This window comes from Pan troglodytes, chromosome 8 (assembly GCF_028858775.2).
Source record: "Pan troglodytes isolate AG18354 chromosome 8, NHGRI_mPanTro3-v2.0_pri, whole genome shotgun sequence".
Taxonomy (NCBI): Eukaryota; Metazoa; Chordata; class Mammalia; order Primates; family Hominidae; genus Pan; species Pan troglodytes.
Genome location: NC_072406.2, coordinates 35141266 through 35285444, shown reverse-complemented (window position 1 = coordinate 35285444; position 144179 = coordinate 35141266). Strand labels below are relative to the sequence as shown.

General features: G+C 39.4%; 1 protein-coding gene and 1 non-coding gene across 8 annotated transcripts; both read left to right on the top strand.

The window, feature by feature from the left end:
• Window positions 1–50789: 50789 nt before the first annotated feature.
• On the top strand, window positions 50790–87495 carry EBLN1 (endogenous Bornavirus like nucleoprotein 1). Of its 7 annotated transcripts, XM_054660818.2 has the most exons (4): window positions 50803–51156; window positions 78309–78395; window positions 83347–83470; window positions 86292–87495. In XM_054660818.2, exon 4 carries the CDS (start codon window positions 86336–86338, stop codon window positions 87437–87439), a length of 1104 nt encoding a protein of 367 aa, XP_054516793.2. In that variant the 5' UTR covers window positions 50803–51156; window positions 78309–78395; window positions 83347–83470; window positions 86292–86335; the 3' UTR covers window positions 87440–87495. The 7 variants fall into 7 exon arrangements, 5 of the variants coding, with proteins under 5 accessions (XP_521424.6, XP_063637552.1, XP_063637553.1 ...); XR_010146822.1 differs by lacking the exons at window positions 78309–78395; window positions 83347–83470; window positions 86292–87495 and adding exons at window positions 63345–63717; window positions 65203–66171 and having other exon boundaries at window positions 50792–51156; XM_063781482.1 differs by lacking the exon at window positions 83347–83470 and having other exon boundaries at window positions 50792–51156.
• TRNAN-GUU (transfer RNA asparagine (anticodon GUU)) lies at window positions 66742–66815 on the top strand. Its single transcript has one exon. It is a non-coding gene; the product is annotated as a tRNA-Asn (tRNA).
• Window positions 87496–144179: the final 56684 nt, after the last annotated feature.

Here is a 144179-nt window from a genome sequence, read left to right as displayed (position 1 = left end):
CCACCATTCTACAAGGCCAGCTACCCCTGAGTAATGTATATACAATAAGTGCATCTTATAAATGCAGGATCACTGTCTTGAATAAATTGTTGATAATATCATCTTTTTCAAGATGTCTGTCAGCTTCGCCTACTATACTGGTGAGTTAAACAGCAATGTGAAAAGAATCTCCATTCTTGCATCCCTTAGGGATAGGATATTGCTTTTGGGTGACTTGTTAGTGTAGAGGGAGGGAAGAGGGGGCATTCTAAGGACTCTGAATGTGGCCCTTCCCATCATAATAGCTCTTACTACAATAGTCAGTATGAAGATTTCTTCCATTTCTAAATTTACTTTTCCATTATGCTCTTAGCCACAGAGGAACTAAATGCAATATAATCCTATCAGGTCTAGGTGAGACAAACTCATATCAGAACTTTATTTCAAGGTGGGCATGGTGGTTCACACCTGCAATCCCAGCACATTGGGAAGCTGAGGTGGGAGGATCACTTGAGGCCAGGAGTTCAAGACCACCTAAGCAGCATAGTGAGACCCTGTCTCTACAAAAAAATTAAAATAAAATTAGCCAGGCATGGTAGTACTTTTCTGTAGTCCTAGCTACTCAGGAGGCTGAGTTGGGAGGCTCACTTGAGCCTAGGGGCTGGAGGCTGCAGTGAGCTATGATCTGCACTTCAACCTGGGCAACAGAGCAATATTTTTTATGGTCTCTAAAAAACGAAAAATTAAAAAGCCAAACAAACTTTATTTCACATTTTTATTTATTCAATAAACACTTCTGTGTATCAGCCACTTACATGGCATTGTTCTAGCTGCTTGAGATACAGCAAGCAACAAAACAGACAAAAATCTCTGTCCTTATGGAGCTTGTTTTAAAAGAAAGAAAAGCAGACAATAGGCCAAGTGCAGTGGCTCACACCTGTAATCTCAACATTTTGGGAGGCTGAGGCAGGTGGATCATTTGAGGTCAGGAGTTCAAGACCAACCTGGCCAACATGGTGAAACCTCTAAAAATACAAAAATTAGCCAGGCGTGGTGGTGTGCACCTGTAGTCCCAGCTATTCAGGAGGCTGAGGCAAGAGAATCACTTGAACCGGGGAGGTGGAGATTGCAGTAAGCCAAGATCATGCCACTGCATTCCAGCCTGGGCAACAGAGTAAGACTTCATCTTAAAAAACACAAACAAAACCAGACAATAAATGAAATAAGTAAATAAGTAATGTGATACACAAGAAAGAAACACATTCTGTAGTGCAAAAAATCTAGAAAAGGGGATAGGGCATTCTAGATGGGGAGGTGTTTTCACTTTTAAAAAGGGTGGTCAGGGAATGCCTTATTGAGCTGGTAACATCTGAGCTAAGATGAAAGGAAGTAATGGAGTGATTCTGTTCTTTCCTACAAAACACATTGCACTCAAGAATTAGATTTAAACTGGCTCTAAGCCAGTTTCCAATAATCCTTCCAAACAAGGTATTTGCCTTTACAGTGTATATTTACCCTGATTAACGACCATGGGCACCTTTGGGAAAGCCCGGGAGGAGAATTTACACTTGACATGCCTGGTGACCACAGATGATAATGTAGTTAAAGTACCATATAATAACGAAGTCCCATCTAGACTCTGGCTGTTTTATCTCACCAACACCACCACTACCACCACCACCACCACCCTCTATGGAGTGCAGCAGAAACAGGAACAAACTCACCTGTGTCTATTTTTAAGACTCCATTAATATGGCCCTTTTGTTACAACAATGGATGTGCAGATACATTGCAAGTAATTCAATTATAAGGATGAGAATGTTACATTATTTCACATTGCAAGTAATTAAGTCACAGGGACGAGAATGTTACATTATTTCTGTCTTTGATTTGTAGTGGCTAAGAGCATTGGCTTTGAAATTTGGAAGACTTGGGTTTAAATTCTAGATCCATAACCTATGTGTATGATCCTAGGCAAATGACTCAACCTCTCTAAGTCTCAGTTTCCTCAACTGTAAAAATGGGGACAATAATATTTATTTCATTGTTCAATGAGGTTGTTATTGAGAATTAAATAAAATAATCTGTAAAGTGCTCAGGGGTATATATTAAGAACTTAATAACCTCTGAACTTCTATTTCCTAAGTGAAACCTCATGAGGATTTGTAAAGCACTCAGTCTCGTCAGGAAGACACATATAAATGATCATAAAATGCCTCAGCAGGTGTCTAATCTCACCCACTATAAAACTGTCATGATTAAAAAGCAACACACAGACTGCATCAATTCTATGGAAAGTCTCAGTGACAAATTTAGAAAATAGCAAGGCTGCTCCCTGAGCCCTCAAGTGCGGGTACTGAGTCTTGTTCCCACTGTGTCCCTACTCACTGCCACACCTCATAGAGAACATGACAAAAATCCAGCACTGAAAAGATATTTATTGAATACATTTTTTTAAAATCGTGCTTCCAAATGCTAGAGGTATCCTTTATTTATTTATTTATTTATTTATTTATTTATTTATTTATTTTGCAGCTTCCAAAGCCTTATGCTACAACGAACTTCCAATCAAAATTCCAGCAGGGTTGTTTTTCTTTTACTAAAGAATCAGCAATTGAGAAGCTGATTCTAAATTTAATGTGGAAATGCAAAGGCTGAAGAATACCCAACACAATCTTGAAGAACAAAATTGGAGGACTTTTACTTTCAGATGCTAGGACTTAAAACTACAGTCATCACTTTGGGAGGCCGAGGGGCATGGATCACAAGGTTAGGAGTTCAAGACCAGCCTGGCCAAGATGGTGAAACCCCATCTCTGCTAAAAATAAAAAAATTAAAAAAAAAAATTAGCTGGGCGTGGTGGCAGTTGCCTGTAATCCTAGCTACTCAGGAGGCTGAGATGGATAATTGCTTGAACCCAGGAGGTGGAGGTTGCAGTGAGCCAAGATAGCGCCATTGCACTCCAGCCTGGGCAACAGAGCAAGACTCCATCACAAAAAAACAACAACAACAACAACAAAAACTACAGTCATTAGGACAACATGGTATTCAAGCATAGATAGAAAACTTGCAGGCCGGGCACGGTGGCTCACACCTGTAATCCCAGCACTTTGGCAGGCCGAGGCGGGCGGATCACGAGGTCAGGAGATCGAGACCATCCTGGCTAACACCATGAAACCCCCTCTCTACTAAAAATACAAAAATTTAGCCGGGCGTGGTGGCGGGCGCCTGTAGTCCCAGCTACTTGGGAGGCTGACGGAGGAGCATGGCTTGAACCCAGGAGGCGGAGCTTGCAGTGAGCCGAGATTGTGCCACTGCACTCCAGCCTGAGCAACAGAGCAAGACTCCGTCTCAAGAAAAAAAACAAAGAAAACTTGCCATATAGAACAGAATAAATAATCAAGAAACAGACCCATAAATACATGATTACCTGGCTTATGGTAAAGGTGACATAGCAGGGCAATGAGGAAAGTATTGATGTTGAGTCAGCTTGGTATCTATATGGGAAAAAAAATGTACCATAACCTTTACCTCACCCCTTATACAAAAATAAGTTCCATGTAGTGTACATGTAAATGGTACATGCGAATAGTGCTTTTTAGACAAAAACATGGGAGAGAGCTTTATGATATTGGAATAGGCAAAGATGGCCTGCCTGCAACACAGAGGGCTAACCAAAAAAAATTTTTAAATGATATAACAACATATATTAAAATTAAGAACTCTGTTCATTGAAAGACACCCGTAAGAGAATAAAAGGAGAAACTGTAAAGTGTGACAATATGGCCAGGCGCAGTGGCTCACGCCTGTAATTCCAGCACTTTGGGAGGCCGAGGCAGGTGGATCACGAGATCAGGAGTTCAAGACCAGCCTGGTCAAGATGGTGAAACCCTGTCTCTACTAAAAATACAAAAATTAGCTGGGCGCGGTGGCAGGCACCTGTAATCCCAGCTACTCGGGAGGCTGAGGCAGGAGCATCACTTGAACCCGGGAGGTGGAGGTTGCAGTGAGCCGAGGTCATGCCATAGCACTCCAGCCTGGGTGACAGAGTAAGACTCCATCTCAAAAAAAAAAAGAAAAGAAAAGGGAGAATATATAACAATACATATATCTGAAAAGCACTCATCCGGAATATGTAAACATTTCTACAAATCAAGAAAAAGACAGACTACCAACAGGAAATGGAAAAAAGACTTGAACAGACTTTTTGTTCTTGAAATAGAGTCTTGCTCTGTTGTCCAGGCTGGAGTGCAATGATGCAAGCTCAGCTCACTGCAACCTCTGCCTCCTGGGTTCAAGCAATTCTCTGCCTCAGCCTCCCAAGTAGCTGGGAATACAGGCACATGCCACTGCACCCAGCTAATGTTTGTATTTTTGTAGACACAGGGTTTCGCCATGTTGGCCAGGCTGGTCTCGAACTCCTGACCTCAAGTGATCCACCCACCTCGGCCTCCCAAAGTACTGGGATTACAGGTATGAGCCACCATGACTGACCCTTGAACAGACTTTAACAAAACATTATGTAAAAATGGCCAATAAACCTATGAAAAGATAACATCATTAGACAATAGGGACATGCAAATTAAAACCACATTGGCTCTACCAAACATCTAAAGAAGAATTAACACCAATTCATTTCAAACTCTTCCAAAAAAGAGAAGAGGAGGAAACACTTACTAATTCATTTTATGAGGCCAGTGTTACTCTGATTCTAAAGCCAAAGACATCACAAGAAAACTACAGACCAATATTTCTTATGAATATAGAAGCAAGAAACCTCAAAAAACACTATTAAATCAAATGAAATGGCATATTAAAAGGATTCAAAACTATGACTAAGTGGAATTTAAAAATCAGGAATACTAGTGTGGTTAATATAAGAAAATTAATCAATGTAATACATAACATTAATAGGATGAGGGGGAGAACCCATATGATTATCTCAATTGATGTAGAAAGGGCATCTGATAGAATCCAACACCTTTTCATGATGAAAACACTCAGAAAACTAGAAATAGAAGGAACTTTCTTCAATGTGATAAAAGGCATTTGTAAAAAACTCATAATTAACATTATGCTCAATGGGATGAAAGACTAAAAACTTTTCCCCTAAGATCAGCAACAAGGCAAAGATGTCTGTTTTATTAACTACTGTTCAGCAGTGCACCTTAAGTTCTAGCCAGAGCAGTTAGGCAAGAAAAACAGAAAAAGGACATACAAATTGGAAAGGAAGAAGCAAAACTTAACTATTTTCACAGAGGACATGATCCTATATATAGAAACTCTCAAAGACTCTACAAGAACAAACAAGAATATTTGTTTTTAGCTCTACTAAAATCTGCTCTTAGTATTAGATTTTAGTAGAGGTAAAAACAAATTTAGCAAAGTTGCAAAGTACAAGATCAACACACAGAAAAAACAGTTTTGTTTTGTTTTGTTTTGTTTTGTTTTGTTTTGTTTTTTGAGATGGAGTCTTGCTTTGTCACTCAGGCTAGAGTGCAGTGGCATGATCTTGGCTCACTGCAACCTCCGCCCTTTGGGTTCAAGTGGTTCTTCTGCCTCAGCCTCCCGAGTAGCTGGGACTACAGGTGCGTGCCACCACACCTGGCTAATTTTTATATTTTTAGTAGAGACAGGGCTTTGCCATGTTGGCCAGGCTGGTCTCCAACTCCTGACCTCAGGTGATCTACCTGCCTCAGCCTCCCAAAGTGCTGGGATTACAGGCGTGAGCCACCGTGCCTGGTCAACAGTGGTTTTTCCATATACCAACAACAAACAACCAATAAGGAAATTAAGAAAACAGTTTCATTTTCCATAGCACCCAAAGGAATAAAATACCTAGGAATAAATGTAACCAAGGCGATGAAAAATTATTACACTAGAAACTACAAAACGTTACTGAAAGGAATTAAAGAAGATTTGAATAAGTGGCAAGACATGCTGTGTTCATGGAAGAGAAAACTTCATACTGCTAAGATGACAATACTACACAGAGTGGTCTATAGATTCAATGTGATCTCTATCAACGTTCCAATGATAATTACTGTAGAAATGGAAAAGCCTATTCTGAAATTCAAATGGATTATAAAGGACGCTGAAGAGTGAAAAACTACTAAAAAACAACAAAATTGGAGAACTCACACTTCCTAATTTCAAAACTTACTTCAAAGCTGCAGTAATCAAACTATATGGTACTGACATAAGATAGACATGCAGACCACTGGAATAGAATTGAGAGTATGGAAATAAACGTATAAATCTATGAAAATTTGATTTTCAACAAGACCATTCAATGGGAAAAAGACACTCTCTTTAATAAATGTTGCTGGGACAACTTGATATACATGTGCAAAATAATAAAGTTGGATACCTGTTCAACAGTGCACCTTAAGTTCTAGCCAGAGCAGTTAGGCTATCCCCTACCATATATAAAAATCAATTCAAAATGGATCAATAATCTAAAGATAAGAGCATAAAATTCTTAGAAGAAAACATAGGTGTAAATCTTCATGACCTTGAATTTGACAATGATTCTTAGATATGACAACCCAAAGCAAAAGCAACAAAAGAAGAAAATAAATTGGATGACTTATGAAAATTACAAGCTTTTGTGTTAATGTCAAAGGACATTGTCAAGAAAGTGAAAAGACTGTGTACAGAATAGGGGAAAATATTCACAAATAAGTGTCTGGTATCTAGAACATAGAAAGAATTCTTAAAACTCAATGACAAAAAGACACTCCAATTAAAATATAGGCAAAGGACTTGAACAGACATTTCTCCAAAGAAGATGGGCAAATGGGCAATGGAAACAAGAAAATATGCTCAACTTCATTAGTTATTAGAGAAATGCAAATCAAAACCACAGTGAGGTTCATACCTGCTAGGATGGCTATGGCTATAATTTTAAAAGCAGACAAAATACAATCTGAAAATAATAAGTATATTTCCTGCCAAGGATGTGGAGAAATCGGAACCCTAGTACAGTGATGGTGAGAATGCATTTTTTTTCTTTTTCTTTTTTTTTTTTAAGGCAGAGTCTCACTCTGATGGAGAGCAGTGGTGTGAACTTGGCTCACTGCAACCTTTGCCTCCTGGGTTCAAGTGATTCTCATGCCTCAGCCTGCAGGGACTATGGGCATGTGCCACCAGCTCGGCTAATTTTTTGTATTTTTAGTAGAGATGGAGTTCCGCCACGTTGGCCAGGCTGGTCTCAAACTCCTGGCCTCAAGATATCCACCCTCCTTGGCCTTCCAAAGTGCTGGGATTGCAGGTGTGAGCCACCGCACCTGGCCAATTGTGATAATGTAAAATTGTTCAGCCACTGTGGAAGAAAGCTTGGCAGTTCCTCAATAAGTTAAACATAGAATTACGATATGACCCAGGAATTCCACTCCTAGGTATATACCCAAAAGAATGGAAAAGAGGTACTCAACCAAATACATGCACACACAGATTCCTAGCAGCACTATTCACAATAGCCAAAAGGTGGAAATGGCCTAGCTATTCATCAATGGATGCATAGATAAACAAAACTGTAGTACATACACACCAGGAAATATTAACCAGCTATAAAAGGAATGAAATACTGATACATGATACAATATGAATGAACCTTGAAAACACTATGCTAAGAGAAAGATATTAAACACAAAAGGCCACATATTGTGTGATTCCATTTATATGAAATATCCAGAATAGGTAAATCTACAGAGATGAATGCAGATCCATGGGTGGCAAGGGATAGGTCAAAAGGCAGGAAATGTGGAGCCATTGCTTAATGGATACAGAGTTTCCTTTTGGAGTAATGAAATGTTCTGGAGCTATATAGAGGTGGAGGTTGTACTACATGGTGAACGTCCTAACTGCTACTAAATTGTTCACTTTAAAAAGGTTAATTTTGTTAAGTGACTTTAACCTCAATAATCAAAATAAAAATAAATTATAAAAAACACATTGGAATATCCACCAGAAGACTTAAAATGAAAAAAGACATACAATACCAAGTTTTGACAGGGATGTGGAGCAAGAGGAACTTTCAAAAACTGGTGATGGAGGTGTAAATTGGTTACAATTACTTGGGGAAATTGGCAATATCTACTAGAGGTAAACCATATGCATAACCTATGACCCAGCAAATCTACTCTTCAGTGTATACACAAATAAGTGCATAAATATGTTCATCAAAAACATGTTCATAGTTTATAGGAATACTACTTGTAATAGCCCACAGCTGGAAATTAACCAAATGCCCATCTACAGTAGAATAGATAAACAAATGGAATACTGTACAGTAATGAAAATGAACATTCTAAAACTACATGCAACAATATGGGTCTACCTCATGAACATAATGTTGAGCGAAAGAAAGAAACCAGATACAAAAGAGTACATGTTATATGATGAATCTATGTTGTTGGAAGTTAGGATAATGGGTGTTTTTGAGGAGGCACTGGAAGAAAACAGTGCCTTCTGGGGTGCAGATAATATGCTAGTTTTTGTTTCTTTTTTTCTTTTTCTTTTTGAGACAGGGTCTCCCTCTGTTGCCCAGGCTGAAGTGTAGTGGCACAATCATAGCTCACTGCAGCCTCCATCTTCCAGGCCCAAGTGATCCTTCTGCCTCAGCCTTCTAAGTAGCTGGGACCACAGGCACGCATCACCATGCCTGGCTAAGTTTTTTGTTGTTGCTTTGTTTAGGAGCTGAGGTTTAATGGGCAGAAGAAAAGAGAAAGAGAAATACCTCTCTCTATTGAGAGAGAGGGGTAAGACATATGGCGGGAAAGGAGGAAATTATGATAGAAAAGTTGGAGATCCTGTTGCCGACAACCCGACGGACAGTCGGAGGCTGGGGTCAGTCAAGAAACCTTTGGGGCCGGGCGCGGTGGCTCACGCCTGTAATCCCAGCACTTTGGGAGGCCAAGATGGGTGGATCACGAGGTCAGGAGATTGAGACCATCCTGACTAACACAGCGAAACCCCGTCTCTACTAAAAACACAAAAAATTAGCCGGGTGTGGTGGCGGGCGCCTGTAGTCCCAGCTACTCAGGAGGCTGAAGCAGGAGAATGGCCTCAACCTGGGAGGCGGAACTTGCAGTGAGCCGAGATCGCGCCACTGCACTCCAGCCTGGGCGACAGAGCGAGACTCCGTCTCAAAAAAAAAAAAAAAGAAACCTTTGGATAACACTGGGGTTGGCAGGGGGGGTAGCCCCAGCCATAAATCCTCAGTTGTTCCAGGACCTTTTCCAGCCCACGCCACAGCTAAGTTCTCCGTGAAAGGGAGCTGGTTCAAATACGGCCAACACGCCCAGCAACCCGTGGGTGCTGGGGGATTCTCCATGTTTTCCCCAGTAAGCCTGTCCCCCAAGTCTTGCAAGGCTGGCAGTCACGCTAATCATTTTTAAATGGCTGAAGAGGGCCCAGTATTTGGTTTGATTTGGTTTTAAAATGGAGGCCGAGAGCCCCAAATGAAAGGACAGAGTTGGAATCTGCTCCTCTACTCACTGTTTCGATGAATGCTGTACCTTGGTATCCCAGACAAGGTCCCCAATATGATACGGTGACATTGTCTGGGGTATATACCCAGGGTTCATCGTCTCGCGCCAGGAAAATTTAGGACACAGACACACACAAGGAGTTTAGGAGAGGAGAATTAAAAGGCAGAAGAAAAGAGAAAGAAAAACAGCTCTCTCTATTGAGAGAGAGGGGTCTTCTGAGCAGAAAGGCCCTCTTTTATAAAATTTTTAGTAGAGACAAGGTCTCGCTATGTTGCCCAGGCTGGCCTCAGATTCCTGGCCTCAAGTGATCTTCCTGCCTCAGCCTCCCAAAGTGCTGGGATTACAGGTGTGAGCCACAGCACCTGGCCTGTTTTCTGATTTGTTGCTGTTTTCATGCATGTATTCAATTTATGAAAGTTCATAGCTGTACACTTTTCTGCTTATATTATTCTTCAATAAAAAATTTAAAATATTATTATGGAGAAGTTTTGGATGATGGGGAAACCTGTTTCTGGAAGATCTTCGAGAGTCTCAGGATAAATCCTGACTTCCCTACTTCTAAAAAGCTTAGCCACGCAGAGCAGTTTGGATTGTATAGCAGTCATCATCATGCTCTGTCTTCTTTTGGGGTTACAATAAGCCATGGAGAGACTTCCACTCAGAATTTCCATTCCTAGCTTGAAAGGAGAGCATCATTTCATTTGTTTGCATGAGAAATAGAGAATTTGTAGCTGGAGAGGACCTCAGAGGTAGCCTAGTCCAATTCCTTAATTCTACTAATTAGGAAAAAAGTACAGAGAAGTAATCCAAGCAAGTATAACATAATATCATGTAAGTAATATAAGCAATATAATTAATACAAGACATTAAGTAATATAAGTTTAAGTAAAATAAGCCATATATTCTCTTCTCTGTTCATATTAATGATCTTAAAGGATTCTAAATCTCAATCCTGCATGTCCCTCCTCCCATTTGTAATTCAAATTATGTAATTTTAGGATTTGAGATATTGAAATTATTATTAGAAATAAACATTTAAAACACTGATAAAGCATCCCTTTAGGATTATCTTTCTTGCATTAAGAAGAATGTAAAGTAGATCTCAGGCATTTTTTGAGATTTAACAGATCAAGTTAGGAAATTGAATTTAATTGATCTGCTAGGGCAAATTTCCTTAAGAATTACAGGTGACATTGAAGCACTAGAGTTGAATGCATTTCAGGAGTTAATAACAAATGAGAAAGTAATGAGCTAATTTTATAAAAGAGTCCAGTGCTATATATCTTTAAGGGAAGGTTAACAATCATGAAAAATGGGAAAGTGGAAACATTTTCTTCTCAGAAAATGCCACTAAGCCATTTACTGCAAATGTCTAAGTTGAATTTATATTTTTACGAAAAATAAATTTGAGATTCTGTCAAAATATGTCAATTCTCTTCAATTCCAATTCATTTATATTAAACCAGGCATGAATTGACAAGCTCTTAACCATAAGTTTGAGACAGTCATTTTGATCTTCTCAGTTGGAATTCCTGTTCTGAACACCTATACTTGATGCACATACATCGTCCCTTGGCTATCATCCCTGTCCCCATCTGTTGGCATGGCTAGCTGCCCACTCACAAGTTTGGACTCCCGCCCTAGTGTGGAGGTGCCAGGGAGTAACAGTTTACAGTGGCAGCCTGTAAAACAATGACAATGTATTCTCTACCCAACTTTGCGACATGGTGTCCACTAAACTTAGGTGCTGTGTGTTTCCCTTTATCGGATCACATTTTTCATGATATGTTCTTGATAAATGAAATGTAGAGAACAATAGTAGAGTCTGGGGAGAAGAGGATGAGGGAAGTGAGCTTCCTGGATTTACATGTTTTAAAACCTGCAGGGTGGGCCAGATGCAGTGGCTCAGCCTATTACAGCACTTTGGGAGGCTGAAGCAGGTGGATCACTTGAGGCCAGGAGCTTGAGACCAGCCTGGCCAATATGGTGAAACCCTGTCTCTACTAAAAATACACAAATTAGTTGGGCGTGGTGACACATGCCTGTAACCCCAGCTACTTGGGTGGCTGAAGCACGAGGATTGCTTGAACCAGGGAGGTGGAGGTTGCAATGAGACAAGATCGCATCACTGCACTCTAGCCTGGGTGACAGAGGGAGACTCTGTCTCAACAAACAAACAAACAAGCAAAAAGATAATACAAAGAAATCCCTGTAGGTTAATTTTACTGGAGTAGCTACCTTGGAAAGCCAGGAAGATCATCATAAGTGCCCTATTGGAGAAAACATCACCCCCCTTTTTTTGTTTTTTTTGTTTTTTTTTTGAGACGGAGTCTCGCTCTGTCACCTAGGCTGGAATGCAGTGGTGTGATCTCGGCTCACTGCAAGCTCCGCCTTCTGGGTTCACACCATTCTCCTGCCTCAGCCTCCTGAGTAGCTGGGACTAAAGGCGCCCGCCACCCACCCGGCAAATTTTTTTTGTATTTTTAGTAGAGACGGGGTTTCACCATGTTAGCCAGGATGGTCTCAATCTCCTGACCTCGTGATCCACCCTTCTTGGCCTCCCAAAGTGCTGGGATTACAGGCGTGAGTCGCTGCACCTGGCCCAACATCACCCCTTTTATGAGATCAATCACAGCAGGCAATTGAGCCACTTTTAAAAGACTGTACCCATTCCTTTAAACAACCCAAAGGGCCAAAAGGCTAAAGTCCTTTTCTTCCAAAAAGTTTGTGATGTCTCTTCATATCAGGCTTAGAAACACTAACAGGTTTTCTGGATGTTTCTAGGCTTTAGAGAAACTACTACTTATCTCAGTGTGATTGAAATAGAAAAGATGAAAATCTATTATATAGACTCTTCCAAATTCTTCTAAGGCTGTTGTTCGTAGCTCAGTTACAAACATGATTTTTTTTTAAACATAGGTCATTGAATATAAATATCATCCTACTTTCTATATTTTCTTATACCTGGGAGTATGCAATGGAATGTTAAAGCATAAGGTTTTAAACCCCTGTGTAAGGCAATTTACAGTCAAATCTCTGATCCTTCAAATTCAGGAGGAGAGGAGATTAAAATCACACATATAGAAGGCAACACAAAATCTTATAAGGTCTCATGATTTAGTCTTTGGTTCAGAAGAAAATTTCTCAAGTCATGAAACCCAGGCATTAATCTTGCATAACTCCTGGGAGATAGATAATGTGACTTTTTGTTAGAAGGACAAATGATAAATAAGAATATCAATAGAAATCATGGGCCCATTACAATTGCTTTTGCACCTTTACAAAGTGCTGAAATATGGCTGGGCGCCATATTTCCCAGCACTTTGGGAGGATGAGGTGGGTGGATCACGAGGTCAGGAGTTGGAGACCAGCCTGGCCAATATGGTGAAACCCCATCTCTATTAAAAAAAATAAGAAAAAATTAGCTGGCGTGGTGGTGGTGCGCTCCTGTAGTCCCAGCTACTCATGAGGCTGAGTCAGGAGAATCGCTTGAACCTGGGAGGTGGAGGTTGCAGTGAGCTGAGAACGTGCCACTGCACTCCAGTCTGGGCAACGATACAAGACTCAGTCTCAAAAAAAAAAAAAGTGCTGAAATAATGAGTAGGATACTTACCAAGATTCGGGGATGAATTTATTTTCTGCCAAATGATATGAATTATCTTTGTTCTGTGACAAATGTGGTAAGCCAGAGGAAAAGAATACATTTTTTTTTTTACCTTAAACAGTTAGTAAGCACATAGTATGCATCTATTATGTGCCTAGCGCTACAAGGAATTTGAAACCTACTTGTTAAATTCCGTATTTATCAACAGAATGCTGTGGTAAAAGAATCCTTGAATTGGCCCGGGCATGGTGGCTCATGCCTGTAATTCCAACACTTTGGAAGGCTGAGGCAGGTGGATCACAAGGTCAGGAGTTGGAGACCAGCCTGACCAACATAGTGAAACCCCGTTTCTACTAAAAATATTTTTAAAAAGAAAAAAAAATTAGCTAGGCGTGGTGGCGCGTGACTGTAATCCCAGTTACTCAGGAGTCTGAGGCAGGAGAATCGCTTGAACCCCGGAGGCAGAGGTTGCAGTGAGCCGAGATTGCGCCACTGCACTCTAGCCTGGGTGACATAGCGAAACTCCATCTCAAAAAAAAAAAAAAAAAAAAAGAGTCCTTGAATTTAGTCTCACAAGAATCTGTTTTCTGATCGTGGATACACCAATTGCTAGCTATGAAATCTCAAATAAATCGTTTACTGTCTTTGAATCTTACTTTCCTCATATTTCCTAATGAGGCCAACTCCTATTCTGGTTTCTTTTTAGTGTGGTCACTGTTGTAAATAAGTTGACTATGTAAAAGTTCTTTGAAAATCAAACTGTGCTGGCCGGGCGCGGTGGCTCATGCCTGTAATCCCAGCACTTTGGGAGGCTGAGGTGGGTGGGTCGCCTGAGGTCAGGAAACCAGCCTGGCTAACATGGTGAACATGGTGAAACCCCAGTTTCTACCAAAACAAATAGAAAAAATTAGCCGGGTGTGGTGGCAAGCGGCTAATCCCAGCTACTCGGGAAGCTGAGGCAAGGAGAATTGCTTGAACCCAGGAAGCAGAGGTTGCAGTGAGCCGAGGTCACGCTACTGCACTCCAGCCTGGGCGACAGAGTGAGACTCCGTCTCAGAAAAAAGAAAGAAAGAAAATCAAACTGTGCTTCAGGAGGCATTATTTACATCCCTAGAAAAAAATCATCCTTATACATTTGTGGGGAATTACTTTCCTTGGTATTTGAAAAAGAAAAAATCTTGTTATCTTTTTATTTTAACTTTTATTTTAGATTCAGGGGTACATGTGTAGGCTTGTTATATAGGTAAATTGCATGTCACAGGGGTTTGGTGTATAGATTATTTCATCACCCAGGTAATAAAAGCATAGTACCTGATGGATAGTTTTTTGATCCTCACTGTCCTCCCTCCGTCCATCCTCAAGTAGACGCCAGTGTCTGTTGTTCCCTTCTTTGTGTCCCTATGTACTCAGTGTTTAGCTCCCCCTTATAAGTGAGATCATGCAGCATTTGCTTTTCTGTTCCTTTAACTTTTAAGTTAAATGTTGGGTACAAATGTAGAAGGTTTTTTTTTTTCTTTTGTTTTTTCTTGAGACAGAGTCTCACTCTGTCACCCAGGCTGGAATGCAGTGGTGCGATCTTGGCTCACTGCAACCTCCACCTCCTGGGTTCAAGCAATTCTCCTGCCTCAGCTTTTCAAGTAGCTGGCATTACAGGCACCCACTGCCATGCCCAGCTAATTTTTGTATTTTTAGTAGAGTCAGGGTTTCACCATGTTGGCCAGGCTGGCCTCGAACTCCTGACCTCAAGTGATCCACGCCTCAGCCTCCCAAAGTGCTGGAATTACAGGCGTGAGCCACTGCGCCCGGCCTGTAGAAGGCTTTGAATGCAAGATTGGAAGTTTGGATTTTGTCACAGTGGCAGTAGTAGTTATTAACAGATTTTCAGCTGGGGAGTGACATGCTACTTGGTTATTTCATTCAATTTATGTAGTCTTTCCACTTTTAAAATACATAAATGGTTTAAGCTTAACCAGGAAATTGCCATTTCATGATGAGTTTCATAGGACTATCGTCGTTGTCATCACCATCATCTGTTATTTTGTGCCAAACACCATTCTGTAGTTTAAGAATATTTACTCATTTAATCCTCACACAACCCCACATATAATTACTATTGTAATTATTATTATAATTATTATTCCTATTTTATGAAGACTCTAGGCACAGAGAATTTAAGTGCTTTTCCTTAGCTTACACAGCCAATAACCAGAGAAGCTGGGATTTGAACACAACCTTCAGTCTGTGCTCTTCAACAAATATTCAACTAGATTCAATAAGTATTTATTGAATATCTACAATATGACACAACTCTGCTAGATGATGGAGCCAAAAAGAAGGAAAATGGCCAGGCATGGTGGCTCACACCTATAATCCTAGCCCTTTTGGAGGCTGAGGAGGCAGGATCGCTTGAGCCCAGGTGTTTGAGGCTGCAATGAGCTGTGATTGTACCACTGCACTCCAGGAACCTGGGTGACAGAGCGAGATCCTGTCTCGAAAAAAAAAAAAAAAAAGGAAAAGGTATAGTGACTGCTCTTAGGGAGTCTATCCTTCATGAAAACATCCTTGTTAATTATATTTTTCCCCTAGTTAGTCATAAATAATCACTGTTTACTTATTTATTAATTTAACATTAATCTATTGAGTACTTACTTTATGCCAAGCTTTGTTCTAGGTGTTTAAAGCCAACAAAATTATCTGCCTTCATGGAACTTACCTGCTAGTGAGGGGAGACAGACAATAAACAAATAAATAAGTAAAATATATATTGGAAGATGAGAAGTGCGATAGATAAAAGTAAAGAAGGGATGGAAGATAGTGCTGGGGTGAAAGTGGGAGTTGCAATTTTAAATAAGCTAGTCAGGTAAAGACTCATTGAGAAGGTGACTTTTAGTCCAAGACCTGAAGATATCTAGGAAGACACCTGGAGAAAGAGTATTCCTGGTAGAGGAGCGACAATGGCAAAGATCTCCAGGAATGAGTACACCTGGAGTGTTGGAAGAATAGCAAGGAAGCCCCTGTGGCCAGAGCAGAGGCACAGCACAGCGGGGGACCAGGCAGAGCACAGCCGGGGACCAGGCAGAGCACAGCGGGGGACCAATCGAGGACTTTTGAGACAGCCATGAAGACTTTGACTCTATCCCAGACGGGAATACACTGGAAGGGTTTGAGCAGAGGAGATTTTCAAAGGATCCTCTTGGATGCTCTATTCAAAGTAGACATTAGGTATAAGGGTTGGAGGCGAGGCTGAAGTAGGAAAGCCAGTTAGGAGACTATTGCAAGAATCTAGGGGAGCGATTACGGCAGTGTACGTCATGATGGAGGTGGTAAGAAGGGATTGGTGTCTGCATAGGTTATAAAGGTAGAACCAATAAGACCTCCTCACAGGTTACATGTGGGGGTGCAGGAGAAGAGAGAAGAGCCAAGGATGACACCAAGGCTTTGGACCTGAGCAATTTGGAAGGAGGGAGTTACCATTTATTGAGATGGGGAAGAGAGTGGGATTTACAGTTTTTATCTGGGGGAAAAATCACAAGTTCCATTTGGGACACAGTAAATTTGAGTTGCCTGCTAGATATTCATGCCATGCTGTATAGGCAGGGATATATTTGAGACTGCAGTTCAGGGAGGAGGTGTGAGCTATAGGTATAACATTGGGAGCTGTCAATACAGAGGAAGTTTGTCAAGCCTAGAGATTACTTGAGAACGACCTAGGAAAGAGACCGATTCAAAGACTGAGCCTTGGGGTGCATCAACATGTAGACTTAAAGGAAAAAAGCATCAGGAAGAAAATTAGTGGAAAATCACTGCCATGTTTGGAAGGAGCACAGGAAGATCTTGTCGCATTTTTAAACTAGATTCATCAGTTTCCCAAGACCATATTCTCTTTGTTTACTGAAAACTTGGCAGCCGTGTGTAAAGTGGCATTGTTTCTTTTCACAAACAAATTAGAGCCCATTTAGTACTGTGTTTGAGTGCTATTAAATATTTAGGTAATCAGTTGTAGGACTAATTGACCTTTGGGGATGTCTTTGTAGCCCCTTCTCGAATGTCAAGTGTTTTGTTTTTAAATAATAAAAAATTGTTGCTTGAGAGTATGCAAATCAAATTCTCAGTCCAATTAATTACATATTAGTGTTTCGTTAAGTAAATCTGCTTAAGGTGAAATTGCTCTACAGTCAGTTTTAGCGAGTAACCAACTGATATTCGGGGTCACAGAAGGTCTTTAATGCAGGAATAATGTGAATCAAGGGAAATGTCTGTGAATTATATGGTAAGAGTTGTCTTTTCTCTTTGCATGGAGGTTTTCCAGCTAATTGAGTTCATTACTTGTCCCATTAAAGGAGATTAAGTATGTCAACACTGTAGCTGGATAATAGAAGGTCTGTAGCAAAAGTACAGCTCATGCTAAAGTTCAAATCTTTATTTCTAGGGAACAAGATATAGAGATAACAAAGGGAATGAGGAAAAGGAGGTTTCAGCATTCCAGACCGAATATGAAAAGAGGCTCGGCAGGCGACAGGGCATAGCCAAGAATGAAAAAGGTGGGGGAAATCTCACAAGATATTCTCCACTTCTTCAGGTCTGTCCCTCTGCTAGATACATTTCTGTTCTCCTCTCTTCCCCATCTTAGTAACCTCATAACACATTCACCATGAGGCGGGAAAATAGGGTCTGGAGGCAGGGAAGCTAAGGCCAGATTCACACTTCAGCTATAACAGGAAATATCCTCTCCATAGGGCATACAATCAGGAAATGTCTTTGTAACTTCACTTCATCCTCTTCATTTACATAGGGTGTACCCTAAGTAGAGGGAATTTAAATTCACAAAAACTGTAACAGGGCCTTTGTGCCCCTATGCTCACTCCCGCTGCCCGCTCGAACACTGTGGAGTGTACGTTCTTTTTTGTTTGTTTGTTTGAGACGGAGTCTCGCTCTGTCGCCCAGGCTGGAGTGCAGTGGCATTATGTCGGCTCACTGCAAGCTCCGCCTCCCGGGTTCACGCCATTCTCCTGCCTCAGCCTCCCGAGTAGGTGGGACTACAGGCGCCCGCCACCACGCCCGGCTAATTTTTTTGTATGTTTAGTAGAGACGGGGTTTCACCGTGTTAGCCAGGATGGTCTCGATCTCCTGACCCCGTGAACCGCCCACCTCGGCCTCCCAAAGTGCTGGGATTACTGGCGTGAGCCACGTCGCCCGGCCGGAGTGTACTTTCATTTTCAGTAAATCCCTTCATTCCTTCCTTGTTTTGTTTGTGCGTTTTGACGAATTCTTTATTCAAGATGCCAAGAACCTGGACACCCTCCACCGTTAACAACCATGCTATCCCACCTGAGTAACTCTGTTATTTTACTAGCCAGAATATTCCTGCTAAGGAGCTATACCAAGGACACACATGTATTGTGCATCGTAGCCAGACGTTGCCTTCCTGCTGCAGTCTGTATACATATGAGCCAGGTGTGGCAGACAGTGCTATTGGCTCCCAAATCCATTCTCTCCCTTTCTCTACAGTAACTCTGGAATTTTAGCAGACACAGACCACACAGAATAAACATTACTTTTTCCAGGCTCTTTTGCCATTCCATTCTGACAACATACCCATTTTGAGATTTACAAAAAGTTTTGCCTCTTCCATGAAACCTGATCCGAATCCTGTATCTGAAAGGTGACTTTATTCTTCTGTGAATGCTCACAGGATTTTACCTGCACCTCTGTTATGACATTTATAAAAATGTCTGATACACATTCCTTAACACTTTTTTTTGAGACAGAGTCTTGCCCTGTCGCCGAGGCTGAAGTGCAGTGGTGTACGTATAGCTCACTGCAGCCTTGAACTCCTGGCTCACGTAACCCTCCTGTCTCAGCTGCCTGAGTAGCTGGGACTACAGGCGTGGAATCCCATACCCAGCTAATTTTTAATTTTTTTAAATTTTATTTTGTAAAGTTAGGATCTCTCTGTGCTCCTCAGTTTGATCTTAGACTCCTGGCCTCCTTCACTTTGGCCTCCCAAAGTTCTGGGATTACAGGCGTGAGCCACTGCACCAAGCCACATTCCTTAACACTTCTATCTTGTAAGCTCCTTGGACACATGAACTGGATTTGGTTTATGTTCCATAGCCTCATATCAAGTACTTTGCAAGTAGAAGGCACTCAATCAACATTTTTTGCGTATGGCATTGTGGAAATAGGTCCTTTGTTACACTCTTCCCACTTGTTTTGGACTTCGCTCTCCTTCTAATGTTTTATTTTCAAATCTTTATTATTATTGTTTTTTGAGATGGAGTCTGGCTCTGTTGCACAGTCACGCAATCTCTGCTCACTGCAACCTCCGCTTCCCGGGTTCAAGTGATTCTCCTGCCTCAGCCTCCCAAGTAGCTGGGATTACAGGCACGTGCCACCATGCCTGGCTAATTTTTGTATTTTTAGTAGAGATGGGGTTTCACCATGTTGGCCAGGCTGGTCTCGAACTCCTGACCTCATATGATCTGCCCACCTCGGCCTCCCAAAGAGCTAGGATTACAGGCGTGAGCCACCACACCCAGCCATCTTTATTCTTTTGGAAGGAATAAAGACAATGTAATTGAACTTGAGAAAACAGAAATTAAGTGATTCTACTTTTATTTTTCTGTCTTCTTTAACATCTTTGCCAAATAAGAGGCTCCTAATTATTTCATTAGTTACACTTCTATTTAAGACAATGGTGGAAAGCTTCCTTAAAATATACTCTCACTGTTACTCTTTTGCTTGAGAACCTGTGGTGGGCCTCTACTCCTTTCTGTGTCAAATCTGAATTCCTCTGTGTCGTTTTTCAGTGAATTCCTCCTGTGGCTATCGAAATGTAACTTCTCCCACTCCCAAGAAGAACCTTCAATCCTATCCCGTTAGACTCCTCACTGCATGGGAGTGAGCCCTGTTAACTCCCACTCCTGTTATTTTGTTTTTTCTCTTCCTCCAGCTGATACCACCTTTTTGCTCTAAGTTTCTTGTAGAAATCCTATTCATCTCTTAACTGCCTACTTGAAATTCACCCTCTCCTTGTAATTTTACGGTAGAACATTGGCACTTATTAATTGCTTTCTTTCTGAAACTGCATTTATAATTTACAATGCTTTTCGTAATTTAATTTCATTTAAAATGATCTCTGCTGTTTAATTGTTTGTACTTAACTAAATTATAAGCTGTTTGAATTCAGGAATATATATTTATATACTGATATTTAATTATGGTTAGTTATAGTTACATAATCACCAAATAGCAGCCTAGTCAAGGGCTGGGTACATAATAGATATTCAGTAGGTACTTATTGATGGATGGATTGGTTGGGTGCAGAAGTATATTCTATAACTCTGAGTGAAATATAAACTAATTTGTTTTTAAAATTTTGTTTACGTAACATATACATCTAATTTTATTTTTCATATCATTTTGAAATGAACTGAATGCCTATTGTCTACCTATATCACTCAATTTTATTTTTATTTTTATTTATTTATTTATTTTAAGACAGAGTCTCACTCTGTCACCCAGGCTGGAGTCCAGAGGCACGATCTTGGCTCACTGCACCCTCCACCTCCTGGGTTCAAATGATTCTCGTGCCTCAGCCTCCTGAGTAGCTGGGTTTACAGGCGCCTGCCACCACCCCGGCTAATTTTTGTGTGTTTAGTAGAAATGGGGTTTCACCATGTTGGCCAGGCTGGTCTCTAACTCCGGACCTCAGGTTATCTCCCCTCCTCGGCCTCCCGAAGTGCTGGGGTTATAGGCGTGAGCCACTGCACCTGGCCAATTTTAAGGTGATTTCTGGGGATATGATCCCTCTGCAATGAAAATAAAAACAAAACCATACTTTGATAACTCTTTCTTGAAAATTTACTTAACATACAAAATCAGCTTAAAATTAGAAATTGAAGACAATTTGATAAACTTAATTTTACACTATTTAGAAAAGCCTGGTTATCCGCTTTTGTCGGAAATGAAGCCTTTTTTGAATTATAGATTTTGTCAACATATTTTATTGAATAATAATATCAAGTTTTTTAGAAAATAAAACCAGATAAATTATGAAGAAAAAATTATGAAGAAGGCTATGCAAGACTCAATTACAATGTAAAGAAATGCATCTTCACTAAGACAGTTTCTCTCAGTGCTAAGTTGATAAATATTGATGGGTAGCAATCCTTTGGAGACTACTGTATGCTGCAAGCATAGGTACTCCTGAGTAAAATACTTACAGAGTCCAAGAAGTTTATCTGAAGTATAAAAACATTATTTATTTATTTATTTATTTATTTTTGAGCAGGGTCTCGCTCCCGTCACTCAGGTCGGAGTGCAATGGCATGATCACAGCTCACTGCAACCTTGACCTCCAGGGGCTCAAGTGATCCTCCCATTTCAGCTTCCCCACTAGCTGGGACTACAGGCACGTGCCACCATGTCCAGCTATTTTTTTTTTTTTTTTTTTTGGTATTTTTTTAGAGATGAGATTTGGCCATGTTGCCCATGCTGGTCTTGAACTCCTGGGCTCAAGCCATCCACCTGCCTCAGCCTCCCAAAGTGCTGGGATTACAGGCATGAGCCACCATGCCCAGCCTAAAAACATTTTTATGTGGAATCTAATTTATATGTAAGAAATAGTTATAAGCCCTTTTAATAGATAATTGAAAGGTGAAAATAGGCCAGATGAAACAGCCTGGACAGAAACCTCGTCTCTACTAAAAATATAAAAATTAGCTGGGTGTGTTGATGGGTGCCTGTAATCCCAGCTACGTGGGAGGCCGAGGCAGGAGAATTGCTTGAACCTGGGAGGCAGAGGCTGTAGTGAGCCGAGATTACGACGCTGCACTCCAGCCTGGGCGATAGAGTGAGAATCCATCTCAAAAAAAAAAAGAAAGGTGAAAGTGAAAATACGTTTATGGTAACAATTATAGCAAACTCAAAATTCACAAGATGTAAATTAATGAGGCTTCGCATGACTGGATATTAACAGCAATAAAAGTGTTCAACATGTAATTCTTTTTGTTTTTCCAAATAGTATTGTAAAACTTTCATAGCTTTTATACAAGATGACTATCTAATTAGGTGACATAAGGAAGAGAATATTTTCTTTTCCTGTGAAAGTCAAAACTAAGTCTAAATTTCTATTATCATCATAAAAATATTATTATAAAAATGGCAAATTTTTATCAGCCTGGAAAAGCCTTAGTTCAGGTTTGATTTCTGGAGCTCACAGATGAAGCTGGAAAAGCTTACCGTGTTCTAGGTGCAGCATTAGGTTCTGGAGTTGCAACATGTTTATAACATTTACAATACTGTTAAGAATTTCACAATTGGAAAAAATTATGCTAACAAATTTTCTGCAATAGGAAAAAGAAAAGAATTATTTTTTTGACTTTAGGGTTCATGGGTTAAACTTACATGTCAGTTGATAATAATGACTAACTGATTAATTAGAAAAAATTCAGAAGCGTGTATAATTTTCACCTTATAATAAATCAAGAGCTGGCCGGGCGCAGTGGCTCACGCCTGTATTCCCAGCACTTTGGAAGGCCAAGGCGGGCAGATCATGAGGTCAGGAGATCGAGACCATCCTGGCCAACAAGGTGAAACCCCGTCTCTACTAAAAATACAAAAATTAGCTAGGCGTGGCGGCACATGCCTGTAATCCCAGCTACTTGGGAGGCAGAGGCAGGAGAATCGCTTCAACCAAGGAGTTGGAGGTTGCAGTGAGCTGAGATCGTGCCACTCACTCCAGCCTGGCATGAGTGGCACTATTAAAAAAAAATGTCAAGGGCAAACATCTTATAGTCCCTTATACGGACTCATACATCCAGACTTATGAATGAGACTCATGCTATTCCAGATCAGAATTTTAAGGTTTTTGGTCATGGTCATTAATAAACTTGCAGAACAAAAGATTACTTATTCTGATAATGTCATTGTAAGTTATAGAGACTGAGTTTCCAAGCATGAAAATATGTGACATTCCAAAATGATTTAAACTTTGGAAACATCACCATTTCATTTTAACCACTAGGTTTAAAGTGTATATTTCTCTTATCTTTGAAACAGCTAATTTAAAATACCTTTAAAAGGATTAATAGTATTATCTAAGACCGTAACACTCCTGTTCTCAAATTTATCTTAAATATATGTTTCTGAGATTGTTCTGAAGGAGTCTCTGCCTTGATACTTGTCATACTGATTTCAGAAATTAGACATAAAATAGAAGTATGAGAGACACCCAATTGTATCCAGGAATTGACACCCTACAGTTATTTTAAAGTGCTCTTTGCTTATTTCTTATATAGTGCAAGCTATATTGGGACCCAATATAGCTTAGACCTACATTTGAACTGTGTGAGGAGATAATGGGTCTGGGTGCAATGGGGCTGGGTGCAATGGGGCTGGGTGCAATGGCTCATATCTGTAATCCCAGCGATTTGGGAGGCCAAGGCGGAAGAATAGTTCAAGGCCAGGAGTTCTAGACCAGCCTGGGCAAATAGTGAGACCCTGTCTTTACAGAAACAAACAAACAAACAAACAAACAAAAAGGAGGGCGGGCGGGATAGAATGTAATATTTGTGAAGAAATTTACTAGTGTTGTGATGTAACTGTGAATTGAAAATATTTTAAATTTTACTTATCTTTCCAGTCTTGTCTTCTAGTTAAAGGGTTCTTTCATTAGCTAAGATTTATCTTTGAAGTCTACCGAATTTTTATTTTATTTTATTTTTAGCAAGACTCTGTTGCCCAGGCTAGAGTGCAGTGGTGCAATCTTGGCTTGATACAACCTCTGCCTCCAGGTTCAAACGATTCTCCTGCCTCAGCCTCCCAAGTAGCTGGGATTACAGGCGTGTGCCACCACGCCTGGCTAATTTTTGTATTTTTAGTAGAGATGGGGTTTCACCTTGTGGCCAGGCTGGTCTCCAACTCTTGACCTCAGCTTGGCCTCCCAAAGTGCTGGGATTACAGGTGTGAGCCACCGTGCCTGGCTCTAATCTTTTAATCATTTCATTAAAGAGAAAAAGCCAACACTAACAAATGGAAACCTAGAACTTAGGGATGAAACTAAGACATTCCTCTCTTTTTAGCATATTAAAGCATGTGGGGGGCCAGGTGCAGTGGCTCATGCCTGTAATCCCAGCACTTTGGGAGGCTGAGGCAAGAGGATCGCTTGAGCCCACGAGTTGGGAGCTGCCGTGAGTGAGCTATGACTGAGCCACCGCACTCCAGCTTGGGCGACAGAGGGAGACCCTGTTTCAATAAAAAGAGCATGTGTGGTAGGCAACCTCTAGGATGGCTCCCTGTAACCCTCATCTTCTGGTAGTCATGCCTTTGCAAAATCCCCTGAGTCGGGGCAGGACTTTGTGACTCAGTTCCAATGACTAAAACAGAGTAGAAGCCATGAAGCATCCCTTCAGAGACTGGTTTACAAGACTGCTGCTTCCTTCCCTTTGGCTGCCCAGTCTCTGGCTGCCCCGTCTCTGGCTGCCTCAAGGATCACTCAGAGGAAAACCAGCCTCCATGTTGTGAGCTGCCCTATGGAGAGGCCTGTGCTGTAAGGAACTCAGGGAAGTCTTCCTCTTTGATTAGTTTGGGGCCCAACCCAACATCCCATAAGTAATGGAGGCCTCCCACCACCTGCACGAGGGAGTCGTTGAGCACCAGTAGACCCTTGAAATAGACTTGGCCATCAGCTTGACTGTAACCTCATGGAAGATTCTGGGCCAGAACTGCCCTCCTGGTTATGCAGCCCCCAGAGTCCCCAGTCTCAAAAGCTGGGAGATAAAGAATGTCGTTTTAAGCTGCTGCAGTTTGGAGGTAACTTGTTTTGCAGCAGTAGATAAATAATATAGAACATAATTTCTAATACTTTCATAACTAAAACCCATTGAATGGAAGCCCAGAAAACCCAGTTTTAGACCATGTTCTAATCAATAACTGGTAATGTTATATAATGTATAGAGTAGGAGTTCACCAAAACTCAGACGTAGCTCTTTTTTTTTTTTTTTTAAGACAGGGTCTTACTCTGTCACCCAGGCTGCTGGAGTGCAGTGGCACCATCAGGGCTCACTGCAGCCTCAAACTCCTGGGCTCAAGTGATCCTTCTGCCTCAGCCTCTCAGGTAGTTGGGACTACAGAAGTGTGCACGCCACCATGCCTGGCTAACATTTTTATTTTTATTTTTGGTAGAGGTGGGGTTTCGCTATGTTGCCCAGGCTGGTTTCAAACTCCTGGTCTCAAACAATCCTCCCACCTTGGTCTCTCAAAGTGTTGGGATTACAGGCATAAGCCACTGCACCAGCCAGCATCTTATGTTTCTTAATGTGAGATTTCATTTTCCAGAAGTCAATAAAGATCTAAGCTCTGATGTCAGACTGCCTGGGCTTCAATCTTGAGTCTGCTAGTTACTGAGCGTGCACAGGTGCATGAATCTTTTCTCCAAAACTTATTTTTTCATCTTTAAATGAAGGTAATCGTAGTACTGTTGTAAGAACTGAATGAAGTAATTCAGTAATTTAAAGTGCCTGGTATCTAGTACACATTTAACAATGACAAATTATTATCATCATCATTATTATCAACATCAGGTCAGAGAAGGGACTGACAGCTTTTATTCTTCATATTTTTCTTCTCAGCTTGCAAAAGAGCCCTTCACTCTTTAGAAAATAAAAATACAACTAGTTTGCTTTTTTTTTTTTTTTTTGAGATGGAGTCTTGCTCTGTCGCCCAGGCTGGAATGAAGTGGTGCGAATTCGGCTCACTGCAACCTCCACCTCCTGGGTTCAAGTGATTCTCCTGCCTCAGCCTCCCGAGTAGCGGAATTACAGAAATGTGCCCCCATGCTCCACTAATTTTTGTATTTTTAATAGAGATGGGGTTTCACCATGTTGGCCAAGCTGGTCTTGAACTCCTGACCTCAAGAGATCTGCCTGCCTTGGCCTCCCAAAGTGCTGGGATTACAGCTGTGAGCCACTGCACCCGGCTAGTCTCCTATTCTACAGGGAACTATGACTAAGAGTTGTTTCAAATTTTAACTTAATAGCGAGCTCTATTTAGAAAGCATTTTTATTCTTTAAAAGAATATTTTGATTTACACATTTCTCATTTAAGCTACGATGAAGTTTTCATAAATTTGATGTGGGACAAAAATGCAAGTAGTAGGATTACCAACTTGCATGATACTTTTTAGGTACTTTTTAGGAAACCTGAATATTGATAAGACATAAATTGTGTCCATAAATTAATACTTTCTTCCCCAAATACAGCAAAACTATTTATGCAAGTATATTGTTTCCTTCAGAATAATAGCTTTCATTCATTCAACAAATATGTATCTAGCACCTCCTGTGTTCCAGGGACTGTTTTGGGTGCTAGAGATGTAGTGATAAACATAACACAATCCTTGCTTTTAAGGAACTTACAGTTGGAGCCAGAAGAGTACACAGACAACTTCAGGACAGCTTAAGGAGTACAACCGAGTATGGGATACAATGAGGTACCAAAAAAATAGGGGTGAAAGAAGGTTCCCTGGTGGAGGTGAAGATCATGGGCCTCAGTCATTAGGCAAGAAAAGTGGACAGAGGAGGTAGGCTACAGTTCTGGGGTTACTGTGTAGATATCTAGAGGCAAAAGAGTGTGAGGCGTATTTATGGAGCCACATGTAATTCAGTATGGTCCCATCTTGTAGGGCAGTGAGGAGTGACCAGAGATGCAGCTAGGGAGAAGAACAGGGTTCAGATAATAAAAAATCGTGTATGCCACACCGAGAGTTTTGGATTTTATTTTATTAGTATTATTTTCGAGATGGAGTCTTGCTGTGCCATCCAGGCTGGAGTGCAGTGGCGTGATCTCAGCTCACTGCAACCTCCACCTCCTGGCTTCAGACGATTCTCCTGTCTCAGCGTCCCGAGTAGCTGGGATTACAGGCATGCCTGGCTAATTTTTGTCGTTTTAGTAGAGATGTGGTTTCACCATGTTGGTGAGGCTGGTCTCAAACTGGCTGGTCTCGAACTCCTGACCTCATGATCCGCCTGCCTCAGCCTCCCAAACTGCTGGGATTACAGGCGTGAGCCACCATGCCCGGCCGGGTTTTGGAATTTATTGTGAATGCGTTGGAGAAGCAAGAACTGATTTTAAGGAGGGAAGTCTCCAACAGGTTACTCCCTTATTCAATAATTCTCCTTTACTCAAAATTGAGATTTTCTCATTTTAAGAGAATGCCTCTTAAATGGCCTTCAGCTCACTCTTTTGAATGGACTCAATGCTAATAAATGCGTTTGAGAATGAACTTGAACTGGGAGTGGAATGGGAAGCAGAAACCTTTTAGAGGAACTGTGTTTAGTAAACAAACTTGATGAAGCAGGTTAATTATTATTTGGGGTAAAAATTTTGCTCTGATTATAAAGCCATGAGGCTGAATCATTGCGTCTTATTGCATTTCGTAAAACAGACATTTGTGTGCTTTTGAATTTGTTAATTGGATGGCCAATCACATTTTTAACTGGCTTGACAACAGCAGAATCCTTCAAATGCTGTGAAGGAATCTCATCTAGTTTTTAAAATATGGCAGCCTGGGAAGCTTCTGGTTGGGGCCAGGACGCTGCAGTCAGAGCAGGGCTGTGTGCAACCACTGCCTGCTGCCCACACATCGCTCCACAGTCTAGTTTGTGGTCCCACTCTAAATCATCTCAGAAATCACTGCTGTCATTTGGGTGTGGGTTTCTCACCTGGCAGTGCTGTCTACCAGTGTTTGGAACATTTCTATATGCATTTATCTTCTTTAAAGTGTTGGTACAAACATGTCCAGTGAAATTCTGTGATGTGTGGAGTCTTTCTCACTATAGTAATATGGTTTAAGGCCAATACTGACCATCTTTTACACTCATCCTGTTCATAGTTTATGGAAAGCATATGGAGGAAAGTCTGTATTTTTTTGTTTTTGTTTTTTGTTTTTTTTTTGAGAAAGATAAGTAGAGATTCATGTTTGAGACCAACTTAAAATATTCTACTAACATTATTTTATAGCCATAAAGTGTCTATTCCCCAATTTTTATTTATGATATGTAGCATTAGTGATAGTTTTTCTAATTTGGGAGCTCAGATGTCTTTACTTTTTTGTGGTTTTATAATTTTATTTCATGTATTCGACAATCACTGCTTAGTTCTCATCCATATTGACTATAATTTTTTTTTTCTTGAGACAGGATATAGCTCTGTCGCCCAGGCTGGAGTGCAGTGATGCCATCTCGGCTCACTGCAGGCTTGACCTCCCAATCTCAAACAATTCTCTCACTTTAGCCTCCAGAGTAGCTGGGACCACAGGCGTGTGCCACCATGCCCAGCTAATTGTGTGTGTGTGTGTGTTTTTTTGGTTATTTTTTTTGAGACGGAGTCTTGCTCTGTCACCCAGGCTGGAGTGCAGTGGTGTGATCTTGGCTTGCTGCAACCCCCATCTCCTGGGTTAAAGCGATTCTTCTAACTCAGCCTCCCGAGTAGCTGGGATTACAGATGTATGCCACCACACCCAGCTAATTTTTGTATTTTTAGTAGAGATGGGGTTTCACCATGTTGGCCAGGCTGGTCTAGAACTCCTGACCTCAGGTGATGCACCTGCCTTGGCCTCCCAAAGTGCTGGGATTACAGGCGTGAGCCACCACACCTGGGTTTTTTTTTTTTTTTTTTTTTTTGAGATGGAGTCTCACTCTGTTGCCCAGGCTGGAGTGCAGTGGTGCAATCTCGGTTCACTGCAACCTCCACCTCCCAGGTTCAAGCAACTCTACTGCCTCAGCCTCCCAAGTAGCTGGGATTAAAGGCGTGGGCCACCATGCCCAGCTAATTTTTTTGTATTTTTAGTAGAGATGGGGTTTCACCATGCCCGGCATTTTTTGTGTTTTTTTTGTAGAGGCGAGGTTTCACCATGTTGCCCAGGCTGGTCTCAAACTCTTGAGCTCAAGTGATCCGCCTGCCTCAACCTCCCAAAATGCTAGGATTATAGGCATGACCACCGTATCCTGCCTGTCTGTAGATTTTTGAAAGTGGTAACAGGTGCATAGGTAACCAAAGTATAGAACTTATTTGGTGAATCTTCATCCTCATCACGTTTGCTGGATAACCACACATGGGTGGGTATGGGACACCCTTATTCCTTTAGCCTAGACAGCTTTGTCAAGCCTGGTATCAACACGCACATCTGGAGTTCCCACCTCCTTCACAGCAAATTTCCAGATCTCTGTGAATGCCCAAGGGACACACTTCTTGAAGCCTACTCCATGGATGCATTTCTGAATGTTGATGGTGTATTCTTGGGCCACCACCTTGTTGATGGCAGAACAGCCTTTCTTCTTTCCACCCTTCTTTGCAGCAGCCATTGTGCCAGGCCCAAGTTGGAAAGGAAGCCAGATGTCTTTACTTAATAGTTTTTCTCCTTTAGCAGACATAGTCTTATAATCCTATCTATTTCCAGAAAGGGTTTCTGCCATGTGGGAAAAAACATATGCAACAAAGTGAAATAAAAATGAGTAAGGGAACCAAGAAAAAGGGAAATAAGAGTAGAAAAGACATAATCAGAAGAGAGGTTATCACGCAAAATATATACAAAGAAGACTATACTTTCAGGAAAAATCCATGCATTTGCCTTAAAACTTCTTAAGAGTCAAGAGGGAAAAAAACACCATTAGTTGTAATTCTCAGTGCCTAGGTGATTTAGAGAAATCACACACACCACCACCATTACCAGCAGCAGCAGCAGCTGTGCCCTTGGAGAAAGAAGCCTGGTAATTTGTGGTTCTGAGACCAAAGAAATTTATCTTGCTTCAGGCACCACTCATCAACCATATATGCTATGAAGTGCTCTATTGTGGGTTACTTAATTTCACAACAGTTTTTATTGAAATAGCAGGAGACAAAAGCCAAAATGTGACAAACTTAATGGAGTTAATAATGACTCAAATCATCTTACAAAGAAGACGTAAAGAAGCACCTATTTAATCACTCCACACCACCCTACCTCTGCTAATTGACATCAACAAAATAGACAGGTGTACCCTACCTTTCTCCCCACTCTGCTCCATTCCCTAGCTGCAGGGGAGCCTGGGAAAGGTAGTTTTTAGCTTCTCAGCACAGGAAGGCACAGTAGAAGAAGGCTGGGGGAGATATTGTGTAATGAGTCTACTATATCCCACCTGTATTAGTCTGTTGTTATGCTGCTGATAAACTCATAACCAAGACTAGGTAATTTATAAAGGGAAGAGGTTTAATGGACTCACAGTTCGGCGTGGCTGGGGAGACCTCAAAGTCATGGCAGAAGGCAAGGAGGAGCAAGTCACATCTTATATGGATGGCAACAGGCAAAGAGAGAGAACTTTTGCAGGGGAACTCCTCTTTATAAATAAACCATCCGATCTCAGAAGACTTATTCACTATCTTGAGAACAGCATGAGAAAGACCTGACCCTATGATTCAATTACCTTCCACTGGGTACCTCCCATGACATGTGGGAATTGTGGGAGCTAAAATTCAAGATGAGATTTGGGTGGGGACACAGCCAAACCATATCACCACCCCAGTAATTTTAGTCCTTTGGATATTGGTTGGTCTAAGAATTAGTTTGGACCCAGTTCTGGCTGATGAGATGTGAGTTGGTATCTTCTGGCAAGGGCTTCCCTTCCTGAATAGACAGAAAATAACTTCTGAAGGAAATCATTCTCTGTCCTTACCCTTCTTCCTATCTGGAGCCCAAATGCAATGCCTGGCTATGTAGCAGCCACATGGAGACTGTGAGGTGACAAGTATGAGAACAAAAGTCAACACATTAAGGATAATAGGAAAGATAGAGCTGGGTCCCCGATAGCATTGTTGAGCCATTGCTCCAGACCTGGATTGACTCCCCCTGGACTATTTTTATTTGAGACAAATAAACATTTATTTGTTAAAACAGCCAGAGTTGAACTTTCTGTTTGCTGCTGGATGCATTCCTAATCTAGAGTCTATTGCAGCAGCCAGGCTAGGACAGAGGTATTAGCTGTGAAGATGCAGAGACACGGTCAGACTCAGGATATGTTTTGGAACTAGAACCATCAGGACTTGACGATGGGTCGGCTGAAAATGGGAGAGAAGGGGATGGAAGAAATCAAGGATGCCATCTATGTTTTTTGCTAGATATGACTGATGGAAATGTGTAATCTTGTTTTAATTCAGAAGGTAGGAAAATTCCTACTCTCACTGCTGCAGAAATACCTAAGGAAGATAAAAACACTTTTGTTGCTCCCTTAAAACCTGTTTTCCATTGAGCCAAAGGAAAAGTTGGGTTAAATTCATGTTAAATAATGCAGAAGACAGTTGGAAATTCCTAACATCTATTCTGGACACTGCAGCTGGAACATATAGCAGCCTCTCCATGCCTTCTCATCTCCCAAGCCTCTTTTCCATCAAAGTCCAGGTGTACAAAACTAAACTATTATGTTCTGGTTTTTACTGCTTGCAGGAATAGACTATTAGAATACTAATACTTCTAAAGAATATATTAACTTCTTGAGTCAGTAAATAATGCTCCACAGCTGGATCAAATAAGCATTTCAAATCAGAGCTATTTTTTAAAAAAGAATATCTTCTTTTTTCAATTAAAAATTTTTTTTAGAGATGAGGTCTCACTTGTAGCCCAGGCTGGAGTGCAGTGGTGCAATCACACACAGCTCATGGCAGCCTCGACTTCCTGGGCTGAAGCAATCCTCCTGCCTCAGCCTCCCGAGTAGTTGGGACTACAGCTGTGCCTCACCACGTTTGGTATTTTATTTTATTTTTGTAGAGATGGTGGTCGGGATGGGGGTCTCACTGTGTTTCCCAGGATGATCTAGAACTCCTGGCATCAAGCCATCCTTCCTCCTTGGTCTCCCAGAGTGCTCGAATTATAAGCATGAGCCACTGCATCTAGCCCATATCCATCTATCTATGTATCTATCTATCTATCATCTGTCTATCTATATCTATATATTCTATAATATATTCTATAATCCTAGCACTTTGATATTTAAAAATACCAAGTAAAAAAGCTACATGACTGTATATATTTTGTATCTATTCTTACATTGCTAGGGCTTTACTTTTGTTGATGAGAATAAACTAGGAATGTCAAATACATTGCCTGCTATAACCACAGTTGCTTCTAAAGAAGATGCATCACCCCCCGTACCTCCTGAAAGGGAACACATATTGCATGGCCTCATCATCCCCTGTCCCAGCCCCAGCTGGAAGGACAATACATTCATAGGTGGGCATGAGTAGGCTTGGAAGGGTAAATGGGCCATTGAAATCCCTCTCCTCACCCCCTGTAAGAAAATTGATATAAAAAACTTAGGTGAATGAAGCAGTCTTCAGCAGAAGGTGAAACTTGAAAGACATGAGGTAAGCCTGGCATGGTGGCACACACCTATAGTTCCAGCTACTCAGGAGGCTGAGGCCGGCAGATCGCTTGAGCCCAGGAGTTTGAGACCAGGCTAGCAACATAGTGAGACCCTGTCTCTACAAAAAATTTAAAAAGCAGCCCAGGTGTGGTGGTGCGCACTTGTGGTCCCAGTGACTCAGGAGGCAGAAGTGGGAAGACAGTGTGGGCCCAGGAGACTGAGGCTGCAACGGGCCGTGATTGCACCCCTGCACTCCAACCTGGAGTAGAGAAATGCCATGAGAGCCTCCAGGTAGGTCCTGAGCGGGGAACGGCAAATCAAGTAACTGGCTTGAGCACAAAGAGCCAGGCCACGGTCCCTGATGGTAGAATATTCTTTCCAAGGGCCTCTTCTCCTGCCCAGCACTGGGTGGCAGGAGGAGGAAGCCTGGGTTGCAGCAGTGGCAAGATGAGCCTCAGTAGCCAACACCAGTGATAATCAGGGGGTCAGCGAATCCATCTGGAAGAACTTCGAGGACAGACAAAGCTAACATGGCCTCTGTCCCCTGTAAACTCATACCTCAGTGAGCTGAGGGAACCAGAGCCAGGCTCTGCCTTTTACAACAAAAACAGCCCAACAAAAACAGCCCAGCCAAAACCCCAAACAGGAACAAATTCTACTTCCTTTTATACTGTAAATACAAATAATTACACTTTTGTGTTCTCTCCAAGCTTATACTACATGAGAGCAAGCTTTTGGGGCTCATGGAATACTTTCATATGAATAATCTCAGGCATTACATTATCTTCCTTCCTTCCTTCCCTTCCCTTCCCTTCCCTTCCCTTCCCTCCCTCCCTCCCTCCCTTCCTTCCTTCGACAGGGCTTGTTCTATTGCCCAGGCTTGAGTGCAGTGGTGCAATCATGGCTCACTGCAGCCTCAACCTCCCAGGCTCTAACGATCCTCCCACACTAACCTCCCAAGTAGCTGGGACTACAGGTGCATACCACCATGCTCAGCTAATTTTTAAAATTTTTGTAGAGTTGGCATCTCACTATGTTGCCCAGGCTGGTCCCAAACTCCTGATCTCAGGCGATCCTCCCTCCTTGGCCTCCCAAAGTGCTGGGATTACAGGTGTGAGCCACCTCCCCAGACCTCAGACATTATTTTCTCTAAGGGGAAACCTAAATTCTATATGAGGCATTTCATTCAAAAATCCCACTGAAACTGAAGCATTCTGTGAAACTAAGGAACGATTTCTAAGGAAGATACCTTTGCAGCCTTCCTCCCCAAGCCTGGGCCCGTGTTGTGTGAGGTGGAGGAGAGTAAACCAGGACTTGCAACAGCACATCTCTCTCTTTTTTTTTTTTTTGGAGATGGAGTCTTGCTCCTTGCTCTGTCGCCCAGGCTGGAGTGCAGTGGCACGATCTCGGCCCACAGCAAGCTCCACCTCCCAGGTTCATGCCATTCTCCTGCCTCAGCCTCCTGAGTAGCTGGGACTACAGGCATGCACCCACCACACCTGGCTATTTTTTAAAAAAACTTTCTGTAGCAATGAAGTGTTGCTATGTTGCCCAGGCTGGTCTTGAACTCCTGGCCTCAAGCCATCCTCCTACTTTGGCCTCCCAAAGTGCTGGGATTATAGGCATGAGCCATTGAACCTGGCCCCTGTTTGACATCTCTTTTCTAATTCTTCTACTTTTCTTGTTAACCAAATTTAACCAAATCAAATAAGCCCACATATTGTACGTGTGCACAGCGGCTAAAACCTTCTTGTGCCTCTCATTTGCCAAGCCACAAAAGACACTTAACCATCCCTGATACACAGAAGCCATGTCCCATGACAGGAGGGTGGGATAAGTACATGGGATATGATGGCCGTGGAAAGTTCTCTGGGGCAGTAATGTTTAAGGTGAGAATTTCAGGGCAAGAAGAAACCAGCTATGCTGGAACTAGCATTGTAGCAAAGGAAACAGCATATGCAAAGACCCTGTGTCAAGGCATTTGGATATTTCTTAGCCTATCCAAGGAATAAAAAGAAGACCTAGATGCCTGTAATCCTAGCACTTTGGGAAGGCAAGGTGGGTGGATCACCTGAGGTCAGGAGTTCGAGACCAGACTGGCCAACATGGTGAAACCCCCGTCTCTACTAAAAATACAAAAATTAGCTGGGCTTGGTGGTGGGCGCCTGTAATCACAGTTGCTCGGGAGGCTGAGACAGGAGATATTGCTTGAACCCAGGAGGTGGAGGTTGCAGTGATCCGAGATCACACCATTGCACTCTAGTCTGGGCAACAGAGGGAGACTCAAAAAAAAAAAAAAAAAACCCAAAACAAAAACAAAAACAAAAACAAAAAACAAGTGAGCTGGAGTATATTGAGAAAATGGGAGAAAAGACAGGACATGAACCTAAGGAAGTATGTAGATGACAGATAGTATTGGGACTACAGTAACATGTTTGTATTTTACTATCAGTGTAAAGAAAGCCTTTGAGAGGTTTAGGCAGTTGTGTCATAATTTGTATTTAAAAACTGTTGATACCAGTTATATAATGTTCAGAAATGGGCAAAACTAATTGATGGCAATAGAAGGTAGAAGAGTGGGTCCCTTTGGGGGTGATGACTAGGAGGGAGAATGAGGGAGTGCTTCTGAGGTGCTGATCGATTTCACGATCTAGGTGCTGGTTATACAGGGGTGTCCAGGTTATAAAACAGCATCAAGCTGCATATTTATGATTTATGCACTTTTTCTGTAAAATTTATTCTGTAATATTTTGGTAAAAATTTTGCTAAAAAACGGAATAAATGTTTACAATAGTTTGAGGAAGAACAGATTTCAGGGACAAGGCAGAGGGGAGACCCCTTTGGAAAAGTTGATGTTGGCTTGAACTAATATGGCAGCTGTCAGGCCAGGTGCGGTGGTTCACACCTGTAATTCCAGCATTTGGGAGGCCAAGGTGGGAGGATCACTTGAGTCCAGGAATTCAAGATCAACCTGGGCAACATAGTGGGTCCCTGTCTCGACAAAAAATTAAAAAATGAGCCAGGCATGGTGGTGCATGCCTGTAGTCCCAGCTTCTTGGGAGGCTGAGGTGGGAGGATGGCTTGAGCCCAGGAGGTCAAGGCTGCAGTGAGCTATGATCATGCCATTGCACTCCAGCCTGGGTGACAGACTGAGACCATGTCTCAAAAAAAAAAAAAAAAAAAGTATGGCTGCTGTTAAGATAGAGAAAATTAGAAAGATAGGAGATATTTGGAATGAAATTGCTGGAACTTGCTGATGGATCAGATACAGGCATCTTAAAGAGAAGAATGACTTCTAGGTTTCTGACTTACACAGCCAGATAAAGGGTGATGCCATGCCATTCACTGCATTGTAGGCAGAAGGTCAAGGATTCAGCTTTGGAATATTATGTGATTTTTAGACACTCCTGAAGCATCTACCAGGTGGTTGTAGCTTCAGGTAGATTGTTGGATCATTAACTGATGCTCAGAGAAGAGATTTGTGAAAGAGGCATAAGTGTTGTTATTGCAGGCATACAGATTGTAATAGAAGCTATGAGAATGTTTGGGGACATCCATGGAAAGAGGGTGGAGAACACGGAGAAGAAGACCACGACTGTCTTAAGGAGCTGCTTCCTTTAGAGTTGGTTAAAAAAAAAAAAAAGAAGAAGAAAGAGACAGAAAAAAAGATCAAGGAGATAGGAAAAAAGAGCGAGCAGTTGTGGTGTCAGTCAAAGAGGGTTGCCTGGTGCTAGGTGGTTAAGTAAGACCATGACAGGGAAGAATCCTCTGGATTTGACAACATGGAGACCATCAGTAACATCTGTAAGTATCTGTCACTTTATTAATGATGCCAAGCCTGTCTTCCTCTGTAAAATGTCCTAATAGTTTACCTACTTCCCAGAGTTTTTGAATTTAAAGTACTTTGCACACTTTGTACAAGACCTGGCTAAATGTGAGTTGTTAGTTTAGCTGAGAACAAATGCTTGCATTGGTATAAAATAGGTTTGATAACACCCTCCTCATAAACTTGTTAAAAGGAATACACGAAGTAATGTTACATTTTAGAAAAGTAGATTTTAAAAACAGGTATAGGAAGTAGGTCTTCCCCACACCTCCATCTGAATCGATTACAGCTGGTAAATCTGAGAATAAGAGGACCAAACCACATCTTCAAGGAAGCAGAATACTCAGTGGTAAGGTTAGGCCCTGCCAACCATTTATTTAATTAAGAATCCTTTAGAGAGGTATTGAGTACTGGTAAAAACAGAGAGATCTGTGTGGCAGAAAACATGATGATAAATTAAAGCACTAACATATATTTCAGTTTCTATGCAAAACACAGTCTAGCATTGGATCTGTATAATTGTATGGCTGGTAGAGATGCTTCAAAGATGTGCTGCAATTCAGCAAAAGCTGCCACAGGGCCAAAGCCAGTGGCCCAGGATTAGGGGACCTAATACTAGTAAAGATAGAGTCACAGTGCTCCCTGCAGTTTTTAAGCTTAAAGGCCAAGACGAGGCCAAGGATGCTGATGCCTTTGTCCAGACCTTTCTAGTGTTCATATTCTACCACCCAGAAATCTAATCCTAAGAAGAGAATTTACCAGTCATTGCTAGGGCTAGCACAGCCCTGGGACAATGGGAATATGCGGGAGATAGTTCCTCTATTTCCTTTCAACTGAAGATGGACCATGCTGGGCACAGTGGCTCATGCCTATAATCACAGCCGTTTTGGAGGCAGAGAGAGATAGGAGGATTCCTTGAGGCCAGGAGTTCAAGACCAGCTTGGGCAACATAGCGAGAACCACCCCCCACCAATCTCTACAAAAAATTTAAAACAAAAAACAATTAGCCAGGTGTGGTGGCAAGTGCCTCTAGTCCCAACTACTCCGAAGGCTCATGTGGGAGGATTGCTTGAACCCAGGAGTTGCAGACTGCAGGGAGCTATGATTGCATCACTGTACTCCAGCCTGGGTGACAGAGCAAGACCCTGTCTCAAAAAAAAAAAAAAAAAAAAGATGGACTAATTGGCCATGTTCTCAGATAAACCGGTGGTGGAAGGTAATCTTTGGCAATGAACAAGCTGAAAAAATATTATTCATTTTTAATCTAGTTAATAAGGGAAATTGAGAGAAGTTCTAGCACAACTGTGAGGTACTGCAAAGGCACTATTTTTCCTGGTCTGTTCTGCTGGAACTCCCATTCCTAGACAGCCTGGCATCAGGCACAGCTGAGAGGGAAACCCTGTCAACAGAGGACAGGTCCCTATTCTTACTGAGGGGCAGGTGGTCAGATGGTCACGCTACCAGAAGAAATAGCATTGACTGTTTGCTGAGCCACTGGGTTTGCATGCACTGGGATCGGGAGGCTGTGATCAGAGAAACAGATGAGAATCTTTTCAAAAACAGACAAACATTAAAATGCAGGAGGTCTATTTATTTGTCAAGTCAACGTTTAGTAATAAGGGAGAACAAAGTTTACCCTGCTATCAGAAAATAAGAAATCAGAATCCAGTCATATGGGATGGGAGAAGCTCGCAAGCTATTACAACTGAACTCAGGAAGCAGATAACCAGCTAGGAAAGAGGTACCCTTAAATGCCAGGCTGTATCTGAGAGTGTATCTCCCTTGATCAGAGCCCAGAGTACAAGCTAAACAATTCCTTCATAAATCAGCACACATCAGCTTCTAAAATCAGCAATATGTCTCCAAACATCTTGAACTGACATTAAGAAATGCTGCACCATTGAGAAAATGGTTTCCAGTTATTTGAACTTAAAGAATTAACTTGTTGAAGCACATCTTTAATCATTGATAAGTTACTGAATTCAAAGAGAAGTAATAATGAATGGTAAACCAATAAACTAGGAATTATATTTCGATTTTTTTTTGCTTTGGCAAACTTGATGATTAGTTGATATTTTTTCAATATTTAGGAACAAGGAACACATATAAATTTCACATTTGTGTTTTTAGCATTTTGACCAGCAATTCATTTTTCAATTTCATGTGTGAAGCTAAACTGATGATCTGTTAATCTTCGTTTGTTGGGAATTAGCCTGAAAAGTGCTAAATACTGCTTTTTGGATAGAATCTTGAGTGGACTAGAACCAGTTTGTTAGGAAAAAATAAATCTGAGCCTACTTTACGTTTGAAGTAACTGAACTATTACATGATTGCTTGGCTATCTTAACAGTTGATCTTGATTTCCACACAATGTGCAAATTTATTATTACTATAACCAAAAGGGGAAAAAACCCTTACATCTATTACAAAATGCTTTAAGAGATAGTATTTAGTCATGATATTTATTAACACAGTTCATAGTAAAGCTGAAATATGGCAATAATCTGGTTAGTTTGATTTATGTGGATAGACAAATTATCTGGTTGTCAAATACATTACAAAACTCATATTTTAATTTCTATTTTATAGACATGATTTTAATGATCTGTATATTTTACATTCATGTCACGTTCGTACCTGAAATCTCTAATTAATTCATGTTTTCCATTACACCTTGGAGTAATCATTGCCCAGCTATAGGGAACAGTATGAAATGAAGTGTGTTATGCATCATTAAATGTTTATGTTAAAATAGGGCATTATTTAGTTAGTTAATTTAGACCAGGTAAAACTACACAAAAACGTTTCTCTCTGTTGCTCAGCAATTCAGCCGTTTCTCTGCACATCCTTCCTCAAGTTCTCCTCTCCCATTCATATTAATTATTCAAGGTCCCGAAACTTTTTCTTCCAGCAACGTTTGCTCTGATACTCATTCAAAGGTATAAATAATTGATAACAGCTTAGAATGTGAGTTTTCTCAGTAGCATTTGGATTTTATTGAGGTTCAAACTTTTAAACTACAAAAATGGTGAATGCTTCAGTAAATGGGTGATGGAAATATTTGGGGAGGATGCACTGTTTGCAGTTGTCCTTGAAATTGGATCAAGTAGCCACTTGCCTACTCTGTCTGCTAGGAAGGCAGATAAGAATTCTGCACCTTCCTCTTCTACCCCTTAAAACTCTCCTTTGTTTCACATAACCAGAAAATGTTTATTTTAATTATCTAGATATTCATTTCTATTTTTCCTTTTTTACTGTAAGAAATGGCATGGTAAAAGGTTCAATAAAACTATAGTATTTTATGCTCAATACTCTAAATTAAGAATTAAAGTCCTACTATCTAGATGCCATTCCAAATGATTAATTTTGTTTCACATTGTTCATAAGAATAATACATTACTTTAGGTGATGTTTTTTCCCACCAAGTTGCTTAGTTAAAAAAAAGACATTAGTAATTGCTAGTTCCTATTATCTAAGTAGATAAAATATAATTAGAAAAACAACTGGATAGTTTCAGTCTACGTTGTTCTCAGTGCAATGTCCAGTTTGCAAATGCTTCATTCATTTGTTAATTTTAGAGGACAGCATTTCAGTGCAATAATTGAAAATAGCTCATAGCCTGTTCTGTGAAGAAACAAAACATTGTTTGTGTTGGTGTCAAGTAAGTTAATTATGCTTTATCATCTTCAAATGGAGCATATAATTGATTTATGAAATTCTGCTATCGTGTTGAGACCATTATTAGTAATCAAGAATTCCAATAGTTTCTTCTTATTCCTCATGTACAAAATCATCTGGGTATTCCATATGTTTAAAAACAATTCAATTTGGAACACTTGTACTATCATAAATTGATGAATTAAAAACTAGATACAAAGTGTGGAAACTACTGTAAAAGATTACTGACTTCTAAAAAATATTGCATTTATTGTGGCAATACATTCTTATTCAGCAATATGACTATGTAATTTTTCTGTAGTACTTTGTAGAATTTTCATTAATTCCACTTAAAGTCAATGGCTTATATACAGTTCTTTTTTGTGACATGAAAACTATAACATTTTGGCTGATCAATGTTCTTTTGCTTGTTTACTTTTAGGTCTTTACAATTACCTAAGGAATTGCCTGAGGCATTGAACATATTGCCGGATATTTAGCTGCAAACAAACAAAAATGTTTTCAAACAAGGATGTAGATGAAAAAGCTATACAACAATTTTAATACCACCCCCACTCCATCACCTCTACACCACCAGCACTGTCACACATACTCTCAGAATGTTTGGTATCATATACAACTCTCCTAAAGCAAGAGATAATGTCAAAAATTTAAAAAGAGAATGCTACTCCTACATTTCCAGGTAACATAAAGAGTTGTAACCCTTGAACTTCCTGTATATATTAATATTTGTTTTCAACACACTAATTGCCTTCGACCTCTATGAATTTTATGTATTTAATAAATTAATGCAAGTGTTCATCTTAATTTTAGATTTACATTTGTTATCTTTGAACTATATCAATTTCTCATAAAACAATTAAGAAACAGCATAAACAAAAAGGGAAATGAAAATATTTCATTTCATTATTTAAGTGTTTGATAATGCTTGGTATCAAGTAGACATAATCAGAAGAGTATTTAATAAAGCAATGGATTAGGAAGGGGCTGTTAGAGAACATAGATGGTATTACTCTTTAATAATTAGGTACAAAAATAAGGTCTTAATAAATTGGAAATTTATGTTTTCCATTGAATATTCTTAAAATGCCAATAGAATTATAGTGAAATGATTTTCTTTGCTGATTCCTATGATAGTATGATACATACCTTATTTTAGATATTTACATTTTCATTCTGTTAGAATGAAATACCTGTATGTATTCCATGTGCTGACATATAACAAAATCTGGGATTTAAGAAAATGTACTTCAAAAATGTAAAAATTGCAGATAATTGAAATTTGAGGTATTTATAATACAAATAAGGACCATTTAAAATATACCAACAGGCATTATTAAAAATAAGTATATAGTTCTGTAAAGATTGTGTGTGTTATATATTGACTATCAAACACTGGACATTTGTGAACTAGCTTTTTGCTATTCCTAAGTATTATCTTTCCAAAAACTTGCTATGAAGGTCATTTATATTTCCTTTCTAAATGGATTTTGAATAAAACATAAGAGCTGTATTTAACATTCTGCATCTGAATTCCAAGACTCTGATTGTATGCCTTCTTTTACATTACAAATCTATCAAATAGAGATGATTTTCCTTTTGAATTCCATATTACCTAGCAATATTTAACACCTGAAATGCTAGAAGTGGCACACATTGATCTTTGCTCTGCATTGAAAGTTGATCAGTACATGGCCTCATGAAAGAAAAATGTTCTTTCTAGGGTTTAATAAATGCTTCACAATGAGTTGTTTTTTTTTTAAGTAGGCCTTAATACCTAATCACTTGCATTCAGTGGCTAGATTTGAGTGGATAAGAACACCTACCAAAGTACAACTTCCAATTTTTATTTCAGAAGGAAGCCATCCTTGAGAGATGAGAAAATAACTTACTTTAAGCTTTATTCATTTTTGTATTTGGCTGCCATAAAATATCTTTTTCTAAGTAGCTTTAGGGTTTTTTTTAAATCTAATCCTGATTAAATCAAAAGAAAAACCTGGTAAGTTAATTGTAAGCTTTCCCATAAAAGAGAGAAGCACAAAATGCCATGGAATATATCCAAGAAACATAACATAAACATGAGACTTACAATGCACAATTTAAAATTTCATATGTTGTCAAATGATAAATGTCTGTTCCAGCTATGAATACTTTAACTTCAAAAATCTTTCATAGCCTTAAAAAAGAACTCTCACAGAAACAGAAGCTGGAATGTTATTTGTGAACTAGGCCTTGCACCTTGTCAATATTTTTAGTTCTTAAATTTCTGGAATGTTCTAAAGACATAAAACATCTACTTCATTTTGAAATTTTGATTTTAACATTTCACTAACAACACTGGGAAAGGATCATCTTAACTAAAGGTGTCAAGACTAACGTTTGAGCTTAGCCGTTGAACTTTCTCTTAGGGGAAACAGTTTAATCCCCAAGTACTATGAGATAGGCGTTTTAAGGCAACTTTTTAAAAAGGAAAATAAATCTGCTTTTTGCCGTCTAGGAAAGATACATTTTTCCTTGTGGAAATCTGCAGTCTGAAAAGGCAGATATAAAAAGCATGAACTGTTGAAAATAACCTAAATGTTCTTTGAAAATTTAAAGGCCAGCTTATCCTGCAATGGTGATAGAATAGTCGGCTTACAACACGCAAAGCCGAGCCGCGGGTGGGCAGGCGCCGCCCGTGGCTCGCGGAGTGGATGCACTCGAGGGCGCGGCCGCTGCGCTTGGGGAACTTTCAGGGCGCCAAGTACGGGTAGCGCTTCTGATGGATTCCCGGGTCTGGGAGGATCCGATTATCCCGGGGCCGGGTGACACGCACAAAGCTGAGGTTAGAGTTGGCCAGGAAGGGAGGACCTGGTGAGCCGGTGGAACAAAAGCGGGAAGGCCTTTCCTTCTAGGAGCAAAACCAGCGACGCGTCCCGGACGCCCGGGGACCCCTGTGGGTCTCGGTTTCCTTCGCTGTGACCCTGACATGTTCCCCTCCACCGGCCCGAGGAAACCGTCGCTTCCAGCCTCCAGGTACCGTCACCTCTGCGGGGCTGCGAGCGGAGGACCGGGACAGAGAAGGAGCCGGCGGTCCTGGCCAGCCGCGCGGCTCAAAACCCGACGGCGCGGGGACTCCGGGCCTGGGGCCTCCATGGCTGTGGCCTCCTTATCTCCCGGGCCGGCTGCTCCCTACGCTGCGGGGCTGAGGGCACTGGGGACCCAGGGGCTTCTCTGGCACTAGCGAGGACCTAACCTTGAGTGAAGAACGATGTCAAGTGAAAGTGAAGAATAACGGGGGTGGGCGCGAAGAGAATGGTCTTGGGGCGCGCTTGCGCCTCTACCCGAGGACCGAGGTGGGGATTCGACAGACGCCAGCGGTGGGGATCCGGGGCGAGAAGCCCCGACTTTCTGAGTCGTGAGCCGCCTCCAGTCGCCCCAGGACGTAACCCCGAGGAGCTTTCAGACACTGGCCGCGCCTAATATCGCTGAGAACCGCGAAAACCGGAGTTCCGGCCGCCTCCCGGACTAGCGTCCCGAGGCCAGGGGACCCGCTTGGGGCTCCCGGCCGAGCCCCGACCTCGGACGTTTTTCCGGGAGCCGCGAGAGGCCTGGGGGCCTGGGCCAGGCGCCGCGGCGGGCATCGATCGCCGGCTCCCAGAGAGTGGCCCCGCGCAGGTGGAGGTGACCCCGTCACCTCCAGGAGCGCCCCCAAGCCCCGGTACCCGCAGCGTGCGCCCTCTCCTCCTCCCCGAAGGTTAAGTTCGTCTTTTTCGGTTCTCGGTTACGCATCCCCTTGGCACGCGTGCCCAGCCACACCGTGGGCGAAACTAGAGGGCCCGCGTCCCCTGGGGGCTGCCGCGGGGCCCCGAGTGAGGTGTCCCCTCCGGGCCGGGCCCGAGTCGGAGGCCCCCTTTGCAGCCTAGAGGAGCGCGGGGCTGGCGCTGCGCAGGAACCGCCAGGCCGGGGAGGGGGCCGCGCCCGGGCCTGGGCCAAGAGCGCGCGTCCCCCGCCCGGGCCCTGCGGCCCTCCCCAGGTGTCTGAGCAGAGCTGCTGAAGCTGCAGAAATGTGCTGGCGCCTGTCCACCGCCGCACACAAAACCCAGCCAAAAGCGGCGAGAGGAAAAGCGAATATGGCGCTGCTGAAAATGGAGACTCGGCATCTAGAAAGTCTTTCTTTCCTTTCCTCTTTTCGCTCTTACTTCGTCGATCTTTTCCCCCTTGCCCTCTCACGAGGGCCTCCTGCGCTTTCCTTCGGGTGTTCTCTACCCCTCGGCCCCTTTCCTGTTCTTATGAATAACCTCCTTTACTCGGTTTTCCTTCTTCCTTTCCACTCTCGGTTCCTCTTTCTCCATTTTGTGTCACAGGCGCCTTGCTTCTTGTTCCCTTTCAGGGCGTGCACTCCCCCGCCCGGCTCACTTTATTTTGTGTGTGGGTGGCGGAGCAGGGAGGGGGTGGCAAGGATCGTGAGGCTAAGTATCGAGTTTGTTTGTTTGTTTTTCTTTCTTTCTTCTTCTTTTTTTAAAGGTGTTATCTTAGGAGCCAAGCATCTCCTTTGGTCCTGCGCTCCTTCGCCTAGCGCCTGGTGCCCCCCACCCGGCTGCATCCGAGGCTTGCGCGGCCCGGTCCCATCAGCCGAGCGTCGCCCGCCCAGGAGGAGGCTCGGGTTCTCCGCAGAAGCGAATACTTTCTCTTTTTGTTTTAAGTTAGAACTTTGCTTTTGCAGTGATTCGTTGCTGTGGCGTGATTTTAAACAGGTGAGGAATCGGAGTCTCATTTTCCCAGGGGGGCTTCCAATGAGGATTTTAAGAGAAGCGTGCAAAGAAGACAGCAATGTCCATCTTTTTTTTTCTTGTTTTCTTTTGAACAGAGGGAACCCCCACGCGCTGAGATAGTTATGTTTTTAAGGCTAAACTTTTTTAAAATTAGTTTTTCTTTTACACTTATGGCTGACTTCTGATCCTTTTAAAGAAAGGATGAAGTCAAAACAGACTAATGCTTTTGAATACACAACGTCCCCACGTCCCCAAATTGTGGTGCTGGGATAGTTCCTCTAAGATGCATTCTGATTTTGAAGTTCAAGGTCTCTAAGCGCTGTTAAGCGGAACCATGAAAAATACGTTGCTACATTAAAGAAAAAACAGACGGTGATACTGACTGCAGAATCGTAGTAGAAACTTTTTTTTTTTTTTTTTTTTGAGGCTGTGCAGGATTTGCCTTGGTTTTATTAGGGAACCTGCTAATAGAAGCAATTTCAAGTGACGGGCTTCCCTCAGTAGAAAGCTGGAAGCAATGACATCTTTTCTATCTGAGTGCCTCTCCTTAGTCGTGGTAAATAAATAAATAAATAAATAGATAGATAAATAAATAAATAAAAATTAGTTTACATGCAGTGTTTGAAAAGAAAATGATTTTGCTTCCCAAGTTTTTATGTGTTTTCTTTTTTACCAACTATATTTCACTTTATTTACAATTGTCAGTTTATTCTCACACCTTCTGGTTAGTTTTATCTTCTCACCACGGTCTGTTAGAACCCCATCCTCGAGCAAAAAAACAAAAACAAAAACCACCCCCCCAAAACAAACAAACAAACAAACAAACAAAACAGGTGTTCATCCCTATGAGATGCTAATGCCCCTGGAACTGTTTGAAAAGAGCGAAATTTTGTAAGGAGATTCTTTTCAAAAAGTGTTAGAGAAGTATTCTTCAAAAACATCTTAGAATGTTTCCTTAAAAAATTACCTTTCTTGGTTTTCATTAATTGCCTTTGATTAAAATTAGGTTACAAACATATCTTAATTTCAGACTGTTTCTTTATAAAACAAAGGAGAAAGTAAATAGGTGTTGGCAAGGACTAAACCAATGCAACTAGGCCCTATTGAGAGCCTAAATCTGTAAACTGATACCCTTAAAAAACATTAATCAACTTGAGGTTCGTACAGGTAGTTCTTTGACTCAAACAGTTGATTTTTAAAAGTCTTATAAAATAGGTTAAAATGTGTTTTTAGTCCAGGTTCCTACTTCTTTGTTATGCATTTCTCCTGGTAGATAAATAAATGAATCTAACTTGATGAGTAGGTAGATTTTTCTCCAGAAGAACTTTCTAAAAATGGGCAAAGTTAGGGAAGTGATTAATACCCTTCAGTTTAATTGGAATGATTCAGTGCTTATACCAAGTTAATCCTATTAAGATGCTATTTCCTGCTCAGGGGGATAAATTAAGCACAACTTAGATTATTTTAGATGGACAACTGGTATATAGTCTAAGCAATGGGGGCTGGAAAAAAGTATCTCTTCTCCAAAAAATATATATTATGTACCAGTAATGTTCGAAGTACTTTGAGGAAGTGTATTGATGGGATGAATATAAATCATAGTGACTGTTGTTAAGGGGTTTACGGATTATAAAGAGCGATTGAGCTTCCTTTATTTTCTCTTATTTAGAAAACAAACATTCATAGGAAAAAATAAAATTAGATCCCTTCTTTTGCCCACATACAAATTCAGTTTCAGATCAATTAAAAAGTTAAATAAGAAAAATAGAATTAAAAAAATATTGGAAGGCTGGGCGCAGTGGCTCACGCCTGTAATCCCAGCACTTTGGGAGGCCAAGGCGGGCAAATCACGAGGTCAGGAGATTGAGACCATCTTGGCCAACATGGGGAAACCCTATCTCTACTAAAAATACAAAAATTAGCTGGTTGTGGTGGCACATGCCTGTAATCCCAGCTACTCGGGAGGCTGAGGCAGGAGAATCGCTTGAACCTGGGAGGCAGCCACTGCAGTGAGCTGAGATTGCGCCACTGCACTCTAGCCTGGCAACAGAGTTATCTCTGTAACTCTCCATCTCAAAAAAAAACAAAAAAAATGGAAAGGAAATATAGAATTTGTAGTATGAAAGGATTTCTTAAACAAAACATTAAAATACACAATCCATTAAGGAAACGATCAGTTGGATGACAGTCATGCTCCAAATAATGATATGTTAGTCAATACATGATAATAGTCCCATAAGGTTATAATATTGTATATTTACTGTACCTTTTCTATGTGTAGATGTGTCTAATTATACAAATACCATTGTGTTATAATTGCCTACAGTATTCAATACAGTCACATGCTGTACAGGTTTGCAGCCTAGGAGCAATAGGCTTGTACCATATACAAACCATCTAGGTTTGTGTAATTACACTTTATGATGTTAGCATGACAAAACTGCCTATGGACCTATTTCTCAGAATATGTCCCTGTAGTTGAGTGCCATGTGACTGTATATAAAAATTTTTTAAAATACTTTTTACATGACAAAAGATATCATAAAATGTTACAAGATAAACTGAGAAGATATTTTCAAGGCATGTACTTGGTGAAGGATTCATATTCAAAATGTATAAATAAGTTATATAGAAAGAATTTACTAATTTATGTATAATGAATTTCATAAATAAAAGATGTGGGCCAGGATATATACATATGAAGTGAAAGTATAGTACTATCAATAGGATGAATACATATCAACTTCAAAAAATGTAATTTCCTTTGGGATAGAAAGAAAGAAGGAAGGAGGGGGAATAGGAAGAGGGCAACAACTTCCTGCCCAGGGGGCAACAACTCTTTTTTTTTTTTTTTTTTTTTGAGACAGAGTCTTGCTTTTGTCCCCCAGGCTTGAGTACAATGACTTGATCTCGGCTCACTGCAACCTCCGCCTCTCGGGTTCAAATGATTCTCCTGCCTCTGCCTCCCAAGTAGCCAGTTAAGGCGCCTGCCACCATGCCCGTCTAATTTTTGTGTTTTTTAGTAGAGACGGATTTTCACCATTTTGGCCAAGCTGGTCTCAAACTCCTGACCTCAGTTGATCCGCCCACCTCGGCCTCCCAAAATGCTGGGATTACAGGCATGAGCCACTGCGCCCAGCCCACAGCAATTCTTTATAAAAAGATCAGAGGCAACTATGGGAAGACATTAACACTTTTTGTTCTTTGTAGATTGTTAAAAGCTTGTTATAATTTATTTAAAAATCTCTAACATCAATTCCTAGTCTAAAGAATGAACAAATGACACATTTCTTTTCCTTAGTCAATAATAATCTTGTAAGATGGTGTTCACGTGCTTTTCTTTGATGGCAAAGAAAACACCATTCCCCAGTGTTTTTCCTGGGCAGTGTTTGAATATTATATGATACTCACAGCAGAGATTTTCCTAGTTTGGCTTCTGTTGTAAGCTTGTTTTCTGAGTAGATTTAAATGAGAAGAACAGAAACATATTTGAAACTATGACTATGTATAAGAGCATTTATTCTCCTATAATGAAATCGTGAAAAATGTTTTTAAAAAGTGAGCAAACAAAAACCTCCACACCATTATAGAAACACGGTTTAAAAACTATTGAATAATCTCAGGCCTAGTGTGTAATAATTATTAAGTGTGTCTAATTTGTTGTGCTAAGTGTCAGGAATTGGTATTGTGGAAGGATATATGAGATCTCATTTTCTCCTTTTATATGGCAGGAGTTTATACAGTATTTATATCTGTCATTGATACTTTTTATGAACAGAAGTTTTGTTTACTTATAACTTCCACAGGGATTATTCATATGGAGCACTGGAAAGATGTAACATTTCATTTGCTTTGTTACCTTGTGTTTATTTTAGGTCGAAAAGCATCATGAAGCCAAGTGGTTATTGTTTTGCTTATTCAGTGTGAACTGAGTGAGCCAGGTTTGTATACCAAGTGATTCTCGTGGTGGACAATACCAATATGATTATGCCAAATGCATTGCTTCTGAGGCATCACTCTTTGGGCACATATAGACCCTGCTGATTTCTGCCAAAGCACTCTTCTTAAAGTTCCAAAACATTACCCCAAAACCTCTATAGCCCCCTATTGCCAACAAAATTAAAGCCTTTCTCTTCATTGGCATTAGAAGCCCCTGTAACCCATTGCTTTTCCATTTCCAGCCTCTTTCCAAAATTACCAAACAAACTCTGTATCCTGCAGCCACCAAACTGTACTAGTTGTAATATATTCACTAAGAACAGTGGTCTCTCGTTTGTCTCTCTTTTCTCTCTTCTTATATCAGTTAGAATGTAACAGACAACCCAGCTAACACAGAGGCTTATTTTTCTTATGTGACAAGAAGTCTGTAGATAAAGAGTTGCTAGTGTTTTCTTGGGGGTTCAGTGATATCAGCTCTGTGATTCAGTTGACCTTCATATCATAGTTGCAAAATGGCTGCCGTAAGTACAAAAACCACACTGACTGCTGGGTGGGAAGGCAGCAGAAAATTTGTTCTTGGTGAGTCTTACTCACGTCAAGGAAGTATAATATTTTCCAAAATGCCCCACCAAAGGATTTCCTCTTACATCATATTAGCCAGAACTGGGACATATTATCACCCTTTATCTGGGGTACAGGCCCACATTTCCACATCAAAGGGAATTTGCTCAATGCCTAAATCAAACTGGAATTCAGTTAAGCAAAGAAGAAACAGAGGAATGGTTTTTGGGTAGGCAGTAAACACTGTCAGCTACATCTCCCTGAAAGCCATCACTCCCTTAAAATATCTTTGAGTAATGTCATCAGTGACTTCTGAACTTTTTCATCCAATGGACAGTGTTTATTTTCTAACTTACTTGAACTTTTTGTGGGGCTTAGCCACACCCTTTTTGAAATTTATGTATTCATCAAATACCCACTCATCACTTACTGTGTATTAGTCACTCTGCTGGGCAAAGAGAATGAAAAAATGAGTCATGCATGGTCCTGAACCTTCACAAGTTTATAGCCTAGTGGGGCAGACAGGTGAATAAATAAGTGCAAAAGAATGTTATAGATACTGTGATAAAATTACGTTTCATGGGCCGGGTGTGGTGGCTCATGCCTGTAATCTCAGCACTTTGGGAGGCTGAGGCGGGTGGATCACCTGAGGTCAGGAGTTTGAGACTAGCCTGGCCAACATGGTGAAACCCCGTCTCTACTAAAAAATAACAAAAATTAGCTGGGCGTGGTGGCAGGCACCTGTAATCCCAGTGACTGGGAGGCTGAGGCAGGAGAATTGCTTGAACCCAGGAGGCAGAGATTGCAGTGAGCTGAGATCACGCCATTGCACTGCAGCCTGGGCAACAAGAGCAAAACTTTGTCTCAAAATAAATAAATAATATGTTTTGTGGGTTTGTTTTTTTTTTGACAGGGTCTTACTCTGTCACCCAGCCTGGAGTGCAGTGGCACGATTATAGCTCACTATAACCTCGGGCTCCCTGGCTCAAGCAATCCTCCTGCCTCAGCCTCCTGAGTAGTTGGAACTATGCAGGCTAATTATTTTATCTTTTGTAGAAATGGGGTCTTGCTAAGTTGGCCAGGCTTGTCTTGAATTCCTGAGCTCAAGTGGCCTTCCCACATTGACTTCCCAAAGTGCTGGGATTACAGGCATGAGCCACCATGCCGGGCTTAGAATGATGAATGAGATAAAATGGGGTACAAAGAAAGGAGCAGCCATTTCTGGATCTCAGGTGTGATGTCTCTTTTCAGGGAAGGACAGGGGTGATACAGCCATTAATAAAAGCAATCTCACTTTCCTGGTTGGTTGTCTCTTTGCCTCCTCCCCTGGAATAATACAGACCTCTGTAGAAAATCACAAGCAGGGTAGGGATGACGGAGCTGGCCTCCACCCTTCCCTTGGCCTGACAAATATGCATGGAATTCCCAGGAATGTTCAACCTTTTTTTTTTTTTTTTTCAAACTTCAGATTAGAATCCAACTCATGTAGAATCCATGTAGAATCCGACTCAAACAGAATCCATCAGGCATGAGAATTCTGGAATGCCCTTCCTGGTTTATCTACTTCATCTGTGTTCCATGAAGGGCACCTGGTCTCACACCTAGACTCCGGGAGCTCCAGGTCCCTACTCTCTTAGGTTTCAGGGCCTAACCAATCAGGATGGCAAGAAGGACGTATTTGGGGAGATCCAAGCCTGTCTGCTTGGCTGTAGTGTAGGACTGGGGGGAAAAGAAAGGCACAGTAAGGATCAAAACAAGGCTGGAGCGGTAGGTAAAGATGAGTCCATGCCAACGTAGGAGGCTTGAAGATGTTTGGTAGGTCATAGGTTCCCAAACTTTCCAGCTCACTGCATCTGTAGCATCTTCGTAATTTGTTCATGGTGCCCTCAGCCAGAAGACATACTTCACAATTCCATTCGTTAAGTAGGTAAGTCTAAACAACATATTAGTGGTCGTTTGTGTGGTGTTTGATAGGTGGGGCTGTATTTCTCTCAAACATTTAAAATATCCCACAGCAACCTTGTGAGTTTGTTCCCTGTGGTGTCCCAGGGTGACCTGATAACCATGGTATAGGTCGCTAAAGATTTTTCATCTGGTGAATTAAATATTTGATTTTGTATTTGAGAAAGCGCCATCTTTCTGTAGATTGGAGTAAAGGCATGGTGGGAGGTAAGGAGACCATAAGTTAGTGGTAGTCATTTAGGAGAGAAGTGATGGGGATATAAAATGAGACATACTAATGAGCATGCTGCTGGATCTAAAATATGTTATGGAGGTAGAATGGAGAGGAGGATTTCCTTATCAATTGGTTTTTGGAGAGAAAGAAAGAGATAGGTTGATTCCTAGACTGTCGGCTTGGGTTAAAGGGTATATGATAGCAGACATGTTGAAAAAACATATCTTTGGGAGAAAGAATAACATTTTTTGGCATGCTGAATTTGAGACGTGCAAGGATGAGATGGATATAGGGCATTGGAGCTCAGGAGCAGATCTGAAAAATATAAGTTAATTATGAATATATAGATTAGGGCTGACAACATAAGAGTAGACGAAATGGCTCAGGATGAGTGTAGAATAGAAAGAAGCATGCCCATATGTGATGGTCAATTTTCTTTTAATTTTAATTTTTGTAGAGATGGGGTCTCACTATGTTGCCCAGGCTGATCTTGAGCTCCTGGCCTCAAGCAATCCTCCTGCCTCAGCCTTCCAGAGCACTGGGATTACAGGCATGAGCCACCATGATTGGTCTGGATTCCTTATAAAAAATATTATAATGAGTACATCATGTTTAGAGAGCCAAGAAAGGGCAGGGTCCTGCCTAGGAGACAGAGCCAGGACAGGTATCATGAAGCTTGTGTAAAGTGATATGTTTTGGGTGGAGCCAAGACTCTTCCCCTACTGTTGTTCTGTTCAATAGAGACCCTGGGTCTTTCTTTTTCGTTTGTGGTGGCACCCCCTGGATAGAGCCTCAGAGAGGCAGCATCACAAAGAGCTATGCAAGGAATTGGTTCTGCAGGGGAGACAGTGGAGGGCAAGGTGTGGGGGACTGCGGGGAGGAGAAGGGGGTAGGGGAGAGGCAGTAGCACACAGTGTGAGGATTCTGTGCCATGCCAGTTCAGCCTTATGTTCAAAGCAGCTGTTCTTTCTGGGCTTCCAAGAGAGGAGCACCATTTTTATGCCCACATTGTAACAAACAATGAGATATGTACTGGTTAACAGTATCAAACGCAATGCAGTGATTAAATAAGGAGTGGAGAAAATCTATGGAATCTTACAATTTGGAGGGCCCTGGTGACTTATCTAAATACCTTTTTTGCAATAGAGCAAGTCAGAACCCTGAGGATCTCAGGGATTAACAAGGGAGACAGCCATGTCAAACAAACAAAACCAATGCACTGTGATAAGGTGTAAGGCTTAATATAAGGTGGGATAACTTTCTCTCACCTCTCTCATTCACTAATCACTTCCTATCAGCACCTGTCACTGGTAGGTGGTTTCTGATGCTTCGAAACGTCCAGGTGCGCTGGCTTCCAGCCTAGCTCCTCTCCTCCCTCTGCGTGTTCTTCCTGAGCAATTTCATCCAATTTAACTATCACCTGTAGACCAGTGATTTCTCAACCTGTATTTCTAGTTTCCTGACTTACTGAGCTTGAGTTCAGCATTTTGAACAATGGCCATAGTACTGGGCACATGGAGGTACTCAGTAAATGTCTACTAATTCACTTAAAAGTTGATCCTAAGTAAACTGATGATGTAGGAGTAAATTTGGATCTCAAGTAAACTGAGGTTTACACAGTGAGTAAGCAGGGAAATACTTTCCAATAGATTTGACATACAATTTCAATTTCTTTTTTTTTTCTTTTTCTTTTTTTTTAGAGACAGGGTCTTGCTGTGTCACCCAGGCTAGAGTGCACTGATGTAATCATGGCTCTCTGCTGCAGCCTCTAACCCCTGGGCTCAAGGGATCCTCCTGCCTCAGCTTCCTGAGCAGCTGGGACTACAAGTGCAGTCCATCATAGCCAACTAATTTTTTTTTTTTTTGAGATAGGATCTCCTTCTGTTGCCCAGACTGGAGTGCAGTGGCATGGTCTTCGGTCACTGCAGCCTTGATCTCCCAGGCTCAAGTGATCCTCTCACCTCAGCCCCCTCGAGTAGCTGAGGCTACATGCACTTGCCACCATATGTGGCTAATTTTTGCATTTTTTAGTAGAGATGGGATTTCACCATGTTGCCCAGGCTAGTCTCGAACTCCTGGATTCAAGCAATCTGCCCACCTAGGCCTTCCAAAGTGCTTGGAGTATAGGCATGAGCCACCATGCCCAGCCTGCCCAGCTAATTTTTAATTTTTTTGTAGAGATGGAGTCCTGCTATGTTGCCCAGGCTGGTCTTGAACTTCTAGCCTCAAGTGATCCGTCTGCCTTGGCCTCCCAAAGTGCTGGGATTACAGTCATGAGCTACTATGCTGGGTCTAAAACCTCAGTAATTAACCGGAAACCAGATGAGAGTTTCACTATGGGAATTGGGTTAGGTGCAGCTAATCACAGTGAAGAATAGATTAAAATACATGGATTTGCAAATCAGAATGCAGGTTCTGCTGCTAACTTTGGGAAATTCAGCTAATTCTCTGTGTCTTTGTTTCTATGCTAGTAATGCTTTATTTTAAAATGTATTTATGGTTATTAAGATGTAATTCACATACCATAAAATTTATCGATTTAAAGTGTACAAGTCAGTGTATTTACAGACTCATGTAACCATCATCACTAATTCCAGCATGTTTTCATCACCCTAAAAAACACCCTCATGCCCTCATTCCCCATTCCCCATTACCCCAGTTTCTGGCTACTGCTTTCTATCTCTATATATTTACTATACTGTACATTTCATACGAGTGGCATCATATAATATATGCCCTTTTGTGTCTGGCTGCTTTCTCTTAAGCATAATGTTTAACCATAAAAAAAGTTAGCATAATGTTTTCAAGATTCATCCATCTTACACCATGTATCAATACTTTGTTCCTTTTTATGGCTAAATAATATTCCATTAATTGGATGTATCAGATTTTGTTTATTCATCAATTGATGGACATTTGCATTGTTTCCATTTTTTTGCTATTATGAATTATGCTGCTATGGACAGTACTGTATGTCCTGCATGGACATTACAGAAACTTTTTTGTGTGGCCATATGATGACTCAATGTTTGACATCTTGAGGAGCTACCAGTTGCTTTTCTGAGTGGCTGCATCACTCTGTATTCCCACCAGCACTGTATAAGAGTTCCAATTTATCCATGTCCTGGCCAACACTAGTTATTGTCCATCTTTTTTATTGTTGCCATCCTCATTGATATGAAGGGACACCTCATTGTGATTTGATTTACATTTCCCTAATGACTAATGATATTGAGCATTTTTTCCATGTGTTTATTTGCCATTTGTATATCTTCTTTAGAGGAATGTCTACAAATCCTTTTCCCACTTAAAAACTGATTATTTTTCTTTTTATTGTTGCATTTTAAGAATTCTTTATACATTCTGGATGTTAGAACCATATCAGATATATGATAGGCAAATATTTTCTTCAATTCTGTGGTTTGTATTTTCACTTTCTTGTTAGTATATTTTGAAGCATAAAAGTTTTTAATTTTGGTGATGTCCATGTCCACTTTATTTTTTCTTTTGTTGGTTGTGTTTTTGTTGTCATATCTAAGAATCCATTACCCAATCCAAGATCACAAAAATTAAGGTCTGTATTTTTTCTAAGAGTTTTATGGCTTTAGGTTTTACATTTGGGTTTTTGATCCATTTTGAGTTAATTTTTGTATATGCTGTGAGTTAGGGATCCAATTTCATTCTTTGCATGTGTACATGTAGTTGTCCCAGCACCATTTGTTGAAAAGACTCCTCTTTTCCTCTTAAATTGTCTTAGTGCCCTTGTTGAAATACATTGGCCATAGATGTAGGGACTCCCAATTCTACTCCATTGAACAATATGCTCATGCTTATTCTAGTATCACAACTATAATCCCAGAATGAAAAGGTGAATTACATAGAAGAAATTTCTATTCTCAAATTACTTCATAACTCAAAAGACTTGTGGGCAATTCAGTTCTGGGTTTTCTTTCATCTCTCGTTGGAAAAAAAAATCTCTGCATCAACCCCATCTAAAATAACTAAATTGTATGCATAAACCTAAATTTAAATACTCATCTGCAGGTCTCGTTTATAGAATCCTACTTATGTTGATGATGTGGGCTTTGGCAATCTCTTTCTCACTGTATTCTATGAAATAGCTTAAAAAGTCAATTATGAATTGAAGCATTCAATTATTAGAATGCATAATACTAGTTTAATTTAAAAGTTAGTCTTCAATTTCATGCAAAACCCTTCGAATTATTAATTTTAGAAAAAATATGTATTTATTATATCCTGTAGACTTAGACAAAGGATTTAAAATTCCTCTACTTTAAATGCAAGGATTCCCATAATGAAAAATCTCTTGACTGTAGGACCATGGCATCTCTTAATTCAATTTATAGTCTTTGTGTTTTGGTTACTGACACTCTTAATTTTAAAAATGTCTTTAAAATATTCTCTAGATAAGGAGATATGGTAGCATGATGAAGCTCTCATGAAGGCGAAAAGTGGTTCTCTTGGAAATGCCATAGACGGTTGTATTTGGCTCTTTAGCTCATAAGAAAATATTTTTTCTCTAAGTAAACAATCACAAATTCTTTTCTGGTTTTGCCAAAGGGAAGCCTGTGGCACAATGTTTCTATTGAGGTCACTTGCTGAATTATACAGGAACCCTCTGTCAACTCTGAAAGGATTTTTGATCTTTCTGATTATTTAGACAGTGCTAAATTTATGAAAATTCTCTGCTTCCTATGTCTTATTGGTCATGCTTAGGAACTGTTTTGTGAAAGGCAACCCAGGATAAGAGGAGGAACACTTGTAAAGCTTGATATACCCCAGTGGCTTCCCGTGAGTCTCAGTTTTGCAGTTTCAGAAATACAGGTTTATCAGCTTACCAAGAGGTTAACAGGTATGAAAAACTCGGGTTTTCATAACCAAATGTAAAAGGAGTTGGTTTTCAAACCACAAAACTCAATGACCATTCATCGAGGGCTCCATCTCACCAAAGAATAAGAACCAATTTTATACAATAGTTGTTCTCCTTTCTGATGCGTATTTCTCAGGAGATGAAATGGCAGATAAGAAATATCTGGTGAATATGTACCTGGAATATGAGAGAGAGAGAAAGAGATACAGTTCGGAATTTTAAAATAAAAAATTTAATTATTATTTCAAGAATATTACTAATTTGACTGTTATAATTGGGACTATTCTTATTGTATGAAGTTGAGGAATACTGAGAAGTTCTGCTTCTGTCAAACTCATGATTAGCATCACACACCTCTTTGTGGTTGTTGTAGCCTCCTTTTTCATTTTGCCATTGTTTCAGATTGACATTGCAATATCCAGTTCGCTAAATGTGTTCAATAGAGGTAGCAAAGGTGCCTAACCTGAATTTAATCATGAGGAAACACCAGACAACCTGACGTTTAGGGACATTCTACAAAACAACTGGCCTGTACTCCTCAGAAATGTCAACATCATGATAGTAAGTAAGAGAGATACAGAAAGAAAGAGAGACCCAGGAATTGTTATAGATTAAAGAAGAGTGAAGGACATGACAACTAAATGCAAATAATGGTCCTGGATTTTTTTTTTTTTTTTTTTTTTAACAAAGGAACTCATGGGAAAAACTAGTGAAATCTGAAGGTCTGTACTTGGGACTGGGACCTAGTTCTAATAATGCTGTATCCATGTCAAGATCTTAACTTTAGGCCAGGCACAGTGGCTCAGGCCTATAATACCAGCACTTTGGGAGGCCAAGGCAGGTGGATCACTTGAGGTCAGGAGTTCAAGACCAACCCCATCTCTACTAAAAACACAAAAACATTAGCTAGGCATGGTGGCACACACCTGGAATCCCAGCTACTTGGGAGGCTGAGACAGGAGAATTGCTTGAGCCCGGGAGGCAGAGGTTGCAGTAAGCCAAGATCATGCCATTGCACTCCAGCTTGGGTGACAAAGCAAAACTTCATCCCCACCACCAAAAAAAAAGTCCTTACTTTGATCATTGTACTGTGGTTATGTAAAATAATACATTAATTTAGAAAACACACTGACGTATTTAGAGGATATCATGTCTGCAATTTACTTTCAAACAGATCATGAAAAAAGCACCCAAATATATAAAGCAAATACTATTAGACTTAAAGGGAGAGATAGATTGCAATACAATAATAGTAGGGGATTTCAACACCCAACTTTCAGTGATGGACAGATTATCAGACAAAAACAATCAACAAAGAGACATCAGGCTTGAATTGCACCAAAGACCAAATGAACCTAACAGACATCTGTAGAACATGTCACCCGACAGCTGCAGAATACACATTCTTTTCATCAACACATGGAGCTTTCTCCAGGATAGTTCATATGTTTGTCCATAAAACAAGTCTGAACAAATTTCAAAGAATTGAAATTATATCAAGTATCTCTTCTGACTACAATGACATAAAATTAGAAGTCAATAACAGGAAGCACTTTGAAAACTCTACAAATACATTAAAATTAAACAACGTGCTCCTGAATAACCAATGAGTCAATGAAGAAATTAAAAAAGAAATTAAAACATTTCTTGAGACAAATGAAAATGGAATCACAATATACCAGAGCCTATAGAATACAGCAAAAGCAGTTCTGAGTATATTTATAACATAAACACCTTCATCAAAAAAACTGAAAGATCTCAAACAATCTAACCTTGCCTTTCAAGGAATTAGAAAAACAAGAACAAACTCAACATAAAATTAGTAGAAGGAAAAAGGTAACAAAGATTAGATCAGAAATAAACAAGATAGAGACTAAAAATCACAATACAAAGGATCATTGAAATAAGGAGTTGTTTTTTGAAAAGATAAACAAAATCGACAAACCTTTATCTAGACTAAGAAAAAAAAGAGGAGACTCAAATAAATAAAATCAGAGATGAAAAAGGAGATATTACAACTGATACCACAGAAATACAAAAGGATCATGAGACTTATGAACAACTATAAACCAAAAATGGGAAGATCTAAAAGAAATGGATAAATTCCTGGACACATACAACCTACCAAGACTGAATCAGGAAGAAACAGAAAATCTGAATGGACCAATAGATCTAAACATTCTTATTTCTTCATGAATACATTTGAAGAATCATGATTGAATCATTGAATCTACCAAGATTGAATCATGAAGATCCAATAGCAGGTTGGTCTCATTACTAGACCAGCAGGTAACAAGATTGAATCAGTAATAAAAAGCCTCTTATCAAAAAGTCTCCCTCAAATTCCAGGACCTGATGCCTTCACTGCTGAATTTTACCAAATACTTAAGAAACCAATACTATGCCAGGCACGGTGGCTCACGCCCGTAATCCCAGCATTTTGGGAGGCTGAGGCCGGCGGATCACTTGAGGTCAGGAGTTCTAGACCAGCCTGACCAACATGGTGAAACCCTGTCTCTACTAAAAATACAAAAACTTAGCTGGGCATGGTGGTGGGTGCCTTTAATCCCAGCTACTCTAGAGGCTGAGGCAGGAGAATCGCTTGAACCTGGGAGGTGGAGGTTGCAATGAGCTGAGATCATGCCGTTGCACTCCAGCCTGGGAAACAGAGCGAAACTCCTGAAAAAAAAAAAAAAAAGAAACTAATACCAATCTTTTCAAACTGTTCCAAAAAATTGAGAAGGTTGGAATTCTTCCAAACTCATTTTGTGAGAACAGCATTACCTGATACCAAAACCAGAAAAGGACAGACACAAATAAAGGAAAGTACAGGCCAATCTCCCTGATGAACATAGATGCAAAAATCCTCAACAAAATATTAGCTAACCAAATCCAACAGTTCATTAAAAAGATCAGAACAGATCAGAAAAAAAAAGTCGTACATATTGAGAAAGAAAGACAAAAGAGTAACGACAATATTTAGGGAATTTGGTTGAATTCTTTGTACTATTCTTTCAACTTTTAAGCCTGAAATTATGTCAAAATTAACACATTTGAAATGAATGGAAGATTTTTAACGTTTCAAAATTGTTTTAAAATATTTAACCATATAGTACATAAGAGTTATTCTATAATTTAAAAAAATAGAGTATGGCCCAGTGGTTTAGAGAGAAGTCTAGAGAAGGATGCCTGGGTTTGATTCCTTGCTCTGTCACTAGCTGTGTGATCATGAGTAAGTTACATAACTTCTAAATTTCCTTACCTGTAAAAGAGGGATAATAATACTGAAACCTACCTCACAGGTTGTTATGAAATTTAAATGAGTAAATATTTGAAAATGACTTTCAACAGTGTCTAACATAAAGTGTTGTACAAAGTGTTTGTTAAATAAATAAATCTAGAAAATCACTTTAGTCTTAATGATGCTATTATAAAATCACCTTCAGGAATAGCAGTACTTTGAACTTTAAAAACTCAAAAACTTTCTTTAAAAAGTTTTTTTTTTTAACAAATAACTGATTTGGATTTTTATTAGTCTTTTCTTTGACCAACTTGGGATTCCTTAAAGTCTCCCTTGATAAACTCTTGTGCCAATTTTTTGGTCCGCTTCATATTAGGAACCTGTAAAGTGCACTGGCTTTCTTTTCTTTTTTTTTTTTTTTTGAGATGGAGTCTTGGTTTGTTGCCGAGGCTGGAGTGCAGTGGCATGATCTCGGCTCACTGCAACCTCCGCCTCCCAGGTTCAAGTGATTCTCCTGCCTCAGCCTCCCGAGTAGGTGGGATTACAGGCATGCACCACCACACCTGGCTAATTTTTGTATTTTTAGTAGAGACGGGGTTTCGCCATGTTGGCCAGGCTGGTCTTGAACTCCTGACCTCAGGTGATCAGCCCGCCTCAGCCTCCCAAAGTGCTGGGATTATAGGCATGAGCCACCATGCCTGGCTGACTGCAATAGTTTTTCATAAAAAATATTTAACATAGTTCCTTTATTTTCACTTATCAATTTTCAATTATCCAACACATTTTATAATTGACCAAGTCAAGTGCTACGGTAAGTTTAAAGATGAATAATGTTTCTAACCTCAAGGAATACACAAATTAGAAGGGGGAATTAAGCACAGAAATGGTTATAATATAATGTGAGATTTGGAGAAGTAAAAAGTGGGAGAGGGTTTACAAGAAGGAAAGATTACATCTAGTTGGTGAGAGCAGGAAAGGTTTCATAGAGGATGAGGATAAAGTTAAAGGAGGAATAAGATTTTAGTAGGTGAGATAGATGAGCGGGTGTTCCAAGTAGCGGGATGAACAAAAAAAGCAAGACAGAGCAAGTGGTACTTTGGGATACTTATTTGAAGTTTAAACAGATTTAAAGTTAAAATTTAAACCATTGTAAGCCATCATTTCCTTATCCGCAGACATAACATAGTACTGTCTTACAGAGTAGGTGAGAGAAAAATGATGCCTGTGTCGTATTTAGCACAGGGTCTAACAGTAAATGTGCATTATATATGCTATCTATTATGCTGTATTATTTTTGGTACACATTTGTTGGAGTTTAGGTTATGGCAGGGAAGCAGGTACGTGGAATGTATTGGATTAATATTGAGTGGTGTGAATGGGGGTGAGAAGGAGAGGACAAAGCTAAAGTTGAGAGACATTGCAAAAGTCGAATCCATGCGACTGACCACAGATAAGAAATAAAAGAAGAGGAAACTTGGGCTGCTAGATGAGGAATAATGACCTGAAAGAGCCACAGGGAAAATAAACCAACTTTTTCTATACCCCATAAATTCCAGGCACTGGGCGAGTACTTGATTCCTGTGATTTCACATTTTAAAATCATCCTTTCGGTGGAATCATACTGTAAATACACGAGAGCACTTGCTATTTACACTATTCTAAGGTGAATCATTCCGTAATTCTACAAAAACTTTTTTTTTCAAATATGGGTTTTATATAAAGTTTGCTTAAAATCTAGATCAGCACCCATACCTATAAATCCCAAAGATAATGTTTATATGTTTTCAAAATTATAATGATGCAACAACTATTTGTTGAATGAACAGGGCGCTGAGTACCAACTTTTTACTAGGAACAACTGTCTTCATGAGTTAGTTGCCTTTAATTCAAGGTAGCAAGGAGGGAGCCATTTCTGGGGCATTTGGTCTGTACCCCCCATACCTGAAATTTTACTGGAATTGTGGAAATGGAGAGCAGTGTTTTCATCTTTTTTTTTTTTTTTTTTCTGAGATGAGGTCTGACTCTGTCACCTAGGCTGGAGTGCAGTGGCACAATCTTGTCTCACTGCAACCTCCGTCTCCCTGGGCTCAAGGGATCCTCCCACCTCAGCCTCTGGAGTAGCTGGGACTACAAGCATGCACCACCACACCCGGCTAACTTTTTGTATTTTTGGTAGAGAAGGGGTTTCGCCATGTTGCCCAGGCTGGTTTCATCCTTATATTATGCCCTCTATGCCACTGCTGGGAACACCTGGAGACCACCAGGAAGTGTGTGATGCTGTCTGGTGGCTTTTCCTGAATAACTCATCTTTACCTTAATGCAAGAGGCTTAGATTCTTTACCTTAATCGAAATCATACCCTCTGATTGAAGTAGGATTTTTTTTTCTTTCACTTATTTTAAACAGAACTGTTCATCTTTAACTTTGTTTGTTTTAGAGATAGGGGCTTGTTCTGTTGCCCAGGCTGGAGTGCAGTGGTATGGTCATACCTCACTGTAACCTCAAACTCCTGGGCTCAAGCCAGCGTCTTGCCTCAGCTCCCCAAGTAGCTAAGACAACAGGCACGTGCCACCAAACCTAGCTAATTTTATTATTATTATTATTATTATTTTGTAGAGATGGGGTCTTGCTATGTTGTCCAGGTTGGTCCTGAACCCCTGGCCTCAAGCAATCCTCCCACCTTGGCCTCCCCAAACGCTGGATTATAAGTGTGAGTCACCATGTCTGGCCTGAGTTTAAAAATTTTAAATGGCATATTTGTCTAACATTTTAGAGGTGAAAAAACATAAATCACATGTTATTTTCTGATAGGCTTATTAATTAGGTAGGGCAAATATTATTAATTTTATAGAGGAGGAAATAAATGAGCACTTCCCTGAATCATGCAATATTTAGTGCTCTTCCTCCTCCATCTGCCTACCTTGTTGAATTCATTCCACACTGTTTTTTTCTCCCCTGTGTCTCTGGGTTCCTCAGTGGATTGTTTGACCGGCCTATTCCCTACCCACAACCTCTGGCAGTCACAGCTGAGGAGTCAAGTCTTCCTTGGGCACCTGCTTACTTTCTTATTTCGAAGCAAATGGCAAGAGGATATTTGTATCTATTCTAAAATTTTTAATGTTGATTTTTAATAGCTGAGTTCAGAAAGATAGGCGGGACTGCCAATTTATCAGCATTTTTACTGTAGAGATTGAATAGCAAAGAACTGTTGCCTCAAGTTGTTTCTGTGAACACATCATGGAAAATTGAACACTGTGGCTCCCATGCTAATAGCGTTGTAGTCAGGAGATGGAAAATGAGATACAACTTAGCCAATTTACTGAGATAACCATAAGGTCTTTCAGCAGAAGTTTCCCCAGTATACTGAAGAAAGTTAAAGTTCTCCTTCTCACCCCTCCACCCCCCAACCATTTCTAGCTAGATCCAAGATTGTATTGGTCTGGACCCAGATGAAATCATTGATACTGTTTGCAAATAACACTCTTCTACTAAAGAGATCTGCAGTGATTAAAATTTTAGCTCTGCATTATTAAAGCTATAAAAATGGTTTGAAAGTATTTTCATATACAAAAGAGAGGTTCACAAAGTAAAAAATATATATATAATTTTTGTTTGAACCCACCAGGCAGATTATTGATGCATTATTTTGCCCCCCTTTAGCTTTTCTCTTAAACCATGTCTGTTTAGAGATAATTATCTGAATAATTTCACAAGATTTTCCAACTAAGTGATACAATTTTAAAAAATAATAAAAAAGAAATATGCTAATATACCTTAATGCTGATTGCCTTTTTTTTTTTTTTTTGAGATAAGGTATTGCTCTGTCACCCAGGCTGAAGTGCAGTGGCATAATCACAACTGACTGCAGCTGCAACCTCAACCTCCCCGGCCTCAAGTGATCCTCCTGCCTCAGCTTCTCAGGTAGCTGGGACTACAGGCACACACCACCACACCCAGCTAATTTTTGGATTTTTTGTAAAGATGGGGTCTTCCTATGTTGCCCCAGCAGGTCTTCAAGTCCTGGTCTCAAGCTATCCTCCTGCCTCAGCCTCTCAAAGTGCTAGGATTACTAGTTGTGAGCCACCACGCCCAGTCGAATGCTAGTTTCTGTGATGCTCCTTTTGGCTTGTTAAACATAACTGACCTTAGTCCTCCAGTTTTATATGAGAAGGATACTTTTGGTGAGTAGGAAATGTGGTTTTAAGCTTGAGGCTGGTTGGAAGGGTTCGATTTACTTTTACTTATAAATCAGTTGTAAAATATGATTTGTATTTGTTTTGAGAATTAGTTTCATAATTCTCCTCTTGCTCTTAGAGACATCTGTGTAGTGTTGTCTTTTAACTTATTTCCTGGTGCCACCACCTTCCACTTATTGGGATGACTTCTGTAACTCGCTTGATTTAAAAAACAATTCCAAACTTTTTTTTTTCTTTGTTTTGAGAAGGAGTTTTTGCTCTTGTCACCCCGGCTGGAGGGCAATGGTGTGATCTTGGCTCACTGCAACCTCTACCTTCCGGGTTCAAGCGATTCTTCTGCCTCAGCCTCTCAAGTAGCTGGGATTACAGGCGCCTGCCACCACGCCTGGCTAATTTTGTATTTTTAGTAAAGACGGAGTTTCACCATGTTGGCCAGCTGGTCTTGAACTCCAGATCTCAGGTGACCTGCCCGCCTCAGCCTCCCAAAGTGCTGGGATTACAGGTGTGAGCCACCATACCCGGCTATTAAAAAACATTTTTTTTAACTGGATTTTTCGTTTTTAACGACTCCGTCACCATACTTCTGAAATACAGAAATGAAGAAGAATTCAGGTCATGCACAATCCTGCTAATGGCAACCCTGTGAGTTGCCTATGCTGTTGGGATGAAGCTGGAAGAATATTATCTGAAAGCCTTGGATTCATGGTATCTGGAAGGTGTTAGATCAGTGTGGTCCATTGTGGCTTGCCTGTTACGACAGGTGAATCCTATTTGCACAGATGTTCTTGCTTTTCTCTCTTCCTCTCCAAGAAGAAAATAAAATATATATGCCCATTAATCTGCACAGATGAGCCCCATTGATAGGGCATATTCTTGGGAAAAGTAAATTTGCAGTTCAGTTGTGTATCATACACAAAAAAAGGGGCAAAATGCCCAGTTCATTTTACTTTTAGCACTTATAAAGACCCAAGTGCTAATGAAGCTATAGGACTCATTTATCTTGGGTTATCTTAAAATTAAGAAAAGATAATGTATGTTTCTAAAATTAATCCAGTGGGCTTAGTTTGGCTTTAAAAACCGAACATAAATATTATGGCCTAAGATGAGATAATCACAAAGATTTAGATGACAATGCATTCTTCTCCCTTATTTTTGTTAGTGATCATTCTGCATAAAAGATGTGCTTGATATATACCATTGGAATAAAATGTTCAGAGTCCATTCAATATTTTAAACATTTATATGCTCCTTTGAAGTAGTTTCAAGTGGAGAGGGAAAACAAGGCAGAGCTAAGTAACCGTGGAAACAGCCATTTTATGTAAAATGTTAAAAACTACAGAACCAGGCTTGAAGACAGTTTTAAAACCAATAGTGGTACTTACATAGACAATTTTTTAGCCTAGAATGAGTTAATATTCCTTTCTGAGTTAGTTTTTCTCATCGACTGTTTCTCATTATCTCTCTTGTTAGAAGTCAAATGCTAGTATGATGACTGAAGTGAGGAAAAGATATTGGAGCTGAAGAGATTTACATGAGTAGAACCGTTCCTAATATTACTTTAAACAGAAGAGTAAACATTGAATGATGGGGCAGTGAGGTACACCCGTTGCAGTCTGTTCTAACTGGATAGTCACAAAAACAACAGAGGAAAGGACACTCAGTTTGGTATTTGGAGAAGAAAAGCCAGTACCTGATAGTTTTAGCTCCCATTAACAGGTACATAAAATATTACCAATTACAAAGCAGCATCGTCTAATGAAATGAGACTTCTCATACACTCTGTAGAAGCATTTCCTAGATTGTTTTTTCAAATTCAAAAATTTCAAGTGCACTTCCAAAAGTTTGTTGAAAGTGGCGTGGTGCAGCTTGGCGTGAATTCACAGCTGTTTAACATCTCAACGCTTTCAGGGAACTCGGCTTCTAATTGGTTCCAAAGCCAATTTAAGTTGTCTTACCATGCAACGGGAACTCAAAATGCTGATTGGACCAAGACGCGTCGCTTACAACGTCTATAAATCATGATAGCGATTGTTTTTGGAGGGATTCTGTACAGAGCGGTTTAGTGACTGTTAAAAATTTAAACATCACGTTCTCAAGTGGAAACTCGCAATTATTTGAGGAGAGAAGAAGGGAGAAAAAGAGCGTTTGGAACTTAGAAGTGTACCTTAAAAGGCACCAGGAAACATTCACATAAAGGGAACGATTTTCATTGAAGTATTTATAGGAATGGAGCATGTTTACCTGCAGTGTTTCTGTGCTAAAAATTTTCAGGAGTTAGTATAAATCATTCCTTTTTCTTCTTTAACTTCTCTTTCCTCAAATTGGGTTTTAATTATCCCTCGAGATGTGTGTTTTAAGTGCTATGGCTTCGATGTGGGTGTGTAGGCTAATTCCAGGGACGAGGGCAGATTTAGCAATAAACTACAACGCACTGGAACTAAGAAATGTTCCTGTAGCTTTTTTTCCCTGATGTTTCTTTCCAGTAACAAAATGTTAGTGTGAAATCATTGTACTGTATTTAGTACAAAACAAATAGGGATTTCATCTATGCATTTAGTAATACCTGAATATAAAAATAAAGCAGCCAAATAAAATTCAGATGACCTTGGGAATACTACACAAGTAAATCACGAGAGATGAGCGAACGAAGCACTGGTCAAATTGTTTGAAACAAAGGGAAAGTTTCTCAGCTCACAAGATGAAAGCTTTGATTTTCTCATAAAAGAAAACTAATAAGAAATAGTTATTTTCCTGAAATACAACGTTCCAAATGGGAGTTGGCGGGGGGGAGCAACAGTATTTTAATACATTTTGCAATCTGCAATGCTGCTTGATTTTGTTGTATAATTTTGCGATATGCTTAAAACGTGGAAAATAGAATTAAGAGGGTTGGAAACGTGAAGTAAAACATTTTGGTTCTGATAGTACCAATCAGAAAGCAGAAACAGCCACATACTGCCTTTATTATTCTTCATAAAGGCTAAGGCAGAAGGGGAAAATGACACGGGAGTCTCTGTGGCGCAATCGGTTAGCGCGTTCGGCTGTTAACCGAAAGGTTGGTGGTTCGAGCCCACCCAGGGACGCGCTCTCCTTTTACGAGCTGGTCGCGGGAAGTTTTGCAGAAATCGAGTTCAGGCCTCCGGGATAAGAAGGGGTGGATTTCCAGGGACCAAGCAAAGAAACCACCGACCCTTACACTACGCGGCCAGCCGGCGAGCCCTTCGCTTTCGGCCGGTGCAGAGCTGCCTCCTCTCCCACGCTGTCCTCTCCCGGCTGCAGGTGAGCGCAGCCAGACCTTCCCCGGGGTCGTCACGGCGGTCTAGGCCTCGCCAGGGTGCTTGAGCGGGGACGCGCAGAGGCCGCGCGGGCCCGTTTGCCGCGCGCGCCCGCCGCTCCAGCTCTGCGCGTCCCCGGAGGCCCGCGCGTACACGGGGAAGACGGCCCGGGCTGGTCTTGCTCGGCTTCGTGACGCGTGAAATGTAACGGAGCCACCGAAATGCATGCATTTCAACAGTGTCAAGTTCAAGCTGCAAACTGAAAACTCTTACATTTTGTTGAAGCATGGCCGCCCTTTTGTCTGTTCCCTGTCAGCGTAAACATCTCCGTTTGCGACTTAAACATTAATTGTTCCTGGTATTAATGCCTTCAGAAATAATTTTTGTGTAGTAAATCTTTCGTGTGGACAATATTGTAAGAATATATATTATATTTTACTTTTTCTACTAAAACGCTTGAATTTAGTAGAGAATAGAATAAGCCTGCAACACTTCCCATCAATGCGGAAAAGGAGAAAACCTCTTTTACAATAGTATGACTGTTAAACCTGAAAAAAAAGAATGATGAGAAAGATTAAAAGTGAAGCTGCTACCATACTTTGCTTCAACTTTCTACTTTCAACGTCCCCCACCTTTTATTTCCCCAAATGCAAAGCCTTCTCAAAATAGTTTCCTTTTATTTTATTACTTTGAGAAATAATCATAGTTTCATCATAATAATTATTGTCTTGGCTTGGACTACAAAAAATTGAAAGACAGTTTTGAAGAAAAGTGTAAGAACTAATACATCTTATTCCTGTGGATATATTGTTTTATATTCGTTATATTTCAGCTCAGTTGACATATTAATAAAGGCTTATTTTATTGAGTGCTTTCGTGGAGAAAGGTATGTAATCTTCATAAGTCTTCCAGGTCCTATTATTGCCATTGTAAAGATGAGGCAACTGAGGAACAGTGCGACTGAGTAAATAGCTGAGTAATTTGCCGGAAGTCACAGTGAGTTTGGAACCTGGGTAGTCAGGCCCAAGCCCAAGCTCCTCCCTGATGTACTGCCTTCTTGGAAGTTCCTTCCTCTAAAATACAGCTACCTAATTAGTTAATTTAAAACCAAAATGATACTTGAATTGATTTTTATGAAGTTTCGTTAATATTTTGCTCCAAATCTTGTAAAGGGGGTAAAATAAAAACCAACACAACATTTGTGGCGTGCTAAAGGGCATTGTTAAATTATGCATTCATTGGGCTGCTCAATTTTATTCAAATGAAAGCTGTGTGTGCATAGGAAGTCTTCCTGGGGAATCTGTCTTAGGGAAACAATTTGTTAGCATTTAGGTACAGAAGGCAAGATGAGAGAGAGAGGCAGGCAAAATCTGGAAGGAGACAGATTCAGGATAGATTCAGGCCATGGAGTCTAGAGACTAAGGATTCTTTGACCCCAAGCTGATGTTTGGGAATTGGCACATCCACGTAGACCCCTGTTTCAGGACACTTTTGTGAGATAGTACCAGAATTTGTACTTGACCAGGGGCCTAGATGGCAGTTTAAAATTTGATCTTAAATTTCTAAATACATTCTATTTCACCCTATTTTGGGTATTAATATGATTTAGAGACCAGAAAATGAAGGAGAATTAAATGGGAATGGAGGTGCCGCACTGAGTGCAAAACTCCCCTCTAATGTAAGCAGAAGCAGTTGCTGTTATTATGTGGACAAGTGCTTAGGCCATTTCCTTGGCTCTTGCAGGCAGGTAAGATAGGTGGGTCCCAGTGTGGGTGGCTGACACCGGTAGTCTCAGCACTTTAGGAGGCCAAGGCGGGAGGATTACTTGAGCCCAGGAGTTGGAGACCAGCCTGGGCAACAGAATGAGACCGCATCGCTACACAAAATAAAAAATTAACCCAGCATGGTGATCACTTCATTGCACTCCAGCGTGGGTGACAGAGTGAGACCCTGTCTCAAGAAAAAAAAAAAGGTAGGTGGGCAACAATTTGGAAGAATTGCACAAATATTTATGGATGCATTGGCCTTATAAAATTTCAATGTGTCATGGTTGTCGATGTTGCAATAAATGCTATTTCTGAGGAGCATCTTTTTGTCCTTAATTTCTGGGCTCTGTAATACCAGCCAAACCCAGATATATGTCAAGATCATTTAAAGCTTTAATTAAAGGCTGAATAGCATTTAAAAGGCTATGTTGTATATTTGAGTATGTAAATATGTTCCTAATGTTGCTAATAGAGTTGTATACTTAAACTGCTTATACAAAATCAGAGGGAAATTCGCTGAAGTAACATAATAAAAGGTGAACCAATTGCTATGATTTAAAAATAAAAACTCATTAGAGAATGTACTGTTCATCTAATTCAGAAAAGGACAAAACAGATAATAGATAAAAATTAAAGATCTGTCACAAAAGTCATAGAAGTCATTCATGTAAAGTATTTTTATAATGCAAGTGTTTCTTTAGAAAATAATGGAGGCTAGGAGGAAGCCACATGGTTTAACGTGTCTCTGCTTTCATTTCTAACACTTGTGTCCGATGTCATGCAATGCAAAGTTTAGGGAAAAAAGCCTGAAGAAACCTAACTGCTCTGTTTCTGCATGCATAATACATAATAATGAATAATGCAAATATGAACTTTTATTTCTCTGAATTTTGATGGACACAGGACCTAAAATGTTCTTCAATTTATAGCTACAACTGAAAACAGCAATGAATTGAGGGTAGAATAAGCTATAATACATTTAACTAGAAAATAGTTAAAGAACTTGAAACATTTTAATTAAGTAAGAATGTTAATTTTATCAACTGTATTATTTCATTTTAAGTCCTTGGGGTTAATCCGTTTTGGTAATGTCAGTGTATTTTATGTTTTTAATGTTGAAACTAAGTGTTGAGCTTACAGGAATAGGGTGAGAATAAACTATGTCTATAGATCACACCAAATACTTAAATCTTGTTATTTTTAAAGCCTACATTTTTAAGAAAAATCTTAATATTTTAATTGTTTGAAATATGATTGAAAAGGGAACTTTTCGATTAAGCATAAATACTTACAGAAATGTACACGAATTATTGAGTACAACTGAATACATTTTTACAAAGTTAACACATCTTTGTAAACAATTATCAACATCCCAGAACCCCCCTTTATGTTTTTTCACCAGTCACCAAAATATAAGTTTTAAACTGTAAACGTACAGATTATTAGGTTAAAATGTGATTTTTTTTTTTTTTAATCCACACAACATATAGATCATTTATTTTCCTTCTAGTCCTGGGTTCAGTACATAGATGGCTTCTCTTCACCCTTTGGGTGGACAGTTTTCTCCAGGTTGCTGCTGATGATATGATAAAGCTCAGCATAGAAGGCCCTCAGGTCCAGCACCATGGCCCTGAGCTCCCCATAGGCTGCCTCATCTCGCTCATGCACCAAGGCCCGGTAATCCATTACATGAGTCTCCTTGGAGGCCTCGGCCACTGCATCCCCCCGTTCTGAGAAGTACTTGGAAATGGTTGTCTGGAAAGCTTCCACTTTGGTCTTGATGGCAGTCACCCTTTCCAGCACCTTATCCTGGATTGCCACCCCAAAATCATTTCCATCTTCAATCTTGTTAAGCCAGAGGTCTGGACTCTTAAAGAGAAATGCATTCTGGTGATTACCTGGATCCAACACCTGATCCCTAAAATGTGAATTTTTAACTTGTCGTCGATCAGTATTGAAAAATAAATTTACGACTAAATCCTGTGTCTTAGTCTGCTCTGCTCAGCCTACAATAAAAAATACACCACAGACCAGGTGGGTTAAACAACAGACAAAATTTATTTCTCACAGTTCTAAAGGATGAAAAGTCCGAGATCAAGGTGCCAGCAAGGTAGGTTTTATTCTGCTGACTCTTCTCTTCGCCTGCGGAAAGCTGCCATCTTGCTGTGTGCTTACGTGACCCCTTTTTTGCACATGCACCTGGGAAAGGAATGTCTAGCTCTCTGATATTCTACTCATAAGGACACTAATCCAATCATGAGAGCCACAGCCTCATCACCTCATGTAACACTAATTACTTCTCCAAAGCCCCATCTCCAGCTTCTATCACATAGGGAATTAGGGCTTCAGAATATATGTTTTGGTGGGGACAGAAACATTCAGTCCTTAACACCCTATCAGAGGAATACTTACAGATGAAGATTAGAAAAAATAATAGAAATTAGAAATCAATTTTCCATGCCTACTCACTTATGACCTAGCCATCTATGATAGACTTGGTAAGAAAAAAATGTGTGGTATTAAGGCAGGAAATATGAGAAATTTGCTATTTACTTGAGGGTTTAATTTTGCCTATAAGCAAATAAAAAGTACTCTTAACCCCTTTCCATCGAAGATACAAAACAAAAACAACCTTTTAGAAATGATTATGGCATTTAAGTTAACTCAATTTTATTTTTGGAAATAAAGCGTACATTTTAAAACCAAGGTGACACTTGATCTTCAAAGTTGCTGTAGGAGAAGAGAACTCAATAATTTCTCAAATAATATAACCAAAAATCTTAAGAATTTTAATCTGGAGTTCTCTATTGGAGGAAAACAATGTCCTGTCATTTTGAAACTATAAAAAAAAAGAGGAAAATCTAGAGCTATATGAAAAAAGCTATATTTAAAGTTGTGGAAAGTCCAGGAATACCACTGAGGAAAGGCATTCAAGAAGGGATCAGTGTACAAGAATCTCAAGAAAAGTTGTACTTTCTTTGTTCAAACAAAATTATTCGTTGTTATTATTAAAGTGGTAAATGCCTAAGGTTATAATAATAAATATCTATAAAAATTTCAGTACAATTATATTTATTGCAACATTACTTAAGATAGTGAGAAACTATAAAGAAGAGATAATATCAAACACTAATGGAAATAGTGAAATAAACTGTGGTTTAGACATTAGACATTAGAATATATAAAAAGCATTTATACAGACATTTATATAGTGATCTTCAGAAATAATGCCTTTGGGCAATGTTAAAATATGGCATTAGGCACAAAACGCTGGATACAAAACTGTCCAAAAAGTATAATCCTATTTTGTAATAAGACTGAATTACTTACATAGGTGGTCTATAAATATTTCTTGATAGTGAGTGAAATACATCAAAATGAGAGGATCTGATTTTTTTCTTTTTTACACTTTACCTCCCAAGTTATCTACAACAAATATATGTTACTTTAATTTGTTAACTTTTTTCTAATATAAAAATACCTGAACTCATACTCTATATGCAATTTTGAATGCTGTTTTTCTATCTTAAAATTTATGTATTTGTTTGCGTTCCCCAAAGAAACAGGAACCGTATATATTTCCTTTCAGGAATTGGCTCAAGTGATTAGAAAGGCTGAGAAGTCCAAGAGCTACAGTTGGCAAACTGAAGACCCAGGAGAGCCAATAGTTTAGTTCCAGTTTGAATCTGAGCTGACTGGACAAGGCCTGCCCACACTGGGGAGGGCAATCTGTTTACTCAATCTACCAGTTCACATGGTAAACTCATCCAGAAACACCCTCACAGACACACCCAGGAATACTGTTTTACCAAATACCTGGGCACCCTGTGGTTCAGTTGAGTTGATACATAAGATGAACCATCACAAATTGTATTGAGGAAGACTAGAGAGCCCAGAAATAAATCCCTATATTTACAACAAAATGACTTTCAACAGAAGTGCTGGGATTATTCAATAGGGAAAGGATATTCTTTTCAACAAATGTTGTAGGAAAACTGAACATCCACATACAAAAGAATGAAGTTGGATCATTGTTTTATACCATATGCAAAAATTAACTCAAAATGTATTACAGACCTCAATATGAGACCTACAACTATAAAACTCTTAAAATATAAGGGGAAGCTTCATGGCATTGGATTTGACAATGATTTATGTATTTGTTTGAGTAGATATGACACTAGAAACACAAGCAATAAAAGAAAACATAGATAATAGACTACATCAAAATTTAAAACTTCTGTGCTTCAAAGGATACTATTAAAAGAGTGGAAAGGTAATTCCCAAGATGAGAGAAAATATTCACAAACTATGTATCTGATAAAGATGTAATATCTAGAATACGGAAGGAGCTCCTACAATTCAACAACCATAAAAAACTAAACAGCCCAATTAAAAAGTGGCCAAAGGGCTGGAGTTGACATTTCCATAAGAAGATGTACAAATGGCCAATAAGCACATGAAAAATGTTCAACATCATTAGCGCTAGGGAAATGCAAATCAAAACTACAGTGAGATACCACCTCACACACATTAGTATGGTTGTTATCCAAAAAAACATAAAATAACAAGTGCTGGTGAGGATGTGGGGAAATTGGAACCTTTGTGCACTGTTGATGGGAACTTAAAATTATACGGCTACCATGGGAAAGCAGCAGGCGATTCCTCAAAAAATTAAAAATAGAATTATCACATGATTCAGTAATTCCACTTTTGAGCATACATCCAAAGGAATTGAAGACAGAATCTTGAAGAGATATTTGTACACTCATGTTCATAGCAGCATTATTCACAATACCCACAAGGTAGAAGCAACCCAGGTGTCCACAGAAACTTGGTAAATGATGAATGAATAAACAAAATGTGATAAACACACACACACACAATGGAACATTATTCAGCCTTAATAGGAGGGAAATTCTGACAATGCTACAACATGGAGGAATCTTGAAGATGTTATGCTTACGTGAAATATATCACTCACAAAAGACAAATTGATGATTTGTATGAATTGTATAATTCTGCTTGTATCAGGTACACAGAATAGTTAAATTCACAGACATAGAAAGTAGAATGGTGGTTGCCAGTGGCTGGGGGAAGGGAGAAATAGAGAGTTGTTTTTAAATGAGTGTAGGGTTTCAGTTTTGTATTATCAAAAGAGTTCCAGAGACTGGTTGTACAACAGTATGAATGTACTAATTCTACTGAACTCTACACTTAAAAATGGCTAAGATGTACATTTTGTTGTATGTATATTTTATCACAATTAAAAATGAAAATATGAATTATTTTGAGGGGATTTTCCCCCTTATACAACACAGTGTGATATTGAAGCAAGGATAGATAAGCAGACCAATGGAAATAATTCAGAACCCAGAAACAGATTTAAGCACATTTAATTAAAAAGAAAGTTGAAGGCCAGGCCCAGTGGCTCACACCTGTAGTTCCAGCACTTTGGGAGGCCAAGGCGGGAGGATCAGTTGACGCCAGGAGTTCAAGACTGGCCTGGGCAACACAGACCCTGTCTCTACGATTAAAGAAAAAAAAAAAAAGGAAAGAAAGAAAAGAAAAGTGAGCCCTCAAGGAAGAGAAGCACAACTCCTGACTCCTTAAGTGACTTCCTTCCAAAGAGTTCAGTATGGAAAGGAGAAAAGAGTAACTTTAAGTGAAGAAATCTTACAAGTACTACCTCAGCCAGGTGATCAAGATCAACATCAACAGTGATAAGTCATGTTGATGGTATGTACCCTTGACAGGATGTAGCTCTTCACCTCTGTGGTCTTCCTTCCAAAAATTTATAGTCCCACTCTATTCACAATGAAAACGTCACACAAATTTCAATAGAGGGTCATCCCACAAAGGGGTACCAAGCCAAATCCTGATTCCTTTATATTTCCCCTAAATTTTGCTTTAAAACTGTAGCTTTCTCTTGTTTTTCTATTCTACTCCTCATGTACTTTTCATAGGTGGCTAAAAACAAAACAAAGCAAAATAAAAACAATTAGTACTTTCAACAGTGTGCCTATAAATATCCTCAGCCAGAACTATCAGTTCCTTATGTACATTTTCTGTTTTCTGCGTTCCTGCAGATGACAGTTTCACCACTGTCTTCATGGGGTTTGTACCTCCTGTTAATAAATTATAATATGTCCCCTTTCCTTCAGACTCCAATAGCTATTTCGTTACTGTCTTTTAAGCCTTCAATAATGGGCTCTTTAAGGACTTCCATCTCCTGCTTACCACCTGGTCCCAAGGTAAGGCTGCAAGTTTTTCTTAAGGCAGACACCATTTCCAAATACCAAGTTCTGTCTTATTATCTGTTGTTGCATAATAAACCACTATAAAACTCAGTGAGTAAAAACAACAACCATTTTTTATCATATGTCTTGGTTTTTAAAATTTTTCAAATTTTTTATTATTTGGTTTGAGATCGGGTCTTGCTTTGTCGCCCAGGCTGGAGAGCAGTGGCACGATCATAATTCACTGCAGCCTTAACCTCCTGAGCTCAAGCGATCTTCCCACCTCAGCCTCCTAAGTAGCTGAGACCACAGGTGTGTGCCACCATGCCCAGCTATTTTTTAAATTTTTTGTAGAGTCAAGGACTCCCTACGTTGCCCAAGCTGGTGTTGAACCCAGGACTGCATTTATTACCTGGCTTGTGAATGTGCCCACTCTAACTATGGCAAATGGGGATGTGATGACACTTTGGATCCTTTAGTATCGATGTGAATTCAAACCCTTGAAAAGTCAGGAATTCCTATTCCCCCAGTTCACCCACACAAATGGCTATATGTCCCTCTGGAAAAAGGACTGGGGGAATCTATCATATGTACTTGCTGTGGGTGATAGAATTCTTCCTGGGACCTGATCTACCCTTCAGTTAACGAGTTCCTAGCCTGAGTAGTGGCTCGGATCCAGAAATGAGGCAGAATATGGTCATTTTTATTGGGGTGATTGGTCTCAATCTCCTGAAGATCCGTGGTTGATTTCTTTTCTTTTCTTTTCTTTGCCAGGCTGAAGTTCAGTGGTGTGCATCGTCATGGCTCATGGCAGTCTCAAACTCCTGGGCTCAAGTGATCTTCCTACCTCACCCTCCCAAGTAGCTTGGAGTACAGATGCATGCCACCATGCCTGGATAATTTTTAAATTTTCTGTAGGGATGCGGGCGGTCTTACTACATTTCCTGGGCTGATCTTGAAACAATCCTCCTGCCTCGGCCTCCCAAAGTGTTGGGATTACAGGTGCGAGCCACCCCTCTTGGCCTTGATTTATCCTGATTGTATAATTTGAGTATTATGCTTATTGGCTGCTCATCCAAGATGTCCCTACAGATGCTATGTTCCATTAACCAGCTTCACATCTCTGTGAGTCAGACACCTCTCCCTCTTTCAATCCAAACTTGCCAGCCATTAGAATAATAGCCCACAATCTGCCCTTATCACTGCAGGACACTATCATCCACATTGTTATCAGGGAGCCCAGTTCTGTACTAGTATCACCAATATCAGCCCAAGGCCACAGGGGACAGCCACACTGACCTTCACAGAGATGCTGGTGCCCCTCATCCCGATGACTTTATTGCTTTATTAAACAGTGTCCTCTGGCCCCTCCCACAGTCTATCATTGGTGAGTGGGTTTTCTGGCACTCAACAGGGTATATTCACTCTAGAACATTTTCCTAACCTTTTGATCCTTTATTTTCCTGTCTGCCATGGAAGTTCCAGCACTTTCTCTCACATAATGTGGCCATGTTTTCTACAAGCTTCTAAGATCTTGTAGTGTGTTGTCACCAACTCCTAGGTTGCTTGTCAGGGTTAAATCCTGTTTCACAGGACAATGCTCTGTCTTGATTGACCCTCCTTTATCCAGCCTTATCTTCTACTCACTTTGATCCAACACCAAATATCCTGTCTTGGTTTGTGATGGTATATGTCAGCTCAGTCCTACATCTCCTTTTGAGAGCATCATCTCTTCCCTCTCTCAGCAGGCTGGCTCATGTTATGACTCAACCCTACTCATTTATCTGATGGCTCAAACAGGAGGTAGAAGTGGATCTGAAAGGAATGCCTGTGGCCTTGCAAGGCAGATGACTGCATCATCTTCAAGCGAGCGAGCAGTGCTGGTCTTTAACAGGATGAAGTGGGCCACTTCTATAGGCCCAGAGTCTGGGAGAATGTGGGAATTCAGGATGCCACCATGCCATGCCTTAAGGTCAACTTCTTCCCAACAAGGCCCTCTCCTCATTCAATCTCTTCCGAAGCTCTGTTACTCTTATTGTTGAGGCTCGGGCTTGATTCTTAGCCTCTTTTGGTGTTGGCTCATAGAAGATGAGAATCTCTTTATATGGTGTGGAAGAGGCCGTCTGACTTTGCTGCTTGCCTTTAATTGGTGATTAATTAACCTCAGCCTTTTGTTGTCTTCCTCTACGGCATCCACTGTTGTCAGCAGCAGCCAATTCCCTAATCCTTGTAATTACCACTTTCTCTAGCTCTCAAAATCCTGATACTGCACCTGCCAGTGCATTCCCTTTTAATGGTATCCAACGCCAGCTCACACCGGGAATGTTTTAATACTTGCACCACTGTCTCATGCCAGAGGTATCCATGCTCCATCTATCCCCAGTGATGGGTCTTCAGTACCCGCCTGCCAGTGGGTGATCTGGCTGTGCCTGCGATCTCATTTTAAAGCCACTTTCCTAGGATCACTTCCAGCACTAGCTGCTGCAGGTCAGACGCCCTGAGACTCTGAGATTTGCATGTACAGTTTATTGAAGAGTGCTCTCAGAAACAACTCCTTTGAGGAAGCCAGGGAGAAAATAGTACTGAGCAGAGGAAAAAGCCAAACTGAAATGCAGCTGCATCAGTAGCCTCAGCTGGCTCCAGGGGGAGCATTGAGGCTGAAAGAGCATTCAGAGATGTACCAATCCAAGGCACCAGGGCTGGGTCTTTGAATCGCTGCGTTGAATTCAGTCATTGGATTGTGGGCTACCCTTGAAGAAGAGACATAAATGTATTGAGGCAACTTCCTTTAACCAAGGTCAATTCCAGAAAATGGATTCAGCTGTGAGCCATCAACAGCCAATAATTACTCCCAGCGACAGCCTTGAACCTGAAGGGGGACTGGGTGAGGGGCCATAGTATCCATGGCACAAGTCTCCTAGGAGTGGTTTCTTTTCTTATTATTTTTCCTTTTATATGTATTATTTCTTCCTGTCTTTTTAGGTCATTGTTGTTGTTTTTTTCTTTTTTGTTACACATTTGGTTTGTATACTTTACTTTTTTAAAAAACAGCAAAGTCATTAAGATTTATATTTAAACGACAGAGATTTTGCTATGCAGTTACATGGTTTGGCTGTGTCCACCTAAATCTCACCTTGAATTGTAATCCCAACTGTTGAGGCAGGGACTGGTAGGAGGTGATTGGGTCATGGGGGTGGATTTCCCTCATGCAGTTCTCGTGATGGTGAGTGAGTTCTCACGAGATCTGATGGTTTAAAAGCATCTGGCAGTTCCCCTCGTCCTTGCTCTTTCTCTAGCTCCTGCTGCCCTGTGAGGAAGGTGCTTGCTTCTCCTCCTTCAGCCATGCTTGTAGTTTCCTGAGGCCTTCCCAGCCATGCGGAACTGTGAGTCAATTAAACCTCCTTTCCTTATAAATTACTCAGTCTCGGGTAGTATATTTACAGCAGTGTGAGAACGGACTAATACACCTAGTTACTCCTCTTTACATTATTTTCTAAATAGTCTGTATTTGTTGCTTGCTTTTTGACTTAGAAGTTATTTAGGAGAGACTTAATATTTAACCTTTTTCCAGTGGTTGTTTTTTCTAAAGTTAATTTTCTGAATTTATGGTTATATCATGGTGTAGTCAGAGAATGTAGCCAACGTAGTATCTGCTTTTGTCATTTATTACAGTTTCTGTTTTCCATTACGTTTTGTTTCCATTTTTCTTGCATATACCAAGGAAGATAAAAAATAACAATGCAGTTGAATCTGACAAACATATTGGTGTGTAATGAGATGTATGGTGTGCGGGATATACAGAAAAAGCAGAGGATATGTTTTTTCCTCTTTGTCTTTCTTTATATTACCAAAGTTCTTGGCACATAAGAAATGAATATGAGAACAGTATGAAAGTGAAGCGGTTCTCTTTATTCCTTTGTGCCTTCACATACTGATCAGGGAAAAGAAACCAGGATGATAAGTTTTTGCACTGGTGAAACCCTATCGCTACTAAAAATAGAAAAATTAGCTGGGCGTGGTGGCACGCACCTATAATCTCAGATACTCAGGAGGCTGAGGCAGGAGAATCACTTGAACCCAGGGGGCGAAGGTTGCAGTGAGTCAAGATTGCACCACTGCAGTGCAGCCTGAACGACAGAGCGAGACTCCGTCTCAAAACAAAAAAATATATATATACACATACATATATATATAAATAATTTCTGAGTATGTATTTATTGCTTTAAAAATCAAGCAACAGAATTGTTATTGTAATAAGCGTGAGAGGGTTTCCCAGGCAACATTGGATTCTGATTGGCTGAGTCAAGGTAAAATGATGCAGCGCACAAGTTTTGTGTTTTAGACTTGAAGCTCAAGTGTACTTACTTAGTTTTTGATCTCAATAAAATAGTCTTAAGGAAAATCATAAAAAATTTTGATTATGTGGATTTTGGCAAAACAGAGATGGAGTGCACATAGGGCAAGAAGTACTCATGATTCTTGATTAAACTTCCAGTGTTTTGAAAATCAAGTTAAAATTTCTGAAGATTTATACTCCGTTTAATTGTATTAGCACAATTTATAAATTATTGCAACTTTTCACTAAAATCCTGTCCTTCCTCAGTCTTCATTGTATATGTCTAACCTACATTTTTAGAAGAGTTTTGTGTGCCAAACTACCAATGATGAGAATTATATATTTCAAACAAATGTTCTAAGTTTTTGAAATAAAACCACAAATAAATTACCTATTGTACATAGAATGTTGCCATCTAGATATTTTTTCAAAAGAGTAGAAAGTATTCTCATTTTGATGCAAGTAGCTTGTTTTCCTTAAAGAGGTTGTTGCCGTGTTTGAGTCTATTGGTGATAATTCAAAGTAGGTTATATATTATCTTTAGTTTTAAAAGATTTAACAAATCTAGATTGAAACAGTTTGAAGACTAAATGTTTACTGTAAATATAGTTGTAGAATAAACAGTGAAGGAAAAATACATCACATATATGGATTGAGGGGTATGTTATCACTAATTTGTTTTTTTTTTTTTTTTTTGTAATGTGTTTGTACATGCCAGATGAGGTGTCCCTAAATTGGGCTTCACCGAATGACTTTTATTGGGGTAAAAAAAAAAAATCATAGAAGCACAGTCACCTGCAGATAAAATATTGAAACACTGAGTTTGAAACTCTTCTCTGAATACCTGGTACTCATTATGGCATAAACCACACATCATATAGTGCTTTACATTGTTGTTACTGTTTAATTTTTCTTAGATGTTAAGAAAAATTTAAGTGTAGTTTGTTAAAGATAATTTGAAAATATAAAAAAGAAGAAAATAGTTAAACATAGTTCTAACAGTATTATGCATACAATTTTGTACTGTCATTTTTCTCTTGATATCTTGTAATAATTTTCCCATATTAATATGTAATATATTTTTCCCTGCTGTGTAATATTTCATCTAGTACATATACCACAGCACACTTAACTATTCCACTATCACCAAACATTTAAGATGTTTCATTTCTTCATGGTCATATATAATGCTGAAATGAGGGTCTTTGTATATAAATATTTTTTCTTTCATATTTAGGAAAATTTTCTTGTGTAGTGTTTTTATAAGCTACACCACTGAGGCGGAGTATTACTACATTTAAAGTTCTTGATATCTGTTGCTAAACTGCCTTCAAAAAAGGTGGTGTCAATTTGCACTTCCAATGGCTGTATATGAGAATGTCTGTTTGGCCATACTTCTAGCAGCAGTGAGAATTGTCAAAACTATTTTCTAGTTATTTTGAGAAAAATATTAATACTATCTCCTTATTGCTTTAATTTGTATTTCTTTGGTTATTAGCAATGCTGATAATTTCCTCAAGTTTGTTAACTTGCTTTCTTCTGTGATTTGGCTGGGCATACTTTAAAAAGCATCTTATAATAAAGCTATTTATAATGTACAGTGATATCATATAGATAGTATTGTGATAATATATTACACGTTGTGTATTGATATAACTCACACACCATACAATTCACCCGTTTAAAGCAAACAGTTAAATGACTTTTGAGTATATTCATAGGGTTGTGCAACCATCACCACAATTAATTTTACAACATTTTCATCACTCCAACAAGGAATCATGTACCTATTATCAGTCACTCCTTATTTACCCCCAAACCCCTTTACAGACCTAGGCATACACTAATCTCTACTTTCTGTCTCTATATGTCTACTTATTCTGGATATTTTATATAAATGGAATCGCACAACATATGATCTTTTGTGACTGCATTCTTTCACATAGCGTAAGTTTTCAAGAGGCAACCATGTTGTAGCTTGAAATAGTGCCTTCTTCTTGATTGTCTAATAACATTTTGTTGTACAGATATAACTCATTTTATTTATCAGTTTATCAGTTGATGGATATTGGAGTTGTTTCTACTTTTTGACTGTTATAAATAATGCTTCTATGAACATTTATGTACAAGTTTTGGGGTGGACACATATTTTCATTTGTCTTGGGCCTAAACCTAGGAGTGCAGTTGGTGGGTCCTACGGTAACTCCACGCTGAGTATTTTGAGGAATTGCCAGAGTGTTCATACCTGCTTTTATGCATGTTAATCTATTGGTGTCTTGGTGCTGTTCTTAAAGATTTGTATGAGGTCTTTATATAAGGTCAGTGTTAACCTTGTATACTTGCAGAAAGTATTTTAATCCCCATATATCACTTGCCTTTAATTTAGGTAATGAGTTTTGTGTGCAAATATTTTTCAGTTCTACATTGTCAGTTCTGTCAGTATTTTATTTTGTAACTTGTTTCATTGTTACTAAGCTTTTTAAAAAACCATTCCTTGGCTGGGCAAGGTGATGCATGCCTGTAGTCCCAGCTACTCAGGAGGCTGAGGAAGAAGGATTGCTTGAGCCCAGGAGGTTGCAGCAGTGGTGAACCATGATGGTGTCACTACACTCCGGCCTGGGCGACAGAGTGAGTCCTTGTCTCAAAAAAAAAAAAAGAAAGAAAGAAAAACAAAAAATCAAAAATCAAAAAACCTATTCCTCTGTGGAGTTTGAATCATATTAATGTACATTTTCTTGTAATTTTTCTATAATTTAATCTTTTAAAATATTTCATTCCTTTATTTAGGTTATTCGGGTGGATGGTATAAGACTAACAGCAAAATGGATTTTTACTTCCAATTATCTAACCAGTTGTACCATTACCATTTTTCCTAACACTTCCTCTCTTCCCTGCTGAATTTGTCTTGATATTGCCTCTTTTATTGATTATTATTATTTTTTTACACGTTCTAATGTCTGTTTTGGTCAGCATGCCTATTCCTGCACCAGGACCACATTGTTTAAATTATTGAAGGTTTAGAATATGTTTTGTACCCAGGAAAACAGCCATATTTCCTTCAACCCAGCACCTCATATTTAATTAATCATCTTTTTCAAACATTTCTTAGTGACTCTTATTTTTTTCCAAATGTTTCCCAGCTTTTTCCAAAGTTTTGTTATGTTTTCTAAATACTGTTGGAATATTCATTGTGCTTGCATGAAATGCTCAGTTAAACTTCAAGAGACTTGACATTTTAATAGCAGTAAATTTTGTCATCCAGGAACCTGGTATATCTCCCTGGTTATAGTTTTTCGAAAAAGCTCAGCCAAGTGTTGTACTCATTTTATGCAAATCACATATGGTTTACTCCCCACTGGAGCATATCCAGGTTCTGAGGGGCCTAAAGCTTATATGATTTTTGGGGGTTTTCTTCAAGAAAATGAAAACAAAACTACAAATACAAAATTAGGTACCTAATCTTGGAAGGAGCCTGGGTGAGTAGTGGGCTCTGGAGCTGCCTTTATTTTCTAGGCAGTTGGCTTCTTTTCACAGGTATGTCTTTGTTGATCTTGTTATTATATATTTGTAATATATTATCTTGTGTTCCTATAGGAATTAAAGAATCTATGAACTAAACTTAGAAAATACTTCGAAAAAATCTGTTTTCTACTTTTCCATTTTTGAATTTCTATACAAATAATCATACTATATGTGACTAGCAATAACTTTATATCATCTTCTGTAATATTTTTCTACATCTTAAACTTGTTGAGAAAAAGATCCATATACTGAAGGTCTTTAATAAATGTTTTTAGTGATGACTGATAAGCTAAACAAAGGAGTGTATTTACTGAGGCCATAGCTAGATGAATTTGCTACTCACCGTTTCATGCTTCAGATGCAACATAATTTTGTCCATAATGCAGAGTGTAGGCTACAGACCTGTACGTATAGACTAACACACTTTGCATCATAGACTGGGTTTTTAATACAACCTTTTTTTTTTTTTCTTTTAGAGACAGGATCTCACTCTGTTGGCCAGGCTGGAGTGCAGTGGTATGATCATAGCTCACTGCACCTCTGAGCTCCTGGAGTCAAGCAATCCTCCTACCTCAGCCTCCAAAGTAGCTAGGACTGCAGGTACGTGCCACCATGCCCAGCTAATTAAAAAAAAAAAAAAAAACTTTTTTTTTTTTTTTTTTAAGAGATGGTGTCCTGCTGTATTGCCCAGGCTGGTCTCGAACTCCTGGACTGAAGGGATCCTCCCACCTTAGCTTCCTGAAGCACTTAAGATTACAGGCACGAGACACCACATCCAACCTTACTATAATTTTAATGCTCTAAACTCAGAGTATGTGTATAAAGGCTTCTCAACAGTTTTCATTCTAGAAATTATTCAAGAAACTATGTATTTGACCTGGTTTCTTGGATCAAAAATAGCCAAAATGAGAAGAAAAGCTTCCTAATGAAATAGTCCTGAACATAAGTTAATAACTAGGTTTAAAGAGTCTCACTAGGGACTTATTCTATTTACAAAACAAATAAAAAATATTGAAAAGGTTATTTAGTATATGTATCCTACTGCTACAGCATTTTATACGATAAGGGATCAAATTTTCATAGGCCATTTGAAAATTGCATATTTTAGAAATTTCAGAAGATACATCATTTATCATTTCTGTTTTACTCTAATGTTTTTGAATTCTAATATAGAGATTGTAGGACAACAGAAAAATGGACAGTTCAAGTTATTAATTAAATTAACTGTCATCTTTGTAGTTGATACATATTTTGGAAAACTCACAAAATCCTATAGTACCCAAAGCATCCCACCAAGTGCTTTAGAGATATGCAGTACATTGTGGTTTATGGCACTGAGAACACCAACCCTAGCCCCTAATTATCCAAATAATCAAGAATACGGGGACGTTTTTAGTTAAGACCTTTGGTTTTAGTAACCGAAGATACCTATTCACAATAAAGAATGCTCAGATAATTGTGATTATAACTGCTAGTTAAGTTTAGTTGCATGATTAACTAAATGTTTGAGACATGGGATTAAGAAGGGACATGGTAAAACACAAGCAGCTTTAAGTGACTTAATTAGCACGCCAAACAGATGGAGGGAAAAGCTCACATGCTCACCTTGAACTGTTTTCAGGCCAGGTGCAGTGGCTCACACCTGTAATCCCAGCACTTGGGGAGGCCGTGGCGGAGGGCTGGGGTAGCGTGGGGTAGCGTGGGATGAGGCCAGATTACTTGAGGTCAGGAGTTCCAGACCATCCTGGGCAAAGTGACGAAACTCTATCTCTACAAAAAACAAACAAAAATTAGATGGGCATACTGGCAAGTACCTGTAGTCTCAGCTACTTTGTGGGTTGGGGCAGGAGGATCACTTGAACAGGGAGGTCGAGGCTGCTGTGAGTTGAGATTGCGCCACTGCACTCCAGCCTGGGTGATAAAGTGAGACCCTGTCTCAAAAAAAAAATTGTTTTTTGTTAACACGATTTAATACCTATTAGATTTTGTCTTTGTGTAAACATAAGGAAATAACAAACACGCTATAATTTATATGTGCTTTCAGAATTGGGAGCCACAGAAAAATCCATGAAGTTTTAGGATGTTTTTAAGTGTGTGGAGATTTTGAACATTTCTTTTCATAAATCTCACCTTTTTCTACCTCCAAATGGACTTTCGGGGAATAAAAATGGATTATTGTGAATTAATGCAAAGAAAAATATTTATTGAGATGCACAACTTACCACCCAAATCAAAAGCCTATATTTGGAACAAGACAGTTAAGAACATGACAGAACATAATAACCTTTCATTGCATTAAGAGACGAGAAAAGAAAGGAATGAATGACCATGTAATGTTATATCCCTTCCATTGGAGAACTTTTGCATGGAATATTGTGATTAGCATGGTGATTGCGTCAGCTTTAAGCTTTTATCACTGTCTAGGTTTTAAAGCAGGGCATGCAATATTATATCTTAAAAGCTCTTTAATTTTTAAAAACCCCAGAGAGCCTTTAAGTGAGACTTAATTAAAATTCAAATCAACCTTAGATGTATGTCCAAGACAGTTTTCAAAAGACCTGTACAACCTGTGTTCCTTTGATTCCATTCCCTTTCCAGTGTTATCTCCAGTTGCTCTGGGCGGCACCCACTTGGCCAGCGAGTTTGGAAACCTGAGGGCATTCTGGGGTTGACACAATGATTTGATATAGGGTATCACTGACACTTAGAGGAGGGGACCAGATTTGCCTGATGGCCCCAAAACTTGATTTGGTTCTGCACAATGAAATATGTTCCTGCCCTGCTAGTTTCAAAAGATGCCCTGAGCAATATCCTAGACAAATATGGCAGTAGTACTTTTAATACAGATCTAAGTCAGCAGCCCTTCTGTGTGAAGGAATACTGAAAAGTTTTAAAAGAAGCTACACAAAAAGGCTCCTTATTTAGGGAAAAATTCCTTATGTCGAGGAAAGCTTAAATGACATAAAGATATTGCATAAGAATTGTCAAACAACTAACTCTTTCTGTGGATCCTGGCTTTGTTAGAAGTTTTGTTTTGTTCATTATAGGGGGTTTTATTGGCATTACTTCGATGTTTTAAAAGATGACATTACAATATTACTGATCTTGATGATTGAGTTTAAATTTAAGGAAACCTTAAATTTTGTGCTCGAAATGAGTGGTTGACTCTTCTCTCTATAGGCATAGCTCTGGTGTTCACAGTTGACAGGGGAAAGGATTTTAGTGCAGCTGCACATTTAGGTGTAGAAGCATGAAAATCAAAATTATGTTGTGTAATTAAGGAGATTTGGAAATTCCTTTACTAGACTAAAAAACTGAATATTACTAAGAAGTAAATGAGATACAGAAGTCATAATACATTTTATTAATAAATGTAATTTTAAAATATTTTGTTGTATTGCCATTCTCTATATTTTTTTAGTGCAGTACAAAATTGTGTGAAAATCACAGAAACAATCACCCACAATGTCCCGCCCAAGAAACAACCCACAGACCAGCAGCCCACAAGACAGTACAAAGGATGGGAGCAGCTTCCATTACTTTCAAGGGAGATTTGAGCTCTCTGGGAAGAGCAGACAGTATCCAGCAGATGCATTGGAGCCCCAACCTGGTATTGGAGATGTTAAGGACATTGAAAAAGCAACTAAGTCTATGCTAGACCCAGCACACAGATCTTATTTTTACCTTGTAACCCCAAGCTTAGTATTTTTGTGTTTTATATTCGATGGATTACACAAGGCACTACTCAGTGTCGGTGTGAGCAAAAGGTCTAATATTGTGATTGGGAATGAGAACAAGGAAACAGGTACTCTCTATGCTAGCAAATTTGAAGATGTTTTGCCTGCCTTCACTGCCCTTGAGATGTCATCAATTCTGCATCACTGCTGTGATCTTCTGATAGGCATTGCTGCCGGATGGAGTAACCCGATATGCACCAACAGCCTCCAAGTACAGAGACAATTCAAGGCAATGATGATATCCATTGGAAGACCTTTGCATAGTGAAAGTGCTGATTTATTAATTAGCTATAATGCAGGGCCAGCTATAGATTGGATCAACTCAAGACCATGGGTTGGAGGATTAATGTTCACATTTCTATTTGGAGAATTTGAATCCCCTGCATGTGAGCTACTTGATCAAGTTAAAGTAGTTGCCAGCAAAGCACAGATGACGACCTACTACACTGTGAGAATGTTCCTGGATCAGTGTGTGGATGGTTCCACTGCTTTACCCGCTGTTGTGTCGGAGATTCCAGTTTTTGAGCAGAAGAAAGCACTGACTAAAAAGGTACTTGGAGATTTCTTTGAATTTGGGGGTGTACTTCGCCACCCTGTTATTGGGGTGCTATCACCACAAATGTTCCCAAACCTAGCAACAGCAGCAAACTACTGGGCCAAAAGAAGGAATTCCACATTTTCTGGATTTGAAGCCCTTGACTTTATACCAGGATCAACTATTACATTCCCTGTACTTCAAATGGCATCTGCTCAGAAAATCTCCCGAGGAAGTGACATGGATCCATATACACTTAACATCCTTCGCGGTTATGGGATTTCGGGATTTGAATAACAAATACGTGAACTAATCCTTATATATACATATAAAAAGAAATTATGTGAAAATCACATTCTAAAATAGTATCTGAGTGTTGTCTATTGTTTTCAATCTTGGTCTGTCTCTGACATCTATCGCAACTTCTCTATAATCTTTTATTCTTTAAAAGAGTCCATCCAATATTCTCTGGCCACTGAAAGATGTGATCTCCAAAGTCTTTTTAAGTACTGGAGGCTAAAAATATGCTTTGACATGTAGAATTTTGAAATAATTGAAATGTTTTCTGTAGTCACATGGGGAGTTTTTATTTTATTCTTCATAGATAAGGCCCAGATCATTTTTAAGGTTATTGTATTTCTTCTCTAATTTGTCTCGATTATTTTTTATAATTATGTTGAAATAAATCTGATGCATTATCACTTATCCTAGCACTATTTTTTGTTATGGTTCTAGTGTCCTCCTGTACCTCTGTTCATTTCAGGAGATCTCTTTTATGGAATGACTTATTTTTTCTTAAATCAAAATGTAATCATTAAGTCGATGCAAGGGTCTGGCTATTTTAATGGATCTTGTAGTGTAGTCATATCTGAGCATTTACATATTGAAATATGTGTTATGAATTATTTTCCTTTTAGTTCTCTGTTAAACTATTGAGATGCTATTTTCATTTCTAAAACATTGTTTATGTAGTTAGATTATATCACCCAGGAATTTCATTCCCAAATATGTGATGGATTACGTTTCCAAAGGTGGCTATAGCAATATCTCCCATTCCACATTTATTTTCTTTCTGTAGACGAAGTCGGGCGTGCGGTGGCGCGATCTTGGCTCACTGCAACTTCTGCCTTCCCGGCTGAAGCGATTCTCGCGCCTCAGTCTCCCAAAAAGCTGGGACTACAGGCGCACGCCCGGCTAATTTTTTGTATTGCCCCAGGTTGATCTCGAACTCCTCGGCCTCCCAAAGTGCTGGGATTGCAGGCGTGAGCCACTGCGCCCGCCCCACAGGTACATTGAATATAACCTCGCCGTTTCACCATCAAGAGGTGGGGTCTGTTTTCCCTTTCCTTGAATTTGGGCTGGTCCTGTGACCTGTTTTGGCCAATAGAATGCAGCGAAATAATGTTGTGTAAGTTTGGGGCTTGGCCTTAAGAGGCTTGCAGCTTCCACCTTCGCTTCCAGGAATGCTCTTTCTTTGAACCTTGCTGCCATGCTACCAGGAAGCCCGAGAAGCCACATGAGAGTTTAACCTGTAAGAGAAGGGTGGTCCTAGGCCAACATCCCCAGCTGAGCTCCAGGCCAGCAGCCAGTGCCAGCTGAGTTATGTGAGAGAGGCCACTTTGACTTCTTAGGGGCCCCAGAGCCCCAACTGCCTCTATTTTGTCAAGCAGAACTGCCTAGTCAACCCACAGAATCATGAGAAGCCATACATGCTGTTTAGGATGGTTTATTTCACTCGGTAGATAAAATAGGCTATCAAAGGGAGTCATTACAGCATATTCATTATAAAAAAGTTGTTAAATCTGACATTGTTAAGAACCACTGTCACAGACAGTAAACACGTTCCCCTTAGGACTTTTAAAAGATTCAACAACTTGCAAAGATTTTTTTTTTTTCTTCTAACAATAGATCACTCGGATTAAAAACTAGTCAATTCCCAGATTTAAAAAGACAACCAGTAAGGCAGAAACTTGCTACATCAATTTCTGAATTTTTATTATTCTCTCCCATTTTAAGAGGGAAATTCCTTATTTTCTATCGGAAGGCAAAAAACATGGCTAGAGTTAGCTGTAAGACAGTGGTTGCCATCCTATGAGTCAAAAACTGGCGAAATTTCTCTAACTCTGTGCTTACCAATCATTGTGTGCTAATTCTGAAACATATACAGATGTTGTTATGATTAGAAAAATACAAATTCACTCAAAAGCACTACTAATTTTATAGTTTCTTTTCTGGTCATTATATAATTTTCAGTTGTGGAGGGATCTGATCATTAAAACGGAGTTCTCATACTTGAAATATTGGGAAACCCACTGCTGGAGGTCCCTAAATCCAGCTGCTAATGGATTTGTAGCTGCTAGTATTCCTTCAGATGAATCACTGTCTTCTCTCTATTTGGTTTCTGGATCTTGAAATCATTTGGTTTCTTACAGTAAACTGAGCAATGGACTAGGAAAAGAAATTCCATAGAAAAGTTAGATAAGAACTTTTAGTGGCATTTGTAGAGCAACATAGACTTTCATTAGCCATCATAAAGAATTGCCTCATGGAACCATTTTTAGAAAGCACAGACTTTTGTCTGTGGTTTCTGGGTTGGTGGAGGTCACTAGGTTGGTGGAGATATAAGTAACTGGGAGTAAATGGAAAAGCTAGTGGTTGTACATGAAGGAATAAAAATTCATAGTAATTTATGGCATTTGAATTGAATGCTGTACACAAATAAGGATATATTCTGGAAGTCCTAAGTCAGGAAATGATATTTATTGAATCTGAGCATAACTTTAAATATTTTAAATACCTTTTAAACATTTTATGCTTCACATTTTTCAGAGAATTTTCCTGACATCTACCTCACGAGTGTCTTGAGGATCTACTGAGATATTATTCTCTGTATTTATAGACCAGGAAACTGAGGGCACAGAGAGGTGAAGTTATTTTGTCCAAGGTGAATCACAGAGCCCGAAGAGCGGCTCAAGTCTCTGAGCCCTCATTTAGTACTTTTAGAGTAAACATGATCTTTAAGATTAAAGACTTATAAAACGCCTGTTCTTATCAAGCACTGACACTAGATCTACCAACCCTTATTGAGATTAGCTTGATGTCATTAGCCAGGGAGAACTTGCTTCAATACCAGACAGGGGATAGGGGAGGGGGACACACACACATAAAACAACATGAAAAAGCCAGTGAAAGCATCACTATGTTCACTTGCGTATTAAAGTGATTTCATATACTTATTGTTCTTCTTTGTTATGGGTGATAGACATTTTCTTAATCGAATAGAGAGAATGAATAAAAATGTCTTTAGAGATCTATTACTGCTATCACCATTAATCTGTAACATACAATTTAAGCAAAGTGTGCTTACTGTGTAATTTCATTTTAAAGACAATTCCTGTAGCTTTCCTCTCAACTAGTCTGCCATCATTAAGCATCTAGGTGGACTCTAGAACTATGAATGTTGACCTTCAATTGAGTATTTGATGCATTTTAAATGGTTTTTCTCCATAATTTAAACATAGACCAACATAGAGGTTTAACAGTGTAAGAGAAAGACTGAGGTTTAAAAGAACTATGTTGAGATTCTCTGGTGTAAAAAAAACTGGAGGACTGTTTTGAGTTAATTTGCATCAATATTGGCAGAAGCTTTAGCTATCATTGATCAGCATGTGTTTGCATTTTTAAAATCTTTTAAATGTTGGTGTCCAATGGAAATCTTTTAAGTTTTAAATTTTGCTAATTAAGATTTAACAGCAGGGAGAGGAGAAGGAGGAAGTAAAGAAAAACTGCTGTCCATTTTCATCACTCTTTTTTTTTTTTTTTTTTTTTGAGACGGAGTCTCGCTCTGTCGCCCAGGCTGGAGTGCAGTGGCGCGATCTCGGCTCACTGCAAGCTCCGCCTCCCGGGTTCACGCCATTCTCCTGCCTCAGCCTCCCGAGTAGCTGGGACTATAGGCGCCCGCTACCACGCCCGGCTAATTTTTTTGTATTTTTAGTAGAGACGGGGTTTCACCGTGTTAGCCAGGATGGTCTCGATCTCCTGACCTCGTGATCCGCCCGCCTCGGCCTCCCAAAGTGCTGAGATTACAGGCGTGAGCCACCGCGCCCGGCCTCATCACTCTTTCATAAAAGGTGGGACTCAATTTCAAAATAGAGGACAATTGTTTAAATTGAGAAAAGTTGGCTTCATGGACAGCTGTTACATGGTCCTTATTTCCTTGCTATGCTGTGGACTGGTGGAAATTGAATGACAGAGTGAAGTCGCTTAACACGCCTGCACTGGGAACAACAAACCTAAGCCAATCTCTTTGTTTTATGGATGAGCAAATTCGAATTCCTGCCCATGTATATCTAAACATACTTTAAGAAGCTTAGTAAGGCTGATGCATAAGTGTTTCTTTTTTTTTCTGAAGAGAGCTTCATTCTCTGCTTGTGCTGGCCAAAGCCCCTTAGAGATCATGTACCCAGAAAGGGCCAGTCATCATTTCCAGTAGCCACTAGAGTTCCTTGATTGTCATGTCAAAAAAGATGCTATTTTTCTGGTAAATAATGGCTTCTTTTCCTTTCTTGCTGGAGTAGTCAAAAAAACTTCTCTGATCTGAAATCTGATTGTTCTGGCTACTAATGTCATTCATCAGAAAAGTGAGGCCACTAATTAATATTAGGAGCATAAATGGAATTTGGGACACGTTTGTATAATTTTGTTCACCAGGCATAAAAGAATTTTAAGATATTTACATTTTCCCAGTGCCATATATCTTGTTATAACTTCTGAAGTCCATAGAACTTTGTTTTCTTAATGTTTTTACCCTGGCATTTTCAAGATTTCCATGTACAGGAAGGAAAAAAAAATCTCTTGAAATTGGACATTACTGCCAAACTCTCATCTCTGTTTTTCATTGCCCTTTCATTTTCTTTGTCCCTTCTTGCTCATTTTCCTCTACTTCACTCCTCCCAACACATTTCTGCTCCCACAGAAAGTTTCTAAAACACATCTTTGGAAATTCCAGTTTATCTTAATTTCAGCTGAGGAGTTGCATTGTTTTTATATACTGGGAAGTACCTATAATGCTGTCAATCATTTACATTCTAGTATGAATAAGTTCCCAGGTACATTTGTTCCCCACACCCCACTACCCCATCTAGTTTCTGGAGGGACCATGAAGATAATGGATATTGGAGAAGGGTGCCATCAAGTGGGGAAAATGGCAAAAGAATGGGGAAGCTAAAAGCATTAGATATGAATCTCATCAGCTTTACAGTATTGCTTAGGACTAAGTGTTGTCCCCACTTAAAAAAAAATCCATTCTAATTAGTTAATCAGACTTACCTGCAGATAACTTTGAATAGATAAAAGAGAAATGGGTGTGATAATATTAAAAAATACCCAGTCATTCTTTACAGTCAGCACAAAAGCTTCTGGTTAAACATGGTGGATTGAACAGATGCATTTATTTATGTTCCCTCTATAAATCACACTAAAAGGATATTAAAGGATTAAAAAGAACAAGAAGAATGGCAGAAGAAATGACAACAGACAAAAGATGTCAACGGAGATGGAAGATCAGGAAAGCAAATGAGAGATAACTGATTTAATAGCACGAATAAGATGGAAACCCAAGACCTTGGGTAGGGAGCCAGCCAAAAAAGCCACTTCTCTCTGCAGAACCCCAGAAAGCCACAGGAATTTGTAGGAAGCAGAAACCTCTAAAACAGGGAGTGCAAAGTGGCACCGACATTCAAAGAATTATTTGAAAGGCTTTGGCCTTCCAGGTTACCTCCTTCCCCTTTCAGAGCTGGGCAGCTATCTTTCCCCAACCCCTCAGAAGGTTGGAGGTTTGCTTTGGAGAGTGTGTGAATCAATTCAAGATAGAGACAGAAAAAAAACAAACAAAATAAAATACCTGGGAAAACTTATAGAGCCCTATGTGGCTTAGCTGTGCAGATTTATGGTTGTTATTATGAATCATAGAAAGTTGATTCATTATGCTGTAACTATAATTGGGGGGAAGTAAAGTGGTTTGCTTGTTTGGTGGGGATGGGTAGGTAAGAAATTTTGATTTTCCATAGGAAAAAGTCAAAAGACAATATTAAGAACAACAACAAAAACCCCCACAAGTAATAGAATAGCTGGGTGCCATGGCTCACGCCTGTAATCCCAACACTTTGGGAGGTCAAGGCAGGATTGCTTGAGCCCAGGAGTTCAAGACCAGCTTGGGCAAAGTAGTGAGATCTCATCTCTACAAAAAAATTTAAAAATTAGTTTGGTATGGTGGCTCGTGCCTGTAGTCCCAGCTACTTAGGAAGCTGAGGCAGGAGGATTGCTTCAGCCCAGGAGGTCAAGGCTGCTGTGAGCTATGATCTTGCGACTGTACTCCAGCTGGGGTGATGGAAACCCTGTCCCTTAAACAAAACAGGAAGGGAGAGTGGGAGGCAAGAGGAGGGAAGGAAGGAGGGAAGGAAGGAAGGAAGGTAGGAAGGTAGGAGAAGGGGTTATTTTGAGATGTAGTAATATAAATTAGAAGAAACAGCCGCTTCTATGAAGTGAAATTCCAGAATGGGAAGGAGTACTCCTTATGAAGTTTCAACTGTAACTGAAATTTTAAAAGAAGCATTTTAGGAACTCTTTTTTTCCCTGTCCATGTTTTATTCTCTGCTTTTCCATAAAACATGTCATTGTATGTAAATAAGAAAAACTGTTGTTTAAAAAAAGCTATATTGTTCTGAACTTTGACAACTTTCTTTTTCTTTTTTTTTTTTTTTTTGAGACGGAGTCTCACTCTGTTTCCCAGGCTGGAGTGCAGTGGCGCGATCTTGGCTCACTGCATCCTCTGCCTCCCAGGCTCAAGTGATTCTCCTGCCTCAGCCTCCTGAGTAGCTGGGATTACAGGCACGTGCCACCACGCTGGCTAGTTTTTGTATTTTTAGTAGAGACGGGGTTTCACCATGTTGGCCAGGCTGGTCTCAAACTCCTGACCTCAGGTGATCCACCTGCCTCAGCCTCCCAAAGCACTGGGATTACAGGTGTGAGCCACCGCACCTGGCCAACTTTGACAACTTTCTAAAGAGAAGTGAAGAAAAATATTCCAGAGTGAATCTTCTTTGGAAATTATAAACTTTGTTGCTTGTCTTTAGTTCTTTCTTGATCTTACTAGTTTGATTTTGTGGTTTTATTTTTAACCCTGCTTTGTTCTGTTTTCTTCCTAATAAGAACCAAGTAGTAGCCTTTCCATATTTTGTGTTTCTTTTGAAAAATGCAATGACATGAAACAGAAATTTAGAAAAGCTGAGGTTTATTTCTTTTTGCACCTGGAAATTGAAGGAGATAATAGAATAATCTTGGTTATGGCAGATGTTTTTATAACTGCCTATTCTTTTCTTTTAAGCTTAGATTCGCTGATGTTTTCCATTTGCAAAAATAAACAGGTTTAAAGGGGTGGGGTGGGGAATGGGGCAAAGAAACAAACAACAACAAGCAAAGTCCTGATATGGAAGCTTCTGCCCTGAACTGGATACATTTTAGAGTCTACTCAAAGAAGCAACAGGACCCGAGGCTAACAAACTCCTTCACCAAGGGGACCTGGTTGCCGAGGCAGACAACTTAAAGGAATTCTTATCACTTGCATATAACAAGAATTGGAGAATATACAAATAAAGCTGATAATATTAGAATTCATGTTGTCCCTAGAATGACATTGAATTTTCTAGCCAGTTTGTGAAACTGGAGTTTATCTCAAACTGATAAGCTTATCAAATTCCAGGCTGGAAAAAAAATCTCTTATCAAAACCTTTTCTCCAAACGTAAATTTATTTTAGGAAAAGGAAGGCTGGTGTTTTAGATGGTGGAAGATGAGTGTGTGAATGATACACTTAGATGAACATCATAAGAATTATTTTTAATTGTTTTGGAAAATAAACTATGTCATCAGTAAAAAAGCCACTTATATTCTACAGTTATCTTTTTGGAATCTGAGTCAATTAATTGCTTTGGTATTCAGAATTTTTAGTAACATACAGGACTGTTAAATATTACTGTAGAATGTGTATAATTTTTATGCTTTAGATATACATAATGACTTGATAGTGTTTACACATAAAACATTTTTAAATTCTGTTATGTGAAATATTATTTGAGCTAAAATACCTAAGCTAGTGTTTTTAGTGTCTTTTTGTTTTATTGGAAACTCAAAAGAATTGAGTGTTTTGTGTAAAAATATTTGTTAAGAAGGAAAGCCTGGACGGTCCTGGATAGCACACTATTTAACATGAGAAATGGAAGCTCTTTTGCATAGTGTAGGTTACCTGATGCATCTACAGTGAAGATAGCCTGGCATAGTGTGGTCAGGAGACTTGTGCCAGTCTGACTTGCAAAGCAGGTATGGGCATGCCTCTTAACCATTATGTGCCTTATACCATGAATGTTTGGTCTAGATCGTTTCATTTTAGTTCTAAAATTATCTGGTAATTAAGTGGAACATCCGATTGTTTAGAAATCATGCCAAGTTGTTGCTTTTCCTGAATTTAAAATAATTAATATATGTTTGGAGAAATTTCTGAAACTGTGCCACGGGGAGGAGGAATTGTGTTAACGTGGCTTACTTTCATCCTTTCTATGGTGGAGGTGAGATTTAAATGAAGTTTAGATTTAGGACAAATGTTGAGTTTTGACTCTGAAAGACTCATGTAATACTAGTGTTGTCAGATTTTGTGTACAAAACAAAGAGCATGACGGTAAAGATGACATGGTTCATTCAGTGGTGATCTTGATCATGGTGATGTAGGTGTGCGCTCTTACTGTATGCCAGGGACTATCTGAAGGACTTCGCATAGATGGGATTATTTAATCTTCTCAACACTGTGAAACATAGATAGTAGTATCCCTATTGAATGAGGAAACAATACAGTTTAGAGTTCATTTCAATTCTTAATAATCTTTAAGCAGATATATTCCATAACGTAGTTATAGTAGTATATATAGAAAAAAAGAGGCTTTGGGTTCCTGGTTCCACGTGTGAGGAACTTGGAAGTCACCATCCTATCCTAACAAGTGAAAATTTCAACCACACCTCTTGGATGTGTAAGAGAAGTGAAGTCACAGGGCAAAATGTTGTGCTTAAAATTGGAGAAACAGACAGGCAGACACAGAGAATCATAGCATATGGAGGAGAAACCTCCTCAGAAATCCTGAACTGTAATTGAAAAACTGACAGAGGCTAGATGTAGACATGTCTGAGAGTTAAAAACTCCAGGGGGACCCAGTCATAGAGTTTCTGTGTTTTACGTCTAGGAGCTCAACCAGGTGCTCACAGTAAATATCAGAGAAAAATTCCCTTGTGCTTTGGGCAGGGGAAGGAAAAAGGAAGCATTTTGAAATATGCCAGAGCACTTGGTTCTTCCTAACAAGGTCTGCCCTCAGGAGAATCTATTTAAGCAGAACTTAACCTTGGGTTTATCAGAGGTTAACTGACCTGGAGGAAGGGGCATATCCATCCAGTTCTAGCCATCCTGTCCCACTAAAGGGTGGAGAAAAAACTGAGAAACACTTGTGAAGTTCATAGTCTAAAGGTACAGGCTTACTAAACGATGGAGGCCTAATCATAGGACTAATGAATGCTTCCTCTTCATCCATACCGTCCATCATATTACGAAAGGTCTATTATGGCAGTCATTTTTACCCAGTACATCCTGTCTATCCAGAAAAAATTACCAGGCATACTGAAAGACAAAAAACAGTTCGAAGAGACAAAGCAAGCATTGGAACAAGGCATGACAGGGATGTTGAAATTATCAGACAGGGAATTTAAAACAGCTATGATTAATATGCTAAGGGCTCAAATGGATAAAACAGCATGCAGGAGCAAATGGGCAATGTAAGCAAAGAGATGAAAATTCTAAGGAAGAACCAAAAAGCACTGTAGCAGAATTGGGAAATGCCTTTGGGCTTCTTAATAGACACAGCTAAGGAGAGAATCTCTGAGCTTGAGGATATCTCAATATAAACCCTCAAAACCAAAAAGCAAAGGGAACAAAGACTGAGAAAAACAGAATATAATATCAAAGAACTGTGGGACAGCTACAAAAGGTGTAACATATATTAAATAGGAATACGAGGAGAAGAAAGAAATGAACAGAAGAAATATTTAAAATAATAATGAGAATTTCCTCCAAATTGATGTCAGATACCAAACCACAGATTCAGGAAACTCAGAAACCATTAAGAGGGATAAATGCCAAAAAAAATTGCCCTGAGGCATATGGAAAAATTGGAGAAATTGTAGTTTGAATTTTTAAACTACAAAAGATCAAAGATAAAAAAATCCTGAAAGACACCGGGGGTGGGGAGAAAAACCTTACCTATAGGGCAACAAAAGTAAGAATTACACTGGACTTCTCTTCAGGCACCATGCAAGCCAGGAGACAGTGAAATATTTAAAGCTGTAAGGAAAAATAACCACCAACCTAGATTCCTGTATCCTGTAAAATTATCCTTCAAAAGTAAAGGAGAAATAAAGACTTTTCTCAGACAAACAGAAATTGAGGGAATTTGTTGCCAGCAGACCTGCCTTGCAAGAAATGTTAAAATAAATTCTTTAGAGAAGAGAAAAATAATATAGGTCAGAAACTTGGATCTACATACAGAAAGGAAGAACAACAAAGACGGAATAAGAAAAGGTGAAAAAGAGTTCAAGACCAGTCTGGGCAACATGTTGAGACTTCATCTCTACAAAACATTAAAAAATTTGCCAGGCATGGTGGTGCATGCCTGTAGTCCCAGCTACTTGGGAGGCTGAGGTGGGAGGATTGCTTGACTCCAGGAGGTTGAGGCTGCAGTGTGCCATGAATGCGCCACTGCATTCCAGCCTAGGCAACAGAGTGAGACACTGTTAAAAAAAAAAAAAAAGAAAGAAAGAAAAGGTAAAATAAAAACTTATTTTTCTTATTATTAATTGATCAAACAGATAACAATTTGTTCAAAACAATAATGGCAACAATTTGATTATATATGCTTATGTATATATCTTATCTGTGCCTATGGGATATAAACACATAATACATATATATACAGTATACATATACATATGTAGTCATGCACCACATGATGTTTTAGTCAATGAGAGACCACATATACAATGGTGGTCCCATAAGATTATAATAGTGTATTTTTATTGTACTTTTTCTGCTTAGATATGTTTAAATACACAAATACTTACCATTGCATTAGAATTACCTACAGTACTCATTATAGTAACATGCTGTACTGCTTTGTAGCCTGAGCAATAGGCTACACCATACAGCCTAGGTGTGTAGTGGGCTAGACCATCTAGGTTTGTGTAAGTACACACTATGGTGTTCACACAATGACAAAATCACTTAATGACACATTTCTTAGACTGTAGCCTTGTCATTAAGCAACATATGATTATACATATATATATATATATATTTTTTTTTTTTTTTTTTTTTTGAGACGGAGTCTCGCTCTTTCACCAAGGCCGGAGTGCAGTGGCACGATCTCGGCTCACTGCAAGCTCCGCCTCCCAGGTTCACACCATTCTCCTGCCTCAGCCCCCCGAGTAGCTGGGACTACAGGCGCCCGCCACCGCGCCCGGCTAATTTTTTGTATTTTGTTTAGTAGAGGCGGGGTTTCACCGCGTTAGCCAGGATGGTCTCGATCTCCTGACCTCATGATCCGCCCTCCTTGGCCTCCCAAAGTGCTGGGACCACAGGCGTGAGCCACCGCGCCCGGCCTCATATATATTTATATATGCTATATTTAAGTGAAATGAATGACAGCGATGATACAAAAGACAGCAGGGAATAATTAGGATTATTTTGTTTTTGTAAGGCATTCACACTATCTAGGAACTGGTAGTGTTATTTGAAAGTGGGCTTGGATTAGCTGTAAATATATATTGCAAACTCTAGGACAACCACTAGAAGTTTTTTAAAAAAAGAAGTATAATTGGTATGCTAAGAAAGGAGAGAAAACAGCTGGGTGCCATGGCTCATTACCTGGCTAATGCCTGTAATCTCAACACTTCAAGAGGCCGAAACGGGAGGGTTGCTTGAGTCCAGGAGTTCAAGACCAGCCTGGGCAATATGGTGAAACACCATCTCTACCAAAAAATACAAAAAATTAACTGGGCATGGTGGTGCTTGCCTGTAGTCCCAGACCTGGGAGGCTGAGTCAGTGAGCCAAGATTGAGCCTCTGCACTCCAGCCTGGGCAACAGATTGAGACTTTGTCTCAAAAAAAAAAAAAAAAAAAAAAAGGGAGAGAAATGGAATCATATAAAATGCTCAGTTGAAACCACAAAAGCCAGAAGAAAGAGTGAAAGGTGTTAATCCAACTATATCAACAATCACTGTGAAAATCAATGGTCAAAAATAATGGAGATTGTCAGAGTGGATAAAAAAACAAGACTCAACTATATGGTGTCAATAAGAAAACCACTTAAAAGATACATATATACCCTGCTAATACTAGTCAAAAGAAAACAGGAGTAGCTATATTAATTTTAGACAGAGGACTTCACAGCAAGTAAAGTTATCAGTGTGAAAGAGGGGCATTACATAATGATAAAAGGGACAGTTCTCCAAGAAGACATAATAAAAATTTTTTTTTTTTTGAGATGGTGTTTCACTCTTGTTGCCCTGGCTGGAGTGCCATGGCGTGACCTCGGCTCACTGCAGTCTCCACCTCCTGGGTTCAAGCAAGTCTCCTGCCTCAGCCTCCCAAGTAGCTGGGATTACAGGTGCACGCCACCACACCCAGCTAATTTTTGTATTTTTAGTAGAGATGGGGCTTCACCATGTTGGCCAGGATGGTCTCGATCTCCTGACCTCGTGATCCACCTGCCTTGACCTCCTGAAGTGCTGGGATTACAAGCATGAGCCACCGTGCTCAGCCAACAATTCTTAATGTGTATGCACCTACCAACAGAACAGCAAACTACAGGAGGGAAAAAGTGATAGAACTGAAGGAAAAATAGATGAATCCACCATTACAGTTGAAGACTCCAACTCGCTCTGTAAGAAATGAACAGATCCAGCAGGCAGAAAATCAGTAAGGACATAGCTGAATTCAACACCATCAATCAACTGGGTATAACTGACGTCTATAGACAGCTTCATCCAACAGCAGCAGAACGCACATTCTAATCAAGGTCACACAGAACATTCACCAAAATAGACCACATTCTGAGCCATAAAATACACCTTAACAAATTTAAAAGAATTGATAAAGGAATGTCATTACATATAGACCAGGTGAGATTTCTTGTTCCTAGCTTTATCTCCAGGTGTTTACCAGGAGAAAACTCCACTTCACATTATAGTTATGTGAACTGTGTTAATAATAGCTGTGGCTCCTTGTTCTTTGTGGAGAACTCTTGAGACTTTCATAATGGGGAGCATAGGAAACTCCAACTCTCTTATTGCTGCATTTTATTCATCACACTCCTCCCCTAGAATTAACATGCTTCTCTTGCTGCCCTGCAGCCTTTCTCAGCCCATCTCCTCTGCTCCAAGAAGGCAGAGTTCTTATATATATGTTACATGGTTGTCTGGTTGTAATATTAATTTTCAGTGACTCAAAACACTGCCTGACATGCTTCCTTATAGAGCAGCCTACGGCACCAGAGTAACGTCTGCTCAAAGATAGCCACTTCATTCACACATAGGTTTAATTATATTTTGGGGGGTTTGTTTAGGGATTTGTTCAAAGTATTAGGAAACCTCTAAAAATGCAATGTTTCCAGGCACAGTGGCGCATACCTGTAGTCCCAGCTACTCAGGAGGCTGAGGTGGGAAGATTGTTTGAGCCCAGCAGTTCAAGACCAGCCTGGGCAACACAGCAAGACCCTGTCTCTAGAGCAAATGAATTTTTAGAAATGCAGTGTATGGAGCAGAAGACAGATTATACAAAATCATCTTATAGGATGTCAGACTCTGCTCCAGCCTAGTGGTAGGACATGTACAGGATATGTTACATGTGTATAGAATACTTAAAAATTTGTGCATTTGAAAAACAGTTGATTTGATTGTCATACATGCACCAGAAAAATTGTATAGACACTGAATTTTATGAATAAATTTATTTTTAAATTACATACAAAAATTCATGTTTTAAGCCCAAAGGTGATTTCTTTGTAATGTGAAGAATAATATTTAATTTTCTATATTTTTTAAAGAATTGGATATGTTCTATATCAGGCTCTCTTATAAGTGAGGCAAATAATTTTAGTGCATATAATGTGAGATATACTAAAGGATACAAAAATTTTCAAATGAAAATATAATACATTCTTGGGTCAATAAGTCATATTTTAATTTGCTGTACATTTAAATTGCACTAACTAAAAAAATTTATGGCAGCACAAACTCTGTATAATCTTCAAAAACCTTACATTTATAACACATTCAAAATATGCCAAGATCAGAGTTCAACTTATTCGAAGTTTAACAATTCAAATTTATTGCTAAGTTATTGAGTTAAATGATATGCTATTACATGGCTTCAATTTGTTCTGAAATGAAATAAATGAAAGAAAATAACTCTTAGAAAATTGCAAGAAAATTGTGGCTAGTTTTTGAGTCTGGTTTTGTTTCAAAATCAGTGGCAGTGGTTCTCAAACTTCAGCATGTATCAGGATCACCTGGTTAGAACACAGATTTGCCTTGCCCTGAGATGTTCTGATCAGTAGCCAAGGGAGGGAGCCTTTGTCTTTCTTTCTTTTCTTTTCTTTTCTTTTTTTTTTTGAGCCCGGGCTGGAGTGCAAGTGGCACAATCTCAGCTCACTGCAACCTCTGCCTCCTGGTCTCAAGTGATCCACCTACCTCAGCCCCCCAAGTAGCTGGGAGTACAGGTGCACACCACCACACCTGGCTAATTTTTATATTTTTTTGTAGAGAAGGGGTTTCACCATGTTGCCCAGGCTGGTCTTGAACTCCTGAGCTCAAGTAATCCACCTGCCTTGGCCTCCCAAAGTGCTAGGATTACAGATGTGTGCCACCATGCCCAGCCTGAGCCTTGAACATGAATTTCTTACAAGTTATCAGGTGCTGCTGATGCTGCTGTTACCTGGATCACACTTTGGGAACCACTCCTCTGCTCTGAAGCATTGATGAACTCATTTTCTTCCATTCGTGCCAATGATGACTTGGTGTCATTGCTGGCTTTGTTTGAAATCTTCCTGGTTCTAAAAAGCAGCTACTTCTTGTTAGCATTTAAGGCAAGGAAGTCAGTGCTAATGACCTCCATCATTTTCAGTTACTCTTTTGATTCTGAAATGGTGATGAGGTAACCCTGCTCACCACCAAAGTCCCTGTGCACCAGTGCCTGTAACTATGGAAACACCATGTTTGGTACCCCACTAATGTTAGATGGATGACTATTTAATATATTTTAATGTTTGGTTCCGATGTCCGTCTGTTTTTCAACTTGATTACCTAATGATAGCAGTGTTTATTTTTCAAAGTATTTGTTTACATGCATGCTTAGTGGTGTCGGTAGTCCATAGTACTTACTTTGGCCAACTAACACGGAAACATTTACTGGATTCATCATGAGTAACTAATAAATTAATGTAGGCAAAAGGAGTAGTTAATTAGCTCTAATCTTTGCAGTAAGGATCATTAGCGTTTAATGAGAATGAATAATTTCATAAGACCTGGAAATATATTGCCCCAAGCCAAATAGTTTATAACCATAGAATTGCAAATTGCTATTTGAAATTAATGAGTGACATTTTCACATATTGTTAGATGATCTATAATATTTTTATGTTATACCTCTAGGTCCAATAGGGTGTATACGAGGGTCATATAATTTCATTGTAAATTATTGCAATTAAACAGACTTGAGATTCTGTCTTAATGTGAAATGCTACCCCTCTTTTCCTGGCTAACACCTACTTCAGCTTAAATACTGCTTTGCAGTGGCTTTCTCTGATACCCTTCCTCTATCCCTCCCTCATTCTCTCTCGTGGTGCCTGACTCTTACACTTTCAGAACAATTACTGCAACGTGTAGACATACATTTACTCTATGTTTTTATATAGTTAATGTTTCCTTCTCTACTACTCATACCCATGAAGGACAAAAATGACTGATTTGATGAATGAAAACTGTAAGTGTGAAGGACACTAGATACCCCAAAGTCTCGTTTTCTCTCCTAGCTATAAATAGATCAAGGATTCATTGGATGCATCAGGTCTGATCAACTTGAAAATTTCAATAACCAATACTGAAGTATGGTACTCTTAAGAGCTTTAGGCTGCATTACCAAATATTACCTCAGACTTTATCCTGAAAAAAATACTTACATAAAACCAAATACTTATCCAGTTAATGTCATTTACCTTTGATTGTGGTATCGAATAAAGATCAGTGATGACCGTTTTCTTCTCTTACCTGCCATTCTTATGAACAGTGTTAAAACAAATTCTAATGTCACCTTAACTGTGATACCGGATCAAGGATCCAGTGAATCAAGGGCAAACATCGTTATTTCTTCTCTTTGAGAGCAGTCGACACTGCCCTCTGTGATTCTTTCATGGTGTCCTGTGTTTTAACAGAATATGCCCTGATGATGCTTTATTTTCAAGAGTAGCAACTTTTACAAACTGTACTTAGGCTAAATCCATACAGCAAAAATGGCCTCTTATTCTACTTTGAAAACATCACCACTTTAAATAGGGTACAGTCACATGACAAAATGTGGACATCAGTACTCTACTGTGACAAATAATCCCCACACCCTCAGGGTATTGATGGGTATTGATGTCCACATTACATCCTTTGGGAGGCTGAGGCAGGAGAATTACTCGAGCCCAGAAGTTTGAGCTCAGTCTAGGTAACAGAGCGAGAACTTGTCTCTACAAAAAAAAAAAAAAAAAAAAAAGCCGGGTGTGGGTGCATATGCCTGTGGTCTCAACTACTTGTGAGGCTGAGGTGAGGTGGGAGGATCGCTTGAGCCCAGGAGGTTGAGGCTGTAGTGAGCCATGTTCATGCCACAGCACTCTTCAGCCTGGGTGACAGAGTGAGATCCTGTCTCAGGGGAAAAAATGAAGTAAAAGGAATTTATTTTAATAGTATGAAAATTAGGTATTTTTTGGACCTAATCACCTATCAAATGTAAGAAAAAAATGGATTAAATCCTTAACACTTGGTATATCAAGCAGAAATTGCCAGTTAATATAATGGAATTAAAATTAAGAACACTTTAAGTTCATGGTTTGTAATAGGCACATAAATATCTAGTGGCCTAACCTAGAGTAAAAGAACATATTAATCTAGAGTTTATTCTTATAGAAAATAAATATATAACATAACAAATTAATATCTTTAATTTTTATATAGTGGTGCACTTGATACACATGTATGAGGTACCTGTGCTAAAATCTTAGTGTATTCATGTTACTTTTCAGCAAAATTTGCTAAGCCAAGAATAGCAAATGAAGGGGATCAGAACATGCCACTTCAAAATACGGCACATTGGCACATTGATTACTTTGAGCTGAAGGCAGTTGAGAAACAGAAGATGCAGGAAGGGCTTTCTGACTTGCTCTTTCTACTTAAAAGCAGGACATAAATTTCTAGTGAGAAAGGTGTCCTCCCTGGAGAGGAGAACATTTTTATCACTGGAGACAGATAATTGATGCTGAGATAAATCCGTATAAATAAATCTTACTAAAATAATCCTTACTGTTGATTAGTTTCCCTCATGTATTTCCTAGTCACTTTCCCACAATTTACCACCCTGGCCAAACCTCCTTTTTGTTTGTCTTGTCACATATGCACAACTTATCACTCTTTGTTAAGATAGTATACAAGCTCTCAGGCCTATCCACTTCTTTTGGCCTTTCTTTTATACGAAGGCTGAAGGCCCCTATGTACGTGAAAATATTAACATCAAATAAAATATGTATGCATTTCTCCTGTTTATCGGTTTTTGTCAGTTTCATTCTCAGGCCCAGCCACAGATCTTAAAAGGATACAGGAAAAGTCTTTTCTTCCCTACATAAACATTTTATGACCAAGACTTCTTTTCCTAAAGCCTTGAGAACCCTGGAATGCGGTGTGTGTGGGTGGGGAGGGGGCAGGTGTGAGTGTGTGGGGTGTGTATGTGGAGTGTATATGTGGGTGTGGGTGTGTGTATGTGTGTGTGTGTGATATGTATGTGTGTGTGTGTGTGTGTGTGTGGTTTGAGAAGGAGTCCTGATGATAACATCTCTAAGCACAGTAGGGGAGAGGAATCTGCTGGGGCCTGTGCAATTGCTATAATTTGCTGAGGGATGAAGATCAGACATTTTCTTCAGACCTAGCTAGTGCCTTTCACAGCGTCAATGATCTCTACTCAGGTGGCTTGCTCCACCTTGGTTAAGTCCTCACGTTATCCTCTCAAGCACCAGTTCTGCATTTCCCACTATAAGTGAAGTTGGATGTCCTGATGCTACATTAAACATCTTTAGCACTGAACTCATCATTTCCTGTCCCCTATATCCTATCCTGTTTATTTTGACTGTCAAACTCAGGACCACATTACTGTCTCTAAAGAATGTTACAATAACTACCTCACTTTTATCTCCTCACTGCCATCTGTACTACAGTCTGCTGTCAGATTAGCTACCTTTCAAATCATGAATCACATCACGTTTGTTCAAAAGCAGCCTGAACATCAATGTCCTCTACCATGAGGGAACCACTGTGACATTATCAGCACACAACTGAGTCTTCATGGCCAGAATTAAGCAGATGGCAGGGCGATCATCTGTAATTTCTAGAGCATTTGAAACAACTTGATGAGCCTCACCAGACACAAACATCCCACTGGCTTTTGTCTCACTGGTCAAACTAGTCAGGATTAAAAAACAAGCATGTTCTGGCTTTTTTGGTGCTTGATGTTTTTGTTCACTGGTAAATATTTAAGTTCCATACTGTGTCAATTCAACACACAAACATATTTTTAAGTCTTACATATAGAGTAAAAGAGTTAATGGAAATTCAGCAAATTTTCCTCAAGAATAAACTACAGAGGGGGAAGGAGACAGACAGTGTCAGGCAGCTGTTTTGGAGAGTTCGTTTTCTTTGTGTGATTTAGTTTGACTTTTTATATTGATCAAATTCACAAAATAATTTTTTAGCTCACTTAACTTTGCCTGGGAATCACAGCTTTAATTGGATTCTGACCAGTTATTAGGAGAAAACATTTTAAAATATCTTTATTTTATTTTAATTAAGTAATTAATTATTTTTAGAGATGGAGTCTTGCTATGTTGCCCAGGCTCAAACTCCTGGGCTCAAGCAATTCTCCCATCTCACACTTCCAAGAAGTTGGGACTGCAGTCGTGCACTACCATGCCCAACTTGGATAAAATTTTAAATATAGTCTGAAATTCCTATTAGACTCATACATAGTTTTTGTTTTTGTTTTTGTTTTACCTCCACTTCCAACCAATCACCAATAACATTAATCAGTGAAGAGTTAGAATGGAAACATTGAAATACTTTTTGTTTCCTAGTGCAGGCAAGCCTCACATATCACATATATTATTTCAAGATTATATTCATTTGAGATTAATTTAATACAAGAAGAGTTGGGCTTACCTGTTATTGGCCTTACTCATTAAAATACAACCTAAGATTTGGCTTCTTAATCAGACAGCCTTCTTCTCCTGTTACTAAATTGTGTTAACTATTGATGCCAAAATTAATTATTCAGCATTTGTAAATTCTCAGTTAACAATGAAGGGAGCATCCCACTAATTGGTAGCTATTCTTGGTTTATTTATTTTACTCCGTCAATCTATTGCACTTAGGAATGGCTATTCCTTAAATTTATTTTCCTTAAAAATGCATAATTATTTCATCTAAAACTCTTCGGCTTGAATCCTGTTTTAGCATAGAATGAGGCCCTAACTCCATGCCTCGCTGAGCACAGAAGGTTATGAAGTTGCCCTGTACCTTCTCCAAGTTACAGAGGAGGAGGAAGAGTGTTTGGACCAGGAGCAGGCATCCTATAACAACAGCTTTTGTCTTTTGCAGGAGCTGCCTAGGATCAGAAAATTTTTGTTCTAATTCTAGCTCTAAGTATGCTTATTTATTTATTATGTTTTTAATAATGTAACAAACAGCCTCAAACCCACCATGCAAAACAAAAGTAAGAACCTTGACAAACAACCTAATCTTAACCATATGGCTTCCTCTCCATTTCATCTCATTCCTTCCCTGACCTGAAGTTACCCCTGTCCTGAATCCTATGTTCATACGTCTTTTCTTTTCTTTTCTTTTTTTTTTTTGAGACGGAGTCTCTCTTTGTCGCTCGCCCAGGCTGGAGTGCGGTGGCGCTATCTCAGCTCATTGCAGGCTCCGCCTCCCAGGTTCACACTATTCTCCTGCCTCAGCCTCCCGAGTAGCTGGGACTACAGGCGCCCGCCACCGTGCCTGGCTGATTTTTTTGTATTTTTAGTAGAGACGGGGTTTCACCGTGGTCTCGATCTTCTGACCTCGTAATCCGCCTGCCTCCGCCTCCCAAAGTGCTGGGATTACAGGCGTGAGCCACTGCGCCCAGCCTCAAAAGTCTTTTATTTTGGGGGGGGGGGGGTACCATTTAATATAGTTTTAGTGCTTCTATATCTTTCCTTGAAAGTATTTTCTGTTTTAGTTGTCTTTAACATTAGAAGGGCATCAGTCTACCTCCTGACTTATACGTTGTATGCTAGTGTGTTATTGTTTAAGCCAGTTTGGGCTGGGTTTTTCTGCTACTTGCGACATAAAACTTATAACTGATTCAGTGGCTGATTTTAACTGGAAATGAAGAACACCGTCATCTTCCACAATAAGTCAAATGAGCTGAATTTATGGAGACCCCTGTAGTTCCCTCCTTCTCATACCAAAAAGAAACCAGCCTGACTCTTAGGCTTGGAAGAGAATTCTCCTGTCCTCTCCTAGACAGGATTTTTATCTATGCTATTTCTTTTTTGTTTTCTTTTGTTTTTTGAAACGGAGTCTTGCTCTGTTCCCCAGGCTGGCATGCAGTGGCGTGATCTCGGCTCACTGCAACCTCCACCTCCTGGGTTCAAGCGATTCTCGTGCCTCAGCCTCCGGAGTAGCTGGGATTACAGGTGTGCACCACCACTCTCAGCTAATTTTAGTAGAGACGGGATTTTGCCATGTTGCCCAGGCTGGTCTTGAACTCCTGGCCTCAAGTGATCCACCTGCCTCGGCCTCTCAAAGTGTTGGGATTACAGGCATGAGCCACTGTGCCGGGCCCATCTAGGCTTTTTCGATGCTTACATTCCCTCAATTTGTAGTTCCCTCAATATTCCTAAATTTAAGGGTTGGATTTAAAGCTAGTGGCAGTGAAGAGGAAAAACCCAACTGTCTTACTGTAACTGAAACCCTCATTATTCTAGGAAAATAAAAAACAATATGTGATTCCTTTCTCTTTTTTCATTAAGGAATTTTTTTTGTTTTGAAGATACAGCTTAGCTGTTGATGTCAACTGTATTTTGTGATGGATTCACTGATATCAGAGTGCAGAGCTAGATGAACCAGCAGGCTAACTCAGGATGGCAGCTTTTATATTCTTGCAAACAGTGAACTAATTAGTTACTTAATATTATTTATTCAACAAACATTTCTTGAAGATCTACCATGTGACAGTATTTTCAAAGGTACTCATAATTTGTTTAAATCAATAATAGTAAAACATGCTGACACAGAAAAGACTTCATGTAAGAAGTTTATACTCACAGTTCCCTGGAAACAGGGAGCACAACAGACCACACGGGGGACCTCAGGGGAAGTACCAGGGTCCGTGAGGAGATGGCATGTAAAGAAAAATGCGGACAAAAGCTTTTTATTGTGGTTTCTGTAGAAGAACAGGGGAAGCAGGGAAGCAGGCTTAGGACTGGCTGGTTTGAATAATTTCAGTGGGCACTGGGGTATAGGGACTGTCCTAGTTGTCTGGTACCTGGTGCCGAGGTATTAAGGTTGTATAATAGTGGCCTGGACCGTAAGAGTCCTGTAAGAGCCCAGTAAAGGAGGTGGTTAGGGGTATGGGTTTTGGATTGGTTGGTTTGCATACAAAAGGTGTACTTGCATTTGAGTCCCTTATTGCCTGGGTCAGCAAGGCCCCAGATATCAAAGCAAGAGAATAAAAAGATGCCTGGGCACAGTGGCTCACACCTGGAATCCTAGGACTTTGGGAGGCTGAGGTGGGAGGATCACTTGGACCCAGGAGTTCGAGACCAGCCTGGACTACAAAGTGCGATCCTGTCTCTACAAAAAGTTTAAAAATTAGTCAGGTGTGGTGGCATGCACCTGTGGTCTCAGCTGTATGGGAGGCTGAGGCAGGAGGATCTCTTGAGCCCAGGAGATCTACGGTGCAGTGAACCATGTTAGGGCCACTGAGCTCCAGCCTGGTTAACAGTGAGATCCTGTCTCAAAAAAAAAAAAAAAAAAAAGATATATTTAATACAGACAAGCACTATGTTTGATGATAAGAATAAATAAGATACAGGTGGAAGGTGCTGGGAAAATCAGGAAGGACTCTGGAAGAAATGATGCCAGAGAACAGAGAACCGAAGTAGGCATTATCTGGACAAGAGGTCTGGTAAGAGAAATTCTCGCTTAGAGAAGGGCATGAATAAAAGAATGATGGCAAACAACATGGTTTGTAAGGCAAACATGAAACTGTAAATGTTCAAATTTAAGATCAAAGACAGAGACAGACAGCGTTGAGGCTGGAGTGGTAGGCAGAGACCAAGTCAGAGTGCTTTGCATTTCTTGAGGTTTTTAACTCTTATTCTGCAGACCAGGGTCACTCTGAACTGCATTCTAACGACAGCTTATGTGCTGCAAGGCAGTAATAGTTTTTTGTTTGTTTGTTTTTTAAAGGATGACTTGATTCAAGACTATTACAATGAGGTCAAGGCTATTGCAGCCTAGGATAGAGACTCTTTGACTCTCAGATAGTCCTGTTTTAACTCAGACCCTCTCTGCAATCCACATTGGCATATTAAAGTTTCTGAAAAGTGAAAGCCAACCCAAACCTCTGCTTCACTTAACTCAGTGAATCCTAAACAATTTTTTTTTATTACAAAACCTCTTTTTTTTTCTCCTGTTAAAACACAGTACGCATCTTGGGAAATAGTACCAGTGACCGATGACCCGTGAATCAGTTTTACACTGGTGGGGATATCATTAACTTTGACTCTTATAGATTGCTTTATAAATGATTCCACCTTTTGAAACAGCAATACTGATAGAAATGGAGAAACAGAGCTGGATTTAGGAATTATTAGGGAGATAAAAGAGCAGTGCTTTACTGATTAGAAAGAGGTAGGGAGCCCAGGTCATGGAATGGTTATGACATTTTGGGTTTGCAGAGTCTGTCTGACCACAAGGCAGTTCAGGTGCACTCTTGAGTGAGAGATATATAACAGCATTTGAAACTATAGAAGTTCGGTTTGATTTCATTAGGAAAGTTTGTCAAGAAAGAACATTATTGGACCCCAGTGAACCTTAAATCGTAAGCAAGAGGAGAAAGAAGATTCCAGGAAGGTAACAGGCAAAGATGTAGGAGAAGTCTCAAAGGCGTGTAATATCATGGAGTATCAGAGAATGGAAAGTTGAAATAAAGAGTGATTGACAGATTCTCATGCAACAGAGGATTTCAGTAAGATTACAATGGTGTGCTAGGGCAGGCTCATCATGGCTCAGAAATGCCAATGTTAAATTTTCAGAAGTTTTGCAAACCAGTTGATGCCAAGTTGGTAGCTGAAAGCAGTCATGGTGAATGTATTTGCAACAATTAATGAAAGAGGAATATACTACAAATCTAGGCTCCCCCACTTCTGCTCTGAAAAGCTGATTATTCAATATTTTACTGGCACATCACTGGATAAACACTAGAAAAATGCTCTTTGGATTTTTAGATAGGAAGTTATTTTAGAAAGGGTTTTAAAATTCTAAATAGATTGCAGTGGGTTAGGGAGTGAGTGGGAGGTAAGGAAATGGAGAGGTTTAATGAGAAAGAAGGATATACGTTATATAATAGCCAGAGGGTAATATGAATTCAAGGGAAATGAGAAACAAGCCGATTTATAGTTCAAGGGGATGTTTCCAACAGAGAGTAAAAGCCTGGCTGAAGGTACAAGGTGACATAAGGCGAAGGTCTCATGGGAGGAACGAGAGGATGGTCTCAGGGCACTGGGGTAGGGTCCTCGAATAGAAGAAGGGACAGCTCATTATTTAAGACTGGGAGGAAGATGGGATCTCTGAGAAGGAACCAACATTTACCATTCAACCCACATTTAAACGTGTGGGATGCTACATCTCTCCTCAAGGAACCTTGGCTGCTTCTGACTTTGGAAGCTAACAGTTGCTGCTACTTGTTTTTTCCTCTGGGCAACAGCATGGATCTTTTCCTTAGTTACTCGCATGCAACACCAGTTTAAAAATTTTTTGTAGGCTAGGTGCAGTGGCTCACGCCTGAATCCCAGCACTTTAGGAGGCTGAGGCAGGAGGATCACATGAGCCCAGGAGTTTGAGACCAGCCTGGGCAACATAGCGAGACCTCATCTCTACTGAACATTTTAAAAATATAGCTGGGCATGGTAGTACATGCCTGTAGTCCCAGCCAGTCAGGGGGCTGAGGTGGGAGGATCACTTGAGGCCAGGGGATTGAGACTGCAGTGAGCTATGATTGTACCACTGCACTCCAGCCTGGGTGACAGAGTGAGACTCTGTCTTTAAGAAAACAAACCCTTTTATTAAGCAATTAAGGAGAAATAAATGGACTTTAAGGAATCTAAGGAAATAACAAAAACTGTGGATATTTTGGCTATCCTACTTTTCTCGGTTTAGTTGTGTAATGAATGAAGCCTGGATTTAATTTCTCACCCCAGTTTATCCTGCTCCTCCTGCCATTTTCACTACCTTGATTCAGGTTGCTGTAACTGCTTACATTAATCCGCTCTTGACCTAGCAAGGTCCTCTCACTGTGGAATGTGAAGTTTGGATCATGGATACCATTCTGTTCCTTATTGCCACTTCTAATACTGGGAAGGCCAACAACTCATTGAGACTGGAAGGAAAGATTTGTGAGTGCAATTTTCTGAGCCAGGATTGTGTCTTCTTTATATCCTCATTCATCTGTTTATTCATTCCATAAATATTAAGAGCACACTATTTTCTGGGCAAAGTGCTATAGGCTAGGAATGATGGGGAAATACACAGAGCTTTTAGTACAATGAGAGAGACATATATTAAGTAGCCATATAAATAAATATATATAATTACATGAGGTAGTAAGTGTTTTGAAGGAAAAATGAAGAGTTGCATGAAACATTTTAAAAGAGCGTGCCAGTGCTGTGACTCATGCCTGTAATCCCAGCACATTGGGAGGCTGAGGTGAGACTAGGAGCTCAAGACTGGCCTGGGCAACATAGTGAGACCCCATCTCTACAAAAAATTTAAAAATTAGCTGGGCACAGTGTCATGTGCCTGTAGTCTCAGCTACTCAGGATGGAAGATGGCTTGAGCCCACGAGTTCAGGGCTGCAGTGAGCTATGATTGCGCCACTGCACTCCAGCCTGGGCAACAGAGCAAGACTCTGTCTCTAAAAAAAAAGGGGGAGAGAGAAAGAGAGCTGACTGAATTCTGAATTTCTGGAGTTGTGGGAGGGCTTCCCCGGATAAGTAGGAGTTTTGCAGGAAAAGTGTGAGGCAAAGAGCATTCCAGGCAGAAAGAACAGCCATTAGACGGACCCGAGGCAGGAAAGCTTTGTCATCTTCTGGAAAAAAGAAAAACAAACTGAAAAAGAAAGCAGGGTGAGTAAAATCTAGTGAAAAAAAGAAGGGCTTGAAGAAGTAGACTCTGTTAAAGCTTCTGGATTTTATTGTGGGTGCAATTATAAACCAGCGAAGGGTTTAAGACAAGGCTATTACATAACCTAAATTGTGTTTTGAAAAGATTATTATGCTTATGAAATGCAAAAGGATTGGGAAGGTACAGAGTAATTCTAGGGAGTCCACTTTGGAGGGAAATTTAGTTGATCAAGTGAAAGAAAATAGTGTCATAGACTAGGGAGTTTGCCTTGGAGGTGGAGAGAAATGGAATATTTGGATTAGTGCATCACACCTGTACATCATTTTATTGTGTGTCTTAGGAACAATAAGATAAGAAAAATAAACTAAGGGTACAGGACTGGAAAGTAAACAATAAAGAATGTCATTATTTGCATACCCCAAAGAACCTACAGAAAAGTTAGACATAATGCAAGAGTTTAGTCTAACTAAACTCTCTCAAAAGTTAGAAGTAATGTCAGAGTTTTTAGGAAAGTGTCTAAACACAATATTTAATTTTAAACTGAGTGGAGGAAGAAGTGTAGAAATGAAAGGTAACGGTTAGAACATAGAGGGATATAGGCTTAAAATGTAAGAAAAAAGGGGGAAAAGAGAAAAAAAGGAAGAAAGGAAAGAGGTAAAGACAAAAACCATTATAGTCCAAGTAGTTGAACTAGAACTACAGAAACTCATGGTGTAAAGGGGCATACATGAATTAGCGTCATTGATACGATGCCGTTCCTAATCTAGGTGTGTCTTGGCCGGGGGTTATTGAGGTGAAGGAGAAGTCACTGAAGATGAGGCAGCTAAGGAATTGAACAGCTTGTTGATGGGTCACCCAAGGGTATGGTGAAACGACTCAGGATGATGGCAGGATTTGGGATGGAGAAAGCCTGAGCAAAGCACTTAGTCTTTCATGAATGAGGGGTGGTAACCAGGGGACAGTAGGAGATTGCCATGGAGAGGGGAAGAGGGAGATAGAAGCAGATCATTGATTCTCAAAGGCACAAGAGTTTTACAAAAGGGAGAGGAAATAATATGCTGGTAGTGATGATAGGGAGGAAGAAAGATGTTTAGATGGGACTTTCACTTAATAGGACTGTAGAAGACATGGTATCCCTGAGGGATGACTCTGTTATGGCAAGAAATAAAAAAGACCATTCAGAAAGGATGCTAAAAATAGAAGAGATTTTGTTCACTGTAGGTCAGAATTTTGAAAAGCACTTGACCAAGTGTCAGTGCATAGTAGATGCCTAATACATATTTGTTGCTTGGATTCATTAATTAATGATGAACGCAGTAGAGAAGGCTGATTCATCTTGAGCCCATAACCCTACCCAGCCTGCATGAGTGTCTCAGCTTTGCTTGCTTTATTTTAAAACTCCCTTCAAACATTCTAAAGATCCTCAACTCTGAGTCCAAGAGACACTGCCCATCTTGGAATTCCTTGTTCCTATATATGGCAGAGGGCAAGTGGTTGTAGTCAAAAAGTATACATTTTCTCAGCATTATCTTGTAATAATTATTATTCCAATAACAGGGTTCAATCTGATTCTCATGTTTCTGCCAAATTAAAAGCATTCAGTGCCTTTAAACAGTACCTCATCTCAGAAGTCTTCATGCTTATTTTAATTTTTCTCTACTGTCATCCTGAAATGCTTTTTGAAACACATTTTTAAAGTTGTATCTTAGTCTTCAGACTTAGTAATATACTTTATTTCTGTACATGTGTCAATATATAGCATCAAAAGTCCTCTATAACAGCTATAAATATTTATAAATCCACTATTTTCCTGAGGTGAAAATTGACCATTGGAGGTTAATAAATCTTGGCTTTACCTTGGGGTAACATCTCATTAAACCAATAATTAATCCTATAAAAAAGATCTATGTTTATGTCTTAAACCAAACCTTTGAAATTCCAAATGATTTTTTTAAACCACATACTGCCTTAACCCTCTATATCTTAAACAAAATATGCATTATTTCTAATGGTGGTATTTATAGTTTACTTTAATACGTTTTCTGACAGCTTTATTGAGGTATAAATGACACACAGTAAAGTGTACATATTTAAAGTCTACAGATACTCAAGAAATTATCACCACAATCAAGATAATGAATTTATCACCTCCAATAGTTTCTTTCTGTCTCTTTCTAATCTTCTCTCTCTAACCCTCCTTACAGTCTCAGGAAACCACTGATCTGCTTTGTATTACTATAGATGAATTTTGCACTTTCTAGAATTCTATATAAGTAGAATCATAAGTATGTACTTGTCTTTGGCTTTTTTCACTCAGCATAATTTCGAGATTTGTTGATATTGTTGGATGTATCAGTAATTCATCCCTTTGTATTGCAGAATAATACTCTGCTGTATGGATATACCACAACTTATTTATCCATGGTGGACACGTGGATTGTTTTCAGTTTTTGGCTATGACAAATCTAGCTGCTATGGACATTCATGTACAAGTGTTTGTATGGACATATGCTTTTATTTTGGATAAATACCTACGATATGAATGGTGGAGCAATATGATAGGCATATGTTTAACTCTTAAAGAAATTTTTCAAACTGTTTTCAAAAGTGATTATAACATTTTACTTTCTCACTGGCAGTATATGAGTTCCATTTTTTTCCACATCCTTGCCAACACTTGGTATGGTTAGTCTTTTTAATTTTAGTAATTCTAATAGGTGTATAGTATTTTCTTATGGATTTTCAAAGTTCAAATTACCTTTTTAACTAATGATGTTGAATATCTGATCATGTGCACATTCGTCATTCACATATCTTCTTTGGTGAAGTGTTTGTTTATGGTATTTCCATTTTTATGAGGTTGTCTGTTTTCTTATTGAGTTTTGAAAGTTCTTTATATATTGTGCATGCAAGTGTTCAATAGGTATGCAATTTGCACATTTTTCCCCTCAGCCTGTGGATTGTCCTTTCATTCTGTTAACAGTATCTTTTTAAGAGCAAAAATTCTTAATTTTGGCAATGTATTGATTGTTTTGTTTTATGAATTGTGCTTTTGGTGTCATAGCTAAGAAATCTCTGCCTAACTCTAAGTCACAAAAATTTTCTCCTAGAATTCTTATCTTTTTATTTTTTACATCTAAGTCTGTGATCCATTTAAGATCATTTTTGTAAAGGTGTGAGATACAGATCAAAGTTTTTTGCTTGTTTTTGTTTTGACATGGATAGCCAAATGTTCCAGCACCATTTGTTGAAAAGACAATTCTTTAGCCAATAAAATGCCTTTGCATCTTTGTCAAACAAAAAAATTGGTTATATATGTGTGAGTTTATTTCTCGCAGACTCTATTCTGCTCCCCTGATCTACCTGCATATCTTGATACCTGTCTTAGCCCACTTTGTGTTGCTATAAAGGAATACCTGAGCCTGGGTAATTTATAAAGAAGAAAGGTTTATTTGGCTCATGATTCTGATGGCTAAAAAGTTAAAGATTGGGCATCTGGTGATGGCCTCAGGCTGCTTCCACTCGTAGTGGAAGGTGAAGGGGAGTTGGTGTGTACAGAGACCGTGTGTCAGGAAAGGAAGTAAGAGAGGTGGGAGGTGCCAGACTCTTTTTAACAACCAGCTCTCATGGGGAACTAATAGAGTGAGAAACCTGCAAGGGAAGGCATTAATCTATTCATGAGGGAGCTGCCCCCATGACCCAAACACCTTCTATTATGTTGAAATACTTTCAACATTAGGATCAAATTTCAACATGAGGTTTGTGGGGAACAAACATCCAAACCATAGCAATGCCAATAGCACACTGTCTCTATTATAATGCCTTTTAATGATTCTTGAAGCCATATAGTAAAAAGCTTCCAACTTTGTCATTCTTTTTCAATGGCATTTTGGCTATTCTAGATCCTTGGTATCTCCAATATATCAGCTTGTCAATTTCTAAGGCAAAAACAAAACAAACAACAACAACAACAAACCTGCTGTGATTTTGAGTATGGTTGCCTTAATTGGGGGAGAATTGACAACTTAACAACATTTGAGTTATCCAGACCAAGAACTCAGTATATCTCTCCACTTAATTATGTCTTTTCCAATGTTTCTCAGCAATGTTTTGTCATTTTCAGGGACAGATCCTACACATCTTTTATCAGATTTATCCCTAAACATTCCATACTTTTTATACTACCCTAATTTTAAAAATTCCAGTTTCTGATTGTTCATTGCTTATTTATACAAATATAATTGATTTTTGTATATTGGTCTTGTATCCTTCAGTTTTGCTAAACTTAGTTCAGTGGATTTTATTTTTTATAGTTATGTTATTTATAAATAAAGACTGTTTTACCTCCTTTCTAATTTAGATGGTTTATTTCTTTTGTTTTTGCTTTTTTGTACTGGCTAGAACCTAGAAACTCAGTACAATGCTGAATAGAATTAATGTTAGTAAATATAATTGTCTTCTTCCTGATTTGGAGAGGAAAGCATTCAGTCCTTTGTCACTGAGTATAATGTTAGCTCTAGTTTCTCATAAATGTATCATTTTGCAGAAATTTCCTCTTATTACTGACAGTTTTTCTCAGGAATTGATGTTAGATTTTATCACATACTTTTTCTAGGTCTATTGAGATGATCATGTAGGTTTTCTTTTTTCATCTGTTAATATGGTAAATTGCACTGCTTGAATTTTAAATTTTTAATCAACCTCACATTCCTGGGATAAACCTCACTTACTAATGATGAGTTATCCTTTTTATACATTACTAAATTTGATCTGCTAAAAATTTTTCAAAGAATTTTTCATCTATGTTCATGAGATATATTGGTCTGTTATTTTATTTTCTTGTAATATTTTTGTCTGGTTTCATTATCAGAGTAATACCAAAATCTTATAGAAGAAGTTGGGAAGTATTCCCTTCTGGAAGAGTTTTCTAAAGTAGTATTTAAAAAAAAAAAATAATTGAAATCATTCACCAGCAAAGCCCGTAATTTTCTCTGTGGGAAGAGTTTTACTACTAATGCAATTAGTTTCTAACTACTAATGCAATTTCTTTAATAGGTATAGGGTTATTCATGTTAGCTATTTCTTCTTCTTTTTTTCTCTTTTTTTTTTGAGACGGAGTATCACTCTGTCACCCAGGCTGGAGTGCAGTGGCATGATCTCGGCTCACTGCAAGCTCTGCCTCCTGGGTTTACACCATTCTCCTGCCTCAGCCTCCCGAATAGCTGGGACTACAGGCACCCGCCACCACGCCTGGCTAATTTTTTGTATTTTTAGTAGAGACGGGGTTTCATCGTGTTAGCTAGGATGGTCTCAAACTCCTGACCTCATGATCCGCCCACCTCGGCCTCCCAAGTACTGGGATTACAGGCGTGAGCCACCGCGCCTGGCCCCAGCTATTTCTTCTTTAGTGAGTTTTCATTATTTGTGTCTTCCAAGGAATTTGTCATTTCACTTACATTCTTGAATTAACTGGCATACAGTTGTCCCTTATTATCCTTTTAGTATCTGTAGAATCTGTAATGACATCATTCTCTCATTTTTGTTCATGGAAATTTGTATTTTCTCTATTTTCCCTTGATCAGTTATAATTTTATCATTTTTATAGAGCTTTTCAAGGATCTATAAAAAGACTAAACTTTGATTTCATGAATTTTCCTCTATTTTTCTGATTTCTAGTTCATTGATTCCTTTTCTGAATTTTATTATTTCCCTTCTTCTGCTTCCTCTTCTGCTTCCTTTGGGTTTCACTGACTTTCTTCTAGTTTTTTAGGGTAAAACCTGGGTCATTTTGAGGACATTTTTCTCTTCTAGTATGGATATGTAGTGCTACCAAATTCCCTCTAAGTACTGTATGACTTGTACATTTTATTTTTATTTTCATCTAATTTAAAGTACTTTCTACTTTACCCTTTAATTTTTTTAACCCATGGCTTACTTAGAAGTGTGCTTTTTAATTTCAAAATATTGGTGAATTTTTCAGATAGTTCTATATTGTATTTTTAATGGCTTTTACTGATATGTAATGCATGTACTATCAATTCCACCCATTTAAAGTATAAAATTAAATATTTTGGTATATTCACAGAGTTGTACAACATCACAACAACCTAATTTTAGGACATGTTCATTATTTTCAAAAGAGACCTTGTACCCATTAATAGCCACTCCCTGTTCTTCCTCTGCACCCCCAACCCTACCTCCCTAAACTGAGACATCCATGAATCTACTTTCTCTGTACATTTGTTTATTGTGGACATTTCATATAAATGGAATTGTATAATACCTGGTTTTTTGTGACTGGCGTCTTTTACATATCATAGTGTTTTTGAGATTCATCCGTGTTGTAATATGTATCAATATTTCATTCCTTTTAGTAGACAATTATTATTGCATTTTATGGTTATATGGTGTTTTATTTTTAATTTACTTAAATTGTGGTCAGAAGTCATATTTTGCATGACTTGAAAACTTAAATTTATTAAGACTTGTTTTGTGACCCAGAATATGTACTCTCTGGTAAATGTTCCACATGCACTTGACAAGAATTCACACTCTTCACTTGTTAAATGGATGTTCTATAAATGTCAGCTAAGTCAGTTTGGTTGATTGTATTATGCAAGTCTCCCATATTCTTTCTGATTTTGCAGGTTTCAACACCCTTCTATCAAATATAGACAAAACGGTGTGTTGAAACCTGCAATTTTAGTTGTGGATTTGTCTATTTTTTCTTGTAGCTCTTATCATTTTTTGTACTATTAGGAGCAAAAAATGTTCTGTTAGGTATATGAACATTTAGGATTTGTGTGTCCTCGTGTTGAATTGATCCTTTTATGATTATATGATCCTCTTTATCCCTGGAAATTTTCTTTGTTCTAAAATAGCCCCTGATATGAGTATAACCAGTTTTAGTTAGTGTTAACATGTTATATCTTTTTTTAATATCATGACTTTTAACCTTCCTGAGTCTTTGTGTTTAAAATGGCTTTCTTGCAGGTAGCACATAGTTGGATCTTTCTTCTTTAATCCTATGTAATAATCTTTGCCTTTTACTTTGGGTGGTTAGACCAGTGGTCCCCAAATCCCGGGCCACAGACTGGTATCTGTCTGTGAACTCCACCTGAGCTCCACCTCCTGTCAGATCAGTGGTGGCATTCGACTCTAATAGGGTATGAACCCTAATGCGAAGTGTGTGTGCAAGGGATCTAGACTGCGTGCTGCTTATGAGAATCTAATGCTTGATGATCTCCGATGGAACAGTTTCATCCGAAAACCATCCCCCTCCCCCACCCCGGGTTAGACCATTACATTAATTTGTATGATTGGATCCAAACACACTTTCTTGTTATCTGGCTTCTATTTTTCACACCTATTCTTTGCATCCCCTTTTCTCTTGTTCAGCCTTATTTTGAATTATTTGAGTTTTGCATAAAATTAGTATTATTTCTTTTTCAAATGTTTAGATAAAATTGTATTCTATTTCCTTTGTTGGCATATTAACTATAACTTGTATTATTTCAGATGTTAATTTACACTTTACAGTACACATCCTTATGAGTCTACTTTTAACCTTTAAGGGATATTATGCCACTTCTTATTTAGGGTAAGAACCTTGTAGCAGTATGCTTCCATTTGCCCTCTCAAGCCTTTATGCTATTGCTAAACATTTTATTTCTGCAGATTATATAAACTTCACAAAATATTGTTATTTCTGCTCCAAGCAGTTTATTATCTTTTAAAGATAATTAAGTGGTAAAAAGCATTCTGTTTTATTTAGCCACATAGTTATTATTTCTAATGCTCTTTATCTCTTGGTGTAGTTTTCCGTCTAATATTTTCTTCTTCCTGTAAGACTTAAAGCAAAATGACATACAGCAAATCCTTAAAAAACATCATTTCATTAAAACAGTGATGAGCAAAAAAAACCTGGATTTGTTATATGTCATTTCACTTAAAGTTACAGTTTCCAAGAATCTATCGATGACCTTAAGTGAGGACTATCTTCTTCTCTTGCTGTTTTTAATAATTGTTCTTTATCAAAGATCTTGGCAATTTGTGATAAACCTTAGTGTAGTTCTCATTTTTCTTGGGTTTGGGGCTCGCTGATCTTCTTTTGTCTATGGTTTATAATTCTGTCTAATTTGGAAATATTCAGGACACTTTTTCTTAACTATTTTCTGTTCCTCACCCCCCTCTTTCACTCCTTAGGAGGCTCCAATTACATATACATCGAGCCACTGGAAGTTTTACCGTCCTCACTGATGCCTTCTTCATTTTTTCTCGTCTTTTCCCTCTCTCTTTCTTTTTGGATAGTTTCAGTTGCTAAATCTTCAGGTTCACTAATCTTTCCTTCTGCAATGTCTAATCTGCCATCCATACCATCCAGTGAATTTTTCATTGCAGACAATGTAGTTTTCATCTCAGAGGTTTGATTTGAGTCTTTTGAAATATTGTGGGTTGTTTTTTAGAAACAATTTCACTCTGTCTTCCAGGCTGAGTTAAAAGAATATACCCACATTATAGATATAGAAATGGCATTTCTGGACAGATATGCACAGCAAGGTGAAAGAAAAAAACAAAATAGTATGGTATCTGGGTAAACTTATTAAATCCCCCTCCCCTAAGTAAAAAGAAAAAAATGAAATGTAACATGCAAGATAAAGATAAAAAATCTGTTCTGGAAGAATATATGTAATTTAAACATTTTGAGTAACCAAAATAAAATGCTTTTTAGAAAATAGATGAAATGAGCTGTAATAATACATTGTAATTACCCATTACCTAAATATTATTTCAACATGTAATCAATACAAAAATTATTGAGATATTTTGCATTTATATATACAAAGTCTTTGAATTTGGTGTATAGTTTACACTTACAGCACATCTCAGTTAAGAGTAGTTGCATTTCAATTGCTCATAGTCTCTTGTGGCTTGTGGTTACTATATTGGATAGTGTAGCTACAGAAGAATTTAATGAAAATTTTAAAAATTTGAAAGATAGACAATGAGAGGAAACAACAATGCAAAGGTGAAAAGGGAGTTTGCTGCTAATGTCCCAAGCACATTCCCTCCACCTTGCCCCCTCTATGCCTCTTCTTTTTTTTTTTTTTTTTTTTGACGCAGTCTCCCTCTGTTGCCAGGCTGGAGTGCAGTGGTGCGATCTCGGCTCACTGCAACCTCTGCCTCCTGGGTTCAAGCAATTCTCCTGCCTCAGCCTCCCGAGTAGCTGGGGCTACAGGCGTGCAGCACCACGCCCAGCTAATTTTTATATTTTTAGTACAGACGGGGTTTCACCGTCTTGGCCGGGATGGTCTCAATCTCTTGTCCTTGTGATCCGCCCACCTTGGCCTCCCAAAGTGCTGGGATTTCAGGTGTGAGCCACTGCGCCCGGCCCTATGCCTCTTCTTTATGTACCTGTGATTTCTGTAAAGACCTGAGATTGCCCAAGGTATTTTTTCTGACCAAAGCAGAGAATGTCTGTTCAATTCGGGGCAAGTGACAAGTGCCAGAGTGTGACTGTTCCCCAGTAACAGCCTATAGCCAGTGACAGACAAGAAGTTGATAGGTAAATGCTTCTGCTTCTTTGCCTGTTGGTTGAGATAACTCTGAGACATGTTCTACAATGTTTCAAGGAGCTCCCCAGAAGGTTTTAGCTCTAGTTGTCCACAGTGGTAACTTGGTGATAATATTATTGGATTTCTTCCCTCTCATGCTATACCTTCCTGCTCTCCATTAGTGTTTTCTGGAACTGCCTCTCAAACAAACTACTTGCACTCAAATTCTTGGGTCTGTTTTAATGCAAACAATGACACATAGTTTAGGAAAAAAATTAAGAGCCAAAACAACTTTCTTACAGAGCCATTAAAAAAATTAGAAACAGCAAAGAACAGAACAGACACAACCTAAGATCAAATGACTGATATGGGAAAGGCTTGGCAAACACAGCGTCTGAAGACTTTTTTAAAGACAAAGACACTAAAGCAATTTAAAGAGAAGAGAAGATGTCTCAAAGACAAAGACTAATCACAATAAAAGCAATCAATGTCTTGGAATTAAAGAAGCTGTCAAATGAATCAGAAAATATACTTAAAAACCAACAGAAGAGTTTTTTTTTGTCCTGATTAGAGGAAAGAATTAATCTAAAACATCTTTTTCCTGAAAAAAAAATTGATATAGGAGCACCAACATTGAGATATATCCTAGTTGGTTTGCAATTCATTAAGACAAAATTATTTAAGTATCCAGACATATACTTCTTCTTATTATGTATTTTTTGAGATAGAGTCTCACTCTATCACCCAGGCTAGAGGGCAGTGGTGTGATTATGGCTCACTGTAGCCTCTATCTCCTGGGCTCAAGTGATCCTCCCACCTCAGCCTCCCAAGTGGCTGGGAATACAGGCATGGGCCACCATGGCTGGCTAATTTTTAAATTTTTTATAGACATGGGCTGTCACTATGTTGCCCAGGTTGGATTCAAACTCCTGGACTCAGGTGATCCTCTTGCCTCTCCCTCCCCAAGTGGTGGGATTATAGGTGTTAGCCACTGCACCCGGCCCAAATACTAATTATTTACCAGGAAAATAAAATCAGAATAGCCTCAGACTTCTCTAAGAATTATTCAATATCTGCCACATATTGAGAAAGAGAAGAGTATTTTTCTCAATCAAGCTGACATTCAAATATAAAGGCAAGAGACAGACAAATAGCCTTAACCATAAAGAAACCCAGGAACCACATGCCCTTTTAGAAAAAACACGAAAAATCAAATCCAAAAAACTAGGAAGGAAAGAGAAATATCACACTAAAAAAGTCTGGTAAGAAGGACTCAATTAATTTAAATATAGAATTAAGACTAAAAAATGATGGGAAACATGGTTACAGAATATAAGTGTTATAAGCTTTGACAATGTAAAAAATGATAACATAATATAAATCAGGTATGGCATGAAAAAGAGCGAGATCATGTCATTTGCAGGAACATGAATGGAGCTGGAGGTCATTATCCTTAGCAAACTAATGCAGGAACAAAAGACCAAATGCCGCATGTTCTTACTTATAAGTGGGAGCTAAATGATGAGAACACATGGACACATAAAAAGGAACAACAGACACTGGGGCCTACTTAAGGATAGATGGTGGGAGGAGGGAGAGGATCGGAAAATATAAGTATTGGGTACTAAGCTTAGTACCTGGGTGATGAAATAATTTGTACAACAAAGCCCCATGACACAATTTTACCTATATAACAAACCTGCACATGTACCACTGAGCCTAAAATGAAAGTTAAAAATAAAATCAGGCATAGAGGGGAAAGGAGAGAAATGGGAGGAGGTTTATTTGTGATCATTTCTTTGATATTACTGTATAACTAGAAATCAACAGATGCAGTCTGAAGTTGCTAAATCAAGAAGTAGAGAGTTAGTGATAGTAAAGTTTCTTAAAATCTCAAGGTCCACTTGGTTTCACTGTTGATTCTTTAAAAATTTTAAGGGTAAATTGGATAGAATTTAAAATGTTCCAAAACATCAAAAGAGGAAATCCTTCATATTATATTTGTAGAAGTTTAACACTGACATCAAAACTTGACAAGACAGAGCAAACCTCACGTATCAATATTTATGTAAAAATCTCAATAAAACAAGGGCAATTGTAATTCAGCAGTACTTAAAAAAATACCTCATTACCAATTGAGTTCCTCCTGCACTGCAAAGGTGAGTCAATATTAGGAAAATTGTGAATATATTATACCTTATTAATAACCCAAAGAGGCAAAATGTACATAGTTACTTTATGCAGAAAAATTATTTGACAAAGTTCAACATCCCACATGATTACTAAAATAGAGAACAAATTAAAAATAGCTGACAACAGCAGAATACACATTTTTCTCATGTGCATGCACAACATTCCCCAGGATAGATCATATGTTAGGCCATAAAACCATAAAACAGATTTTCATACATTTTAAAATATTGAAGTCATACAAAGTACTCCAATAATAATGAAATAAAACTAGAAATCAGTAACAGAAAACTGGAAATTTCACAAATACGTGCAAACCAAACAAAATATTCTTAGGCAACCAATGGATTAAAAAAAACGTCACAAAGGAAATTAAAAACTACCATGAGCTGAATGAAAATAAAACACCACATTGCCAAAACTTATGGAATGCAGTGCTAGGGAAATTTATAGATATAAATGCATACATTGAAAATGACCTGTATCATATTAAGGAAATTTTCTTCTATTCCTAGCTTATTGAGTTTTTTTATAATAGTGCTGAATTTTGTCAAATGCTTTGTCTGCATTAACTGAGATGACCATGTGGGGTTTGTTTCCTCCCTTCTATTAATGTGGCATATTACATTGATGCTTTTCTTTATATGTTAAACCATCCTTGCATTCCGGGAATAAATCCCACCTGTTCATGGTGTATAATCCTTTTAAGGTGCTGCTGAATCCAGTTTGGTATTATCTTGTTAAGGATTTTTGTATTACTATCCATCAGAGATGTTGGTCTGTAGTTTCCTTTTCTTGTAGTGTCTTTGTCTGTCTTCAGTACCATAGTAATGCTGGCTTCATAGAACAAGTCAGGAAGTGTTCCCTCTCTGCAGTGTTTCGGAAAAGTTTGAGAAATTTGATAATTCTTTAAATGTTTGGTAGAATTTACTAGTGAAGTCATCTGGTACAGGGCTTTTCTTTTTTAGGAGTTTTTTGATTACTGATTCAATCTTCTTATTAGTTATAGGTCTACTCAACTTTTCTATTTAAGATTCAGTTTTCGCAGAGTATATTTCTAGGATTTTGTCCATTTCATCTAGACTACCCCATCAATTGATGTACAAGTGTTCATCTTATTCTCTTCTAAATCTTTTCATTTTTGTAAAACTGATAATAATATTCTCACTTTTATTTTCATTTCTGGTAATCTGACTTTCATCTCTTTTTTTTCCTTAGTCATTCTAGCTAAAGATTTGTCACTTTTGTTGATCTTTTTAGAGGCATCTTTTGGTTTTTTTGATTTTTGCTTGTTTTTCTATGCTCTATTTTATTTATCTTCATCCTAATCTTTATTGTTTCCTTTTTTCTTTTTCTTTTTTTTTTTTTTTTTGAGACAGTCTAGCTCTTGTTGCCCAGGCTGGAGGGCAATGGCGGGATCTCAGCTCACTGCAACCTCTGCCTACCGGGTTCAAGCAGTTCTCCTGCCTCAGCCTCCCCAAGTAGCTGGGATTACAAGCATGTGCCACCAAGCCTGGCTAACTTTGTATTTTTAGGAGAGATGGGGTTTCATCATGTTGGTCAGGCTGATCTTGAACTCCTGACCTCAGGTGATCCACCCACCTTTGCGTCCCAAAGTGCTGGGATTACAGACATGAGCCACCATGCCTGGCCTATTGTTTTCTTTTATCTGCTAGTTTTGGGTTTAGTTTGTTCTTCCTTTTCTAGTTCCTTAGGTATAAAATTAGGTTGTTGATTTGAGATCTTTCTTCTTTTTTAATGTAGAAGTTGATAGCTATAATTTCTGTCTTTTTTTTTTTTTTTTTTTTTTGAGACGGAGTCACGCACTGTCACCCAGGCTGGAGTGCAGTGGCACTATCTGGGCTCACTGCAACCTTTGCCTCCCGGGCTCATGCAATTCTCCTGCCTCAGCCTCCTGAGTAGATGGGACTACAGGTGCGTGCCACCACACCCGGCAAATTTTTTGTATTTTTAGTAGAGACGGGGTTTCACAGTGTTAGCCAGGATGGTCTCAATCTCCTGACCTCGTGATCTGCCTGCCTTGACCTCGCAAGGTGTTGGGATTACAGGCGTGAGCCACCGTGCCCGGCCATAATTTCTCTTGGCACTGATTTTGCTGCATCTCATACATTTTGGTGTGTTGTATTTTGTTTTCATCCAGCTCAATTTATTTTCTAATTTCCCTTGTGATTTTTTTGTTTGACCTGTTAATTAAGAATGTTTTTCCAGTTTTCCTTCTATTTTTGATGTCTAGTTTATTTCATAATGATCTGAAAAGATACCTCATATGCTTCCAATCTTGTAAAAGTTACTGACTTTTTTAATGGCCTAACATATGGTCTATTCTGGAGAATGTTCTATGTGCACTTGAGAAAAAATGCATATTCTCCTGTTGTTGGGTGGAGTGTTCTATATACATTTGTTATCTATCAATTTGTCTGTCTTTTTTGTCCATACATCCATCCACCTATCTTTCTATTTGTCTTACAAGGAGGACTTCATAGCTGTTATGCCCTTGGCCAGGAAATCCGCACCCCTAGATGTTCATATGGCTGGCTTTTCCTCATGACTCAGATCTTTCCTCAACTATAACCTCAAAGACATTTTCTCTGATCACAGTATCTAAAATTGCACCCCAACTCACCACACCCCAGCCACTCTCTGTCTTGTTTCCTGGTTTGTTGTTTTTATAACATTTATCTCAATCTGAAATTATATGCTTCATTTGATTCTTTACTTTTTTGTTCTCTATCTGTCCCAGTAGAATATAAGCTTAATGAAAGCGGAGATAGTCTGTCTTGTTCACAGCCGGAGCTTAGTAAATATTTGATGAACATGTATTTGTTAACATTTGTTAAATATCACCATGCTCTTCAAATAGCACACTGTTTTTTACTTAAATAAATTTGTTTATATTGTTTTTCATGCTGAGAGACTTGAGAGGCAATTCTCAAGTCCTGTGTAGTTTGTTGTTATGCTTTTACCCTCTCTGAAGTTACTACTTTTTGACTTCTGTTTAGTTTGGAGTTGAAAGTTGTATCATCTATCAGTTTACACTATATCCTTTATAATATTGCATGTTTCAGTAAAATCCTTACTAACTTTTTTCTGTATTGGTATCTTAGATTTTAGCATAGTTTCTAGAAAACCTCTTTTTCACAAGCAAATCGTTTAAGCAACATTGCTATTTTTTTCTCAATATTAACACTAATTATATTTTAGTACAGTATATATTTCCTAGGGTGATTATTCATTAACATAAGTGAAGTTATTTAAGGGGATCTTAGAATTTCATAGAATAAGGAAACATTGATTTATTGTTTGGTATTCATACAAATTTTCTTGTTCTATTGAACTGCTAGTCATAAATAATGATATAAATAATAAAATTGATAATATAATAGACGATATAAATTCAATACTAGAAGCTCAATAGAACAAGCAAAACAGAACTTCTAGTATTGAATTTATATTATGTAAAATTATATATCATTATACTGTGTGAAATTAAATTATATATACATCACATTATGCGAAATTGAGTTATGTGCAATTTATTTCACTACTTGGAAGTTTGGCTAATTGAAATGACTAGTCTACATCAAGATTATAAGCTTTGTTTTCATACTATCTCTTAATAACCTGTAAAGAAAGAAATATACTATTCACTGTTTTTACTTTGTCTCTTACTATTTTTGAAGTTCTTTTTTATCATATCATTGTCTCTTTCTCTGTTTTCATTTCCCTAGAGTAACTCACATTCTCATAGGCTTTGATCCTCAGACACCACCAAATGTTGTACTTGGGCCAATACCTGGCACTTTTTGTGTCTCTGCACTTGTTCCTGACAACTTCACCTCTCTAAGAAATATTTTATAATCTGTTTTTAAATTGGCTTAATATTTAAGAAGCAAGAAATTATGACAGATTGTTTAATACAACATGGTGTCAAACTACTACTTTGTTATTTTCTCCCCGGGCATATTCCTTTTGTTGATAATGGGAAAATAATGGCTACTGAAGCAGACATAGCTCCTAAGTCATGAAAAGAATTTTAAGAAAACTGTCTTATTTAAAAATAGGATTTTCTTCCCCTTAGTTTTCACCGTATTTTCAAATCCTGCCCTTCTTGAAGTTAAGCTTCTTATTCTACAAAGCTTTCTCTTTTGTCTGCATTCCTTTACAGGATCATCATTTATATCACACATTCTAGTACATTCTAGTATTGTCATTGTTCATGTTGTGGTATTGTTTCCATGAATGCCATAAGCATCTTCTTCTTCCTGTTTGTAAACAGATCTAGCCCCAGAAAGATGGGACCAGATTGTTTTTGGAAAGTGTGCTACAAAAACAAACAAAATATGAATGTTCTATTATAAGCCAGGTTACAAAGAAAAGATGGGTTAGAGTGGGATATTTTCTTCCAGAAACAGAATTTTTGAAGAATCCCAGTGTTTCATTTGTACCCATGAGATTTTAATTTATGAGGTGACTGATGACACAGAGAGGCTAATGCTATCGAGAGAAGAATTGATTACTTACATTTTCCAAGAGAAGGGGGCATGCAGGGCCACTCAGTGCCATGGGAGAAAGCACCAGTTTTGGTCAGAAGGAAGGAGTCAAGGAAAGCCATAGGCCACAGCCTTTATTGGGGTTTCTGTGGAAAAGGCAGTGCAGGGCAGAGTAAACCGTTTAGGACTGGCTAGTATGAATAACTCTGGTGGGCTTTGGGTCATACAGTGGTCTCCAGTATCCTGCTATCTGGCCTTGGGATGATTTAGGGCAGGGGAAATGTTGACTTGGAGTGTAGGTTAGATGAGATGTTTGGGGTGTATAGACTGTGAATTAGTTGGTTTGCACATGAAAGGCAAGCTTTGCTACTGCAACTGAGTCCAAGCTCATTCTGTTTACTGCACAAGAGTCAGTAAGTTGAAAGCAAGGAACTGGAGCAAGGAAAGCGACTTTATTTCAGAGAACCAGCAAACTGAGAAGATGGCAGACTAGCATCCTAAAGTACCATCTTAGAATTATGCAGGCTTTGCTTGTCTTTTATGTCTAGGAAAGGAGGGGGCTGATAATGGCATATGTTTAGGCGCCAGCAAGGGTCCAGGGAGGTTTGTGAAACTTTTGTCCTTGGGTAATGGTGTCTTATATGATGCTAGCCAAACTTCCTGGTTCCTATAAAGCTTTGACAAAACATAGTTGTTTACATACTTCTCTTTTAATTCCAGAGTTAGCTTCAAAAGCTACTTAATTGCTGTTTTTGCATTTTATCTCAATGCTCTAAAATTATCCCTGCCTATACTCACCAATGAGTAAAGGCCCCTTAAGCAAAAGTGAAGTTAGCTATGTGTGTTCCTTTGCTGTTTCACTGTTACACTACCTCTAAGAACTGGCTAGCCCTGGAATTGGGGCGTTACTTTTCCCCTGACAGTGGGAAATGGGTCCCACAGTGCCACAAGGATTTTTATCATTTTGGGAAAGAATGATGGGTTGAGTGTTCTACCTATGTTTTCTTAGATTTTGTATTTGTCTGTTTGGCATCCATTCATTCCTCACAGGGCTTCTATGTTAACTATATTTTCTTACTTTCTGTATTCTTAATGTTCTGCCATTTGAGGGCCACATATACCCTTAAAAAAAGGCACTTGGGAAGTTCCTTGGGTGTGAGACTCAAAGAAGACATCAGTATAGCCACTTTCTAGTCCATGACAGGATTTCTGAAAGTTGGAGACTTTTTTTTTTTTTTTTTTTTTTTTTAGACAGGGTCTCGCTCTGTTACCCAGGTTGTGGTACAGTGGTGCAATCATGGCTCACTGTGGCCTTAAACTTCTGGGCTCAAGCAATCCTCCTGCCTCAGACTCCTGAGTAGCTGGGACTACAGGTGTGCACCATCATGCCCACAGATTTTTAATATTTTTTTATAGAGATAGAGTCTCACTATGTTGCCCAGGCTGGTCTCAAACTCCTGGGCTCAAGCAGTCCTCCTGCCTCTACCTCCCAAAGTGTTGGGATTACAGGCGTGAGCTACCACGCCAGGCCTGGAGACTTTACAGACATGTACAAAGGCTGCTACCATCATCAGGGCATGGAAAATTGGGTGCAACCAGAATCACATGTCAAATTTTCCAGGAAAATACTGCTCAGGAATTTGAGTTGCATTAAGGCAACTCTGGTGATGTCCATCACAGCCATGAGGAAGAACCAGCCCATCTGGCCCACTGTGGTGGCCTTGACACAGCCCTTAGTGATAGTAAAGCCCACAGTAGGCACACCACCACCCAAGTCAAGTCCCAGGAACACTGTTGCTCTTGTCTGCCAGTGCTTAGGAGTGGAAACGGGTCCTGCTGTGTCACAAGGGTGCAAAAATGCCCAGGACATGGGCAGTGGAGAGGTGGATGTGCCGTGGTTTTGGGGAACAGTACAAGGAGTAATACAGCCAAGAGACAAGGCTCCCCATCATCAGGAGAGTAATGTCTGAATAGCCCAGTTTGGAATATGTCCAAAACTTTCTCTGAATGAGAATAGGTGGTATGAAAGAGCTAGGAGAAATTGAGACAGAGCACCGCACCCAACAAAAGCATTCTCCAAGCCACCTTCTGCTGTGGATGGGGCCATGAAATGAATATTTCGTCTGAGCATGGTGAAGATTTCCAGCATGAAACCAAGCAGATGTCTCTAGACAGTGCCAGTTTCTGAATGGAGTGGAGATGCTCTTTGAGTAAGCCTGAGGGCAGGCGTGAGTGGTCCATTGTCATGTAGCAGGCATCAGTGTACTTCAAGTCAGGGAGCCAGCATTTGGGATGATCTTCCAATGTCCCTCCCGGATCTTGTACACAAACTCCTCCATTTTCTCCATGGGATGTTGGGCTTGCAGGGGAAACATCAGTACCTGCACCACCTTCTCTTTCTCCTGAGACCCTAGATCTATTCCCTCTTCTTTAATTTTGGGTTGGCGATTACCTGTTTGCTCTTCTCTTCTAGCAGGGAGTCCCAGTTCAACCAGTTCCACCATGTCAGGTTTTTTGTTGTTGTTGTTGTTGCTGTTGTCCTGCCTCAGGTTGATTTGTACAAATAGCACAGGAGGACACCAGCCCCATGCAGATGGCAGCCCAGGGGTCACACCAGTCCCACTGTCCTCATGCTGGCCGACAGAGGCTTCTATTCCAAAGTCTTTGTGGGGATCTGGGCACCTTTGGGAGCCTGAGCCAGAGCTGGAGCTAGACCTGTAGCTGGAGCTGAAGCTGCAGCCTGGGCCTTGGTTTAATCCTTGGTCTTGGCCTTTGGCTGGCAGAGCCTTAGACCCTTGGCAATATGGGCATAAGCATGCTTCCCAAGCTTGGGGTGGGCAATGTAGGCAAGCCAAGTGAGCTTGAGGCTGACACCCTTTGGGATTTTGGGCTTAACATCCTTGGGCTTTATGAGGCCATGATAGCCTCTGCACTCACACTCATGGCCTTGCCATTATTGGCCTATGATATGGTTTGGGTGTTTTGTCCTCTCCAAATCACATGTCGAAATGTGACCTCCAATGTTGGAAGTTGGTCTCTGGGAGGTGTTTGGGTCATGGGGGTGGATCCCTCATGAATGGCTTGGTGCCCTCCGCATGGTGATGAATGAGTTATCGCTCCATTAAATTCATGTGAGAGCTGGTATTTATTTATTTATTTATTTTTCAGAAGGAGTCTTGTTCTGTCACCCAGGCTGGAATGCAGTGGCATGATCTTGGCTCACTTCAACCTCCGCCTCTCGGGTTCAAGCAATTCTCCTGCCTCAGCCTCCCAAGTAGCTGGGACTACAGATGTGCACCACCACACCTGGCTAATTTTTTTGTGTTTTTAGTAGAGACGGGGTTTCACCATATTGGCCAGGCTGGTCTCGAACTCCTGATCTCAGGTGACTCACCTGCCACAGCCTCCCAAAGTGCTGGAATTACAGGCGTGAGCCACCGCACCCAGCAAAGAGAACTGATTGTTTAAAGGAGCCTTGCACCTCCTCTTCTTTCCCTTGCTCACTTTCTTGCCATGTGAGATACCTGCTCCCCCTTCACCTTCCACCATTAGTAAAGGCTTCCTGAGGCCTCATCAGAAGCTGAGCAGATGCTGGTTCCATGCTTATGCAGCTTAGCAGAACTGTGGCCAAAATAAACTTTTCTTGGTAAATTACCCAGTCTCAAGTGTTCCTTTATAGCAACACAAGACTGACTGACACAGCCTGCATTTTCTTCAGATCCTTCTTGTGCTGCTTGGCAAAGAGCCAAAGGAACTTGGGGTCCACCCCCTAAAGAAATTCATATCTTTGCAACTGATGTTTCTCGATGGCATTTCTGTGCTATTTTGGGGACTTGTTATGTGCAGTGTGGTTCTTGGACTTGGCCATGTCTGCAGCGTAACCCGTGGCTCCTAAAGTATCTATGACTGGAAGAAAAAGAACCATGTCAGTTGCCCTGTGCCACCACAGATCCTTTGTGGGAAGGCATCTGGCTGGTAGCTCAATGCTACATAGTTTTAGCTTGAGGAAAGGTTGGGGCCTCTCAGCCCAAGAGGTCAAATCTCTGTCTGTGATAGTAGACAGGCGAGGTGGGCATGCCCTGTTAGGAGCCACAGGTACCTGCTGGAGGCAACTTGCAGCTAAGTGGCCCCAGATCTTCGGCACTATCTCTGTGCCACAAGGGGCATGAAATGAGGTCTCCTTTACTTTTGAAGGAAAATTTTGCTGGAAACAGAATTCTAGATTGGTGGTATTTTTGCTTCAATATTTTAATTATTTCACTCAACTCTCTTCTTGCTTGCATGATTTCTGAAGAGAAGTTCCACGTAATTTTTATCTTTTCTCCTTAATAGTAAGATTTTTCCCCTTCTGGTATCTTTCAATATTTTCCTTTTGTCTTTGACTTTATGTAATTTCAATATGATATGCCTAGCATAGGGTCTGTTTTTGTTTTTGTTTTGGTATTTATTCTGCCTGGTGTTCTCTGAGCTTCCTGGATCTGTGGTTTGGAGTCTATCATTAATTTTGGAACATCTCATCATTATTGCTTCAAGTATTTCTTCCATCCTATCTCTTTCTTCTCCTTCTTATTTCCATGAAACATGTGTTATCCCTTTTGTAATTGTCCCACAGTTCTTGGATATTGATATGGTTTTGCTGTTTCCCCACCCAAATCTCATCTTGAATTGTAGCTCCCATAATCCCCATGTGTCATGGAAGGGACCTGGTTGGAGGTAATTGAATCGTGGAGGAGGGTTTTTCCCATGCTGTTCTTGTAATAGTGAGTAATTCTCATGAGATCTGATGGTTTTATAAAGGGCAGTTCCCCTGCACATGCTCTCTTGCCTGCTGCCATGTAAGACGTAACTTTGCTCCTCCTTTGCCTCCTGCCTTGATTGTGAGGCCTCCCCAGCCATGAGGAACTGTAAGTCCATTAAACCTCTTTTTCTTTATAAAGTACTCCATCTCAGGTATTTCTTATAGCAGTGTGAGAACAGACTAATGCAGATGTTATGCTTTGACTTTTTATTCTTTTTCTCTTTGCCTTTCAGTTTTGGAAGTTTCCATCAACATTTCAAGTTCAATGATTCTTTCCTGGCCATGTCTAGTCTATTGATAAGCCCATAAGGCATTCTTCTTTTCTATTACAGTGTTTTTTATTTCTAGCACTTCCTTTTGATTGTTTCTTTGAGGTTCCATTCCTCTGTTTATATTAACCACCTTTTTTTCCATGTTGTCCACTTTTTCCATTATAGTCTTTAGTATATTGATCATCATTTTTTAAATTTCTGCTCTGATGATTTCAATATCTCTGCCATATCTGAGGTTGGTTCAAAGCCTGTTCTGTCTCTTCAAGCTATTTTTTTTTGAAAGCCAGACATGATGTACTGGGCAAAAGGAAATGAGATAAATAGGCTGTTAGTGAGAAATTTTATGTTGATCTGGTTAGGGGTTAGACTATGTCTACCATTTGCTCTAGCTGGGTTGTCAAAGGCTAGAGTTTTCTCTGGTTTTCTTGTTTCAGTCTTTGTTGTTGTCTTTGAGTTTCCCTAGAGACTTCTTCTCTTTTTTTTTTTTTGAGGTGGAGTCTCACTCTTTCACCAGGCTGGAGTGCAGTGGCACAATGTCAGCTCACTGCAACCTCCGCCTCCCGGGTTCAAGCAATTCTCCTGCCTCAGCCTCCTGAGTAGCTGGGACTTCAGGCACACACCACCACGCCCAGCCAATTTTTGTATTTTTAGTAGAGACGGGGTTTCACTGTGTTGGCCAGGATGGTCTCGATTTCTTGACCTCGTGATTCGCCTGCCTTGGCCTCCCAAAGTGCTGGGATTACAGGCATGAGCCACCGAACCCGGCCCCGACTTCTTAAATAAGGCTTGAGAAATGTATTTCTTTCACTGATATTCCCCTGTTATTATACAAGAGCCCTATTGATGAGATGGTAAGATCCTAGAGGGAATGGAAGTGTTCCATAGTGCTCTGATTAGAGCTCAGTCTTCTAGTGAACCTGTACCCCTTGGCTGTGATGTTTACAGGTGCTTCTCAATTTCATTTTATTTGTTTCCCAGTTAGGGGAGACAAGAAGGCTAGAATGGGCCGGAATTGGTTATTTCCCATCTTCCACATTGGCTAGGCTCTGGTAAAACCCCAGTTAGTTAGGCTCTGGTAAACTAGTATCTCTTGAGAAAAGACCTTGTTAGAAGAAGAACAGAATTATCTGGATGTATTTCAAATGGTATATTTTTCCTCCCCCTGCCAGAAGCACGTGGGGATTTTTCTCTAATCTTCACTGTGAGAACCTGGAAGGACTCTTGAGGCAAAACTCACAAAAGTGTGCAGGGCCTCCTAAGACTCTTTTTAACCCTCAGACTTGTCCAAACTGAGCCTCCAGCAATTCATCAATTACAGTCCCAAAGCTCTTCTCCTGGGTTTCTGCTCCAGGAAGTAGTATGAGTACATCTATTGCTCTGTGACCTCAATTCTCTCATAGATAAAAGAAGATTTGTTGATACTCAATTTGTTCAGCTTTTTGTTGTTGTGAGTTCAGAAGTAATGACTCCTAAGCTCCTTGCATGCTGGATAGAAACCAGAAGTCCTTCACTTTTATTTTTCTCTTGTTTTATTTCAACTGTGCCTGATTGATATTTTAAAGAATTTGGGGCTGGCCTACAAAACTGATTGTGTGCATGTTATTTAAGTGGAAATTAGAAATTAAAGCTCTGAAAAGAAGGAAGCAAGCATGCTGTTTATTTGAGCTGCGATGGTTACTGTGCCTGAGCGATATATTGGGCCTGGAATTTCCTGATAGCAAAGTCAAAAGAGGGAAATAGGATACGTTACATAGTTATCTTTGTCTTTCAGAGTAAGCATGCAAATTTTTGGGTAAAGGCAATATTCTCCTGCTTCTAAATTCTAAGGTAAATTTGCCACATGGAATAAACAAGAGGAGCATTGAGTAACAGACATATAACAGACAATGTTGTCATTAACAGTCAGCAGAAACATATGTTAATTATTTAGCCCTTTTTCTCAGTGACTTCCAGTAAAAAGTCAACATTAATGTTTGACTCAGTGAAGGCAATTCTGAGAGGGCTGACATTAACTTGCTCTAGATATATATTGTCAATATAATGTGACATTAGGCTAGAACTTTTACAGCTTTAAGGAGTGAGTGAATGTCTTGGGAATCTGTCTTTATTAAATATGACTTTTCTCAGTCCTGCTTTAGTAGTTGTTGGGTGTTATATGGGGCCCAATAAATGACACTCCTTTTTACCAACCACATTCTGAATTGATTGAAAAATAAAACATATTAGTCAGGCCAGACACAGTGGCTCATGCCTGTAATGCCACCACTTCGGGAGGCCAAGGCAGGGGGATCCCTTGAAGCCAGGAATTCAAGACCAGACTGGGCAACATAGTGAGTTGCTGTCTCTACAAAAAATAAAAAATTAGCCAGATGTTGTCACACACCTGTAGTCCCAGCCAGTTAAGAGGCTGAGGTGGGAGGACTGCTTGAGCCCAGAAGATCAAGGCAGTGAGCTGTGATCACACCACTGCACTCCAACCTGGGTAATAGAGCAAGACTTCCTCTCTAAAAAAACAAAAAGAGAAGAAACATATCAGTTAGCGGATGAAAGACATAAATATCACTTTCATTTTCAAAAGGCTGATTTTGGAAAATGTGGCCTTTAAGTTTGGGCAAATGAACTCCCCACTAATGAACCTCAGAAACAGAGTGACAAATCCACATGGTGCCAGGCAGCCCAGGACCACAGAAGTCCTCCCACAAAGGGTTCCGGAGAAGCAGATAACAGTTGATCTTCTCCCAAGTGAAAGCAGGAGAGTCTCCCTATGTATACCTAGTTTCTCCTTCCAAATTCCCCAGTCAGTTTAGCTCCTTAGAGCAGAGAGAAGCCAGAATGTTATGTTATTGGGATTGTTCCACTGGGAAGGAAATCTGGGAAGTAGGAAAGAAGCGTTGGCAAAAGTAGTATCTGGATAGGTGATTCAAGACTCTACACTCTGGCAACAGCTTTACAGCAATGACTGCTGATTCAAGACATATTTATAGTATTAATAATATTTCTGAATACCCTATCTGCCTTTCTGTTATAAAAGTGGATAGGCTTGAGCAGTAGGTCCCTTAGATGAGAGCTGTCCCATCTTAGCCTGGACAGAGCCACCTACAAAGAAAAACCAAAATCCTCCTCAAGAAGCACAGGCAAGAGCCAGATTGAGGCTCCATGCTTCTAAGCGATAGTGGACAAATGAAGTAATTTGGGCCTAGAAAACAATGCTTGGTCTGCTTTTAAGGCAGTAGCACAAGGTCAGTGATTCCTGGAGAAATGCCAGATTCCAAGCATAAGCTCTTGGTATGAACACTCAATTGCGTTCGCTGAAAAATGTTCCCCTGAGGTAAAAAACACAGAGACTTCCTGAATCAAGCAAACAGGGAATTTAGAATTCTGAAATAAAACTCATATTTGGAATAGTTGGAGGTTCTGTGGACAAATACATTTTATTTGAAAGGAAAAGAGGATATCAATATAACACATATATAGGATATACTTTTTGATTTGCTGCCAAAATATTAACCAAATTGTATCTTATTAAACAACTCAGTAATTTAATGAGTTAGGTTAGTTAACCACAATCAAATTTTACTGAGATAGCTATACAACAGACAAGGGTTGGAAACTATGCAGAATTGAACTTCAGCAGGTTTGTCCAGAGCAGAATTTCTGCTTTTTGCAGTTTTGCTTCAGAGGGTTCCGCTTGTGGAAGCTGGCTGTAAGCAGCTGAAAAGTGTGAGTAACTGTTAGTTCTTCCATTCCTCTCAGCAAAGAGATTTAATTAGGCTTAATTCATACCCATAATTCACACATCTTTGATTGTTCTTTCTAAGCCCCTTTCAATATTGCCTTGGCTGCTAATTGCAGCCTGCCTGCAATGAAGGGGAAAGATTTATGCAAACAAAACATTCTGTTTTTTCTTTCTTTACTTAATAAAGATGCATCTGATAAACACATCCAGTAATTAGAGGAGCCGGTGTATGTATGTCATGGAAAAAGGAGATTTGGACAATAATAATTTCATAAGTTAGCAAGAGTCACTATTATTATATACTTACTGGTCCACAAAGAACTTAATTCTTGGCTGGGCATGGTAGCTCATGCTTGTAATCCCAAAACTTTGGGAAGCTGAGGTGGGAGGATTGCTTGAGACTGGGAGTTCAAAATCAGCCCTGGCAACACAGCAAGACCCCATCTCTATTAAAAAATAAATACAAAAATTAGCTGGGTGTGGTAGTGCACCACTGTAGTCCCAACTACTCGGGAGGCTGAGGTGGGAGGATCACCTGAGCCAAGAGGTGTAGGCTGCAGTGAGCCATGATGGTGCCACTGCACTCCATCTTGGGTGACAGAGTGAGACCCTGTCTCAAAAAATCAAACAATACAAAATAACCTGAATTCTTATTTCTTCTTGTTTGTTGGGGGTGCCAAACAACATTGTTTCAACTGTCTGCATTTGAGTCAAATTAAACTAGATGCCAAGTTATTCACTAGCTAAATAAAGTATAAAAGAAAGAAGAAAACTGCCAAGTTCTGGTGAATTTCCATTATCTGTAGATTCTATTCACTGCTCCCAAACTCACCTACTTAAAGTCAGATTTTATTACATTTATGTGAAACAAACAAACAAAAACCTTTGAAGCTCTCTACTCTCCAGACAGTAACTCCTATAAAAGCAAATTTGGTGAAAGAATTCAAAGCCTTCTGTAACTTAGCCTGATTCTACCCTTATTAGCATCTAGTCATATTAACATCTAGTCATATTAACCTATGGCTTTATTAGCATCTAGTCATATTAACCTATTAGCATCTAGTCATTTGAACCTATGGCTTTTGTTCAAACCCTGCCCATCTCCAGTTCCTGCTATGGTTTGCTCAATCAATTCTTCATGCAGTGCCACTTAGTGGTTGCAAGCATAGCATCTGTATGACAAACTTTGTTCCACCGCTCAGTGGTTGAGCAATCTTAGATAAGTCTCTTAATCTATCAGTGCCTCAGTGTATTCATCCAAAAAAATGGTCCTTTGGCTGGGCAGAATGGCTCACGCCTGTAACCCTAGCACTTTAGGAGGCCAAGGCAGGAGGATCTCTTGAGCCCAGAAATTCGAGACCAGCCTGGGCAACTAGTGACACCTTGTCTCCTACAAAAATTTTAAAAATTAGCCGGCACAATTGTGTACACCTGTAGTCCCAGCTACTCGGGAGTCTTAGATGGGAGTATTGCTTGAGATCGGGAGGTTGGGACTGCAGTGAGTCAAGACTGTGCTGCTGCATTCCAGTCTGGGCAACAGAGTGAGACCCTGTCTCAAAAAAAAAATGGGACTAAAGATAATGTTTATCTCATAATGTTGTTATGAAAATTAATGAAATAAGGCATATGAAATGTTTAAAAACAGTGTTTGGCTTGTAGTAAGAATGGAATAGAAACTAGCTGTGATGAATGTGATGATGATGCTGCTGATGACAATGGTGATGATGGTGGTGATGATGACATGAATGCCCTTCCCCCAGATATACTTATTAAAATGTTACTCATCTTAAGTCCATTCAAATTCTACCTTCTCTAATAAACCGTCTCTCCATTCTCCACACTTGCAGTTTGTATTTCAATGGACTAAAATACACGAAGTGTGGTGGTATATGGGAGAAGATAGGTAGGATCACGCTCATAACAAAACTGAGTTTTACTGAAAATTTTGAAATGAAATGACCATTCATGTAGGTTGTCGAAGAGAGGAATGGCCCAGCCTGAGTGAAGAGCAGGATGGGGTGATGTGAGATGGGAAAGGGCCGAGTATTTATGGGGAAAGGTCATGAGTCTTTGTTTGGCTGTACCTGAAGTCACCCAAAGGGAGATGTGATTCCGATGCTGGGGAAACAGGATGGAGTTACAGAGATTATTTTTATGAATAGTTGTGTGCCACGTAACAATGTTTTGGTCAATCACGGACTTCATGTATGATGCTGGTCCCATAAGATTATAATACCATGTTTTTACTGTACCTTTCCTATGTTTAGATATATGTTTAGGTACACAAATACCACTGTGTTACAACTGCCTACAGTATTGAGTACAGGAACTTGCTGTGCAAGTTTGTAGCCTAAGAGCAATAGGCTATACCATGTAGCCTAGGTGTGTAGTAGGCTAGACCATCTAGGTTCGTTTAAGCACATTCTGAGTGTTTGCACAATGACAAAATCTCTTGACAACATATTTTTCAGAATGTATCCCCATCGTTAAGCAATGCATGACTGTAGTTGTGAAGCTTTTATTTTTCTTTTTCTCCTTTTTTTTTTTTTGAGACGAAGTCTTGCTCTGTCACCCAGGCTGGAGTGCAGTGGTGTGATCTTGGCTCACTGCAACCTCTGACTCCCAAGTTCAAGTGATTCTCCTGCCTCAGCCTCCCAAGTAGCTGGGACTACAGGTGTGCACCACCATGCCTGGCTAATTTTTGTATATTTAGCAGAGACAGGGTTTCACCATGTTGGCCAGGCTGGTCTCGAACTCCTGACCTCAGGTGATCCACCTGCCTCAGCCTCCCAAAGTGCTGGGATTACAGGCATGAGCCACTGCACCCGGTATGTAGTTGTGAAGTGCTAATGAACAGACCTTAACAAATCTTTCACTTTCCTCCATGACATAGATTTTGTTTTGATGCATAAATGCTTACATACAACACATTTTTATGAGAATCTCTTCTTTGCATTTATAACATATTGGTATTGTTAACAAGAGGCAAATGAGATACCTGCTTTATAGAAAGCTGACTGCAAGAAAGCAAAAGCATGCCCAGGTCTCAGGTCATTAGCAGGGAAGTCAGGGTGTCCTTTTCCAGGTCACTGAGGATCATATCAAACAGTATAGCCCTGGCATAGACCTCATGGTGCTCCATTTAAGTCTAGTGAGCTGGATAAACCACCCTGTGGGCTGCAGTCATGCAACCAAATTTTTCCCTAAGACTTTCTACAGATAGCAGTATCTCAACTGCATGTTCTTCATTCATTACAATAGAATTCCCATCCTACTCCAACACTTTTTCAGCCCTGAAAGAGGTAAAATCTATTATAGCAAGAATGGTTTAGTCCCACTCAGCAGTAGGCAATGAGGACCTTTATTTACAGGCTAAAGAAACACCACTGAATTCATCAGTCAATCCCAGTAAGGCTGCCATATTGAGTGGATTTATCCATCTGCTTCCAAGATAGAGGATTAATCTTCTACAAGAAAACCTACACAGTATTTGGGCACTCTGAGCATACACATGCCTCCTCCTAATCTTGCTGTGTTCACTAGACTTTCCTCTTGGTCTTCTTATTTGTACAAGGACTTGTGCCTTCCCTGAACTTCAAGTCAGTTGTGCAAGGCTCTGATACTTGGCCTACCCCTTGCCAGACCCTGTTCCTCAAAGATTGTGTCCCCCAGGAGATGGCTAAGGTTTTTCCTCTTAACCAGATATATACCACTAGCAACAATGACACTGCCATGAATCTTTTTAAAAATGTATTTATTTATTTATTTTAAGTTCAGGGAGTACATGTGTAGGTTTGTTACGTGGATATATTGTGTGATGCTGAGGTTTGAGCTTCTATTGAACCTGTCACCCAAATAGTGAACATAGTACCCAATAGGTAGTTTTTCAACCCTTGCTCCCCTCCCTCCCTCCGTCCCTTTTTTGATGCCCCCAGTACCTATTGTTCCCATCTTTATGTCTGTGTGTACACAATGCTTAGCTTTCACTTATAAGTGAGAACACGCAGTATTGGGTTTTCTGTTCCTGCATTAATTTGCTTAGGATAATGGCCTCCAGCTCCATCCATGTTGCTGCAAAGAACATGATTTCATTCCTTTTTATGACTGTGTAGTATTCCATGGCATATATGTACTACATTTTCTTTATCCAGTCTATCATTAATGGGCATCTAAGTTGATTCCATGTCTTTGCTATTGTGAAAGATGCTGCAATAAACATATGAATGCAGGTGTCTTTTTGGCAGAATTATTTATTTATTTTTGGCTATATACCCAGTAATTGGAATGCCAGGTCAATGGTAGTTCTATTTTTAGTTCTTTGAGAAATCTCCAAACTGCTTTCTACAATGGCTGAAATAATTTATATTCCTACCAACGGTCTATAAAGCCTTGCTTTTTCTCTGCAACCTTGCCAACATCTGTTATTTTTTGACCTTTTAATAATAACTATTTTGACTGGTGTGCAATAGTATTTCATTGTGGTTTTGATTTGTATTTCTCTGATGATTAGTAAGGTTGAACAATTTTTCATATGCTTGTTGGCCGCATGTATGTTTTCTTTTGAAAAGTGTCTGTTCATGTCCTTTGCCCACTTTATAATGGGGTTGTTTTTTCTTGTTGGTTTAATTTCCTTATAGATTATGCAGAGTAATCCTTTGTCAGATTAATAGTCTGCAAATATTTGCTCCCATTCCCACTCTGTTGATAGTTTCTTTTGCTGTGCAGAAGCTCTTCAGTTTAATTAGGTCCTAATTGCCAATTTTTGTTTTTGTCGTGTTTGTTTTTGAGGACTTGGTCATGAATTCTTTGTCCAGGCCAGTGTCCAGAAGAGCATTTCCTAGGTTTTCTTCCAAGATTTTTATAGTTTCATGTCTTACGCTGAAGTCTTTAATCCATCTTGAGTTACTTTTTCTATATGGTGAGAGATAGGGGTCCAGTTTCATTCTGCAAATGGTGAACTGATTTTCCCAGCACCATTTATGAACTACCATGGCCATGGTTCTGTTGTCATTCTCTGCCACCTGGACTGGACCATCTTTGACACCAGCACGAGCCCAGATAAATCCTGGGGTTATTACACATACTGGACCTTGACTTGGGATCATTTCCCTGTAACATCTCTGCCCATTGCAAACTAGTCTGCTGCTGAGAGCCCAGCATGCTTGAAGCTTGTGCCTGCCCAAGACTCTTGAGGTAAATTTACCCTCTGGTCTACCTGACCCTGAGCTCTCTTCTTTAAAAAAATATGTGGGAAAAAAAGAGATGTATCTTGTAGGCTGGTTGAATATTTAGCAGAAGTCTGCATTATATTCAACACTTTCTCTCGTTTTACTTTAACTTCTTGTTAGTAAGGATATACGGTAACTTTAAACTATTGTGGATACAACAGTAGATTTTTAAAACCTTCTGTTTCCTACATCACAAGTATCTTTAATTTTCCACAACTATTATTGAAAGCTCTTTCTGGTGGTTTTAAATTCTTTGTTGTTTAAATTCTTTGGTGTTGTTATTGACAAGTGTGTCCCTTCAACTGTTGCATCATACAGCCAGACTTACTAGACAGATTCAGGTTCTAGGATTTGAGCCCCTAGGTGGCTCAGTCAAGACTGTAGGTACCAAGCCAAGATCTGATATATGCAAGGAATGCTTACCCCTACTGAAGCACTGCAAATAGACACAGCAACTTTTTGCTTGAGGGGTTACTTATTCCAGTGCCTATGAGTTAGCTAGAGACTTTATTATATTTTCTTAATTTGCTTATTATATTTTCTTAATTAACTTATTTGCTTATTAAGTATTGCCATTACCATTGCCAATCCTTGTCATCATCATCATCATCATTTCAATTGACCTTCTTCAGGTGTAAGCCTATAACTTTTGTGCATATTTAATTTCAGGAATACGTTCCCAGTGAATAAAGTTCTATAGATGAGTGGCGATTGGAATAACCCTGTAACAGTGAGTGGGTTTTAATTTTTATGTACAATTTTGGTTCAGAGGATACATGAACGATGTAACATGATAGAAGGTGTCAATTCAACATATTAGAGGTGCACTGTGTGAAAGCCTACTAGGATCTGGAAATTGGACAGGATGCTGTGCTCCCCAGCCTGCCCTCTCACTGTAGACCTGGCAAGAGAAT

Bases quoted from the DNA above. Each gene is read 5' to 3' on its own strand.
- EBLN1 (XM_521424.9), top strand. From the start codon at position 86,336: ATGTCCCGCCCAAGAAACAACCCACAGACCAGCAGCCCACAAGACAGT.